Source organism: Bos mutus, chromosome 1 (genome assembly GCF_027580195.1).
Source record: "Bos mutus isolate GX-2022 chromosome 1, NWIPB_WYAK_1.1, whole genome shotgun sequence".
Lineage (NCBI taxonomy): Eukaryota > Metazoa > Chordata > Mammalia > Artiodactyla > Bovidae > Bos > Bos mutus.
In genome coordinates, this window is record NC_091617.1 from 106,227,030 (window position 1) to 106,371,208 (window position 144,179).

Sequence of the window (144,179 nt, forward strand, 5' to 3'; positions counted from 1 at the left end):
CTATTGAGCCTGTGCTCTAGAGCCCACGTGCCACAACCACTGAAACCCTAGAGCCTGTGCTGCACAAGAGAAGCCGCTGCAATGAGAAGCCCATGTACTGCATGGAGAGCAGCCCCTGCTCACCGCAACTAAAGAGAATCCCCAGCGGCAGTGAAGACCCAGTGCAGTAAAAAAAAAAAAAAAATTATAAGCATATTTTGGACACAGATTCTAAAAGCAAAAGCAATCAGTCAGTTCATTTCAGTAGCTCAGTCATGTCCGAGTCTTTGTGACCCCACAGACTGCAGCATGCCAGGCCTCTCTGACCATCACCAAGTCCCGGGGCTTGCTCAAAGTCATGTCCATCGAAGCAGTGACATCATCCAACCATCTCACCCTCTGTCATACCCTTCTCCTCCCACCTTTAATCTTTCCCAGCATCAGGATCTTTTCCAATGAGTCAGTTCTTTGCATCAGATGCCAAAATATTGGAGTTTCAGCTTCAGCATCAGTCCTTTCAATGAATATTCAGGGCTGATTTCCTTTAGGATGGACTAGTTGGATCTCCTTGCAGTCCAAGGGACTCTCAAGAGTCTTCTCCAACACCACACTTCAAAAGCATCAATTCTTTTGCATTCAGCTTTCTTTTTAGTCCAACTCTCACATCCATACATGACCACTGGAAAAACCATAGCTTTGACTAGATGGACCTTTGTTGGCAAAGTAATGTCTCTGCTTTCTAATATGCTGTCTAGGTTGGTCATAGCTTTTCTTCCAAGGAGCAAGCGTCTTTTAATTTCATGGCTGCAGTCACCATCTGCAGTGATTATGGAGCCCAAGGAAAGAAAATCTGTTACTGTTTCCATTGTTTACCCATCTATTTCCCATAAAGTGATGGGACCAGATGCCATTATCTTAGTTTTCTGAATGTTGAGTTTTAAGCCAACTTTTTCACTCTCTTCTTTCACTTTCATCAAGAGGTTCTTTAGTTCTTCGATTTCTGCCATAAGGGTGGTGTCATTGCATAGCTGAGGTTATTGATATTTCTCCCGGCAATCTTGATTCCAGCTTGTGCATCATCCAGCCCACCATTTCGTATGATGTACTCTACATAGAAGTTAAATAAGCAGGGTGCCTTGACATACTCCTTTCCCAATTTGGGAACCAGTCTGTTGTTCCATGTCCAGTTCTAATTGATGCTTCTTGACCTGCATACAGATTTCTGAGGAGGCAGGTCAGGTGGTCTGGTATTTCCATCTCTTTCAGAATTTTCCACAGTTTATTGTGATCCACACAGTCAAAGGCTTTGGCATAGTCAATAAAGCAAAAGTAGACATTTTTCCGGAACTCTCTTGCTTTTTGGATGATCCAACAGATGTTGGCAGTTTGACCTCTGGTTCCTCTGCCTTTTCTAAAACCAGATTGAACATCTGGAAGCTCACAGTCCACGCATTGCTGAAGCCTGGTTTGGAGAATTTTGAGCATTACTTGACTAGCGTGTGAGATGAATGCAATTGTGTGGTAGTTTGAACATTCTTTGGCATTGCCTTTCTTGGGGATTGGAATGAAAACTGACCTTTTTCAGTCCTGTGGCCACTGCTGAGTTTTCCAAATGTGCTGGCATATAGAGTGCAGCACTTTCACAGCATCATCTTTCAGGATTTGAAATAGCTCAACTGGAATTCCATCACCTCCACTAGCTTGGTTTGTAGTGATGCTTCCTAAGGCTCACTTGTCTTCGTATTCCAGGATGTCTGGCTCTAGGTGAGTGATCACACCATCGTGTTTATCTGGGTCATGAAAATCTTTTTTGTATAGTTCTTCTGTATATTCTTGCCACCTCTTCGTAATATCTTCTGCTTTTGTTAGGTCCATACCATTTCTGTCTTTTACTGTGCCCATCTTTGCATGAAATGTTCCCTTGGTATCTCTAATTTTCTTGAAGAGATCTCTAGTCTTTCCCATTCTATTGTTTTCCTCTATTTCTTTGCACTGATCACTGAGGAAGGCTTTCTTATCTCTCCTTGCTATTCTTTGGAACTCTGCATTCAAATAGGTATATCTTTTTTTCTCTCCTTTGCCTTTAGCCTCTCTTCTTTTCATAGCTATTTGTAAGACCTCTTCAGACAACCATTTTACCTTTGTGCATTTCTTTTCCATGGGGATGGTCTTGATCACTGCCTCCTGTACAATGTCACAAACCTCCGTCCATAGTTCTTCAGGCACTCTGTCTATCAGATCTAATCCCTTGAATCTGTTTGTCACTTCCACCGTATAAGGGATTTGATTTATGTCATACCTGAATGGTCTAGTGGTTTTCTGTACTTTCTTCAAGTCTGAATTTTGCAATAAGTAGTTCATGATCTGACCTATAATCAGCTTCCAGTCTTGTTTTTGCTGACTGTATAGAGCTTCGTTTTATAAATTTAAGGGGCATATTTTTTTTGGTTATTTGCCCAATAAAGAGTGGGATTTTATTTTGTTATTTTTTTCTAATAAAGATTTTTATTTATGTATTTAATATTTATTTATTTTGCTGAGCTGGGTCTTAGTTACAGCACCTGGGATCTAGTTCCCTGATCAGAGATCGAGCCCAGGCCCCCTGCATTGGGAGTGTGGAGTCTTAGACACTGGCCCACCAGGGAACTCCTGGATTTTATTTTGAAGTTGCCTTTGGCATTCAATAAAAGTGTATTCTAATTTTCAGTGACATGGATGGACTTTGTCCCCATAATGGGCCTAAATAGGCTAGCTTTCATGCTAATGATAAAACTCTATTGTTTTACTCTGAATCCTGCTCCTCATTAAAAGCAAATTGGCTTACAGCAAAGTGATTCAGTTATACATATACATATATCTATTCTTTTCCAGATTCTTTTCCCATATAGGTTATTATGGAATATTGAGTACAGTTTGCTGTGCTATACAGTAGGTCCTTTTGACTATCTATTTATACATATAGGTAGTACGGATATGTTTCTGTACACCTGAAACTAACGCAATATTGTAAATCAACTATGAAAAGTAAAAGTGAAAGTGTTAGTCACTTAGTTGTGTCTGACTCTTTGCGACCCCATGGACTGTAACCCACCAAGCTCCTCTGTCTGTGTGATTTTCCAGGTGAGAATACTGGAGTGGGTAGCCTTTCCTTTCTCCAGGGGATCTTCCTGACCCAAGGATTGAACCTGAGTCTCCTGCAATGCAGACAGATTCTTTACTGTGTGAGGACCAAATCAACTATACTCCTATACAAAATTTAAAAAAAATTTAATGGTAAAAAAAAAAAAGAAAGAGAGAGAAAGCAAATTGGTTTATTCCATGCTGCCTAGACTGGTACCTGTCTCCCCTAAGGCCCTGTTTCGTTTTGCGGGTCAGTGTTGAATCCACCATGCATGTTGCCGTCACTGTGTACTGATGGCCTAACTGCAGATATGATACGTGTTTTGTACTCAAAAATATTGAGTCCCCATACTAGGGTTGGATGAGTGGTTGTCATACCTCAGAACAGTTTAGTCTTGATTATGCCATTAGGCATCTCATAGCCTTATTCATCTTGGGAGTGGGTGTTCCCCAGGGGAACTCAGATCAATTGTCTGAAGCCCTCTGCTTTATTCCCACCAGAAACTTGGTGTCGGGACTTCCCTGGTGGTCCAGTGGCTAAGATTCCAAGCTCCTAATGCAGGGAGCCCGGATTAGGGAACTAGATCCCACATGCCACAACTAAGACCAGGCACAGCCAAATAAATAAATAACAAATATTTTTAAAAAGAAAGAAAGAAATCATTGTCTTTCTCTATTCTGTTCTACAGCTTCCCACCCATAAAAAAGGGCTTCCCGGTGGCTCATTGTTTAAAGAATCTGCTTACAATGCAGGAGACATAGGCAGATGCAGGTTCGATCCCTGGTTGGGAAGATTCCCTGGAGGAGGACATGGCAACCCACTCCAATATTTTATTATTGCCTGGAGAATCCCATGGACAGAAGAGCCTGAGTGGGCTATAGTCCATAGGGTAGCAAAGAGTTAGACATGACTGAAGTGACTGAGCAGGCACGCACCCACAAAAACAAGGGGAATATATATTTGTGCATGGTACGCTGTGGGGTGGGCATGGCAGTCTATATTTGACTGTTAGAACTGTAGACTTTTATTAATATAAGGATATGGTCATCAAGGCTTATTGTTACACAGCACACCAGAAGCTACACAATATATGGCCCGATAGCCCAGTGGAAGATGTTTCCTGAAAATTTCTATTTTGATATCCTCTGTAGTAGATGTGACCTGGAAAAAAAAAAAAAGAGCCAAAAGATGCTGGAACATACTAGAGTTCCACTCAGTCATGGATAATTAGTTTGGTTCATCATTATATTGTATGACTAAAATGTCTCCCAGAACAATACCACTCAGGTTTGCAGATTCCAAAAGCTGAGCATACAGCTTTACTCTTTCAGGCATCTGATACAGTCATGCTAAGAAACAACATCCTTCTGTTGCTCTGAGCCTCTCTAGAGGCAACAATGGAATATTGGATTTCCCTTGTTACATAATCCATTTATTCATTCCTCTCCTCCCAGTTATTATTTCTCCTCTCCATTTGTCCTTGATTTTAACACAAAGTTTTCCAGCTTTTGAAGGGATATTAGGTTCAGTCACTGTGCAGGTCCAGATTTCTGGCCGTAGTACCAGCCTATCCAGTGCCTCCCCCTTAGTCCCCACTGTTCATATAGGGTATGGTCACATCGCAACATGGCTGCACTCATTGTCACCTTAAATTTTTCTAGGTAGAGTGAAGGCACGATGTAGCTCATGAGGCTGTTAGGAATTCTGGCATAAAGTTTTAGAAGGTATAGTTACAATTTCCTGCTTAAGGAACATCCCTATTTTATCCTGCTTCAATGACCCATGGTTGCAACCATGGTCCCAGAATACTGAGTCAGTTAGGAATAAAGAAAGTTGGGGTGATGTGGGGAATAATTGTATAGTTATACTAGCATCCTCCATATGCCCCTTCCCTTAACCATCGCCCTCCAAAAAAAACAGAGGAAATCTATTGAGTGTGAGCACACACTCAGGAAAATACATAAAACCAGCTCTGCATGCCTTTATCTCCCACAATTTTTGCAGTAAATGTTTCAATTGTCCCTGCCAATTCTCTACCAAACCACTACTCTGAGGATGGTAAGCAAAATGATACATCCATTAAATGTGATAGCTCTTTGCACACTGCTGCACACTATGAGCTGTAAAGTGTGTTCCTTGGTCTGAAGAAACGTTAACTCATTTCCTGGTCCGAATTGGTATCGTATCTTCTGCTTCATTCCTTCCATGGTGTTTCGAGCATTCACATCTACCACTGGGTATGCGAAGTCCAGTTTGAAGTGTCTATTTCTGTCATGACCTATGTATAGCCTCGTGGGGCTACTGAGCAGTGGCCCCATATATTCTACTTACCAGTTATACTTGAGGGTCTTCTCTCCGGTAATATACCTCACAGCCGTCTGCAGTCCCTGTCTTGTTGGCAGACAGGATAGTTCTGGTTGGCCCTTTGTGTCTCTCAAGTGAAGGAGGATTGTATAGACAGTCAGCCCATCTCAGCGCTGCTGCAGCTCCCCCAGAGCCACTCATTTCATAGAGCCAGTTGAACACATTAAGAGAGTACACCGAGATACCCACTTGCTGGTTTCTATCACAGTGGAATCTGGAAAAGAGATTCTCCTCCTGGACATTGACGTGTCCTGTTTAATTGTGCTGAATCGTGCTCAGTCGTGTCCGACTCTTTGTGACCCCATGGACTGTATTCTGCCAGGCTCCTCCATCCATGGGATGTCCCAGGCAAGAATACTGGAGTGGGTTGCCGTTTCCTTCTCCAGGGGATCTTCCCTGCCCAGGGATCAAACCTGTGCCTCCTGCCTCTCTTGCATTAGCAGGGAGATTCTTTACCACTGAGCCACCTGAGAAGCCCTATGTACATATATAAAAGGTAATTAAAAACATGCCACACACACATATCAGCATATTATCAATCCAAATTATGGCAGTCAGCTGGTAAATCCAAATAACCCTGGGGCTTTACAGCAAATGTGAATTGTGATCCTTTTCACATGAAGGCAAACAGTAGTTGGCTCCTTTTTTAGACTGTGGTTAAGAAAAAACTGCAGATGACACTACTTTATTCAAGCCTTGATAATCTACTGGAAATTGCTATGAGCCATCCAGCCTTTTCATGAACCACACGGGGCTAGTGCACAGAGAATTTGTTGGCACCAGCACTCCAACTTCCAATATGTCATTAATTAAAGCGGAAAAAGTTTTGTGTCCACTAGGCATCCGGTACTGTGTCAAGTTAACAACCTCTGTGTGGGCAAGCAAATCTATGGGTTCTCATTTCGTATGTTCAAATAATGAGAGTCAAAAGGCAAACTTATATGCCTTCAGTTTTACAGTATAAGATACAGAAAGGGTTCCCCCGTCAGACATAATATCCATCTCAGTAATGCATTCAAGTGGAGGAAACACAACCACTTCACATTAAGTCTGTTCAAACATTCCAATTTTGATCCCAACTTTCACCTTAATCCCATCACTGCTGCATCTCCATATGTGCCCAAGCTAACCATGCCCTTCTTTAGATTTTGAGCTCACCCAGAATATTTTGTGTCCACCTTCTGGTCACTTTGCTCATACATATGAACATGGCCTTGGGTCCCCAGCTAGGGACCAGACCAAGGGACCCTGACCCTTTTTGTTACTCTTCACCCAGATTAATTTGCTGGCCCTAGCCCCCAGGGATACAAAGTTGGGTTTTTCAATGCTGTCTTTGCCTTCCAGCTTTAAAAATTTCTTTAGAATTTTAAAACTAGAGTAAATAAAATGGGTTTGTTTAAGGCCCTTTCATGTTGGGGTACCAGCCAGAGTGCCATCAGTCCACTCAACCTCCAGCAGTGCCTCATGTTTTGACCCCATCAATGTCCTCCATATTCTTCCCATTTCTTAGTAACTTAATGAAGATTTCCACCCTGGTGGGACTAACTCCTTGACTATCCCTCTTTCCTCCATTATGCTTTTGTGAATGATTCCATTTTCTTAGACTAAGGGTAGTAAGTAAAAGTAAAGTCGCTTAGTCGTGTCTGACTCTTTGCAACCCCATGGACTGTAGCCTTCCAGGCTCCTCTGTCCATGGGATTTTCCAGGCAATAGTACTGGAGTGGGTTGCTAAGACTAAGGGTAAGCTAAGATAAAAATTCTGATATGATTTATTGGACTGCTGCTTGATTTTGCAGAAGTAAGTTTATATGGGGTGTCTGTGCAAAAGGGGCTCCCTTAGTCACAGCATTTGTTATAAGCTAAGTAAGGAGTGTATTATGTGGATGCACACCCCAGTCATCATAAAGCCAATTCAGCATATGAGCTGCCTCATCCGGGGAGTTCCACTCAGCATTTAAGGAGAGGAGTCATCAGTTAACATTCTCAGTGAATATAAGCCATACAGTGGCTTTCATCCAGCCCCTCAGTTTAGCTGTCCCTTCAGAAACAACCTACTGTTTGTTTGAATTATATATTGCCACCTCTGATTGTTGAATAGTAAGCTATGGGTCCTGCATGAATCAAACGTGCCCTTATTCTCTGCAGCATTCAAAGCCAAGAAGACCGCTCCTAAATTAAGCATTGAGGTGGGAGGGGCTTCCCAGGTGGCCCTAGTGACAAAGAACCATCTGCCAGTGCAGGAGACGTAAGAGATTCCTGGGTCATGGAATATTCCCTAGAGGAGGGCATGGCAACCCACTTCCATATTCTTGCCTGGAGAATTCCATGGACAGAGGAGCCTGGCGGGCTACGATCTGTAGGGTCGCAAGAAGTCAAACGCTACTGAACTGAGTACGTACGCACGTTACCCATTTTAGTGAAAGTTCAGGAAGCTGATGATATTGATCTACAAAATGAAATTGCTTCTTCAGACTATACTCTTTGGTTTCATAGTTCCTTGGTTTTGCACAGCCGCGTCCCTTCACCACCTGGACTACCTTTAGGGACTGTAGAGGTATTATCTGATGTGCCAGCATCATTTGTCCCTTTGGTAGGAGTCCCGAGGGCAGCAACCACAGCTCTGACCCACTGGGGCAAATCCAAGTATGGCACAGTGCCAGCATCTCCTCCTTTTACTTTCATTTTAGTAATTACAGGTAAAAATAACCAAGGGATATATATTTAATTTGTTTCTCATTGTTTCGCTCCTTTCCCCTGGGTATCCAGTCAGCCAACTCTCTGGGAATTGGATCTGCCATTTCTGACTTCCATTTGTAACCTTATCTCTGTAACTGACGGGAGTGTGCCTGGTATTCCATCTCTATTTTGAGAGATGAGGGAACTAAAGTGCAGAGAGGTTATGTAGCTTGTCCAAGGTTACACGGCAAGAGAATGACAGAGCCAGTGTTTGAAACCAGGCCTCTTTGACTTCATGGCCTTACCTGTAACCATTAGAAACACTTCCTTTTATTAGCAGATTCTAAACCTTAAAAACTAGACTTGTGGACACAGTTGGGGAAGCAAAGGGTGGGACTAATTGAGAGAGTAGCTTAGATACATATACATTACCATATGTAAAATAGTCAGTGGGAATTTGCTGCATGACACAGATACAGCTCAAACTGGTACTCAGTGACAACGGAGAGGGATGGGATGCGGTGGGAGTCAGGAGGGAGGTTCAAGAGGGAGGGGACATATGAATACCTGTGGCTTATTCATGTTGCTGTGTGGCAAAAACCAACAGAATATTATAAAGTAATTATCCTTCAATTAAAAAGAAATAAATTAAAAAAATTCTAATGCCTAGATTCACTTTCTAAGGAGACTGATTTAGAGATTTCCCTGGTGGCTCAGTGGATAAGACTCCACACTCCCAGTACCAAAGGGCCCAGATTCAATCCCTGGTTGGGGAACTAGATCCTGCATGCATGCAGAAACTAAGATTTCAAGTGCCACAGTGAAGATCCCACAAGCCACAGCTGAGACCCAGAGCAGTCAAAATAAATAAATAAAAATTTTAAAAAGAGCCTGATTTAATTGGTTGATTTCTGTCTTAGTCTTCTTGGGCTGCTTTAACAAAATACCATAGACTGGGTGACTTACAAAGAACAGAAATGTTCTGAAGGCTGGGAAGTCCAAGATCCAGGTGCCAGCAACTTGGCATCTGGTGAGAACCCACTTGGTTTTTAAAAAAATTATGTATATATCTTAAAATTTGTTATTGGGAGATAATTGCTTTACAAGATTGTACTGGTTTCTGCCATACATCAATATGAATTGGCCATAGGTACACACATGTGCCCTCCCATTTGAACTCCCCTCCCATCTCCCACCTCATCCCACCCCTCTAGGTTTTCCAGAGCACTGGGTTGAGCTCCCTATGTCACACGGCAAATTCCCGCTGGCTACCTATTTTATATATGGCAATGTATATATTTCCATGCTGCTGTCTCAGTTCATCCCACCCTCTCCCTCCCACTGTGTCCACAAGTCTGCATCTCCATCGCTGCCCTGCAAATAGGTTCATCAGCGCCATCTTTCTAGATTGCATACACATGCGGTAATATACAGTATTTGTTTTTCTTTTTCTGACCTACTTCACTCGGTGCAACAGGCTCTAGGTTTATCCACCTCATTAGGGGGGACTCAAATGCATTTTTTTTATAGCTGAGTAGTATTCCATCGTATATAGGTACCACAATTTCTGTATCCGTTCATCTGTCGATGGACATCTAGATTGCTTGCACGTCCTAGCTATTGTAAAAAAGTGTTCCAACGAACACTGGGGTACATGCATCTCTTTCAATTATGGTTTTCTCAGGGTATCATATGGTAGTTCTATTCCTAGTTTTTAAAGGAAATTCCATACTGGAGAACCCACTTTTTAGTTTATAAATAGCCTGTCTTGCTGAGTCCTTACCTGGTGAAAAGGGTGAAGAAGCTCTTTGAAGCTTCTTTTATAAGGCAGTAATACCATTCCTAGATCTGATAGATAGAATGCCTGATGAACTATGGAATGAGGTTCGTGACATTGTATAGGAGACAGGGATCAAGACCATCCCAGTGGAAAAGAAATGCAAAAAAGCAAAATGGCTGTCTGGGGAGGCCTTACAAATAGCTGTGAAAAGAAGAGAAGTGAAAAGCAAAGGAGAAAAGGAAAGATATAAGCAGCTGAATGCAGTGTTCCAAAGAATAGCAAGAAGAGATAAGAAAGCCTTCCTCAGCGATCAATGCAAAGAAATAGAGGAAAACAACAGAATGGGAAAGACTAGAGATCTCTTCAAGAAACTTAGAGATGCCAAGAGAACATTTTATGCAAAGATGAGCTCGATAAAGGACAGAAATGGTATGGACCTAACAGAAGCAGAAGATACTAAGAAGAGGTGGCAAGAATACACAGAAGAACTGTACAAAAAAGATCTTCACGATAATCATGATATAATAATCATATAATCACGATGATGTGATCACTGATCTAGAGCCAGACATCCTGGAATGTGAAGTCAAGTGGGCCTTAGAAAGCATCACTACGAGCTAAGCTAGTGGAGGTGATGGAATTCCAGTTGAGCTATTTCAAATCCTGAAAGATGATGCTGTGAAAGTGTTGCACTCAATATGCCAGCAAATTTGGAAAACTCAGCAGTGGCCACAGGACTGGAAAAGGTCAGTTTTCATTCCAATCCCCAAGAAAGGCAATGCCAAAGAATGTTCAAACTACCGCACAATTGCACTCATCTCACACGCTAGTAAAGTAATGCTCAAAATTCTCCAAGCCAGGCTTCAGCAATACGTGAACCATGAACTTCCTGATGTTCAAGCTGGTTTTAGAAAAGGCAGAGGAACCAGAGATCAAATTGCCAACATCCGCTGGATCATGGAAAAAGCAAGAAAGTTCCAGAAAAACATCTATTTCTGCTTTATTGACTATTCCAAAGCCTTTGACTGTGTGGATCACAATAAACTGTGGAAAATTCTGAAAGAGATAGGAATACCAGACCACCAGACCTGCCTCTTGAGAAACCTATATACAGGTCAGGAAGCAACAGTTAGAACTGGACATGGAACAACAGACTGGTTCCAAATAGGGAAAGGAGTACGTCAAGGCTGTATATTGTCACCATGCTTATTTAACTTCTATGCAGAGTACATCATGAGAAACGCTGGACTGGAAGAAACACAAGCTGGAATCAAGATTGCCGGGAGAAATACCAATAACCTCAGATATGCAGATGATACCACCCTTATGGCAGAAAGTGAAGAGGAACTCAAAAGCCTCTTGATGAAAGTGAAAGAGGAGAGTGAAAAAGTTGGCTTAAAGCTCAACATTCAGAAAACGATCATGGCATCTGCCATCACTTCATGGCAAATAGATGGAGAAACAGTGGAAACAGTGTCAGACTTTCATTTTTTGGGCTCCAAAATCACTGCAGATGGTGACTGCAGCCATGAAATTAAAAGAGGCTTACTCCTTGGAAGGAAAGTGATGACCAACCTCGATAGCATATTGAGGAGCAGAGACATTACTTTGCCAGCAAAGGTCCGTCTAGTCAAGGCTATGGTTTTTCCTGTGGTCATGTATGGATGTGAGAGTTGGACTGTGAAGAAGGCTGAGAGCCGAAGAATTGATGCTTTTGAAGTGTGGTGTTGGAGAAGACTCTTGAGAGTCCCTTGGACTGCAAGAAGAACCAGCCAGCCCATTCTGAAGGAGATCAGCTCTGGGATTTCTTTGGAAGGAATGATGCTAAAGCTGAAACTCCAGTACTTTGGCCACCTCACGCGAAGAGTTGACTCATTGGAAAAGACTGTGATGCTGGGAGGGATTGGGGGCAGGAGGAGGAGGGGACGACAGAGGATGAGATGGCTGGATGGCATCACTGACTCAATGGATGTGAGTCTGAGTGAACTCTGGGAGTTGGTGATGGACAGGGAGGCCTGGCGTGCTGCGATTCATGGGGTCGCAAAGAGTCGGACACGACTGAGCGACTGAAGTGAACTGAACTGAATACCATTCATGAGGGCTCCACCCTCAAGGCCCAATCACCTCCCGAAGGCCCCACCTCCAAATAACTGCACACTGGGGATTAGGTTTTAGCAAATGAATTTTAGGAGGACAGAAACATCTAGTCTATAGCAATTATTAGTGGGTTGCACAGCAATGAAGACCCAGCACGGCCACAAATAAATAAATAAATATTTTAAAAAATTATTAGTGGGCTGAACAGTTACTCCCCAAAAGGTATATTTACTTCCTAGAACCTGTGAATGTAGCCTTCTTTGGAAAAAGGGTCTTCACAGATGTAATGAAGTTGAGGATGCTGCAATGAGATCATCTTGGATTATCCCAGTAGGGCATAATTCCAACAAGTATCCTTATAAGAGACATTCAGAGAAGAGAGACCTGAAGAAGAGGAAAGAACCATGTGAAGATGGAGGCAGTTATGCAGCCACAGCCCAGGAACATCTGGAGCCACTGGAAGTTTAAGGAGACAAGGAAAATCCACTTGAGCCTTCAAAGGCTGCTGATACCTTCAATGGCAACCCTGCTGACACCTTGATTTCAAACTTCCAGACTCCAGAATTGTGAAAGAATCAGTTTCTATTGTGTGAAGCCTCTGTGTTTCTGCTGATTTCTTGCTGTCACAGGAAATTAATACAGTTGGGGCATGGCCTGGGCAGCATATGTTTTAATCCCTGGGTGATTCTAAGGCACAGCCAAGGTGGGAATCCCTGGATTAGGGAATTTTGGAAGCATGTCCCCTGGCAGTTTTCCTCAGCTCTGGGGATAACTGCTTTTTGCAATATGGTGGCGTCTTTTTACTTAAGCTTTTATTTTATTTTTTTTAGCAGAGCAAAAGAATATACAAAGTTTATGGTGCATAAAAAGATATACAGGGATTCCCAGATGGCTCAGTGGTAAAGAATCTGCCTGCCAATGCAGGAGACGCAAGAAACACACATTTGATCCCTGGGTCAGGAAGATTCCCTGGAGAAGGAAATGGCAACCCACTCCTAATCCCATGGGCAGGGGAGCCTGGCTGGGCTACAGTCCATGGGGTTGCAAAAGAATCGGACAAGACTAAGTCACTGAGCACATAGGTACAAAGGGCTTTGCTTTGTGTGGCCCTTACTCAGGGGCTCAGGTTGACAGAGCCCGCACTGTCTAGATGTTGCCAGTGCCAGGGCAAGAGGAAGGAAATATGGAGAATTACATACTGATTCTTTTTATTTTATTTTTAAATTTATATTTTATTATTATCTGGTTGAAATATAGTTAATGTACAATGTCATGTTGGTTTCAAGTGTATAGCAAAGCGATTGTTATACATATACATCTATCTATTCATTTTCAGATTCTTTTCCCTTGTAGGTTATTACAAAGTATTGAGTATAGTTCCCTGTGCTTTATGGTAGGTCCTTGTCATTTACCTATTTTATATACAGTACTGTGTATCTGTTAGTCCCAAATTCCTAATTTATCCCTCCCCCATCCTCCCCATACTGGTGCTTACATGCTTCTACCCAGAAGTCACAAGCATCTTTTCCATTCATGTTTTATTGGACTGAGCAAGTCACACGGGCATCACCTAACCTCACAGGAGCAGAGAAGTGTCCTCCCTCCTGCTAGGAAGTAGAGGGGAACAGGAAGTGGGTGGGCAATTATAATGGCTGTCGCGCCCGCTCTCACCCGGAGACAGCAGTGTGGTAAGGCTCACAAGGTGCCCTCTGCTGGAGGAGGAGCAGCTGTCCCTTTTTGCCTGAGGAGTTTCCTCAGTGCATGGCACTTTCTGTGCTAAAACGGGGTGAGTTTCAGGCCAGTTGAGATAGTGGGTCACCCGTGCTAGGTTCTGCCTTGGGTTGCTCATCCTGAGGAGGGAGATTGGAGGCATCTCTCTGCCTGCTAATACCTCATAAGGCTGATGTGGGGACTAAGCAAGACAACGCATGCAAAAGAGCTCAGCACTATTGCCAGTTGTAGTATAAAAAGCAGTGAAAATTGAGCCAATTCATTGGAAAAGACCATGATGCTGCAAAGATTGAAGGCAAAAGGAGAAGGGAGTCGCAGAGGGCGAGATGGTAAGATAGCATCACTGACTCAATGGACATGAATTTGGGCAAACTCCAGGAGATGGTGAAGGCCAGAGAAGTCTGGCGTGCTGCAGTCCATGAGGTTGCAAAAAGTCAGACACAACTTAAGGACTGACCACCACCACCACCAACATTATTGTAAATATTCAACTGTATAATCAACTGCAGAATGTTGATAATATTGTTGATAGTACCAAAGGGGATTTAAGATAATATATTTCATTTATTAATTTTTGGCTGCACTGAGTGGCTTGTGGAATCTTAGTTCCCCCATCAGGGACTGAACCCACGCCCTTGGCAGTGAAAGTGAGGAGTCCTAACCTCTGAATTGCTAGGGAGTTTCCAGATAATATATTTAAATACTTGCCATAATCTTTACTGAACAATAGGCACAATCACAAATGGCGGTTATTATCAATACATACATCTTCAAAATAGAAAAGAACCCCTTTCCCCACAAAAAAGGCAAGGAAATAAATGTGAATAAATATATTTCAGTTTAGATAGAATGGTATTAATATGTATTTTTCATCATCTATTTGCAGAGCAGGGATTATAAAAATAAATAAAAAATAATATTCCTTTCTCTACTATTGTAACTGAAAATCTATTTCTTTGAGTAGGCTATGCAAAGACATTTGACCTTGAGACCTCATCCAATTTAGAACTCTGTTGAAAAGCCTTTCACTTAAATGTAACATCAGTGACAAAGAAAGGAGGAGAATTAGTGGAATTCATAACAGATGATAAAAGAAATGTAGGTTGTGACCTACTGTTAAGAGATAGATGAAAGGAAATTATTGTGTCTTTCTAGAGAAAAAAATAGAAGAGATTCATTATTTGCAAAACCCAAAATAAACATTGATTTTGAGGACAGAATGCCTGAATTCTGGTCTTATCATTTTCCTGGTCCTTTAGCTGCCTTGGAACCTCCTTGGATTGGTTATAGGAACTTGGTGAAGAATGTGGAAAAAATGAGGATAAATAACAAATAATTGAAATGGTCATGATTTTATTTCTTCAAAATAGTTCTAAGAAAACATGTAAGGCTTTCTCGGTTACTTCCTGCAGAAGACTCTGAACAATGAAACAACGCAGGGGTGATTAGTTTTTTCCATCTGGGTTGCTGGGGTTTCCTTTATTGCTCATTCATATGCAAATCATCACTGATATTAATTATTAGCTTTTCTTGGTAATAGTTTTACCACAACACAAGGAGAGAAAGGGGGTTGCTGATCCTGGGACCACTGTCTTGGTGGGTGAGTCAGTTCAGATAGCTGTGTGTTTGCAGAACGTTACTAGAGTAATAAGGAACACCTTTTATTTTTTTTTTCTAATTTTATTTTATTTTTAAACTTTACATAATTGTATTAGTTTTGCCAAATATCAAAATGAATCCACCACAGGTATACACGTGTTCCCCATCCTGAACCCTGGAACACCTTTTATTGAGAGAAAGTGTTACAGTTTTCAACTTACTTTCACACATGTAAACTCATGTGGCTGTGGCTCCAGGGTCACAGTACCAGGGCTTGAAGCTCTGTGGTCTCAGCACTCCCAGGCAGGTCACTCTGTGTCTCTGTCTTTCCCAGTTTGTGAAATGGAGGTAACACTACTGTGTTCACCTATTACATGGAGTTGCTCTGTTAGCTCAAATGAAAATATATGCCTTGCCAACTATAAAGTTCTGTGTCAATAGAAACTATCACGTTAAAGATGAGGAAATCCAGGCTGTGAAATGTCCCTGCACTTGCTAAAGGTGTCTGGGCAGGTGATGGTGGAGTTGGACTCCACCATTCTTCTTAAAAAAAAAAAAAAACACACAGGGAGGGGCAGTCTGTCATTTTTTGGCCACCCAGCAGCTGAACCCTCTTGCCTATGTTTTGAAGACACCCTCCTTCTCAGAGCCATACCCCTCCTCTCATCATTTAAATGCTCACTAATTAAACTGAAAATGCTACTGCTTTACTTGGCCTCACTTAAACTGGGTGGCAGACTGACCCGGGCCCCAGGGTGGCTGTTCTCACTGACCCCTCTGAGGACTGACTTGGGTTTCACTCCTGATGTTAACATTCCAAATTTGACTCTTCTGAAGGAGAGTCTGTGAACTGCCCAGTATCTTTATTTATTTAAACATTACATATTAATTATTAAAATAATAAAATTCAATATTAAATAATAATTTATTTAATAATTAAAAAATTTATTTAGCTGCACCAGGTCTTATTTGTGGCACATGGGATCTTTCATCTAGCTCCCCCATAGCACTGGGATCTTAGTTTGCTGACCACGAATCAAACCCATGTTCCCTGTGTTGCAAGGTAGATTCTTAACCACTGGACCACCAAGGAAATCCCATACCTAGTATCTTTAAAACCAGTACACCTCAAAGTGTAAGATGCACACAAATCATCATACGTGTGTGTGCTCAGTTGTGTCTGACTCTTTGTGGGCCCGTGGACTGTAGCTCACCAAGCTCTTCTGTCCATGGAATTTTCCAGGCAAGAATACTGGAGTGAGTTGCTGTTTCCTCCTCCAGGGGATCTTTCCAACCCAGGCATCAAACCATATCTCTTGAGTCTCCTGCATTGGCAGGAGGATTCTTTACCACTGTGCCATCTGGGAAGCCCTACAAATCACTGCTGCTGCTGTTGCTAAGTCTCTTCAGTCGTGTCCGACTCTGTGCGACCCCATAGATGGCAGCCCACCAGGCTCCCCCGTCCCTGGGATTCTCCAGGCAAGAACACTGGAGTGGGTTGCCATTTCCTTCTCCAATGCATGAAAGTGAAAAGTGAAAGTGAAGTCGCTCAGTCGTGTCCGACTCTTAGCGACCCCATGGACTGTAGCCTACCAGGCTCCTCCGTCCATGGGATTTTCCAGGCAAGAGTACTGGAGTAGGGTGCCATTGCCTTCTCTGTACAAATCACTAGATTATATTAAAATGTAGAATGGGACTTAAGAGCTCTGGGTGGAAGTGAGATTCTGCATTTCTAACAAGCTCCCAGGTGATGCTGCAGCTGCTGCAGCTGCTGAGGACCCCACTTTGTGCAGCATGCTTTTTCTATTTCTTTTCAGCTTAACAAATATCTTGACTAATACTTGTAGATTCTGTCATCAATAATGGGTGGGGGGGCATGGTTTATATACAAACCGATACTGAAACACACAAAAAGGAAAATTATCGATTTTTCTGGGATGACAATTATTCTATTTATTCTATTATTTTCTAGGGAAAAGGCTGGATGATGTTTAATTTTAAAAATTAAGGTGAGTCAAAATTGTGTTGAGTGATATTTTATTGTTCTGTAATAGCCTTTAGAGTTAATTGAAGCGATGTATGAAAGGCAATGCCAAAGAATGCTCAAACTACCGCACAATTGCACTCATCTCACACGCTAGTAAAGTAATGCTCAAAATTCTCCAAGCTAGGCTTCAGCAATACGTGAACCAACTTCCTGATGTTCAAGCTGGTTTTAGAAAAGGCAGAGGAACCAGAGATCAAATTACCAGCATCCGCTGGATCATGGAAAAAGCAAGAGAGTTCCAGAAAAACATCTATTTCTGCTTTCTTGATGATGCCAAAGCCTTTGACTGTGTGGATCACAATAAACTGTGGAAAATTCTGAAAGAGATAGGAATACCAGACCACCTGACCTGCCTCTTGAGAAATCTGTATGCAGGTCAGGAAGCAACAGTTAGCACTGGACATGGAACAACAGACTGGTTCCAAATAGGAAAAGGAGTTCGTCAAGCCTGTATATTGTCACCCTGTTTATTTAACTTATATGCAGAGTACATCATGAGAAACGCTGGACTGGAAGAAACACAAGCTGGAATCAAGATTGCCGGGAGAAATATCAATAACCTCAGATATGCAGATGATACCACCCTTATGGCAGAAAGTGAAGAGGAACTCAAAAGCCTCTTGATGAAAGTGAAAGAGGAGAGTGAAAAAGTTGGCTTAAAGCTCAACATTCAGAAAACGAAGATCACGGCATCCGGTCCCATCACTTCATGAGAAATAGATGGAGAAACAGTGGAAACAGTGTCAGACTTTATTTTTCTGGGCTCCAAAATCACTGCAGATGGTGACTGCAGCCATGAAATTAAAAGAGGCTTACTCCTTGGAAGGAAAGTCATGACCAACCTAGATAGCATATTGAGAAGCAGAGACATTACTTTGCCAACAAAGGTTCGTCTAGTCAAGGCTATGGTTTTTCCTGTGGTCATGTATGGATGTGAGAGTTGGACTGTGAAGAAGGCTGAGCACCGAAGAATTGATGCTTTTGAACTGTGGTGTTGGAGAAGACTCTTGAGAGTCCCTTGGACTGCAAGGAGATCCAACCAGTCCATTCTGAAGGAGATCAGCCCTGGGATTTCTTTGGAAGGAATGATGCTAAAGCTGAAACTCCAGTACTTTGGCCACCTCATGCGAAGAGCTGACTCATTGGAAAAGACTCTGATGCTGGGAGGGATTGGGGGCAGGAGGAGAAGGGGACGACAGAGGATGAGATGGCTGGATGGCATCACTGACTCGATGGACGTGGGTGAGTGAACTCCGGAGTTGATGATGGACAGGGAGGCCTGGTGTGCTGCGATTCATGGGGTTGCAAAGAGTCGGACACGAATGAGTGACTGATCTGATCTGATCCTAAAACTAGATTTGGAAACCATTCTGTGAGGTATTTACATCTTCAGGTGCATGATTAGAGTGGGGGTGTAAGCGGTGTAGGAGGCAGAAACAATAACTTCTGACTAAATTCACTTTGCCAGAATCTTTCCCTCATGCGCTGTCTCTTTAAATAACTGAGACAAAGAGAGTTCAGCTAGATAAAGGCAGAAGCAGAGTGCATGTATGCTGGGTCACTTTAGTTGTGTCTGACTCTTTGTGACCCCATGGACTGTAGCCCACCAAGCTCCTCTGTCCATGGGATTCTCCAGGCAAGAATACTGGAGTGGATTGCCAGGCCCTTTTCCAGGAGATCTTCCTGACCCAGGGACTGAACCCACATCTCTTGTGTCTCCGGCTTTGGCAGGCGGGTTCTTTACCACTAGCACCACCTGGGAAGCCAAGAAGCAGAGTGGCCCTCCCCCGATTATGGTAACAGGTATGGACAGTAGAGGCCTAAAGACTAGTGTCTAAGTCATCTCAAGCTGCCATAACAAAACACCATAGCCTGGGTGGCTTACACAGACATTACTCTCTCACAATTGTAGAGACCAGCTGATTTGGAATTTGGTGAGGGACAGATGGCTGACTTCTTGCTATTTTTTCACATGATGGAGAAACACAACTTTGGTGTCTCTCTTCTTATAAGGACATGAGTCTCATTTTGGAGGCCTCACTATCATGACCTCATCTAAATCTAATTCTCTCCTAAAGGCCCCACCACTTAATGCCATCACATCAGCGGGTTTAGAGTTTCAACATTTGCATTTGTAGGGGGTAGGGAAACAGACATTCGGTCCACTACAACTAGATAAAGACTCTTTTAGATAAATGATTTAGCTTCGGTGCTAGGATCCTGTCAGTTCTGGTCAGAGTTCCCTGTTACCAGTGGTGGCGTGTTTTTGCTGCAATGAATGAGCACCCGTGGTGAGCTCTGATCGACAGCAGAGCAGTGGGCAATACCTGCTTTCCTGTGGAGCCTGGAGGGTGGCAGCGTTCTGTCAGTTGGATAACAAGCCCTGGGAGGCCGTGGATAAACAAAAAATGAATGCTCTGGTTCTAGAAAACAAACAAGGCAAACTCCAAGGTAGCTCAGAACACAAGAGAGTATATCAAATGGACTTTAGGAAGAAAACCAAGAGTTGTGTGAACACACCAAGATTTCCCCTGGTTCATGCCAGCATCCAAAGAACATCTTACTGTTGGTTTCTTGGCTGCACATGCCTTTCCAAGGCAGAAACAGAAAGACAAAAATCTACAACACAGAGAAAACAGGCATGGAGAGAAAACTGAGTAGGTTTTGCCATAATTAAGTCAGAAAATGGCTAGCCTTCCCTTATTCACAGCTTACATAAGCAATTCTCACTCTGGTATTGTAGTATTTAAGGAATTCTCCAAGATGTCTTCAGGAAATCTTCTCTCTTCAGATCTCTCTCCCCTAACACCCCTTCTAAACAATTTAATGTAAATAAACTCACATTTTAAATCTGAAAACATGCATGACTCACGTACAAATTTCATATAGTACATTAGGAATCAAAATGAGATAATTGAACTATCTTTAATGGAAAAGAGCTAAACAATAAATAATAGTGCTAATAATAAATAAATGAATAGCAAAATTTGTAGCTAAGATGGATAGATCTTTGAGATATATTGTAGCATAAAAACAAATTGAAAAATAGTGCATATATCATAAATTTTGAGGCAAACACACACAATTTTTTTTTATAATATATATGAAGATGTAAGGAAAATGGTCTGGAAGAGACATTTCCATCTGAGCTGAGTAATTATCCTAGCAAAGGATTAAACAATAGCAACTACACACAAAAATCCAAGCATGGACCTTACCTAGAGAGACCCCAAAGAACAAGCCCCATTTGGGCCTCAGAGAGAGAAGACACACCATTTTTGTGGATTTAACCAAATGTGTTAGGCAAAATCATACACCAATATATTTATTTATTCTTAAAATTTTGAAAGCATCATGCTTTTACTTTTATTTATTTGGGTGTGTCATGAGCAGCATGCAGGATATTAGTTCCCCCACCAGGGATCAAACCTGTGCCCCTTGCAGTGGAAGCACAGAGTCTTAACCACTGGACCACCAGGGAAGTCCCACACCAATATACTTAAATACAAGCGGGAGGAGAATTATCTCATTGCCCTCCTCCCCACTCAAATAATGCCTTGGATTCCACTCTCTCAGGCAAAAAGAGGCCAAAACGAAAAAAGGGAAACAAAGTAAAGATGAAGAAGTTAGTTCTGGGCCAGGTCATCCCAGTCATTTGTGGGACCCAGGGCTAGAGTACAAATGGACATCCATGTGTAATATGTCTAAACATGTAAGTTATAAGTCAAGCAAACACGCTGTTTGTTACGTGAAATATATTGTGTCTTCCTGCTTTGACAAATATTCCTGCCAAATTAATAACTGACATGAGGGACAGGTCAAGTGAGAGCTGTCAGAGTCGGACATCAGCAAGAGGCAGCATTTGGAGAGCCAGCTCGTGGTCCGTGGGTCTTGTTCTTGGTTTTCTGCTGCTGGCCTGTGTGGCGAGGGGCTCTGTGCATGTGTGGACCACTAGGCTTGCACAGACAATCTCCATCCACATCCCTTTAAACAGCTACATCTGGTCTCCTCTGGCCCTGCTATGTCCCAGCCTTGGAGAATAGGAGCTGGTGAAGGTTGGACTGGGGAAAGGCCTATTGCGGGCCCTGGAAGTGAGCTTAGGGCATTTGGAGAGGAATGTGGGATCTCTCTTCCCCTGAGCTTGGTTTAGAAGTGGAGACAGGACAAAAGCTAAGGAAGGGCACATCCCTTGGGCCTCATGGACTCCTTAGCCCATGGGAAGTGTGATTGAATGAGAGCTGTGGAATGGTCCTCTGAAGCCAGGATCCTGGGTTTGGGTCCCCTCTTACACTGGTCTAAAGTCAGTGCTATTCTTGATTTGGGGATGTTCTGGGCTCAGGTCCTGATGAGTTAAGGGGTTTCAAGTGTCATTTTGATTATGTTATATATAGAATCTAAGTCAGTGAATCATTCCTTTCACTTTGTGCAAAACATGGATATTTAAAAATACAGGCAACATAGCCAGTATTAAGACTTTCATCTCTGTGAGAGATACCCAGGAGTGAATCAGAGACTGACGGATAAAACCAGACCGACCTTTCTCAACTCATCCTCTCATTTCACTGGAGTAACAGGTAGAATTGTTGACACTGTAAATTGTTTTCTCTCCTGCTTTTGCAGAATGAATACGGTTAAATGTACCTTAAACTGCAAACAGTGTGATTCTACTGCACTAACTATGGGATCGTATTTCCTTTGTATTATTTTTTTGCTGCATAACAAATTACCCCCAAATATAACGGCTTAAAACAACAAATATTTATTATTTCAGAGTTTGTGTGGGTCAGGAATCTGTAAAGGGCTTAGCTGGGTGGTTGTGGCTCAAGGTCTGTCATGAGATTGTAGGCAAGCTGTCTACCAGGGCTGCAATGGTCCAAAGACTCAGGTGAGGATGAAGGATCCAATACAAGTTCACTCACGTGGTTTTTTCAGGCTTTAGTTCATTTGCTTATCATATTGTATGGGCCTCCTGGAAGCCAAAAAAACTTCTGGAAGGTGAAAAGAGTCAAGTGACATAGTAACATTCGGAAAAGGGGACTTCAGATCTGGCAGATGCAAGGTAACTTCCAAAACCAGGGTCTGCCAACAGATGCTGTGTTGGGCCACCTGGGGAGTTTATGAAAAATATACCAGTAGTATACACATCCTTATAGTTAATAATACTGTATTATATATTTGAAAGTTGCTTAGAGATTATATCTTAAAAATTCTTGGCATAAGAACAAAATTTTTGTAACTAGGTGTGGTGATGGATATGAACTAGACTTATTATGGTGAGCATTTCACATATATACACCTACCAAATCATTATATTGTACATCTGAAACTAATAAGATGGTGTATATCTAAATAAAAAATACCTGTTCCTAGGTCTACTTTTTTTTTTTTCTTTTGCAAGGAAGGTGAACTCAAGAGAGTTAAATGACTTGCTCAAATGCCCATAGCTAGAAAAGGGCTGAGCTGGGGCTGGAACTCAGGCTCATCTGGAAGTCAGAGTTACTGGGAGAATGTAGCATACCAGCCTGGCTCCCCTCAAACCCATGTGAACATGAAGCCTGCCTCTCCACTGACAGCCAGGCAGCCCTGTGTGAGTTTGTTATATAATCTGTGTGAACCCCAGTTAGTTTATATGTGAAGAGGGTGTAATAGTTACTTTGTGCTGTTATTGTGATGACTGAGATATTTTTTAATGCTCCCTTGCCAAAGAACACTAGGAATATTTCCTATCATTTTAAGAGTTGAATTTATTACTCATTGCACTGAGGGAAATGCATACCATGGGAAACCCTGGAGGTGTGTCAGTGAGAAGGTATTAGAAAATATTATTAAAGGATTTGTTTTTTTGTTAGCTGATTGCAGGGGTGCTCAGGAAACCAGAGTTCATTCTACAAATGTATATCTTTGTAAATCTTATTCTTAGAAGGGAAGACCAGAGGGAGACTGAGGCTATAATTGGCAAAGAGGCTCTAACTGGCCAGAATGGCTGTGTGTCCACTGTGGCTTGGACGATGTTCATATTTTGTCTGTGTTTAGACATGATTAAGGAGTCTTGCTCTTGTCTTCGTACATCGTGGTCACAGAGGGGCCTTGTCTGATGCTGATGTTCTTGTTCATGTTTATGTTAAACAGAAGAACACCAAGGCCCAGTGATAGTACCAAGGCCATCTCTTTCCCAGGTATAAACCATCTAGTCATAGTGCTGGACTCAACTGGTGTTCCAGTCACTGAGCCATGACTTTTATTGCGCTCTCCCACACTGTCAGCACTGGACCTCTGAGTCACAGTGAGACACATAGGGGTGTTCTGAGGTGGAGACATTTGGAGGAAATTAAAAGACAGATGTCCCTTCAAGCGCAATGACTCCTTTTCTTCCCCAGCTTCAGGCATGCTGCTGCTGCTGCTAAGTCACTTCAGTCGTGTCCGACTCTGTGCGACCCCATAGACGGCAGCCCACCAGGCTCCCCCGTCCCTGGGATTCTCCAGGCAAGAACACTGGAGTGGGGTTGCCATTTCCTTCTCCAATGCAGGAAAGTGAAAGTGAAGTCGCTCAGTTGTTCCCAACTTGTAGCGACCCCATGGACTGCAGCCTACCAGGCTCCTCCATCTATGGGATTTTCCAGTAAGAGTACTAGAGTGGGCTGCCTTTGCCTTCTCTGGCTTCAGGCATGACATGAAGCCATTTCCATGAGGTCAAGGGCATTTCAGCCTGTGGAGAATTTCAGAAAGAGAAAAGAGGGGGCTGCAAGGTAGAGGGCTGGACTCTGCCATAGCTTCCTTCCTGCAGTAGAGGTGTACTCTGCACTTACTGTCAGACCTGGGCTTGATGCTGTGTGACACCCACCACCACGTGGAAAATAAACTAGCAAAGGACCACGCTGAGAAACGGGGTAAAAGAAGACAGGGTACCACGAGGACCACTGGCAGTCTAAGCAGTGTTTCCTATACTTTTCTGAATATTGGAATCACCTGGATCTTTCTGGATCCCACTGCACTAATCGAATTCATCTGGGATACCACTCGGAGCATCGAGATTTTAAAAACTCCCTGGGTGATCAAATGTGCAGCAAACTTGGGAAATCATTGGTTTAGCCCATCCACCCTTATAGTTTAGGGTGGAGGGGCCGGGGTCATAAGGCTGTTTAACCATATGAAAGCTGCGGTCCCTCATTCTAGACACTTGGATTTAAATATAAAATCTGAAAATAAATTTCGAGGGGCTTTCAGACCCTAGGAAGAGAATCTAGGAATTCCTCGAGGGAGGCGGGTTGTCTCGTGAAAAACGCCCAATCAGGGTGATTTGAGCTCCCTGCAGAATGGCGCTGGCCCTGCTCTTTCACAGAAGCCCCGGTATTAGTGTCACCAAACCTAGCTCCCGCAGGGAGGTAAGCAGCCACCGAGCAGCCGGTGTGCGCACGTGTGAGAGTGTGCCCGCCGGCGTGCACGCGCGGGGCAGCCGGCGAGCGTGCGTTTCCGTTCGGGAGCCCGGGCGGCCTCCGGCTGCGGCTGCAGCAGCGTGCCCGGCGCCCCCTCCCGCCCAGTCCCCTCCCCCGGTGGCTCTCGCTCGCCCTCGTCCCTCCCCCAGCAGCGTCCGCCGCCTCCGGGTGCGGAGGGCAGCGCACTGCACGCGAACCCCTCCTGCAGGCGCCCGGGCGCTACTCGAGCGCCTTGCCCCGGGCGCGCCTGGCGCCCCCTCCCAGACGCCTAACGACGATGAGCCAAGACTCGGGGGTCGCGGAGAGCAGGTGAGCGCAGCCGCGGGGCTGGGTGGGGGCCGGGGTTTGGGAAGGAGGACGGGCAGAGCGGGGGTGGGGTGCGGCTGGCCCGGACATCGCCGCGTGGAGAAGGGGCTTTGCGGTCTTCAGCACCCTCTATCGTGGGCTCTGCTTTTCCCGTTTTCCGGACGGGGCGGGGGCTCCACTCCCGCCCCGGCATCCCCGCTCGAGCTGCACAAACAAAGCACCCTTCGGTGGCGGCGCCTGCCTGGCGCAGGCACGGAGCATGGGGGTAGCGACTCGCTCTCCAGCCCGGACTCCGATTCCCAACCCGCCGGCAGGCCCCGGGCGGCTGCACCTGGGTCGGGCGGGCTGCGCCGGGGTCGCGCGCAGGTGCTCGCGCGGGAAGCGGTGGCGCGCGGCTGCGAGGCCCCGGGCGCCCGGCCCGGAGGAGGAGCTATGGCCGGCGCTACTGCCCCCTGCCGTCTCGGCTTGCCGGCGCCAGCAACCCGGCCCTTCGGCAGCGGCGGCGCAAAGGCGGCGGCAGGTGGGCCCGATTTGTCCACATTCACCCGGCGGCAGCGGCTGCGGGCGGCGGGCCGGTGTGGAGGGGGCTGATCGCCCTGTGGCATCCCCTTTGCTCCCAGCGCGAGTGGACTCGCGCCCTTCCCGCCTCCGCGCTGACTCCCCGCCGCCCGGGCCGGCTTCTGCTGTCCTCGTCTGCTCCCATCTCTCAAGCCTCGGCTCTCCGGATCCCCTGCGTCCACTGCACCCGTGTCGGGGAGGACTTGGGAAGTTTTTCTGGACACCACCGGCGCTTTGGCCCCTTGACTTTCAAATGGTTTGAGCTGAGAGCGGGATTATTTCCGTAATCCCCTTTTGCCCATGCGTGAAACACCCCCATCATCCCCTTGCGCCAGTCATCCCTTCTACGCTCCCATGGGGCCCTAATAGTGTCTTTAGCACAGAAGGCACGAGATCAACATTGCTTTTAGGATATCTGCTATTACTGTAAAGGTAGCCAATGCCTCTGTTTGTCATCAGCGTCCCACAGACCTTTAAAGGCAGCCTCTTTTCACGTGGGAATGTGTATTCAGAGCTGGTTTGGGCTGTAGTGGTCGAGTTCTCCAGAGCTCTCATCTGCAGAAGCAGACTTTTGGCATCGGATGCAGTTTCAGCACAAGACACGTGACGGCTTGTTTGTGAAATGTATCCTTTAGGTAATTCTCTCATTGCTGTAAGCACATGCCGGAAGCCCGCCCAAAACAGTGCAGAAACGCTGGGCAAAGATTCAGACTCTGCAGAGAACTTGCTTATGAGACAGTCCCTGCCACATCACAGTTTATGCACGATCAACTAGAGAATACGGAGCTTTAAAGTGTCTCACGACTTCAGTGTTTCGTGAATTATTCTTTGAACATTAGGCTCATAATCTTTTAGGAAGGAGGGAAGGATTTTTTTGTTTTGTTTTATGTGTGATTTTTTTTTTTTCTTTTTGTCTCTGTTCTTTAAAACACTGTTGCAAGCAGGAAGACAGTGTAGAAAAGTTTATTGTGGGGTTCTGCTGTTCAATGTCTTGACATTAGCATTAATAAAACCCCACTAGGACAAGAACTGGGTCCACTTGGGTCACCAAAAACACTTCCTTAGAGGTGGTCAGTTAGCAGGAAGACTTGCAAATGGTGGTTAAAGTGAATGTTGAATCAATCAAATACAGCAAAAGTAAAGTTTTGTTCCAAAAGAAAAGGGAAGTGAATTGAAGTATAGTGTGTGGAATTAGCATGCACGGTTATTTACACAAACAAAGCAGAGCTAACTCAACTTCTACCTACTCCTTCCTAGTTCAGTTCAGTCGCTCAGTCGTGTTTGACTCTTTGTGACCCCATTACTCTGAAATATGGGTCCTCCCTACCTCTTTTCATAAAAACTTGCTAGCCTGCAATTGCTGATCTTTCTGGTCTCTTCAGGAAGACTTACTAATGAGTCGTTTGCACATTTCAGTGTGGCACAAAGTCTGTATAATTGTGTGTCAAACAAGGGGGAGGTGTAATTCTCAGTAAACTGTAAAGCACCCTACAGGTGTTTGCTACTGTTACTTGTAATTTTTAGTAGCTGCCCGGTATGCCACTCTGATACTTAGTCATTCGGACATTTTTTGCCATTTAAACTGTTACTACTGATTTTTAAATACTAAGGAGGTCTCTATATCTAGGGACTTCCCAGATGGCTCAGTGGTAAAGAATCTGCCTGCCAATGCAGGAGGTGTGGGTTCAATCCCCGGTCCAGAAGAATCCCATGGAGAAGGAAATGGCAACCCACTCCAGTATTCTTGCTTGGAAAATCCCATGGACAGAGGAACCTGGTGGGCTACAGTCCATGAGGTTGAAAAAGAGTCGGATATGATTTAGTGACTCAGCAACAGCAACTTTATATCTAATTACCACATTGTATCTGTCATTTATCCAGTGAACCTTTTTTTTTTTTAATAGTGCAAACCATACACCAAACGATGTGTTAGATGCTGAGGATGTGGAATCCTTTGCTGTACACACACACACACCTCTCTTGTTCTTTAGTTCCCAAGAGTTATAAACGACTTACAAAGTACAACGTGCATGCGTGCTCAGTTGTGTCTGACTCTTTGCAACGCCGTGGACTGTAGCCTGCCAGGCTCCTCTGTCTGTGGGATTTTCCAGGCAAGAATACTGGAGTGGGTTGCCATTTCCTGCTCCAGGGGACCTTCACTATCCAGAGGTTGAACCTGTGTCTCTTGCATTTCTTGAGCAGCACAATAAAGCCATTAATTTAGGTGTGCATCAGAGCAGGGCTCAGGGAGGCGAGTAGAGAAGGGATCCCTTCATCTGGGCTGAGTAAGGGAATCACCCCACCCCATCCATTCCCAGTCAGGCCAGCTCTCCTTCTTGCCTGCCCTGGGCACTTGTGATTTCATTCTTTTCCCTCTTCTTCCTCCTCCCCTCCTTGACCCCTCACTGATAGAAGTGTTCCAGTTGCCTCCCTTCTCCCTTAAGCCAGCTCAGTTCCAGCTTTTCCTCCTGGTCCCACTTCCCTTTGGAGTACAGTATGCAGAGATTTCATTGACAGTTAGTTATAGGAGAAAGAAGGAAGTAGACCTTGAAACTGTTCACCCTAATTCCTATCACCCCACAGCTGCTATTTGGGCCATATCCCAAATGCAGTCATCTCTTCACTTTGCCCCCTACCACCCAGGCTCATTCTCCATTCATAAATGTGGCCCGCAAAGCTAAAGGCCTATATATTTTTCCTTTCCCAAGATGCTGAAAACCCTTCCGTGAGGTGTGTGTATGTACAGTCGTACAGAAAACCCAGCATTTTAAGTGTACAGCTGATAAATTATCACCGAGTGAACACATCTGTGTAACTACCACCCAGGTCAAGAAATAGAACCTGGCATCCTAAAAGCCCCCTTCCTTTTCCTTGTACTTTCCTATCCCTTCATCCCAAAGGGACCAGAGATAGTTTTGCTAGTTTGTAAACTTTATGAAAATAGACTCATACAGCATATGCCCTTTTGTGTTTGACTTCTTTTGTGCCATATTGTTTGTGAGATTCATCCTCTCAGTTGCGTGTAAGCAGTTTTGGATTCTCGTGGCTTACAGGACTCCATTTTAGGACGGAATCACATTTTGTTCACCCATTTTTCTCTTGATGAACATGGCAGTTGTTTCCAGGTTTTGCCTGTTACAACTAATGATGCGTGAATCCTTTAGCCTTTTGATATCCAAAAACCTACCTGTTTGACCACTATTTTTTTTTTTTTTCCTTCTGGTATAACTGAAGAAAAGGAAGGGAGGGAATAGATGAAGGAGCCAGCCTGGAGAGCCAGGCCTGTGGGTTTTTCACCTTTGCTGGCACTAAATGTTTTCCAAAGCATTTAAGGCTGTGCTCTCATTCCGGGACCTGAACATAGAAGAAAAAAGTGATGGGATGGCTTACATCCCAGGTGAACTGATTATAGGTGGTGGTTATGGGATGCTTAGAATAAAGGAAGCTGGGTGATGATGGGAAGCCTGCCCAGCTTGGGAAGTGTCCCTTGGGAGAACTGACAGCTGGTGGCTCATGACTCCCACATCTCTCCTCCACCTTCCCCCACCTGTCTGCCACTTTCCCCTATGGAGTCCTTGACCCCCCCTCCCCCACCTCTCCTCCCCGGCCCCAGCCTGGTCCCAGAGGGCTTGGAGTACAGGAAATCCTTCTGTCCCTATGCAAGGGGCTGTGTAGTTGGCTTCCAGACCTCAAGTCTGTGAAGACAGTTTCCTTGGAGTATGCTTTAAAGTTTCCTAGCCTCCTGTGGGGTGTTTGTCATCTAGTACTACAACTTCTTGGGCAGGGAGGTCTGGCTTTTGTGGCCTGGAGACTGAGATTTTCTTTGGGGAAATGCTTGGATCTTTTGGGCTCAACATAAGCAGTTTCTGGCGTGCTGCGATTCATAGGGTTGCAAAGAAGTCAGACACGACTGAGCAACTGAAGTGAACTGAACTGAGCCTGTAGGCTATCAGGGTTGCACAGCGTCAGACATTCCCCATGAGAGATGTTGACGACAGCAGATTCTGTAACCCTGCATTGTTGACTTCCTCCTTTGTGTTCAAACTTCAGATCTTCCCAAGAGGGAAGATTTAGAGACCACTCGGTGGACCAGATGATCTTTATTCAGCATCCTGGGGTTGCCATAGGCTTGGTTACAGAGTTGGAATTTCTCCACCTCCCTGTCTTTCCTCATCTCCTCCCTTTCTCCCTCTGATCACGCTTGCTTTCCTCCTGTTCCTGGATCTTGATCAGTTCCTTCCTGCCTCAGACAGAAGCTGTGTGACCTCTACTCCCCCAGCCCCAATTCTTCTCTTGCCTATTCCTCCTTGTCTTTTGTGGCTGAGTTTAAATGTCACTTCCTCAGGAAGCTGCCCCCTGCCACCCACCCCCACCCCAATTTTTCAATCTTAGACAGCACTTCCTTTCTCAGATGCAAGTAGACAGTCTTCCCCATCAGGCTGATGGGTTCTTGAAGCCACAGCGCCAGTTGCTCTATTCATTCATGCCTGGCACATAGTCCATCTGTTTTGTTAAATGGATGAATTGATGGGTAAACTAGGAGATCTGAGACAGGTTGTAAGATTGTCTCTGCTTCTAACTTGCTGTGTGATCTTGGGTGTTTATTAGTTTCACCTCTCCTAGAATGCATCTTTCCCTCTGTGAAATAATGCATCAGACTGGAAGATCTTTATAGGTTCCTTTCTGTTTCAGTTTTTTCTGAGTCTAACAGTGAGAGGATCCTGAGGGGTGGTAGCTTTCTCTGAAAATGCAAAAGCTGACCTTTCCATTGAGGTTTAAGTGGTCTTAAGTTTCATGCCTGTGTTCTTGGCATGAGAGCTGCATTCTTCCCAGTTCACCATAGCCTGCTCTGGGCTAAAATGACAGCTTATATTGCTTTTATTGTGCTCTTCCCACATCACATACAGTTTATTTCCTGATCTGTCTTCTCTTCCGTTAGTGTGCCCCTTGGGACCAGGTTCCTGTGTCATTTTTATATCCCCTCCGCTCATCACAGCGGATTTCAGTTGATGAAAAGAGACCTGTATTATAGAGAATAGTATTTTCATCGAGTTTATTCTCTGGAAAGTATAACTTTTATGATTATGAAGATTAACTTTAGTTTGTGACTAACATAAACTCTTTTCCACTTTCTTAACCCATTTAACTTTTTTTGACCTATTTCCTGAAGGTTGATAGGAGCTGAAATAAGTAAAACACTAGTTGGTTTCGTTCTGGTGAAGAGTTAGAGGAGGATTTGGGCCTCATCATAGGTTTGTGCGCATGCATGCTCAGTCACTTTAGTCGTGTCTGACTCTTTGCGACCCTATGCTATGTAGCCCGCCAGACTCCTCTGTCCATGGGCTTCTCCAGGCAAGAGAATTGGAGCGGGTTGCCGTGCCCTCCTCCAGGGGATCTTCCTGACCCAGGGACTGAACCTGTATCTCTTGTGGCTCCTGCATTGCAGATCGATTCTTTACCTGCATCGACCCATTATGGGTTTAATTATGCCTAATAACTTTTTATTATTTACTGCAAGGTGACTCTAGTTGAGAATTACCTTCACAGACAGTGACACCTTAGGAACAGAGACTAGAAAGTATTAAGTGTTTTGTCTTTACCTGCTTGGCAGAATTTTAGGCTTTTTGTTGTGAAATGTACTGATAAAAGCTTGGGCTCTGCAGTCAGATGGACTGGGTTTGTGGATAAGTTACCCAGCCTTATTTCCTCATCTGTGAAATGGGGATGATACTAGTTCAGCATCAGGCACTAAAAAGTTTGTTGCAAGGAGCCCATTGATGCCTGCCAGGTCCTTGGCTCAGGTTCAGGCACACAATAAATATTAAAAAAAAGTATTAGCTATTATATTATGGTTTAAATATAATAAAATGTTATATTGTAATTATATTGATACATATTAATATATTATATATATTATATGGTGTGCTGCAGTCCATGGGGTCTTGAAGAGATGGACACAACTTGGCAACTGAACAACAACAATTATGGTTTTATTTTCACTTTAAGGATTGTTAAAATCTTTAACTGGAGAATTATTACTCACGGAGCCAGATTTGACTGAAACCCTTCTGGCACCTACTATCCACCTGTCCAGGCTGCAGTCAGGTGGGAGAAAGGCTCCCTCTGGTTGGATTTTACAGTGCCAAGATGCAGCGTTTTTCTCCCCCAACTAAGGGAAAGAGACCTGTACTAGGCAGGGCCTGGGAGCTGGTAGGCATAAGGCAGCACTGACATTACACCCAGTCATCACGATTGAGTCGGGATGAAAATGTAAGGAATTTTAAAAGTGATACTTAAGTAAATGTCTACTTCCATTCCCTACTGATCTTCAGCCCCTAAATTACACTGGGAACATCTGAAATGGGTCCTCCCTCTCCATGATTAGTTTTCCTTTTAACAAACCACATGGAAAAGCAGACAGAAAGAAGATGTGGGGCACTAGCATCCATGTGGCGTGTCAGAGAGGAAGAAAATCTTCCTCTACCCTTCTGGGTTCTTCTAGTCTAAGGATTAAATTGACATGTGTCAGATTAACAGGAGAAAAACAAACAAAAGTTATAATAACTGGTGTACATGGAAAAGGGGCTTCCCAGGTGGTGCTAGTGGTAAAGAACTCACCTGCCAGTCCAGGAGACCTAAGAGAGCCCAGTTCGATCCCTGGGTTGGGAAGATCCCCTGGAGGAGGAAATGGAATATCTCCAGAGTTCTTACCTGGAGAATCCCATGGACAGAGGAGTCTGGCGGGCTACAGTCCATGAGGTTGCAAAAGAGTCACACATGACTTGGCGACAACAGCCATATATGGGAGATACCAAGGAAAACTTGAGTAACTCTCCAAAATCGCCAAAGCTCTCACCTTGAATACCGGCCTCAGCAGGCAGACAAGGATGTTGAGGATGGGGAGACTCAGTTCTGGGAGGTCCCCAGGAAGAGCACGGTAAACCCTGGTGAGGTTGTCCTGAGATTTCTGTCCCTGCCCTTTCACTGATAAGATACAGATTTGGACACCCTTACACATGGAGATTTCCCATACAAATGTTAATGTTTCTTCCAAAAGGCTAACTCCTGCTGGGTTTTGAATGTTTTTCCTTTGCCTGCTGTTTCTTAGAGAATAACCAGCTTAAAATAATTAATATGCCAAAGAGACATATTTTAGGGTAGCAGATTCTGCTACCTCTAAAGCAGATTCCAGAGCCAGTGCAAGGGCTCTGTGGGTTCCCTGGGTTACTTCCTTCACTGGGCTGTGACTTTGGTGTTGCCCAGTGGGCGGCTCCTTCACCTCGGGCTAAGCCCCTTCCCCCATAACTGTTGGGTGTTTTGATACAGAGAGCTGACCCTCTACCCTGCAGCCTCATTATGTGGTGAAAATAAAGGTTTTCCATAAAGGTTTTCTGGTTTTTAGCAGAAGTTCTGATATCTATGCACATGCATATACATCTGGAAATAAAGATAAACAGCTGTAGAAAGGGGACTATGAAAGGGACAGTCAAGAGAAGTTTGTCACTGTTTTAAGCAGACATATTTTGTACAATAAGGATGTCTGACTCTTAATACATGTTCTCATTAGTCCAGTTCAGTCGCTCAGTCATGTCCAACTCTTTGCAACCCCACAGACTGCAACACGCCAGGCTTTCCTGTCCATCACCAACTCCTGGAGCTTGCTCAAAATCATGTCTATTGAGTCGATGATGCCATCTAACCATCTCATCCTCTTTCATCCCCTTCTGCTCCTGACTTCAGTCTTTCCCAGCATCAGGGTCTTTTCCAATGAGTCAGTTCTTCACATCAGGTGGCCAAAGTATTGGAATCAGCATCAGTCCTTCCAGTGAATATTCAGGATTGATTTCCTTTAGGATTGACTAGTTTGATCTCCTTGCAGTCCAAGGGACTCTCAAGAGTCTTCTCCAACACCACAGTTCAAAAACATCATTCTTCGACGCTAAGCTTTCTTTATGGTTCAATTCTCACATCCATACATGACTACTGGAAAAAGCATAGCTTTGACTAGATGAACCTTTGTTGGCAAAGTAATGTCTCTGCTTTTTAATATGCTGTCTAGGTTGGTCATAGATTTTCTTCCAAGGATCAAGTGTCTTTTAATTTCATGGTTGCAGTCACCATCTGCAGTGATTTTGGAGCCCAAGAAAATAAAGTGTCTCACTGTTTCCATTGTTTCCCCATCTATTTGCCATGAAGTGGCAGGCTTCAACATTACGTGAACTCTGAACTTCCAGATGTTCAAGCTGGATTTAGAAAAGACAGAGGAACCAGAGATCAAATTGCCAACATCCGTTGGATCATCAAGAAAGCAAGAGAGTTCCAGAAAAACATCTCCTTCTGCTTTACTGACAGAATAAATTCTTCAAGAGATGGGAATACCAGACCACCTTACCTGCCTCCTCAGAAATCTGTATGCAGGCCAAGAAGCAACAATTAGAACTGGACATGGAACAACAGACTCGTTGCAAATTGGGAAAGGAAAATATGTCAAGGCTGTATATTGTCACCCTGCTTATTTATCTTATATGCAGAGTACATCATGCAAAATGCCAGGCTAGATGAAGCACAAGCTGGAATCAAGATTGCTGGGAGAAATAGCAATAACCTCAGATGGACGGATTACACCACCCTTATGGCAGAAAGCAAAGAACTAAAGAGCCTCTTGATGAAAGTGAAAGAGGAGAGTGAAAAAGCTGGCTTCAAACTCAACATTCACAAAACTAAGATCATGGCATCTGGTCCCATTACATGTTCTCATAATTACTTTTAAATTAAAAGGTACAATGCCTGCATTATAAGAGTATGAGTCTGGAGAAAAACAATGCCATGGCTGGCCTGTTCTTGTATGCATTTCGTTGGGAACCATGTTTTAGTCTTTCTTAATGTCTTGAAACATTTCCTAATTTCAGGCTTACCACCACTCTCTGGCCTTCTGAGCCAGAGGTTAAGATTAAAAAATAAGAGGACTTGGGTCTGAAAATGAAAATGCATAGTTTTCATCGGACATGAAGCTTGGGAAATACCAAATACTTGGGAATGTTTATCAGAAAAAACCTCGAGTCAAGGAGGTTTTCAAAATCTGGAGGCTCCTGACTGACTTGACTGAAGAAGAGAAAGGAAGGGACTAGCAGTTCATCTGCTGCTTTGGCTCTTTTCTTCCTTAGTTTACTGTCACTGCCAGGATTGGGTTCAGCCGGTGAAGTGGTGGGGTGTGAAGGGAGACGTGGTCCCAGGGGCTTTGAAGTCCTAATGGCCTAGGGTCAAGTGCTCCTTTTCTGTTTGTTAGCTGTGTGACCTCAAGAAAGTTAATGAACCTCTCTGAGCCCCAGTCTCTGCATTTGTCAAATGGCCTTCATAGGCTTATTGGGATGATTCAATGAGAAAATCCAGAAAGATTTTAAACACCCATAAGTGCAAATAACACCATTGTTGTTTTCTTCCTGGTTTTTCATTTATTCATCAAAGATTCTGATTTGTTGGGCCCAGAAAAATTGTTTTTAGAAGGCTCTCTGAGAGTTCTAATGTCTTCAAGTCCACACCTTGTGAAATGCTGTTCCTGGGGGATAAGGAGCAGTTTGGGCATCATGGTGGAGGGCAGGGCTGTTACTTATATGCACAAACTCTGTGTGTCCATGGGGCACACATAGCTGAGCTGCACACCTGCAAGGCTCCTGGCAGTGACTCTTTTCGGGGGAGGGTGCAGAGGGTGGTGTGTATGTGTGTGTGTGTATTATGCAGGGTGTGCTTGGGACACTGAAGAACATTCTCTCTGGGGGAGCAGGAAGGGTGGGTGACAAGGGAGCAGGGTGGGGGTCCATGCGTGCGGTGCCAGGAAGCTCAGGCCAGGAAGTAGTGAGAAGCCACAGAAGGGCAAAGACATGATAAGGTCCTGCAGAGGGCAGACCAAGAGACTGAGACAGTAATTGTTAGAGAGCGAGAGAACCAGTGAGAGAGAGAGCTTGCAGGCAGGCAGAAGCGGTGTGCAGCGAGGAGGGGAGAAGTTTGAGAGATGGGTTGGAGGAAGCATAGGAGGAGTCTGATTGTGCTGCTTGCCAAGAAAGGGGGAGCAAGAGTTAGTGATGACTCGGAGGTTCCAGTTAGGTGACCTGGTGATTCTATGCAAAGACAGGTTGGGAGCAGCAGGTTTTCTTGAAGAGGAGAGGCAAGGACTAGCTTGTGCTGACTGTATATAAAGTGCTGAAGTGACCTTCGGGCCTTAAGTACCTTGAAGTCAGGGAGGAGGCCTGGGAAGGGGTCAGAGATCAAGGATCTGAAGCTTTGGCCTGAAGGCAGGCCTGAGGCAGTGTGTGGAGGGTGCACTGAGGTGGTCCTGGGACAAAGCAAATTGCCAGGAGCTGATGGAGCTGGGAGATGAAGCACCTGGAGGTTGGAGAGGCCACCGAGCAGAGAGGAGGGAAGAGACCAGGTGAGGGGCGCTGGAAGCCACCACGGAGCCTGTCACGTGCTTCATTGAAAGGGAGGTGGTCCCTAAGGATGGAGAGGGCCCCTTGGCTTTGTTTGGCAGGGGTCCTCGGTGCCTCTAGCTCGAGTGATTTCCATACGTGGGAAAAAGCAAAAGGCTGGTGGCTTTGAGTCTGGGAGAGGATGGGGAGTGGGAAACGGAGATGGGGAGTTCTCCCTTGAGACCTTCTGTGGGACTGAGCAGGGCAGAGCCGGGGTGGGGATGCAAACACCAGGTCAGGCAGTGGAAGGACCAGTTAATTGAATGCGGGAGCTGTCCAGGCCCTTCATTTCCCGGAAGTGCTCTATGGGAGGGAGGAGGCTGGAGAAGCAGGTGAGGAGACCTTGGAGTGAGTGGGCGAGCAGCCCTCTGTAGGAACCAGGAGGAGGGATTGGAGGCCAGTGTGGCGGGGCGAGGTGGATGGATGGGCTGGAGATGTGGGGTGTGGGGATTCAGCACAGTGACCCTGTGCGCGGTGCTGCTGGTACCCGAGGTGTGAGCGGACTGGCAGGGCTTCACCTGCACACTCCAAAGTCACCTCTATCCCTGTGGTTTTGAGTCCGGCTGGAGTGGGGAGTGAGGGGGCAAGAAGAGCCTTGAGGAGGGAGAGAGTCATTCCACCTGCCAACATTTCTGGAGAAACATAGTATGATCATTTTGAAGACTTTCATAATTATTTGTATAAAATTAGTATCCATTTATAAAACTGTTTTTCTTTTCTTGTTCTAGTGATGATCACCATGGCTCTTTAGAAGAAAAAGGTATGAACTCTAAGTCAACGTTGAGTAACTGAAAAACTTAAGCTGCACTGTGTGGAAATTTTCATTTTTAGAAAATGATTTCTTTATTCATTTTTTTTATGGGCTGCAATTGCCTCATTACATTCATGCAGTCACCAACTTACAGAAATGTGTTAAAATAATCAGTAGGTTAGGATGATAAGATAATGACAGTTTTTTAGAATTTTCTTTAAGATTATTTGTCAACAGATATTTAAAACAATGAAGTGTAAAGAATTCATACCTTTGTGGTTTTTATAACTTAAGAACAGAGAACAAATACTCTTACATCTCTTTCCTTTTAAACTCTGGCTCTAATGTTCTTTTTAACCTTATTTTAAATTTAGTAGAGTAAGAATAGAGAAGCATTGTCAATGGAATTCTATAATTGTTCTATGCATGAGTAGATATTTTCTTTAATACTTGAGTGTTATCATCAATTATAGATACTTAATGAAAATAGTAACACCTAATTCTGTCCCTGAAACTGGATCAAGTAAAACCTCTGCTGTTAAAAGAAGGTCATGGTCTAGGTTTAGGGGTTGCTGAGGCTTGAGTCCCTTCTCTCAGTCTCTCTCTCTGACCAGCAGAGTGCTGGCGCCTTCCTTACTTTGATATGGTCCTAATTTCATTTGTCTACTGCGTGGTCCTTCCTTGTCCTCACACTTGCTGTTGGCTAGGACAGGGATTTTCTCCTAATTTCTGCAGAGTGCCCATCACATGGTGGACAGTAAGTCAGTGAAGGGACAGTAGTCTCTGCCTGCGCCGAGGGGAAGCAGTCAACCAGTAATCGAGCCCCTTCTGTTCACCAGCCTGGCGTGGGTGAATGTTCCAGACAAATGAAATGGAAGAGTGCTAGGTCCTGTTGCATGAGCCATCTAATTGAGCGTGGCATAAATACGGATGAGGGGCATGGTAACTAAGTGGCAGTCCTTCCCTACACAGAAGTACTCTTGCTCTAGTTGATATTGTTGGTAACTTCTGCAACACTTACCCCTTCTTGTCCTTTGCTATAATATCTCCATTCCCATGCACCTACACTGGCCTCGGGTCTTATCACTTCATAGCTGAATCTCTGCAGCAGAGTTTTAGACTCTCTGGAGTCTAATGCATCCTGAACAGCAGTACCCCCCGCCCACCGCCCCCAGAGTCCACCAGCATCTTTGGGAACACCATGGCCCATTTCAGCTGGAAGCACTCATGTAATTCTCCCTGTAGGAGAAACACCCCCCAAGGCCAGCTCTTCTCAATTGCGTTTGAGGTCCTCCCTAGTCTGGTCCCAACTTACCTGGATCCTCACCTCTAACCTATCTGTGTCATTTCACTAAATCGGTGATGGTTGTTTGCATCAATTGACTGTTCAGTGGGAAAGGACTCTGAGTCTTTTCTATAGTAACACTATTGTCTGCTCTTCAATTACAAAATCTAAAACCAGGTGCTTTTTTCCCTTTCTGGTGTCAAGTTACTTAATCACCAGGGATGTTTTTGGGGAGCAGCTAAGTTGATCAAAGAGTGCCACTCCTTTGGCACAGAACTAAGAGGTTGCCAGGGACCCAACCAAAGGCCATTATAAAGTTTATTGGCTTTCTGTTTGCCTTCTCTTGGAAAAGGCTTAAGGTTGCTTGGTCTAAATCTTTTTTCCTTTGAGAATATGGCCTTGCTTACCATTGGTAACTGGATGTTAATTTGACTTGCAGTGCTGCTTTGGGTTTAAAGACGTGATTTATAGAAGAGGATACTTCTGTTATTTTTGGTTTAGCAATATTTTACAAAAATGAACACAAACTTCTACTTTATCCTTGTATTTATACTACTAAACTTGATTTCTTTCTCAAAATTTAGATTACCCCAGCCCCAACCTAGATACTTCAGGGGACTCTAAATCAGGTAAGAGATATGATTAACATTGGTAAATGCCCAAATGAAATTTTTGTAAAATAACCAATTCATCACAAGATAAATAACAATTAATTTTTCTGTTTTACTTCAAGCAATCTGCATGAAAGATAGGAACTTTCATCTTTCTACTTAAAAGAGCTGATTAAGTTTTAAACTTTCATGGTTACTTAGCCTAGAGAAATCAGTAACTTAAAATTTGGTGATGAAGCTGTACTTAATGAAACTGAGAATTTATCTGATGAGGCAACTGGACCATTTTCTAGATTGGTTTCACTAACCTAATACAGGGTCCTCTGTGAGCCAAACCAGGTGGTGGATACTTGGCTGGGGTAGTCCTGGGAGGTTTCCCTGAGAAGGTGATGGTTGACTTGAACTCTGAAGGATGCATTGCGGTAACAGGGCAAAGGTGGGGACAAAAGTTATCTGAGTTCAAAAGACTTGCAGGTGTAAATGTCCCCATGTGAGAAAGTGCACAGTGCTTGTTTGTGGAGACTGAAGAAGGTCAGATGACTGGAATCAGAGAGCGAGGGGAAGGGTGGCAGGGCCAAAGTGTGTCTGTAGAGACAGGTGGGGGCTAGATTGCATAGGACCTTTGGATTAAAAAATCTTTTCTCCACAGTGGATGTACAAATGCCCAATAAGCACATGAAAGATGCTCAATATTATTTCAGCGAAACACAATTCAAACCCACAGAAAGATGCCATTTCACAGCCACTAGGGCGGCTACAATGAAAAAGATAATAGCAAGAATTGTCAAGGATGTGGAGAAATTTGAACCCTCATACACAAGCTCAGCATTCAGAAAACTAAGATCATGGCATCTGGTCCCATCACTTCATGGGAAATAGATGGGAAAACAGTGGAAACAGTGTCAGACTTTATTTTTTGGGGCTCCAAAATCACTGCAGATGGTGATTGCAGCCATGAAATTAAAGATGCTTACTCCTTGGAAGGAAAGTTAGGACTAACCTGCTGCTGCTGCTGCTGCTGCTAAGTCGCTTCAGTCGTGTCCGACTCTGTGTGACCCCACAGACGGCACCCCCATCCCTGGGATTCTCCAGGCAAGAACACTGGAGTGGGTTGCCATTTGCTTCTCCAGTGCAGGAAAGTAAAAAGTGAAAGTGAAGTCGCTCAGTTGTGTCCGACTTTCCAGACCCCATGGACTGCAGCCTACCAGGCTTCTCTGTCCATGGGAGTTTCCAGGCAAGAGTAACCTGCTGCTGCTGCTGCTAAGTCGCTTCAGTCGTGTCCGACTCTGTGCGACCCCATAGACAGCAGCCCACCAGGCTCCCCTGTCCCTGGGATTCTCCAGGCAAGAACACTGGAGTGGGTTGTCATTTCCTTCTCCAATGCATGAAAGTGAAAAGGGAAAGTCGCTCAGTTGTGTCCAACTCTTAGCGTTGTGATGGATGTACAGTTGTTGTTGCTTAGTTGCTCAGTCGTGTCCAACTCTTTTCGAACCCGTGAACTGTAGCCCGCCAGGCTCCTCTGTCCATGGGGATTCTCCAGGCAAGAGTACTAGAGTGGGTTGCCATGCCCTGCTCCAGGGATCTTCCCAACCTAGGGATCGAACCCAGTTCTCCCTCACTACAGACGGATTCTTTACCATCAGAGCCACCAGGGAAATGTAAATATATGAAAAGCCATTGAGTTGTACACTTTGAATTGTGTAGTGTGCAGACTTCAATGCGGGAGACCCAGGTTCGATCCCTGGGCTGGGAAGATCCTCTGGAGAAGGAAATGGCAATCCACTCCAGTACTCTTGTCTGGAAAATCCCATGGACAGAGGAGCATGGTAGGCTACAGTCCATGGGGTCGCAAAGAGTTGGACACGACTGAGCGACTTCACTCACTCACTCACTCAAGGTTGTTATAGAAAAATAAAAAAAGTTATATCAGAAGAAAAAAATCCAAAGCTTGTCATCCAGAAAAAAATCCATGTTTTCTTGAAAAAACTTAAGCTCAATTATTTCTGTGATTGAGAAATCACAGAAGTCACAGGGCCGTTCGTCCCGAACCATTTTCTGGGACTGTGGTCTTTGCGTGCTTGATTTACTCCTGTGATTAGGTTTATGTGCAACAGAATATATTTAGGACGGACAAGTAGCAAAAGTTGTCCCTCTAATTTGTTTCCTTGCCCTTGTCATTTCTGAAAACAGGGCCACCTGGCAATCTTGTTGCCAGATGGGAGTTTTTATCTTTATATCTGGAAGATTAAGTGTATTTCCCCCTTTTTCATCAAGGTAATTTTGTACTGGTTTGATGATTACGTCAGTTATCTTTATGAGGTTTCCGTGTTCCTAGTGACTAAAGAAGATTGGTCCCTAAAGTTGTGCTAAATACCCTTTCAAATAAAAAAGTAGGAGAATGATGGTTTCGTAATATGCAACCAAAATGAAGACTGGAAGGAGACTGTGCAAGGACCGCTGTCTAAGGAAGGAGGAGAAAGCCTGCTGCTGGCAGCAGTGTCTGAAATTGAGAGTTACAAATGTTTGAATGCGGAGTGTAGTAGATAATTCAGATTCTCGAGTGAGGGGAGAGACACTTCAGGTCAGAGTGGGGTGAAGCCTTCTCAGCTGGACGAAGGGAGGCTGGTCAGGAAGTGTAGGTGGGAATCCCCTGGCGGTCCTGTGGTTAGGACTCCACACTTTCACTGCTGAGGACCGGGCTGCTAGCCCTGGGAGGGCATGGGACTTGGGATTTCAGTTTGCCTGCTGCCACATTGCCTCTGTTCCCTTTCCCACCTTTCTGTCCTTCCTTTCAATTTTTTTTAAGGTTTATTTTTAAAAGTTTAGCCTATTTTTAGTGGAATGAAATGGGTCACAGGGGTGTAGGTTTTGTCTGGATCTAGGCTGGCATTCAGGACAGCTGGGTGTAGTCAAGGTGGAACCAATCAGGATGAGAAAATGAGAGAAAAGAAACTCAGAGTTGGGGGCTGTTTGCATGCTAGCTTCCCAAAACAGGGATCCAGCTGCCAGAGCTCTAACCTACACAAACGTGGGGAGGGTTTAGTGCTGGTGGTAGCAGGCTTGGGCTGGCCTGTCACTAGAGTTTAGGAGTGTGACCTGTTAGTAAAAATCGCTACCGCTTAAAAATCGTGACTACTGTGTATGAGGCCCCGGGCTGGTCACTCTTCACAGACATCTTATTTAGTTCTCAGATATGTGCCATGAGACAGGAAAATGGTCCTGGGGGCTTGAGGGGGCTTGCAGGGCAGGGAAGCAGAAATAGAATAAGGAGTCTTAGGCCCCAAATCAGAGGGAAGGTGAATTGAAGGGATGGCCCCAGACTCCACTTCCCAGGGACCTGGAGCAGAAGGTGGGCCTCACCTGGGGCTGGTCCAGGCAGAATTACATCCCTGCAGAGGTTCTAGGGGCTTCCTAGGTGGCGCTAGTGGTAAAGAACCTGCCTGTCAATGCAGGAGATATAAGAGACGCAGGTTCGATCCCCGGGTCAGGAAGATCACCTAGAGGAGGGCACAACAACCCACTCCAGTGTTCTTGCCTGGAGAATTCCATGGACTGAGGAGCCTGTCGGCTACAGTCCATGGGGTCTCAGAGAGTTGTACACGACTTAGCACGCACACGCGCACACACATACATGCAGAAGTCCTAGATTGCAAGGGAATTGGCAGATAAAGACATGGTGGGGGCTGCTCGGTTCTTTAAAGCTGGGCAAAGCATCTCATGGAGCATCTCTAGGGATGGGTGCTAGGGGGATCAGGTGGTGAGACATGGCCTCAGTCCTCCAAGGCTCAGGCACCAACAGCTCAGCAAGCAGCCACTGCTTGACAGAGGGATATACGGATGGATCGGAGAGAGGCACGGCTCATCTGACTTGGTGGAGCAGAGTGAGTTGGTCAGCAGAAGTGACTGGGCTGGCTTCTCATGGATACCTTGGGGTCTGGAGGTGGGGTCTGGGGAAGGGCTATCCAGGCAATGGGATGGTGTGTCTGAGACTTGGAGGAAGGAGTCATAATCACGCTGGGGTACAGCTTGGGGAACAAGGAAGTGATTATGGTGGGTTGGTTTTAGTCCATGGTTCTCAGCCCTGGCTGTACATTCCAGTTATCTGGGGCCCTTTACCAAAAATGCTAGCCCCGATTAGTTAATTAGTACCCCCTAAGGAAGCCGATGGCACCCCACTCCAGTACTCTTGCCTGGAAAATCCCATGGACGGAGGAGCCTGGTAGGCTGCAGTCCATAGGGTCGCTAAGGGTCAGACACGACTGAGTGACTTCACTTTCACTTTTCACTTTTATGCATTGGAGAAGGAAATGGCAACGCACTCCAGTGTTCTTGCCTGGAGAATCCCAGGGACGGGGGAACCTGGTGGGCTGCCATCTCTGGGGTCGCACAGAGTTGGACACGACTGAAGTGATTTAGCAGCAGCAGCAGCAGCAAGGAAGCCAGAATCCCAGGCATGGCTGTGTGTGTGTGGAAAGCTCTCTAGGTGGCATCAGTGTGCAGCCAAGGTTGAGAACCACTGCTCTGTGCTTCAAGCCCTGGAGGACCAAGGCCGTGTCTTATCACTTTTGATTTCCCAGCCCTGTTTCAGTGCCTCGCCTTCCACTCAGGAATCATCTCATGAGGAACCTGCCTCCTCCTCCCCTTCTTCCCACTCATCCTGTCCATCACCAGGTCCTGGGTGTTAAACTGCTGAAGCAATAAGAAGCATGTTTGCAAGTGAAACACCATGGTTAAGAATGCAAGTTCAAGCTAGATTACCCAAGTTGATATCTTAGCTTCAGACTCCCTGGGTGGAGAGTAGGGGTAGTGGGGTTGGTGGTGGTGGTGGTCTTACATAAGGAAATTAACTGACCTCAGCCTACCTCATTGGGCAGTTGTGAGGGCTAATGTGTTAACGTATATAAAGCTCTTACATAAATATATGTAAATACAGATATGCAAAATGAGTACATAAATGTAATTAATGAATACACGTGAATTAGTAAGTATATATACTGTATAGTGCCTGGCACATAGTGAACACCCCAGAAAAGCTGCTCTTAGGGGCTATATTATTGTTCTCATCTTTATTCTCAAATCTTTTCTTTCCTCCGTATAGCTATTGCCTGTCCTTGGTTTTGGTTGTTAGCGTGTGTATATCGAGGGAAGATCTGAGAATCATATTAATAGCTTCCCACATACTTACTCAGGGGATCCCAAGCAGGGTGAAGCAGGAGGAGCAGTTGAAGGGGGTGGATGAGGGAGAGAGAGGTGCCTTAGTGCTTGTCTGCTCTGTCAGGAACAGGTCAGGGCACCCTTGGAGGTGGGGGTTGGAATCCGCTTTGGGAGTAGATGATAGGTCCTTGCGGGGCTCTCAAGGTAGAAAGAAGGCTGGGTGTGTGTGGGAAGTGGAGCCTGGGTATTAGTAGTTGGGTGGGCTTCCCTGGTGGCTCTGATGGTAAGGAATCCGCCTGCAGTGCAGGAGACTGGGGTTTAATCACTGGGTGGGAAGATCCCGTCGAGGAGGGCATGGCAACTCACTCCAGCGTTCTTGCCTGGAGAATCCCCATGGACAGAGGAGCCTGGCGGGCTACAGTCCATGGGGTGGCAAACAGTCGGACACACAGTAGGGCAGATGAAGACACACAGAGGTAGGTGGAGAACCAGGATAGATGGGAGAGCTGTGTGGACAGGAAGGGCTGCTAGATGCCTTTACCGCTGGGAACTATGGATCTGTCCCATGGGTCTGGGGTTAGTGGGCCTTTGGGGACGTCGGGGAAAGAATTCCAAGCTAACTGTGGGAACAGAAGCCTGATTGCAGTGGACAGACGGGCTGAGTTGGGGGTGAGGAAAGGGAGGGAACATTCTTGGGGTCACTCCAGAAGTAGACTCTTTGTCCTGTGCTTCAGGGAAATGGCATTTTGCATTACAGAATTCTGCACTGTTGTATCATTGAACTTGTGCATGGAACCTTCTAGATGCACAGTGCAGAGGCAAGACGGGAGCAGTAGAGGCAGGTCAGGCTGGATGAGACTTGGATGACACCAAATAAAGTGGTTATTGCAGCCAAAGTATGATTTGGGCTCATATTTAAGTAATTAAAGTATATTTCATCCAGCTCCAAAGAAGGATAAGCCTTCTTTTTCGTAAACCAGACTAGTTTGGGACTCAGTGAGAATGGAGTAAAAGGAGGAAATTAGTTGAGTTTGGGTCTGTTTTATTATATGTACAATTTTAAAAAATAGTTCCTACTTTTTTATTCATTGTGTGCTTCTGTGTATCCTTTTTTTTTTTTTAAGGTGAGGACAGCAGCTTTGAGAGCGGTTCTGAAGCTGAATCTGGTGAGTTATCTGTGTATGTTTCTCTTTAATAACAGAATTCTAGTTAAACATGGACACCTTTATTTGTATTTTACTGTAAAGCCCATGTCACTGATATTGCTCGAGGACATAGTAATTACAAGTGTCCTTTTGGTGAAGTACCGAAGAGTACTTATATGGTAAATAATTTCTAGTTGGCAAGTAAAGTGGCAAAACAGGATGCGCTGAGGAAGACAGACAGGAAATGGTCGCTATTAGTGAGGCGAACACTTCACCTAGTCTTCCGTTAGCCTGGGTGCTTTTTTCTTAGTTGTCATATGAATTTCATATGACATGATTTCAACCTTTTTTTTTTTTTTCGTAGATAATGAAGAGGCAAAACCAGAAAAAACAAGTGAGTATATCCTTCCTTCTTCTGACTTTCTTTTTTGTTACTGAAAGGAAGAAAGAAGGATAGGCTTTGAGATTTTTAAGTTGCAAGTGGCTTGTTTATGATCTTTTTCTGTGTCAGATTGGGTTCAACACTGGGAAATGAATAAGCATTTTGAAAATTTGAGCTCAGTACACTTGGAATACAAGGGGTGTGTTCCTGGTCTTCGTGTGCGGCTTTGCTCTGCGGTTCCCAAAGGAGAAGAGATTGAGGGACTGACCAAAATCTACAGCCACAGCCTCTGCTTCCTCCCGTGGTGGGCACTGCTCACAGTTAATCACAGACTAGAGTGTTCACTGCTGAAAATGTGGTACCATATGTGGTTTAAAGTTTCTGGCTTGCTGTTCTGGCTGTTTATGAACAACTTGAGTCATGAAACCACTGTAAAGGCATAGATTCTAAATATAAAATTTGCTTTTGGGCCAAAGTTTTGTGAAGAACTTAAGTTGCATGACTAAGCTTTTATTTTAACTGATTTTATTATGCTTTAGGATTTTTTTCCCTCCCAGTTCTTAGACTATTATCTGCTTATGAACACAAATACTATAACAAGGCAGTCAGGGGGTGTCTTTATAATATTTTAAAATAACTGAAGTCTTTTCACTCAGAAATCTTGTATTTAATCTAATTCTCTCTGCAGTTTCCCAGTGGGGAATCCATGAAGGTAACTGTAAGCTCCTTGCAGTCATGTTGTGTATAGATAAGAACCTGTAGTTATTTCTGTATCACACTTGTGGAGTAGATGTCACCATCTGATACCCATAAGGAATAATGTATACCAGCCTTCCTACTTCCAATCCTCCTTATACATAATAAGGATTATTTCATCCAATTAAATGCAATCAGAATTCCAGCCTCCATAGATTGGACTAGAATAGAAATGAAGTCAGAGGCTGTGTCTTGGGATCAGTTCTTTGTTGTCCCTGGTTAATAACTGAGTAAATGGCCATGGAGACACTGGATCCAGAGGCAGGGCCCCCAGGGTCCTGGCAGCCAGGTTTGGCCCAGGGCCTCATCAGGGTGGCAACCAGGTGGAAGGCATTAGGAGTCCATGAGGCTCAAGCTAGGCTCAGATTTGGATGGGAGGCTGGAGTCAGTGCTGTCAGACAGGGCACATGTAGGTCAGGAGCCGCTGGACCTGGCCCTTGGCCATATGAGACACCTGGATGTCCAGGGCTGTCCACAGGGCCCTGCCTTTCCCCAAGGTTATTCTCTTTGTTAAAAGACCTTTTATCCTCCACCTTGGGGAAGAGGTCAAAAAGATACCCCCCATTCACCTCCATTCTGAGGTCAGATGGGAGGACCAAATAGGCTACCCTGGGTTGCTTGCTTCTCTGTGGGTGGGCCAACTGGCTGTGCAGGCCCACCCATCATCCTTCGGATTGGATAGACCTTCTATTCTGAGCCCTGAAGTCACCTGAATCACATGGATTAAAGAGAAGCCGAGAATTATGTATTGGAGAGAAGTGCATCAGTTTCTCTGCTTTGGCTGGGAAGACCTGCTGGAAGACTGTGCTGGGCAGTTAGGCTTCTCTAACAACTTTCGTTTTCTCAGCTCCCCAGGCAAATAGCAAGACACAAAAACATGGTATGTGGATGAAATGCAGTGTAGATGATCAGATCAGATCAGATCAGTCGCTTAGTCGTGTCCGACTCTTTGTGACCCCATGAATCGCAGCACGCCAGGCCTCCCTGTCCATCACCAACTCCCAGAGTTCACTCAGACTCACGTCCATCGAGTCAGTGATGCCATCCAGCCATCTCATCCTCTGTCGTCCCCTTCTCCTCCTGCTCCCAATCCCTCCCAGCATCACAGTCTTTTCCGGTGAGTCAACTCTTCACATGACGTGGCCAAAGTACTGGAGTTTCAGCTTTAGCAGCATTCCTTCCGAAGAACACCCAGGGCTGATCTCCTTCAGAATGGACTGGTTGGATCTCCTTGCAGTCCAAGGGACTCTCAAGAGTCTTCTCCAATACCACAGTTCAAAAGCATCAATTCTTCAGCGCTCAGGCTTCTTCACAGTCCAACTCTCACATCCATACATGACCACAGGAAAAACCATAACCTGGACTAGACGAACCTTTGTTGGCAAAGTAATGTCTCTGCTTTTGAATAAAATATTTAGAATTTTATGATGCTTTTTAGGATAGCGGCTGTGGAATAAGGTTGAAAGATTTTCTGGTGCAGGACTTGGATCGGTGTTTCAGAACCTTCAGATCTATGGTATTCTGAGTCCAGAATTCTGAATACGTTTAGTTTCTATTTTCTATTTCATTTTAATGCTGTTTTTAAAATCTGGTTCTGTCTTTCAACCCCTGGTCCCCATGTGATGTCCTGAGAGCAGGCAGCTTGTGTAGCAAGGACTGGAGCCAGGGTCCTGGGTGGGCAGAGAGGGGGTCCACTGCTTCTGGGCATTGGTGGTGGCCTGGACCTTCCACGTGTGCTCAAGATGCCTGTCTCACTAATGGGACTCATCCTCCCAAAGGTTGTTCAGATCTTTCAAATATAAAACCAAGTATTCAACACATTAGGTCATCTCCCAAGTGAAGGGTTATTGTCTGCTTCAGAATTATTAATGTTTTTGAGTTTCACACATCACCATAGCAAAATAATAGCACTCACTGACTGCTTGCTGAGTGCCAGGTGCAATCCCTACCTATAATTTAATTTTCTGTCTTTCTGGGGAGTGGTATTACGTTAACTCTCATTTAACAGATGAGGAAAGTAATAAAGATTTCATACGTAACTAAGCCTAAACTTATGCAACCAGTATCTGGTGTAGATAATAGGAAGATTCACCACTGTTCCCTTTCATAATGTATTTTTGTATTCTGTGATTCTAGTCATTCAGAAAATGAACACTTACCAGGCCCTGGGATTACAGTCCTTGTGAAACTTACATTCTAGTGGGGAGAGAGACAGGAAGCAGAAACACTGAGCTTATCATGTGCGAGGTGGTGAGCAGTGCCCTGATGAAAATGAAAGGGGGAAGAGATGTGTCAGGGAGAGGGGTGGTACGTCATGAAAGCCTCTCTGATAAGGTGATATTTGAGCAGAGACGGCAGGGATGTGACTGGGTGAGCAGTGTGAATATTCAGCCTGGGAGACGGTGAGTGCAAAGGGCCTGAGGCAGGAGCATGCTTTGGTGTGGAGAGTGGTTCAGAGTGACTTGAGGGCAGTAAATGCAGGGAGGCTGACCAGAGACGAGTAGTGGGGAGCCAATGGAAAGAGTCTACATGCTAAATCAGACACTCTTACAAGACAGTTCCAGCTTAAACATGCCTAAAATCAGACATCAGTTCCTCTCTTACTGCTCTGCTCATCTCTAACTATACTAAGCTGAAGGGCTGATGCCAGTCAGGCTTTGTCTTGGGGATATCAACTCCAGCTTAGTTCCCGACTTCGGACCACTCTGAGGGACTCTTCACTGGGGCCTGCGGCTGTCCAGCCTGAGACACTGGTCTAGCCGAGGAGTGACTGGTGGAGTTTGTCCATGACCACCTGTGCCCTGAGCTCTCTTTGTCTTCACAGATGGGAAACTAGGAGAGTCTTCCACCGAGGAAGCGTCTGCTCAGGGTAAGAGTGAGGCAGTGCCCTTGCCCTCTTATCTTCTCTAATGTATCCTGTTCACCCTGTGCCTGTGTGAGATGAGAGAGCTATTGTTTCAGTGTCAAAAGATCAGCTAAAGACTTAATGTGCCAAAGTAGGGTGCATGGAAACTTTCACATTCAAGCTTATTTTCCTGCTTTATACCAGGGGTCCCCAACCCCTGGGCCACTGTCTGGTACCATTAGGAGCCGGGCCACACAGCAGGAGGTGAGCGGTGAGCTAGCGAGCAAAGCCTCATCTGTATTTACAGCCACTTCCCATTGCTTGCGTTACCGCCTGAGTGCCACCTCCTGTCAGAGCAGCGGTGGGACAAGATTCTCATGGGAATACAGACCCTACTGTGAACTGCCCATGGAACTAGGTTGCCCACTCCTTGTGAGACTTTAATGCCTAATGATCCGATTCTGCCATGTGATGTGTTGTATAAGTATTTCATTATATATCACAATGTCATAAAAATAGAAATGAAGTACACAATAAATGTAATGCACTTGAATAATCCCAAAACACCCCCCCCACTGCACCCCCTCTACCGCCCCCCGTCCTACCATCCCCCAGTCCATGGAAAAACTGTCTTCTGTGAAACCAGTCCCTCGTGCCAAAAAGTTTGGAAACTGCTGCCTTATACCTACAGCGAGACTCAAAAACAGAAAGTGTCATGTATCACCGAATCCACTCAAAGAGATGTTTCATATACGTTTAAGGTTCCTGTTGGGCTTGCCCGGTGGCTTAAAGGTAAAGAGTCTGCCTGCAGTGCAGGAGACACAGGTTCAATCTCTGGGTCGGGACAATCTTCTGGAGCAGGAATGACAACCCACTCCAGTATTCTTGCCTGGAGAATCCCACGGACAGCGAACCTGGCAGGCCTCAGTCTGTAGGGTCACAAAGAGTTGGACACGACTGAAGTGATTTAGCACAAAGTTCTTATTGGTTGTGAAGCTGGGTGTGGGGGGTGGGGCTTAACTGATTTACCCTGTGACTGACTTATGCCAATACATGTGTGACAATATCTGTTACAGTTGAAGAATGGGAGGATAAAGAATTGCCCACACAGCATTATAATTCAGGTATGAATTTACATTCTCCAAAATAGTCTCATTATTGCTTGAGGGGGCCTATATCTTTGAATTTTGTGATACGGTCATATCATATATATTTGTCAAAAAAATTTTGTCCAAAAATGCCAGTCACATTCCTGTAAGTAAAATTTTTTTCTCTATCATTTAGAATCTAATAAAATCCAATCTCACTGTGAACACTGTAATGCTGAAAATGTAAGTATGTTTTTAATTATAAAGGATGATTCTTTAATTTGCTTTATTGAAGAAAATGACATTTACATATGTGTTATATCTGTGCTTTTTCTCCAGAAACACAATGAACTGGTGACCCCCAGGCTTCTTTCCCGAGGACAGTTTTTGTGAGTCATTGGGAATACAGGAGACATGATACCATTCGTAATTTATCTGTCTATGTAAAAATAACCCCAAGTTGGGGAAACACAAAACAGCATAACTTAACTTCGCACATTTTATGTACTTTCTTGGATTGTTTTCTTTATATATATATATATAATTTTATTTATTTGTTTTGGCTGTGCCGAGTCTTTGTTGCTGTGGGCTTTTCTCTAGTTGCGAGGAGTGGGGGCTACTCTTCTGTGGCACACGGGCTTAGTTGCTCCGAGGTAGGTGGGATCTTCCCGGATCAGAAATCAAACCCGTGTCTCTTGCATTGGCAGGAGGCTTCTTTACTACTGAGCCACCAGGGAAAGCGTTAGATTGTTTCCTTTGATTGTGATGCTGCTTCAAAATGTCATGGAGTTCCCTCAGTGCTTTTGAGTGAAATTAAACAACAACAAAAAAATGAATTAAAAAAAATTTTTTTAAGAAATCCTCTCCTAAACAAACATCAGGACTTGACAGGTGTTCTTATCTATCCAATACAGGCTGAAGGTGGATGGAGAGGGAACTTACCAGTGCACGGAGACTGGTCTGATATTTGAGGTTAACAGGAAAGTTGATATCAAGTATTGCGTCTTGTCCTGGAGCAAATATTCAGACCTCATTGTGAAGCCCTGGGCCGTCGGTGGACCGTTGTTTGATGTTAAATGTGACCCGCTCTGTCTTACCTCCATTCAGTTTCCACATTCCCTCTGCTTGGGTCGTGAGTATTTGTTTGCTAAAAGTTTAATTGGCGTGTGCATGTGTGGACGTGTGAGAGTATATGTGCAACACATGCAATGCCCAGAACACTAATTCAGCTTCATGTGTTGACAGACCGAGATGCCAACATGACGTTCAAAGTCTTCCATGTTAAAAGTACTGGGGCCTCATTAGAATATACTGTGGACCATTCTGCAACCCACGTCAAATGGCGTGTGAGCTCTCTTTCTCCTGTGGGACCCGTTGTTCAAAGCGAAGAGACGGTATTCCACCATGGGGCAGTGATTCTGTACAAAGCCATCGACCATAACCCGTCCTTGTCTTTTCGAGTGTATGTAGCAACCAATAATGAATCCTTCATCAAGGTAAGGCCAATGAAAGTGAATACTAAATGTTGCATACTGTGTGTTCAGACTTTATACAGGGTCTGGGTGATGTCTGTTGATCTAAGATCCGGGTGTCTCTGTTGATTTAATTGTCTCCCTATGGTGGGTCTGATGTCATGCTCACTCACAGAAGTTATAAGATCAGTGCCAGGTCCTCAGAGCCATGGAGCATGGGTGTTATACACCTGAACACCATTGGGAGGAGAGCAGATAGGAAAATAGCTCTCTAGAGGTGGGTGTGGCATGACCCAGCAGGCCTGGCCTTGGAGACGGTTGCCTGGAGAACAACCAAGGCCATCTGTTCTCTACAGCCTTGCTGCTGAACATGTGACTTGGGGACCAGGGAACCAGGAGCGGCTGGTTGCCATCAGCAAGGGTGCTCCTTAAAATGCCAAATCTCAGCACCACCCCGACCTGCAGACTCAGAGCCTACCCTGTTTAGTATTCCCAGGTGACTGGGACATTACAGTTGGCGAGGCACCTGCTCTGGATACACTGGGGGGCCATTTCAGGTCTTTGGGTCAAATGTAGGGAGACTGGAGATTCCTCCTTGGCTTAAAGCTCTGCCAGTAAGACACACCTCATTCCAGAGTAATTTTTTGGATAAAAGTTGACGTTTGGTTCATGGGTTCAACATTCTGGGTTTTGTAGCAGCAAATATTCATGAAGCACCCAATATGTTTAAGGTAGAATGACCTGAGGGGAAGGGTTTGGATATTTGTAATGGAACCTGTTTGCCAGAATGCAGAATAAATCTATGTTGTTTAGCCTAGGTTCTGAACTATATCATTGAAAACAGAGGATTGAATCTCCTTTTATACCCTGACTCACTGTCAATACAGTTATAATGACTTAGAGGTGGGTGGAACACTGACAAAAGATAAAGCAGTGACTCAAAATTATCCTTTCAGATTCAAAATCAGGGTTTAACAGATGTGGAAAAAAAATAAGCATTCAGTTCAGTTCAGTCGCTCAGTCGTGTCTAACTCTGCAACCCCATGAACCGCAGCATGCCAGGCCTCCCTATCCATCACCAACTGCCAGAGTTTACCCAAACCCATGTCCATTGAGTCGGTGATGCCATCCAACCATCTCATCCTCTGTCGTCCCGTTCTTCTCCTGCCCGCAATCTTTCCCAGCATCAGGGTCTTTTCAAATGAGTCAGCTCTTCACATCAGGTGGCCAAAGCATTGGAGTTTCAGCTTCAACATCAGTCCTTCCAATGAACACCCAGGACTGATCTCCTTCAGAATGGACTGGTTGGATCTCCTTGCAGTCCAAGGGACTCTCAAGAGTCTTCTCCAACACCACAATTCAAAAGCATCAATTCTTCGGCGCTCAGCCTTCTTTATAGTCCAACTCTCAACATCCATGCATGACTACTGGAAAAACCATAGCCTCGACTAGATGGACCTTTGTTGACAGAGTAATGTCTCTGCTTTTGAATATGCTGTCTAGGTTGGTCCTAAGTTTCCTTCCAAGGAAGCGTCTTTTAATTTCATGGCTGCAGTCACCATCTGCAGTGATTTTGGAGCCCAGAAAAATAAAGTCAGCCACTGTTTCCACTGTTTCCCCATCTGTTTGCGATGAAGTGATGCCATGATCTTCGTGTTCTGAATGTTGAGCTTTAAGCCAACTTTTTCACTCTCCTCTTTCACTTTCATAAAGAGGCTCTTTAGTTCTTCTTCACTTTCTGCCCTAAGGGTGGTGTCATCTGCATATCTGAGGTTATTGATATTTCTCCCGGCAATCTTGATTCCAGCTTGTGCTTCCTCCAACCCAGCATTTCTCATGATGTACTCTGCATATAAGTTAAATAAGCAGGGTGACAATATACAGCCTTGACGTACTCCTTTTCCTATTTGGAACCAGTCTGTTCCATGTCCAGTTTTAACTGTTGCTTCCTGACCTGCATACAGGTTTCCCAAGAGACAGGTCAGGTGGTCTGGTACTCCCATCTCCTTCAGAATTTTCCAGTTTATTGTGATCGACACAGCTATTGTAAAGTATACTACTTTGTGAATTATAATTTGAGTTACAGAATTTATATCAAGCTACCCACTCCCAGTGGTTTTAGGTTGTAGTATTTGCATGCTTTAAAAATGTTATATGGATTATAACTAGCAATATGTATTAAAGTGTAAAAACTCTAAGTAATAGATTTTTTTGTTTCCTCCTAAGAAAGTAAAATATGCTTCCTGTAATCTCACTAAAGATAATACTTTCAGTTGGGAAAGTAGCCTTCAAAGTGGTATAAAAATAACTGCACCTAAAGTATAATTCTTGGAGGAGGAAATGGCAACCCACTCCAGTATTCTTGCTTAGAAAATCCCATGGACAGAGGAGCCTGGTGGACTATAGCCCATGGGGTCACAAAGAGTTGGATATGACTGAGCGACTGAACACACATACATGTAAAGTAGAATTAGTATAGATTTGGAAAAAGCACTATTATTTAATGAACCTTATATTTTAAAAGTAAATTCAGTTAACTGAAAGAGCATTATCCAGACTTCCTGGGAAGCTGGGGTCAGGAGCTGATTACATCAGCGGATGTGGAGAAGGCTGCCATCAGGACAATGGAGAGCGTGGCATGGGGAAGGCAGGATATCCTTCCTGGCTAGTGTTTTATTTTTATGCCTTCTCCAGTTGATTTTTTTTTCCTGTGTAGGAAAAGATTTCCTTGAACTCTGTTTCAAGAAACCTAAATTTCATATTCAGCCATACAGCTACTTTACCAAGGGAGCTTGGGCCAGAGATTACATTCACCTCTTGGGGGGCATTGGAACAAGACATGTAAAATCGGGGTCCCCTCTAGGGCCACATCAGAAAGAGAGTTAATGACAGCAAGGATGGGGACATATCAAGTGTGGGGCAGAGACAAACTTTGAGTCAGCTGGAACCACTTCTAGTAAAAGAGGTGCTCTCTGTTCACATGATGGGCGTGGAATTAGTGCCCATGTGTAGTGCAAGTGCTCATGTAATGTTCTCAGACCCTTCAGAAGCAAATTGGTGGTGCCACACAGGGTGTAAGTGACACTTCTGGCTGTAGTGTTTTTGTGGGAATAAGTTGGGCTACGTGACCGATGCGTAGAACAAAGGTGTCTCAACTTCTGGGCCTTTACCCCTTGTGATCACTGTGGGACATCCTCCCTGGCCGTCATGTCTGTAGGAGGACGTGAAAATAATACAGCTGGCACACGCACTGCCCGGTTCTTGACTTCGACTCTCACAGTTGTTGGTGATGGATTTCAAAACCCAGACCTATTTCCACCTTTAGGATATTTCCAAGTCTGTAAAGCACTCCTCTAAGAAATTCATGAAAATCGACAAGCCTCCGGTTTGCCAGAAGTTGCTGCAGAATGGGAAGAAGTACAGGCTGATCAGTGAGCCAGAAGCTGAGATCACCCCAGAGGTAGACACTGTAAAAAATCAACTTGGCATAGCAGTGTGGGGAGCGTGTAGATTTCTTAGATACAGCATTTTGAAGATATTTAAAAATAATGCATTTTGTTCTCCTTTTTTATTTCCCAGTGTCTAAGAAAGCAGTTGTTTTGTTAAACTTGCAGTTTATTCCAAAGATGCTGTTGAATTTCAGGGTTCATCTGCAGTCATCAAAAAAGTAGACTCTTTATTTCTCTTTCCCTTTGAAAAGGTTTTCAGTTTTCTTGCATTTTAAATTAAGTTATTAAAATAATTTTAGCTTCAAAGGAATACAAAACTTAAGTTTAAGTCATGCAAAGCATTAAAGGTTAATGGAAAAGAGTTGCTAACAAAGGATATTGGGCTTTTCCCACTGGAAGGCGTTTGAAAAGTAGTTATGGGAATAAATTGTTAGATTTGAAGCATTCACTGTACACACCACGACACTTGTAAGCGATTTTGGCTTGTCGGAAATGACTTAGTTATTTTTAAAGTTTATTTTCATTATGTGCCCTGGGTGTATGCCATAGCTTATCTAGTCTGGACATCTGCATGGAAATTCCTTTTGTCTACCTCCTTTGTCTGTTTTGCAGTTTATGAAAAGTTGAAAACATGTTTTTTTTCCATTAAATTAAAAGTGGGAGGCAAGAGAGCTAATGGCAATGGTCCATATTGCGTTGTTTTATCATGTTGGTATTATCAGGGCCTTGTGCCCTGTAGAAGCAATCAGGTTGATCAGGACAGCCTTCCTTTTCAGTTTCAAAGCATTTCTGCACAAGCTTTGAACCATTTGAGCCATACAGTAACACGGCTGAGGAAACCAGTGTGCAAAGCAGGCGGGCGCTCTGCCCAGCCACACATGTGAGCAGAGCTTGCCCACGGCTTTGACTACCTTGGCTCCTGAAGCTACCATCTCCCCACTGGGATCTGAGAGGTTGATTTTCATCCCTTCCACACAGATCAGGCCCCAGCAGGTGGCACATCAAGAGACTCATGAGACTCAAACTGCAGCCTTGTCTGGGCGGTGGGACTAAATGAGAAGGGTGTGCTTTTGAGTGTGAATTTCCCTGGGGAGCTTAAAAAAAAAATTTGGTGGCCTGGGTCCCACCTCCAGAGATGCTGACTTAATTGGTCTGGGAATGGCCCAGGCATTGGACTTGTTAAAGCTCCCACGGTGACTATAATGTGCTGCCAAGGTTAAGAACCACTAGGAGAGGGAAGAATACATATTGAATGGGTGGCTGTTCCCAGAAAGAGACCGAGGGGATCCCAGGAGTTGTTTCTTACAAAAGATGTTGATAGCTAGAGGGCTTTAAACAGTCTGCATTCTAGTCGTGGTTAGTCATGTAGTTAGTGCATAGACTGTCACTAACTGTGGGCTCCCTCTTAACCAAATTTCTGGCCTATAAAATGGGGATAATCTCCCAAGATTGCTGTAAGGATCATATAAAGTAATGGTTTGGGGCACTCCTGAGAGTTGTAAAACTCCGTGTAAATATAAGGTGTCTTATTAGTTTTATACCATTAATGATTTGCTTAACTGACATCAATGTGCCTATTACCAGCCAGCCTGATAAGAGCTAAAAATTAAAAAATAAGTAAGGCACAGTCTTTTCCCTCAAAGATGCCAGTGTGGTGCGGGAAATGCTCCATTCATGTAGAGAAATAATGTTACTATAACGTGGTGTTCCTTTAGAGACGAGGACCAAGTGCGGTGGGTTTCCAGGAAGGCTTTTTCGTGGGTGCTGTTGGCTCTGGGCTTGAAGGGTGACGGATTCCCTGGGAGAGACGAGCTTTCCCAGGCTGTCCTGGGAGAGGTGGCCCCAGGTGCCTAAGGAGGGCACGGGACCCTGCAGCTGGGCTGAGCCCCAGGAGAGCTCTGGGGAAATGAACCTGGAGGGATTTAGGAGAGTGGGGTTAGGGGAGCTGCTGTCTCAGCTTTGTAGACCTTGGTGACTGACCCTTGGAAGGTTAGGAGGATAATACTAGTGACTTGGAACAGAAAGGAAGAGGAACAGACTAAGAGCATTAGTTTGTGATGGTGACCGCCAGTGCAGTTCACTGATGTTTTTTTAAAGATGTATTTCTTGCTAGCCAGTCTGGAGAGAAGCAGAGGCACGGGAAGCCAGGAGACAGTCTGAATAGTGGTTAAGAGCTCAGACTTTGGAGTCACAGGCATGAATTCCAATTCCAGTTCCACCGCTTAGATGTGGGCTTGGGCAAATTCGTTCACTTCTCTGGGATCCTTTATGCATAAAATAGTGATACAAGGATTTGTTGGGGGAAGGTGGTGTTCAGTGAGGGAATGTGGACACAACACTGCACATAGTTCTGTAAATGTGAAATCAGTTGGACAGATCAGAGAATGATCTAAGAGAAAGGTGCTGAGGAGCTTAAAGCACCTGGGAGAGGGTGGCTGATGGTTGAGCACAGGTTCCATTTGGGGAACATGAAATGTTGGAAGTCAGGAAAGGGCCGAAAAGTTACACTTTGGAAAGCAAGGGCCATGGGACTAGAAGCTTCAATGAGGTGGAAAACAGTTCTGACTAAGAGTAAGGAGGGGCTGAAAGCGGGAGAGTGAGAGGAGGTGTGGTTAAGGAGTGGATTTACAAGGTCAGAATTTCAGTGGGTGTCCACTGAAGCACTAACCCTTCTCATTGCCTTTATTCCTTATCTGACGTTTTATGTTGTTAATTAATGCAACTTGTAAATTTAAGAAAACCACTTTTTTTTTTTTTTAAGGAAATTGAATTTGTGGATGGTTCACTTTTAAAATTGAAAAGTTATATTGAAGTGTATCTGGAGCAACCAGTGGAGTTTAAATTACTCTTGGTTGAAATGGATTCTGAGGAAATTGTATGGAAAGCAAAACTGAGAGAGTGTGAGTATCTTGTATCTTGAATTAAAACTCTGTTTGGCAGGTGGGGGGTTGGGGAGGGTTGGGGGGAGTGGCTCGGGTGGAAAGCAAATAGAGTACTCATCTGTCCCATCATCATAACATCAAAAAATTTGATTAGGAGAAGCAGAGGCCCCAGTTCTTGGGACAGACGTGCCGGCTCTGGTTCTCAGGCCCCCACCGTCAAATCCCCACACTCAGCAGGTGCACAGAGCCCATATTTGCTATTGAGGCTTTCTACTCCAGAAATAAAACCCAATCTAATCCATTTGGGATTCTGTCCTAGGTTAAGCCGGAAGCTTTTGTATAGGTGTGATTCCTGTTCTCAATATTATACCCTTAAATTAGCCAGTTTGAAACAGGCCCTTTTATCCAAACTACAGTTACTTACCCAGAGGAGTCCTAGTTTTGGGATTCTGTATTGGGGATTGTATTATTTAATTTGCTCAAATAAGTGAACCTGAAAGATGTTACTTTTTAATCATAGCAAATGCCTCAGTAATAAAGATATTTAATATGTAGCAACCTGAATAACAGATGTTCTTCCAGACTAAGTCTCTTTGCAGTTTTAAAGACCACCTTTTAAGACTCTTTTTAAAACTTATTTAATAATATTCTGCCTCATAAGATGGTTCTGGTTTCTATTATTTTGGGGAGGCCTATCCTAACGATGAACAGAAATTGCCCATCACTCATAAGATGTTTTCACTCAAGCGACCTGTGGAAGGCCTGCCCAACATGTAGGCATCTGTTAGAGCAGGGCTGAACTCATGGGGCAGGTGGTGTCAAATCATAATGAAGTTTCTGCAAAGAACCCACTAAGTATATATAATGATAATACATATATGAGATTCTTTTACGATTTGTGCGTGTGTGTGTGTTAGTTGCTTAGCCATGTCTGACTTTTTGTGACCCCATGGACTGTAGACCACCAGACTCCTCTGTCCATGGAATTCTCCAGTCAAGAATACTGGAGTGGGGTACATATAAATACACTTAAAATTTAAAGATGTTATTTTATTTTTTAAAAATGTTTAAGGCTTCCTTCTCCATATGGCACATGATGTCAATGTTCTATTTATAGTAGTTTTAGATTTAGAGAAATACGGAAGGAATGACATTTCACCTGACCTCTGGGTGTGGCAGATACCATGCCAGCAGTGTGCAGATGACTGAAATATGGGAGACACTGGTCCCACCAGACATGCTGGAAGGAGTTCAAGCTCAGGGTATTTGCATACATACCAAGTTAAAACCCGCATTTGAATTTGAGAGAGATTACCAAAACCCTAGAGCTTCACGTGCTTTCACACATCGATGCTTTAATTCCAATTTCATACCACTTTTCCAACTGCTGCTTATTGTACCTTAACAGGTGACTGGGTTCAGCATCATCAGAACCAGAACATTTCAAAAAGCAGCACAAGTGGTAAGTGCTTGTAAGTGGACATTAAACTCGTCTCTTCCTTCCATCCACTAGAATTTTCATTCTGTTTTGCAAATCCAGTAATGTTCAGGATCTGTTAAGTATTCCATAACTCTTAATTATCTGAATGAGCTTTGAATCCTTTTTTAATTTGTTCTGTCAGAATGATGATTTTAAAATGATTTTTTAGAAGTTCAGCTTAAAGATGGGTGGATAATAAAACCATAAGGGAAAGCCAATTTGTTGTTTTTTTTTTTTTTTTAAAGGTAACAGGCGACGAAAAATGAGTAGCAGCTTACCTGATGAGATGGTCTATGATAAAAGAATGAAGCAGATTGACAGTTCAGGTTTGTAAACATGTCCTCTGTGGCTCTCAGTCGCTTCCTCTGGTCTCCCCCAGGACGTTCATCTGACACATGTTCTCCTTGGGTCAGTCTTCCTGGAGCCATATCCCAGGTGTGCCTGCTCTCCCCCTGGGTCCAAGCTTCTCGGGCCTGGATAAAGGTCCTAGGTGGTCTGCCCCAGCCTACTTTTCCACCTTGACTGCCTCCTCCTCCCGTGCACTTGGTGAAAGTAGAAGTGGGGTCAAGGGAAGGTCTTGCAGCCTGTAGGGTCAGTGGCCGCGGCTTGTCCATCTCTGCACTTCCTACAGCACTGAGCCTGCGGCCTCTAATGTAGAAGATAAAGAGCGTTCACTGAAGAAGTGAATAGTGAATGTCCGTGTGTGCATTCACTGGCTTCCCAGTTATTCACTATCTTTGCGGGGAGGAAGCCACCAGCTCAATTATTAGAGATAAAGGTCAAGTTAATTTCTTCCATTTAAATGGCAGAGACCAAGGCTTGGTAGCTGCGAAAATACAGCAGAGATTTAAGCACTTAACAACAGTACTCCAAGGAGCCAGAAGATGGAGTATGTACCTCAAAATTCAAGTCCAAACTGAATTCACAAATTGAAGTTAAAAAACCCAGACTCAAATTACACAAGACAAGATCTTAAGGCTTTGGGGGCCTCATGTAGATGAACCCTTTCATCAAAATACCTTTTATTATTGTAAGAAGGTGTGAATCTAAAAGCAGATAAACTCTATAGACTAAAATAAGATGTTATCCGCTTGGAGTTGAAGAGGATGGTGTATGTCTGATTTTACTGTTTGTCACTAGAGAATTGTTTATTATTTCTATTAAATGAACATCAAAATAAATGAGGCTCTGGAATTATTTTTAAAACCTAACCAAATTGGGATACATATTCTTTCAATTTTATTGAGATATAGTTGACGAATAAAAACTGTATGTAAGTACACAATGGGATGCTTTGATGTAAGCATACATTGTGAAATATTTACCAATCGAATGAATTAGCACATCTATCACCTCACACAGCCACCTTTTTTTTTTTTGGTGGTAGAACTCATAAGGCCTTCTCTTAGCAAATCTCAAGAGTACAGCATAGTATTTATTATTAACTGTAGTCATCATGTTGTATATTAGATCCTCAAAAATTATTCACTTATAACTGAATGGGACACATAGGAAAATTTTTTCCTTTTTTGCAGTTATTTGGCTATTTAAAATTAGCTCCAAGAACAAGTAGCTAGACATAGAATAAAATGACCAAATACTACCTAGAAAATTAAGGATTTCCAGCCTTTTTAGAGTTTAGACAATGTGGTAGCAAATAAATTAATAATGATTTACTTTTGTTTAGGTATTTTCACAACATTTTTAAAGATACTGAGTCACTATCCTGATAGTTTGAGGCTCAGCATATCACCAGATTGCTTTTTAAAATATAGTCATCTCTTAACTCTGAGTCACTTTGAGATCTTGTTAAAATTTAGATATAGAATCTGACACAGTATGTTTGGAGATGATCCTGAGAACTTGAATCTTTGATGGATGGATTCCCTGTGTGGTTTCTCTTGTAGTAGTTTTAGAGAGGAACACAAGCCACATGCATTAGAAGACCACTAGAGGGCAGTGGCCATCCTTTAGAAACCATTCTTGAGTTAAGGGGGTTAGGGTTCAATAGAAATGTTAGGTTCCCTTCATTAGACTATTGGCTCTAGATGAGCAAAGTGTTATGGTTCTGGAGGAGGGGCAGGAAGGATTCTTCCTCACACTCTTCTCATGGCACCTCCAGGGTTTGTAAGGCCTGGAGGATCCTTAATGAGACTCTACAGCTGGTGAGCTTTGCTGCATCATAGCACAACCGTCTGAAAAGTGTGAGCATAGAAAACCCAGCTGGGGCTGGTATTTTGTATTGAGGCACTGGTTTGTGTTGGTAAACATAATCCCTTCCAGAATGATGACATGGTTTCTTAGTGAACAACAGATACTGATATTACAGACACTGTGCCCCTGACTTTTCTGTGGAATATGCTCTTCCCCCTAATGCCAGGAGATGGCAGAATGGAGACTGCAGTTAATATCTCTTGCTGCCCTCTTTAGTGACTACTAAAGGTAGCACTTTGTATGTGAAGATGCAGAGATGGGCAAGGGGAAATGTATATTTTTCTTTTTGAGCCACGTAAATTATTTTTGATGCCTGATTTTTTTTTCCCTCCAGCCTAATTTGTGCAGCTTTGTAAAACAATTTCATTCCCTGAATCACTGAATTATCCTTGTGAGCATTATATCCCAGTTCAACCTTATGTGTAATCATTCCCTTTGGTTCTTCTAATAGTTTGGAAAGCAGGGACTTTTTTGGCACTTAAATTTATTTTAAAAGCAGTTAAAGTTTCAAATCATGGTATCTTTTTTATATAAAGAGAATACATTTTCATTGTCAATGACTATAAATGAAGTGTTGAGAGGAACTGCTGAATTCTTCATGTGCTTTTAGATGGGGTGAAGACTAAAACCCTAACAGACACGCAGTTGTTTAACCTTGCTGAGAAGCTGGGGAAGGAGTGGTTAAAGATTGCTATTGCCAACCTGAAGCTGAATATTAGCGAAATCGATGCTATCCGGGAGAAGGAAGACAATGTTACGATCAGTAAGTTTAAGATGCTGAAGAAGTGGCAAGAAAAGGAGCAGAATAATGCCACAGCTCAGAATTTATGTAACTGCTTAAAAAATGTTGATTCAGTTGAAGTCCAAGATGTGCTGAGAGGTAAGCAGAAAATTATCTTAGTCATTTACTTGGGGTCAAGCTGTGTCTTTGCAAATAGCAAATTTATACTCTAGAAGGTGTTAGTCACGTCTAAGCTCAGGTTCAGAAGATTGCGCAAATGCTCTGCGGTAAGCATGTGGGTCATAATCTAAGTAAAGATGATTCACGTGTGGCATCAGAGGAAGCATTTGAATACCGTCTCAAGTGCTGGCTAGGTTTGTGACCAAGCAGATTTGTTTTTTTTTTTTTAATTGAAGTATACTTGATATATACAGTAAGGTACAGGTGTACAATGTAGTGTTTCACAATTTTTACAGGTTATATTCTATTTACAGTTATAAAATATTGGCTATATTCCCTGTGTTGTGTAATATATCTATGACTAAGCAAATTCCTTACCTCGCATAAAGCCTCTATATTCTCATCTGTCAAATGGATGTGAAACTCCCAATGTCCTAGGTCTCTTGTGAGAATGAAAAGAGATAATGCATATAAAACTCTAGGTTCAGGCAGTGAGACTCCGGCAGGAGTAGATAATGTCCTTTGTTGTCGTTCAGTTGCTCAGTCATGTCCAACTCTTGCAGACCCCATGAGCAGCTGCATGCCGGGCTTCCCTGTCTTTCACTGTCTTCTGGAGTCTGCCCAAACTCGTGTCCATTGATAATGTCCTTAACTGGAGACCTAACTGGAAGCCTTGAGCCTTCCAGACTTCCTGTGGTATTGACGCAGTGCTCCACTTGGTGGCACTAGTGAGCCTCCAGCAGCAAAGATGGGAACAGAGCGCTAAAAGGAGTTGTTTCTGGTCTCAGTCCAGAAAACCACAGGGTTCCTTCCTTTGTTTTGAAGCACTTCTTTTTTTTGTGGCTTGACTTAGCATATTGTTAGACCCGAGGTCAAACCAATTCACAACTTGGATTTTTATTAATATGTATTGTTACCATGATTAACAAATGCTGTGTTCCTTCTCAGAAGCAAGTCAGAGAGAGGTTTTTATTTGGAATTCTATTCGGACTTTTTGTTCCTTAAAGAATGTAAAAGTGTGTCAGCCACCCCAAAAGCTTATATGAAAAGTTAAAGTCTGGGGTGACCGCCCAGGATGATGTCAGGTGTGGAGGGTGAACTTTCTGAACGCCCCCACCAGTTTGGATGCAAGAGCTGCAAGGCAATAGAAGAGCCAGTTTCAATATCAAATTTCTTTTTCTTGAATATGTTGAAATTATGTAAATCACTGAGGCCCACATGTGGAAATCTCCCTATTTGCATATAGGCACTTCTGCCTATCAACAGTACTGGCCTCTGCTGTGATAAGGAAACAATCATAGCCTCGTCCATCAAAGGAAGGTTTGGAAATCTGACCATCTCACAGATCCTGTAGAATGAGTGGTTGTTTTGTTTTTATCTGCTCTTGACTTCGCTAGACGCCTAACTTGGCGCCACATAAAGCTGAATAAGGATTTGTGACATTTTTTGGCAGTGAAATGTATCATAAAAGCTTACTAGTCCAATTTGTCATTGAATAGGAGAAAAATCTTCAATAAGTTACAGACGAACAAAAAGCCAGAAATTTTCCAGTGTTTTCTGCCCTCCTGTAGTCAAAGTATCTGGGTGATTGGCTGAATTTTGTGTCTTTATCAGGGCATTTTAGTGTCTTATAACTGCAGCCTTAAAAAATTGCACTGGTTTATCTTCATCTCAGGAAAACCCAGCCACTCTAGCAGTTCCTTTTTTAAACGGACAAGTGACTTTCTTTAAACGCATGTGCTCTTTCCCCACAACAATGAATCCCTGAATTCGTTTCTCTCCCTTGTTAGGCTTCTTACAGGAAACGTGAGGTTTGAAAGATGAGCTGGAAGAGGAAGCCTCAGGAACTCTGCCTTCAAAGACTGTCTCCGTGGTAATAAGGCACAGACTTCGGGACCTAGAGCTACACAGCCTGTGGAAGCAGCTCCTTTCATAGACCGCTTGCAGCTCACATTATTCAGGGGCAAAGGGAATGTGAAATATTTGGAAACCTTGAGGAAGGAAAAAAAACCTCTACAATATCAAGAATTTTTTTTTTGTACCTTGCACTCTCACCATCCCACCCGGCTTCCCCACCCAAACACATACACTTATAAAGGGTGCCTAAAATGACTCAACAGCAGTCAGGCGAGAAATGTGGTAATTTTCCTACTGGCGTCTGTGAACTATGAAATTCATATCAAGCGTTTGGAACATTTCTTTTTAGCAATTAAGTGGTGGAGTACTTAAATTGCACCAATTTCACTTAGCTTTTTTTCCTCGTGTCATTAATGATAAAGAGAGGTTCCTGTTCTTTTAGCTCCCATACAGTCAAATACCCATGTGCTGCCGGGTCCAGTATGTCTTTTTATGTGAGGTGTGATTTCCGTGTCTTATTACTAACCAGTCTGGCTGGTGGTCTGTTAAACCATTAAATCAATCATGTTACCTGGCCCAAGGGTCATTAGAAAGGATTAGAATCCTCTCCCCATCCGTGTTGGTGCAAACACTCGCAGGTGGTGGCCTCATCTCACTGGGGAAGTTCACCTGGGTCCGTCGTCAGAGTCCCTGCAGATTTCATCAACCTTCTGAAATCACCAAACACTGCATTTCTTGACCTTGACCCTGGATTGTTTACTTCTGGGAGGGTTGTGGGGGGCGGGCAGTGCGGGAATGCCACTTAGAAATGGCCTTAGTCAGGACCAAGGAACATTGTCATCTCTTCTCGAAGAGGACTTGCCCCAGGGAATCATGGGCCATATTGGCTCTTGTTAATGGGTGAAATCTTTGTTTTTTTAATATGTATAGATATTGTCGCTCTCCCAGAATCATGCGTGTGGTGATTAACATTTTGGGTATGTTTTGTTAACTTATTTGAAGAAACTATAAATTACCATTAGTCTCCTGTTGACAGTAGCTGGAGAGTAAATTCAATCTTAATGAATTAATCAGAGAAACATACTTTATAGCTTTGCCTGTGAAGAACAAATTCATTTTATAGGGAAGAACGTATTGATATTATTAATGATCAGGGATCCAGTGGAATTCAAATCAGTGTCACTTTATGAGTTTTTATTTTTAATTGCTCTATATTTCAGGAAACACATGGAGTTTTAACATTCAGAAGTGTAAAATACTTAAAGGTCTTGAATTTTTTAAGTGTTTATTATTTTTTTTAAGTTGTTTTCCAAAGAAAATCATAATTTCAGAGGTGCTTTGTATATAAGCTGGTTTCCTAACACTTTCCAGCCTTTTTCTTACTGTGGATAAAGGGAAGAACAATAAATATGCATCTGTACGGTGCAAATATGTCTTCTTTGTGTTATTATTTACTTACACATTACTTTTTAAAGCATGATCTTCCTTGATTGTTATTATCTTGGCTGTTCGGGCATTAGTTGGTTTTACTCCCAGACCCAGTTCTTGGAGTAAAGCTGAGTGAGGGTAAAGCAGGGGCAACTAACCCAGGAGTTTTCACAGATTCAGAAGCACCCCCACATCCCATAACCCTTCTCCCTCCAGGAATGACTCCAGGAATGAGTGTTCTCCCACCTGTGCATGGGAAGGTACGTTTATATTTAAAACCAGGTGTTTTCATAATGAGCTCCTTACCTGTGTGTCTCTGTAACAGGATTTTCCTGCACATTTGGGACATGTTTTGTTATTTTGGGGGGTGCTTTAGGGGACAGGCTTTCTCCCCTGCTTTGTCAAGTGGAAGTGTTTTCACTCCATTTTCTAAAGAGGACACCATCTTTGCTGAATTGAAGTGTGTTCTCATGAGGATGGTTGTTTTCAGCAGTTGGTCCAGCCTATTGCCATTGCTGGAAGTCCTCAGGGTGAAGCAGCCTGCTGCTTGCTGAAGGCAGAGATCCCGACTGCTGGGATTACATATCTTCCAGCCTACACACCGGGGTTTGAGCATTTCTGATAATGGTTCTGTGGCTGCTGCTACTTAACAGAGGCCCTGGGGTAGAATTCTGAGTGCAGAGTTCTGACATTCTTCCTGCTTTTTTTAACTGAGACCTCCAGCCTGGAGCCTCCAGAGGACTCATGCAATTTACTCCAATCATGTTGTAAATTCCTAGTTAAGCAGCCTGGAGTTAGGCTGCCATCTTTATTCTGCAGAAGTCCATTCTTGCTGTGTGCTTTAACCTTTGACATGAGTTTCATTTTTAGAAGGGGGTCTTATCTGTGCATTTATAGCAGTGTTTTGTTTTCAAGCAAGTTGGGAAATCTAAAAGATGGTTTTGTGACATAAAAACTGCAGGGAGGGGCTTGGATGAGTTCCATGTTTTCTTTAGCTGGAGGAGCCTTTTGTGAAAGGAAGTCCACCTGGAAGCTGCATTGGTGAAACATTCGGAAGTGGCACTGCTCTGGTTTGGGGGGTTACTGAGGGCTGATGCAGGGTTGTTGAGGCGCCCTGCTGGACCCCTGACTGGCTCCTGTTGAGCAGTATGTGAACCAACCATTGAGATGACTGCCATTGAGATGACTGGGTCTCTCGTAGCTTGTATCTATGACATCTTCAGTGGGAAATAACCCCATTTCCAGTTCACTGGTAATACTTCTGTGGCACATTGCTCCTGATGGACCACAGAATCCCAGACCATAGATATGTCAATTACTTAAATCATCCACCCAGAGCATGTGACAGCTGATGCTCCATCAGCCCAGGTTCTGGAAGAGAACAGCAGAGCAGAGCCCCCAGCCTATCCACAGTGAGTCTGTTCCTCAAGCAAGAAATAGACCTTTGTTTTAAGCCAGGAATCCAAAACTAGGAAGAGCCTTGGTGACTTTTACGGGTGTTCTCCCATTCTGAGCAGGTATAATTGTTTTGAGCCAAGGGAACATACGCATTTTATAATTTTTTCATGTGATTGGAAATGATTTGATTTTTAAAAGACCTTCTTATTTATTCATAGATTAAAAATGAGAAACGTGGGAACTCATGAAAATTTGCCTTTTTCTCTCTACCATTTTTAAGTGCCAGGGCCTAAGTACACAAATACATGAGTGACACGACCTTTCCTGTACTTGCTTCTCTCACAGTGTAGTGAGGGAGAGAGAAGCATAAGTAACTTTGATGCTTTTTGCATGGTTATGATGACTTACTGTGACCTGAATTATTGTTTAGTTGCTAAGTTGTGTCTAGCTCTTTTGCGACCCTATGGACTGCAGCCCACCAGACTCCTCTGTCCATGGGATTTCCCAGGCAAGAATACTGGAGTGGGTTGCCATTTCCTTCTCCAGGGGATCTTCCTGACCCAGGGATCGAACCCATGTCTCCTGTGGCTTCTGCATTGCAGACAGCTTCTTTACCACTGAGTGACCGGGGAAGCCTGTGACCTGATTATGAGAAGCAAAGGGTAAGGTTGCCAGCACAGGCCAGAACCAGGCTGCCTGGGCTCAGATCCCAGCGTTTACTACTTACTGAGTAAGCCTCTATGGTCCCTTGCTTTATTTCCTCATCCATAAAAAGGGGAAGGCAATGGTGCCTCCTCACAGGGTTTTTGAGAGGATTCTGTACATTTGTGGTATAAACACTTGTAGAAACACTCTTGGTACGTAGTAAGCACTGAGTAAGCATTAGTCCTGTTGCTTCTAGAAAAAAGTTACTTGAGTGTATTGTCTCTGATATTACATTGATGTCATAATTTATACTCATAATTTTAATATCATACTAAAAGATACATACAAATAACTAAAAGTTTTGAGTTGTTCTGACCTAGTACATGTCAACCGAAAAGCTGATACAATTCAATTTTTGAAAAATATGGTTGGACTTTCTTCCTTATTTAAAAGTTTTCTCAGTCAGCTCAGACTGCTACAACAAAATACCACAGACTGAATGGCTTAAACAACAGAAGTGTGTTCCTCAAAGTTCTGGAAGTTGGGAAGTCCGAGATCAGGCTGCTGGTGGATTTGGTGTCTGGTGAAAATTTTCCCAGATTTGCAGCAGGTCACCTTATTACTGTGTCCTCACATTGGGGTTGGGGGAGACCTCTCCAAGTCTCTATTTTTTTTTTTAATTTATTAACACAAGCCCTCCCCCCCTTTTTTTTTCTTTTGCCACACTGCAAGTCACATGGGATCTTAATTCCCTGACTAGGGATCCAACCTGTGCCCTCTGCATTGGAAGGCGGAGTCTTAACCACTGGACCATTAGGGAAGTCCCTTCAGAGTCTCTTCTTGAAGTGAAGTGAAGTCGCTCAGTCGTGTCCAACTTTTGTGACCCCATGGACTGTAGCCTACCAAGCTCCTCTGTCCATGGGATTTTCCAGGCAATAGTACTGGAGTGGATTGCCGTTTCCTTCTCCAGGGGATCTTCCTGACCCAGGGATTGAACCCGGGTCTCCTGCATTGTAGACAGACGCTTTACCGTCTGAGCCACCAAGGGCACTAATCCCACTATGACCTAACCTCCTAAAGGCCCCACCCCTGATACCGTCACACTGGGGATCGGGGGTTCCATATGTGATGCAGACGTTCAGTCCATGGCAGTATTGTAGATGCACTTTGCCTTAAAACAGGAAGCCACAGTTACGCTAGCTGGAACCAACCGTTTAGTCCTCAAACAGGGACAACTGCGTGGCCCAGGTGACACAGCCACAGGGACTTCTGGCCTCTGTCCCTTCTGGCTTTAGACAAAGCTGGTGTTCTCCCCTTTTGACTCCCAGGCTTTCTTTCCCCATTAGGGTGTCTAAGGCCCTTGTGCATCTCTGAGTTGTAACACACCCACCTGTGGCTCTCTGGCCAGATCTCTCCGCAGAACTGACCCCTTTTCCCCAAAGCTCTGGGCCTTCAGTGGGGCCTCTGTCAGCTGTTTTTTTATGTTAATTCTCAGATTCAGTCGTTCTTATTTCCTTTTAAAAAAGTGATCTGTTATCAAATTTCTCTAATAAGCTAGATCCGAGGCCTATTTTTAGGAGGGCCCTCAGTCTTCCTAAGTTACCTTGTTCCCCACCCTCTGCTCTGAGAAGGCAGAACCCTGCTTGTTTGCCATCGTGTCTTGGCCAGACAGTCTCCTCTGCTTGAATGCCCCTAGTGGGCAACTGCCCTGGCAGGACAAGGCATCACTGAGGTCTTCAAGCAAATGATCTAACAATTTTAAAACCTTGATGTTGAGTGCAGACTAGAGGCCAGCACTGTACTGAGTCATTCAGTCCTCACAATAGCGCTGTGAAATAGGGCTACAGTTTTCTGAATTTCACAGATGAAAATAGTAGCAAAGAGCAAACCCATTTGGCCCATCACCAAACCTAAGGGCTAATAATCATAATCAAAAATTGCTTCTATTTATTGTGTACATATTACATGCCAGGTGCACTGGTAATGCTTTGAAGGAGTCGCTCCATGTAACCCTTGATCTGATCCTTTGAGGTAGGTTCTAGTATTATCTTCACTTTTTAGGGGTCATGTGCCACACAGCTTACAGGATCATAGTTCCCTGACCAGGGACTGAACTGGTAGCCCCGGCAGTGGAAGCACAGAGCCCTAACCATTGGACCACCAGAGAAGTCCCTATCTTCACTTTTTAGAAGAGAAAATGGGTAAGGAGAGGTTAGAACAACATGGTCACATCATACAAGTTGTAAATGGCAGACTAGGCTTAAATGAGAAAAACCAGAAAACTGGTCAAGTTTTGAAGTGAAGAATGGACTTTGTTGTAAAGATGTTTCTTGGGCTGGTAATGTTTTTGAAGGATATGTCATGGCAATTTCTGGAACCAAGGAGATACCTGTGATCCTTTGTATAAACCCAGTCTATAGCACAGTTGACAGTCTTGCCTGTCCTCATTTCCAGGCACAGACAACCGGCCAGACAACCTTGCCATTCCAAGGAGGGGCTGGGATGGGATACGGGCAACTCAATGGTGCCAGTCCATCAAAGCCACTGAGCTCTTGCCATGATCAAAGCCAGCCACCCCAAACCTAGTACTCAGAGGCAAGAAACTCCTATCTGTGAATTACCTGCTAGCCATCCAAGCTTGAGGAGGAGTCCCTAAAGAAGAGGAGGCATGTGATGGGATCTTAGCTTGATGATTTCTATCCGATTGTACATCAATTTGGCGGGGGGAGACTCTGAAAAACGAGTACGTCTCTCCACAGGTGAGGACCTGGGGTGGCCATATACACTCCCCTCCCTATTCACTGGGATACGAATTGAGTTCTGAGGGGAGGACTCACCTGAGAAAAGATAGGGGGGACAGGGGCGGACTCTGAATAGTCCATTCTTTATGGCCTTTTCATATTAAGGAGGAAGGTGATTAACAGAGTTCGAAAATTACATGGTATTCCATCAGGTAAATCTTTTAAAATTCTCATTGTTTAAAGAATTAAAAAGCACATTTCTCAAGCCAGAGCAAGGCTATTATCCATGTGGTTTGGGCAGGAGTTCTATATAATTTAAAGCAAAGGGAGAGTTTTTCTTATTGTAATTTAGAAACAGTTCTCCCCTGAGAGACCAAGGGGTCACAAAAATTAGAATAATGTAACTAGAAAGCCTCTTAATGATGTTTTTCCCAGTTGGAGGATGTTATTATGTATTTGGCTAATGCACAGTATGTTACTGAGCTGTGGTTAATAGGGAAAAACATTTTTATGTGTTTTAGAGTCAGATGTTGAACAAAAATAATAAAGTATATACTCACAGGCTGTAACTTCACTCAAATGGCCTCAGAATTAAAATAGATCAGGCTTATGAGGCTCTCTTTAAAATATGAGATTAAAGGACTTCCCTGGTGGTCTAGTGTATCCCTGGTGGCTCAGAGGTTAAAGCATCTGCCTGCAAGGTGGGAGACCCGGGTTCACTCCCTGGGTCGGGAAGATCCCCTGGAGAAGGAAATGGCAACCCACTCCAGTATTCTTGCCTGGAGAATCCCATGGACGGAGGAGCCTGGTAGGTTACAGTCCACAGGGTCGCAAAGAGTCGGAGATGACTGAGCGACTTCACTTTCACTTTCTTCTTCTGGTGGTCTAGTGGTTAAGGATCTGCCTGCCAATGCATGGGACATGGGTTCGATCCCTGGGTCTGGAAAGATTCAGATTACATGCCACAGAGGAACTAAGCCCACACTCCCCAACTACTGAGCCTATGATCTACAACAGGAGAAGCCATGGCAAAGAGAAGCCTGTGCACTGCAGCTAGAGAATAGCCCCCGGTCACTTGCTGCAACTAGAGAAAACTCATGTAGAAACCAAGACCCAGCAGAGCCAATAAATAAATAATAAAATTTTTTAGAGATGTTACAAAAATAAAATATGGGATTAAAGGAACTAGTAAATGGGCAAGGATGTTGTGGCATTCTTTCCAAGGTGATGTTTTTCGAATTTCACCAGTTTTTCATTTTCCCACAATGTGTATTTTAGCACTCAAAGCATTCCAATCACATTAGAAAAACAGAATTACTTTTTTTTTAATTCATCCATTTTATTTTTAGAACAACATAAGATATATCTCAAATCCACTTGGGCAATAAATATCTTAATAAATATAACATAAATAAATATAAATTAGTTCACACCCTTTCATTAACATAAAATTATATAAATAAATACTTTAAAATAAATTATGTTTGAGTGTTTGTTTCTACAAACACTTTGGTACTAAAATAGCTTATAATTCCTTACTCTTCTTTTAAAGCGGAAAAAAAAGAAAATATGTTCTGTGAGGACATTTTCCCTCATCAATTTGCTCATCAAAACTTATAAAAATAACTTATGCCTAGTAAATATGAATAGACTTGATCAAAAGAATCATGTGGATAGAACAGTCACATTCTGCAAGTCTGGAGAGATGACTCATGGAAACAAGCATGAGAATTCTGTACCAGCTTCAGTAGGGACAGGTCCAGCCACCCCCTCCCCAGTTCTTAACCTATGCCCTATTACAATCTCTTTGGTTCCAATTGTTCTAAAAATGATTTTAAGGTTAGGAGAGACCTCAGCATTCTAGGAAGAACTCAGATAGCTCATCATTCTGTCGATGGTCACCGCACGAATTCTGAAGGCGTGAAGAAGGATGCAGAGCTTGACTTTTGTCTTGTAAAAATCCAGTTCTTTCAGGGAGGGTTTCTGTGGCACAGTCTCACTGTCGAAATTCAGGGCCTAGGAGAATAAATATTGAGCATGACATAGACGGTATTCCAAAATTAAAACATTCATCTGTAAAAACGGGTGAAGCCAATACACGTCTCAGAGCCTGCAACCCACTCCCTCATTGCTTCTCCTAAACCCAACGCAAATCCACTCCCAGCCAGATGGGCAGGCAGAACCTGAGAGAAGAAGTGCTCATTATCCAAGCACATGGATCTTCAGTGAGCTCTGAAAAGACCCTGAAAGCTATTTAGAAAATCATCAGTGGGAGTTGCATTTTAGAAAGGAACAATTCTGTTAAGAGACATCTGCTGTGATATCCAATTAATTTTTGTTCGTTACATTAAGAAGCTATGTCCTTTTCAGAACAGGGAGGTGATGGATTGCTACTGATCGGAAACTGTCAGTATCAGACCTGCTGACTACAGATAGTCGTGTGAGAGTATATAAACCTGGCACTGGGTCTCCCAGTTTGAGCCCTTTAATTTGACAACACAATGCAAGACCATGTGCGTGCAGTTGCTCAGTTGTGTCCGACTCTTTGTGACCCCATGGACTCTAGCCCATCAGGCGCCTCTGTCCATGGGATTATCCAGGCAAGAATACTGGAGTGGGTAGCTATTGCCTCTGCCAGGGGATCTTCCTGACTCAGGGATAGAACTTGGGTCTCCTGCATTGGCAGTCAGGTTCTTTACTGCTGCGCCACCTGGGAGGCCCATATATTTGCACAAGGATCAGCATTTTTGCTTGTACTTCCTCACAAAGAGCCTAAAAGAAATGTAGAGTGGGTCATCACCCCATTTCAGAGGGGAAGAAACTGAGGCACAGAGGTACAGAATGTTTGGGCATAGTTGTCTGATTTCTGGTGGAACTGACTCCATTCTTGGTCCTGAAAATAAAATATCATCTACAACTGTCTAGATGGTAACATTCTTTGATACTTGCATGATGTTCACTGCTTTTCAAACAAGTAATTTAGCACCCCCCCAAAAAAATGAATGAAATAAAAATAAATTTCTTTTCAGATAATCATTCTTGACACTGTATTTATCCCATGCCCTGGTCACCACAGCAGCACCCTGCTCTTTCTTAAGTGGTTATTTCTATGTTTCATATTAGCATCCTGTGTTCTGGTTATTCAGGAAATTACAAAGCAAGTTCTTGTCTCTGAGTAACACTGTGGACGTCCCCAGGTGATAGGTCATTTCTCTCTTCCATCCACATTTTGGTTCCGGATGGGTCCTATCCAGGCACTAGACTAGTGTGTCTTTACTAACAGTATTTGCAGATATGCATGCTGGCCCCTGTCATGAACATCACAGAGGTTTTTGAGATGTGTGAGAAGATGAGTGGAGTGGAATCCCCTTTTGGAGGTTTAAATCCTACCTCTGCCATTTCCAAGCTGTGTGACCTCGGACAAGCGAACAACCCTCTAAGCATGGGATTCCTCCTTTCCACAGACCCCATGTGGTTGCCGTGGGGACAGCACATCTTTGCCCAGAGCCTGGGGCACACCGCATGATCAACAAGCAGGAGGCTGCTTTCCTTCATGTGATCGGCTCATGTTGCCCTCTCACTAGAGGGCACCCTAGAGACTGTCTCCCCTACTATGTAGCTGGCTTTGAAGGGGGCATTTCAGGCCTCCCCAAATCCAGGAAGGGCTGACAGTAGAGCCCTTCATCAGGGACCCTGGCTGGCTGTCTCAGCATGAAGGATGGGAGGCCTTACCTGCATCAGCTCAGCAATAGCTGCCAGCATGTTCTGGTCTAGAAAGATTTGCCTCTTAGGATCCATCAGAAGCTTTGCATTCATGGCCTGGAACTCCACGTGGTACATCTTCAAGTCCTCATAGATACTTCTAAGGCACAGGGTCTGGGTGATACAACGAAGTGGGGAAGGAACCATTGAGATGGGCTAAAAACATCCCCCCCTACCCCAATGCTGCATTTGAAGAAAGATTCTTGTGTCTTACTGTCATAAAAGAGGTCTTTCCAGAAGCCAGACAATGCCCATTCTAGAAGAAAAAAATAATGAGATATCAATGATATGAATTCATAATATGAGCTGAAACCTTCAATTTTCTGACTTACAGTTATAAAAGAGGTCTCTCTGGAAGCCAGGCAACTCTCATTCTAGAGCAAAAAAAAAAAAAAAAAATCACACATCAAAAAGATACTAATTTTTAATATAAATTTTTTTGACTCCTCAAACATATCAAATTTTTTCACTGTGGTAAAAAACACATAAAATTTATCATCTTAACTATTTTAAAGTGTATAGTTCAGTAGTGTGATGTATATTTCACACTGTTGTAAAAAAACATATATTTTTACACATTTTTGTTTCAAATTGAACTTCTACAATGGGGCCTGTTGACATCCCATGAGGATAGAGCCCAGAAGCATGCACATTTTTGGAAGAAGATGAGGTCTGATGCACAGTCCTTAACCATGTTATAAGCTTTGGGAGGAAAATCCTCTATACCGTGGCTAATTCCAGTGGTAAACAGGCCTCCACTGTGCTGGTTTTATCTTTGGTGATATCTTCATGATCGATCTCCTCAGAAGTGCAGGAGTAAAATTCTAGGGTTTGTCTGGCCTGTAAAATACATAAAAAAAAAAAAACTCAGCTTATGATATTAATAAGGCACCAGGCTCCCCATAACGCTGGCACCAAAGCAAGAGTTGGCTGCCTTTGACCGCCATCTCCGACCTGTAGAAAATTCAAGGTCTTCATAAGACCAAAGAAACAGGTCATTGACACTCTCTCCCACTCCCTCCTCTCCTTTTGCTTATGACATGTTTCTCCTGAAGATATGTTTCTCCGTTATGTAAATACTACAAATCATTTCAACAGGCTGTGCTAATCAGCCTCTACACCATGCTGGGACACTTGCTTCTGGTGAAAACAGTTTTTTTTCCTTTTGGCAAAGCATCTGTGTTTTATGAATATCTTTTTCAAATATAGCTTCTAGAGGGGGATTGTTAAGGTCACCACTTGACGGATATAACAAACATGCAACCATGAAAACAAGTGGAGATTTAATGTGTGGTATATACACACACACATCATCTTACAAGCATGCTGAACATATTTATGAAATTTAGCTTAAGAAGTCAATGATTTGTTGATTGAAGATCGAGATCATTTTTCCATTCAACAAGCCTGATATATGCTATGCTAGGTACTAAGGAATGTGACAAAGAAGGGGACTGTATTATTCCCGCCAGGATTCCCAGTTCAGCTGTGGAGACAGGCCAGTGCCCAAATGACCAGGGGACATGCCAGCAGGTGAGAAGGGCTGAGTTGAAGGGTCAGAAGGCTCTGAGAAGGGCGTGGAAAGAGATGAAAAGGTTCCCCAGAGATGGGACATCCTCAGAGGAGGGGGATCGTCAGGCAGAGGGAACAGCATGGGCCATGAAACAAAGCTTGAGAGTACAGGACACGTGTGGGCAACAAGTAGCAAAGCTTGCGACCCTGTCTGCTGTAGGAAGAAAAATGCCCCCGCCAGAGATATCCACCTCCCAATCCCTAGAACCTGAGACTATGTCACGTTATGTGGCAAAGGGGAATTAAGGTTGCAGATGAAATTAAGGTTGCTAATCAGCTGACATTGAAATAGATTATCCTGGAGTGTCTGGGTGGGTCTAGTGTAATCTCTGGGTCCTTGTAAATGGAAGAGAGAGGGTGGAGAGTCAAGGTCAGAGAGATGAAGCACGAGAAAGACTCATTTGTTGGCTTTGAGGATGGAAGGGGGCCACCAAGGAATGGGGGCTGCTTCTAGATGCTGGCAAAGGCAAGAAAATGAATTCTTCTCTAGAGTCTCCAGAAAGAGATACAGTTCTGCTGACACCTTAATTTTAGACTAGTGAGACCCGTTTCAGATTTCTGACCTCCAGGGCTATATGATAATAAGTTTGTGTTGCTTAAAGCCATTAAGTTTCTGGTAATTTGTTACAGCAGCAATAGAAAATGAATACACTGCTCCTGGAGGCCTGAGCAGGTTGTAAAAAGTTAGATTTGCAACTACACTGCAACAATAAAAAGAAAAAAAACTCCAAATAAGACAATAGTTTTATTTCTGTGATAATTGCCTTCCTTTGGGCTGCAGTCCATGGGGTCGCTAAGAGTCGGACACGACTGAGCTACTTCACTTTCACTTTTCACTTTTATGCGTTGGAGAAGGAAATGGCAACCCACTCCAGTGTTCTTGCCTGGAGAATCCCAGGGACGGGGCAGCCAGGGGGCTGCCGTCTATGGGGTCATACAGAGTCAGACACAACTAAAGCGACTCAGCAGCAGCAGCAGCAGCATTCCAAAATGAAACAGTAACTATCTATTATTATGGCATTGTTAAAAAAGATGAATCTATGAAATAGTGCCTGGCATACAGTAGGCACTCAACAAGTACTTTTTAAATGAAGAAATGAATAAATAGAGCAATATATATATATATATATGAAATGTGGGTCCAACTGTTAGAGTTCTTCAAATATTTTCAGGAGAAGCTAGAAATCTGGATTCTTATATGAAAGGTCTACTTTTTCAATGACATCAAACTCAAAAATTAAAATAAAATATAAAAGACACTGACCAAACTTTACAGATCTGTGGGCTGGATACAGCCTCTGAATCACATGCATTTGCTACCTCTGTTTTCTCTACAAGTAGCCAGCTGATTTGTTCTGGCAAATTTGACACATGAATCATACTAAAAAATCAAATTGAGTTCTGTGATCTTCTGACCTTTGGTGCTGCCTCAGGGAGTAGAAGAGTCAAATTTTTCACATGAAGCATCTATTTAAATCAGAGCTCCTAAATTTTACCCATATCATACTTTTCTTTAGGAATCAAAGGACTTATCTCTGTAGTTTTCACTTGGTGAGCTGCCTTTCTAGTTAAGATGGATTGAACTGTAAGGAACAGCAGTCAGCTCATTATAAAAGGTTGGAGGTGGGGAGAGTTCGTTAAGGAGAACTTGTGGCACTGAGCTTACTTTAAGATATTCATAAAGCAACAAGCTAGAAATATTCAAGAAAGATTTTCTAGACAGCAGGAAGGTCAAAGGACATCTTTTAAAATATCAGTTGAGGCTGTTGCAGCCAAATCAATAGATGTTGGAAAGTTTTTAAAGGAAGAAGAAGAAAAACTTTTTGCATTAAAATATGAAAGCTAAAAAAAATGACTGAAGCTTTAAATAAAATTAGATAACTCGCCCCCTAGAAAAGGAAGCCTGGACATGCACTGTCATAAGCCCCCTGAAATGTGTTACTCTAACAACAAACAGCCATCAGACTGGAAGCTGGCGAGGACTGTGTGGGGCAGGGCCGATTCATCTTTGTAGCCCCCGGAGCACAGAGGCCGCCCCTAGTAACAGTTTCCTGGATTGATAAGTTGTCAGAGGAAGAGTGTGGGCTTGACACAATTCCATCTCTGTTGGCAGGCTACAGGGAACACTGTAAATATCCACTTTCCTCTGTGTAGGCACAGCCAAAACGAATGCCATTGTAATTTATGACCTCTCCTGCCTTCTCTGGAGACACAATTTCATTGACTCTTTAGCTAATAGTTGGGCCATTTGTAAAGTTCCCTCTTTCTCTCTTGACAGCTCCTGATTAACTTCCACAATTTCCCTGCAGTTCCTTCAGGTGACCAGGAGTTCAGAGATGTCCCTTAACTAGAGAGACTGCAGTGGGAACAAGGACAATGAAAAGCTCACCTTCTGTAGCGTGTTGCTGACAGCCCTCAGCAGGTTTTGGGAGTAGTCGAGGCAGCTCCTTCCTGGGCTTGCTGTGGTGGGGGGGAGGCTCCTGCCCAAACTGAGGTGGGGCAGGTGGTGGAGGAGAACCAGGGTGGATATGAGGAGGAGGCCTGCAAGGGAATCCAGGGGAAGAATGAGCAGGCTGGCCTCCACCTTCCATCTCTTCTGGCCATGTCCACCCATCTCCTTCTGGGCACCAACCTCCCACTGATCTTTCAGCAACTGAGAGATGATGAATTAAGCTCTTGAAGGTCAGTGCTCTGTTCTAGGGTTGGAAACCAACTCACAGACACTATCACCTTGTGAGTTCAGACCAGGGTGCAAGGCAGAGTTCACCCAGAAAAAGTCTCCATTTCAGGAGGAGGGAAAGCGAGGCCAGGTGGGGAAGCCACCCAGTGTTTTGGAAACAGTGGGTAGACACAGCCTTGCTTTGAAGCCGACTGGCTGGGATCTGTCCTCTTAATGGTGTCGCCAAGGGAGCCTGGGCAAGAAATTATCCTGCGGGGCCTCAGTTTCTCATCTGTAAAGCGGGCATAATACTTAGCGCCTGGGGCTGTTCCACGGTTAAAAGAGAGGATGTCTTATAGGGCGCAGGATAAGCCCGCAGTGTCTCCCTGCGTCCTTCCTCCTCTGCACGAGATTGCGGTCTTCCAGTCTCCACGTAGCCCATCCCAAGTTTCTGCCTCCCGGCTGCGGTCCCCCAACCAGAGCGCTAGGCTGGTTACTCACTGCGAAGCGGGCACATGCTGAGCGGAGCGGCGGGGACGCGGAACCGAGCCGGCAGTTGGACGCAGACCGGTGCACGCGGCAGGTGAGGGTGGTGGTTGGGAGGCCAAACCAGGGGTCACATTTTTATAATTGCCCGAGGCGCGGCAGGACTTTCCCGGGACTCTGATCTCTTGCTTGCTTTCTCTCTCTGTCTCTCTCTACATCAGCTTCTCGATGACACGTGGAGTCTAGCCCGCGGGACTGGAGCGCTTTCGGATTAACTCCCCGTGCGCCCGGCCGCAGTCGTTCCGGGACGGCCCCGCCGCCTCCGGCCTGGGCCAAAACGAAAGTGAAATTCGGCGCAGCGTCGCGGCGCAGGGTCCCCGGGCAAGCCCGACCCCCTGGCTTGCCCCCCTCGGACGCCCCCCGCCCCCAGCTACCCAGCCCTGGCCCCGCCGCCCCGCAGCGCCCCCTCCCGACGGAACACCGAGTAAGGCCACCCCCTGTCCACCCAAATCTAGGATGAGATCGGACCTCTCGCCTAGTTCTGGAGGAGAGTAGGCAAATCATTCAATCATCATTCATTTTTTTTTTCATATAGTCCACGGTGTGCCAGGGTGACACCGAGGGGCATCCAGCAGTGAACTGGTCACTTTCGGCTCACTCCCACACCAAATCTGACTCAATGTGTTTTATTCCTGGGTACCATCTAAAATACAAAAAGGGATGAAACCAGACTGGCTATGCAATAACTACTCTTAGAAAATCCAGTTTCTTACAGTGTCCAGGAGAGAATCGTTAGAGTTTAGTGGGATGGATGTACAGAGTCCTGGGAGGAGAGGTCGGAGAAACGTCATCAAGGAGCATGCAATTGAGGAGGCAGCAAAAGCGCCCAGAAGGAGGGAGCTGCGACTTGATTGTTGACAGGTGAGTAGACATTAGACCGCTGCGGGTGAAAATGGGATGCAAGTTCTAGGTCGAGGGAACAGGGCTCAGATACACGGTTGGGGAAGGTAAAGGAAGGGGGTGATCTAGCAGTCCTGTACGGGGTGTGAGGTTGGAAAGGGTGAGGGTGCTGTGCTGTGGGGGTAGTAGGGTCCCTGCTGGGAAGTGTGCATTCTTCTGAGAATAGTGGGACGCAGTCTAGGGTTTTAGGCAGGAGATGCGGTTGCATTTGCATGATGGGAAAATCAGCAGTAGTGTGGACGATGGGGGCTTCCCTGGTGGCTCAAAGGTAAAAAATATGCCTGCAGTGGAGGAAACCTGGGTTCAATCCCTGGGTTGGGAAGATCCCTTGGAGGAGGAGGGCATGGCAACCCACTCCAGTATTCTTGCCTGGAGAATTCCATGGACAGAGGAGCCTGGTGGGCTACAGTCCATAGGGTCACAAAGAGTCAGACATAACTGAGTGACTAACACATACATACACACGGGGGATGGGTCCCAGGGGTCAGGAGTGGAGGGCATGACCAAGCCCTATTCAGATTGGAGCCTCAAGGGTGGGCAATGGAATCCTCAGGGTGGGGAGGGACTAAGACTTGGTAACTCCTCAGGTGAGCAGGATAGGAAGGTGCTGAGGATGGCTGAAGAGAGGTTGTTCTGGTTCCTGTGCAGGGGTTACTGTAAGAGGGGAGTGAGTTTGGAGGAGACACTGAGAAGTTCCATTTTGGATGTGTTGGGTTTGAGGTTCCTGTGGGACTTTTCAGTTCACTCATTTCTACCATGAGCGTTAGTCACCCTGGGTATGTATGAAAGGGAAGGGTGTGTTTGATCATCCACTCAGAGCCTCCAATGGATCTGACTGCACTATGGCCCCAGGACTTCAGTGTCCAGTGTCCACCTTTAGGCAGATGCACTCGTCTTGTAGAGGGATAAGCCTTCTGGAGTACAGGAGAGAAGAGTGGCGCTTCCTCTGGATCCCTGTTGAAGTCTGGATGGATGAGGTCATAGTAAGCCTTGAGATGTTATCGTGAATGCAAGGCAGGGCCAACCTTTACTAAAGATGTGGTGATGAAACCAATTAGGAGAAAGCTGTGTTAACCCCTTCTCTGATTCCAGCTCTCTCTTTTGTTGGTATCAGTCCCCTTAGTAGATCATCTGCTATGAGATACTCACCATAGGGACTTTTAGATGTAAAATGAGACCAACAGTTGATCTCTAAGGCTCCTTCCAATGCTGTGGTCTTTGAATTACCCCTTGGGGATAGAGAGCAATGGATTGTCAGAAACAGTTGCATCTGCAGGTTGTGTGAAGCAAATAAGGGGTACTGAGCTGTACTGTTGTCATAGGGATTTAGGATGGAGTTATGTGTACTTAAAGTCACCCACTCCAGTGTTCTTGCCTGGGGAATCCCAGGGACGGTGGAGCCTGTTGGGCTGCTGTCTATGGGGTCGCACAGAGTCGGACACGACTGAAGCGACTTAGCAGCAGCAGCAGCAGCAGCAGCAAAGTCAGAATGAAGTCAAGTTTAGCTGAGCCATTTCTCCCTTGGAAGGGCTGTCTCCTATGAAAAAGAATTTCTGCAGTATAAATGAACATCAGGCCTATGCTCAGAATGGATTCATGGCCACCAGACATGATTTCTAAACTGTACTTTAGTGAAACAGTTCTCTGATGTGCTGCACATTCTGTAGCCAAGATAAAAGGACAGACTTCTTCTGAGATAACATTAATGTTCTATAAGAGACATTCTTTGGCCATGATCGCAATTACATGGTGTCTAGCACTATATTGGATGTCTTGGCCAATGAGATAAGGAAAGAAAAAGAAATGAGAGATTTAAAATTGGAACGTGAAAAAAAATAATAAATAAAATAAAATAAAATTGGAAAGTAAAAGACAAAACTCTCATTATTTACAGTTGATATATAAAAAAGCAACAGAAAGAATAGATCAAATACTAAACTAATAAGAGAATTAATCTGTATGAACTCTATCTATAAATTTCATTGGATACAAATACTAACTTTCAAAAATCAACCAAATTTCTCTACATCTGTAACAACCTTTTAGAAAATATAATAAAAATAATGTACCAGATAATAAATAGACAGTAATAAAAAGAAGATACCATTCACAATAGCAGCCAAACTATAAAGTAACTGCCTGTTGATGGGGAAGCAGTACAGTGGTTAAGAATATGGACTTTAAACTGTTTGAATCCAGGTTCTGCTAGTTACATGTGTTCTTGTGCAAATTACTTATCTGTCTGAGCTCAGTTTCCTTATCTGAAAAATGATGATAATAAAGGTATTGTAGGGTGGTTGTGATTATTACATGAGTTAATGTAAGCATAAAATCACCATTGGGGAAAATTCAGTCAAGAACATAGAGTGATTTAATTTAAATGGAAACACATAACCTTGGGTGGAAGATCTTAAGATATAAATAGCTCAAGTCTCTTTTAGTTAATTCACACATTCAATGCAATCCCAAAACAAATTACAAATAACTTTTCTGAGGAACTTAATAATAAGCCTAATCACAGTACTCTAGCTTTGGGGCTTCCCTGGTGGCTCAGAGGTTAAAGTGTCTGCCTCTAATGTGGGAGACCTGGGTTCGATCCCTGGGTCAGGAAGATCCCCTGGAGAAGGAAATGACAACCCACTCCAGTATTCTTGCCTGGAGAATCCCACGGACGGAGGAGCCTGGTGGGCTACAGTCCATGGGGTTGCAAAGAGTCGGACACGACTGAGCGACTTAACTTTCACTAACTTTCAAAATATATAAGAATAAAAGCCCATGAATATCTAAGTTAAACCTGTAAAGAAATAATAGAGATAGGCAAATAGTCCTACCAGATATAAAGATATAGTTCAGAGCAATAGTAATAAAAATAACATTTGGCAATAAGACAGTCAAATGCACCTTTCAAACAAAATATAAAATTGTAGACAGACTCGTATGTATGTATATTTAGTATAAAGGTATGATGGCACTTAGATCAATCAGGGAAGCATGGATTGTTTAGTAGAAAATATTATCATACAGAAGTGGAGCCACTTAGAAGTAGGTTAAAGACTAAATGTGAAAAGTAAAATTATTACACTAGTAGAAGAAAATGTAGGACACTATCTTCATCATTCAAGAGTGGGAAGGACTTCTTAAAAAAATAGGAAAGCCCCAAGTCGTAAGTGAAATACTCAAATATTTGATTACATAAAATTAAAAATTTCTGTAGTATGATTTCCTGTTAACTATGGACAAAGTTAACAGATAGCTGACAGACTGGGAGAAAATATTGTGCAATGTCTAAAACCAACAGGAAAGTATAGAAGGTACAGAGGTATAGAAGACTAAAAGTCAGTAAGAAAAAGAAACCCCAGTGACGATGGGCAAAACTTATGAACAGGCAGCAATATACAGAAAGGAAACCTCAAAGGCTAACCAGCATCATGAGATGCTCAAATATAGTATAATCTGAAAACTACAACAGTAAAGAAGAAGAATATATCACTTTGACCTTTTAGACCACCAAAAAAAAATGAGTACATTGGACACTGACAAGTGTTGGTGAAAATGTAGGATCCTAGGTTCTTTTATATAATGCAAGTAGACTGATGCAGCTATACTGGAGGGCATTTTGGCGTCTGGCTTCAGTTGGATTAAGTATATGCATACCTGATTATCCAGTGTTCTAGCTTGGGTATACATCCTAAAGAAATATAGATCCCAAGGTCCATAAAAGGGCATGTATGAAGATGTTCATGCATGTTAAGTCATTGGTTGTAGCGGTGGGAGTTGGAGACCATCTAGCTGCCCACCAGTGGGGAAATGAATAAATAGAATGTGAGGGATCCACTTCCTGGAGTATTCTGCAACATTTAGAAGCAGTGGACTAGATGTATACACATCAATATGAGTATATCTTTAAAACATGATACTAGGTAAAAACATAAAGATAAAACCAGAATAAGATCTGTGTATAATACTAGACACAGACAGTTAAACCTCTTGCAGTCACGTTTGTTTAGGAATACAAAAAAATTGGATTTTAGAAAAAGAAAAGGCAGCATCTCATGATTGAACACAATATTTCTGCAGCCAAATGTAGGAATGGGTTACATTAAGTGGATAAAGGCTACAAATAACCTCATGTCCCGTGCATCAGATTTTACTAAGTGAGTTTAAGGAAAAACTTTTGGGGTCCAGAGCTGTGAGGTTTCAGAATTGTGGATAAGCAATTGCAGACTTGTGTTTACTTTAATGAGAAGAATATATTCAAAATGGTACATGTTATACAAGGACACTTGCAAACAAATGAAATGTGCTAAACATATTAGGATAGATCCCACTGAGGAGTGATGGGATGAGGAATGGGGATAAAAAATATATATAAATATAAGGATGTGTGTGTGTGTTAGTCTCTCTGTCGACCTTTGCAACCCCATAGATTGTAGCCTGCCAGGCTTCTCTGTCCATGGAATTTTCCAGGCAAGAATACTGGAGTGGGTTGTTTGCAAACTTTAATTGTAGTTTGGTATACTCAGATAGTTTTTCTATTAGTCATTCTTTTCCCATTGAGTTTGAGCAGTGGACCAATCTGAGATCTCATCTAATAGATCCATCACTGGTAATCAGAGGTCTTTTCAGATATTTGGCAGAATGTTTTAAGGTCTTGTATCACTGTTTCTCAGCTGGACGTGGTCTTGTTCCCCAGAGGACGTTTGGCAATGTCTGGAACAGTTTTTGGTTGTTATAATGGGGACAGGGATTGCTACTGGCATCTAGTGGGTGGAGAAATGATGCCACGTGCTACTCAACATCCTATAGTACACAGGATGGCTTCTCCCACCCCCAAACTGAAATAAGTTACACTGTCCAAATTATCAGTAGTGCGGGATACCTGCAGCTGTACCAAAAAATCAGTAGTTGCTCAGACTACCTGCCTTTGTTGTTATTCTCCTTAGAAGACAATTTCACAGTCATAGACTCTGAACTGAAGACTTAGCACTGTATCTTTGGTGCCATGATTTAGAGTAGCATCCCATTCTTGGAAGAAGTGAGGTTCCAAAGAGGTTTGTGATCTGTGTGTCAATGTGAATCTGTAAGTAGGTATTGTAAACATAACATAGTGAGGACTCTGCTGTTAGTTTTCCTGCAGTTCTATTCTATAGGGATCATTGAATTTGACCATAAATCAGCTGGTGTTCTCACGCCCCACCTGACAGAGTGGGGTCCAGTACAGCTCTGCTCCTGAAAGGTGACCTGTCAGGGTAAGAAGCAGAGTCTTATATTCCTGTTATGTGCCAAAGAATTGATGCTTTTGAACTGAGGTGTTGGAGAAGACTCTTGAGAGTCCCTTGGACTGCAAGGAGATCCAACCAGTCAATCCTAGAGGAAATCAGTCCTAAATATTCATTGGAGGGACTGATGCTGAAGCTGAAGCTCCAATACTTTGGCCACCTGATGTGAAGAACTGACTCATTGGAAAAGACGCTGATGCTGGGAAAGATTGAAGGCAGGAGGAGAAGGGGGATGACAGAGGATGAGATGGTTTGGCATCACTGACTCGATGGATATGAGTTTGAGCAACCTCTGGGAGTTGGTGATGGACAGGGAAGCCTGGTGTTCTGCAGTCCATGGGTCACAAAGAGTCTGACACGACTGAGGGACTGAACTGAACTGAACTGAATAGACAAGCCTCAGGCATGACATGTTAATGAGGCTGGTTCCATGGAGCAATTTTTTTTTGGCAGTGAAGTGTTTTAGCAGCAGGGAGAAAAGTAGTGAGCTGAGCCAGAAAGACTGACTTTGCATCTACGATCAGAAGACCTTAATTCTAGCTGCCTTCTGCTACTTGGTAGCTGTATAAACTAAGACAGGCCACTGCCTTTCCTAATTTTCATATCTGCAAAATGGAGATGGTAATGCCTGGTTGCCTAGTTTAGTCATGCGGATGATATTATATAATCAATCACCAGGTAAGTATTTGTAAAGTTGAAGAGAGTCATCACTATGAAATACCACTACACAGTGACAGGGGTAGTTAAGATTTTTGGATTAAGGCACAGGGTCACTAGTTTCTTCCACAGCTGCCTCTTGGCAGTCTTTTAAATGTTAAGTGGCAACTTCCCAATGAGGGGAAAGGGGAGTCCTAAACGTTCATAGTATTGTTTCTATAGGCAACATTTATATGTTATCATACTGTCTTAAATAACCTCAAAAATACTGACAGTGGTCTTCAAGAAAAAATTTCCAGGAAAGATGTTATTATTGCTCATTGGTGCTCCAGAATAAAGGTTTTTACGAATATTGTTGCAAATTTTTCTGCATCTTGAGACAGTTTAACAAACAAACAAGCAAAAATGATATGGCTCCTGGCCATCACAGCCTCATGCCTAATGAGATCACCTGATGCTTAGACATTAAAAAGAAAAAGATGATAAATTTGATTATATAAAGAACAAACATTTCTACAACAAAAGGATACCATAGATAACATTTAAAGACAAATAATAACCTAGAAAAAAAAACATTTGCAACAGTATGTGACAGATCAAGGGCTCATCTCCTTAGTATATGAATATGAATATTAAAAAGAAAAAATTCAACAATCCAATAAAAAATGGGCAAAGAATATGAATAGACATTTTGAAGAAAGATATAAATTACTTAGAAACATACGACAAATAGCTGCACTTAAAACTAGATAAATGCAAATTAAAATGATTAGATATGGTTTTTAGCCTCACACTTCACAAAACTAAAAAGTTTGATGAGTTATAGGTATGTTGAAATTGGTTGCCATATTATGTTGGAGGGAGTGTAATCTAGTGCAATCTGTTGGAAGTGTTAGTTGGCCATAGCTATTAAAATTTAAAAAAATACATATATACTTTTTCTCAGCATTTCTATGTCCAAGAATTTATCCTATACACTATTTGCACATATTAGAGAAGGAACTGTCAACCCACTCCAGTATTTTTGCCTGGAGAATCCCATGGACAGAGGAGCCTGGCGGGTTACAGTCCATGGGGTCGAAAAGAGTTGGACACAACTGAGCAACTAACACTTTCACATATACATGAGGACTTATTTCCATTGAAAGTATTATTTTTAATATCAAAGACCTAGAATACTCTAAATGTCCATTAATAGGGCTTATTTCATTAAAAGACAGTTCATCTTTTCAATGGACTCTTCAGTGTAGCTTGAGTTAGATTTATATGTGTGATAGGAACAACCTTCATTATATGAAAATTCATGTGAGGAAATTCCCTAGCAGTCCAGTGGTTAAGACTTCACCTTCCAATGCAGGGAGTGTGGGTTTGACCCCTGGTTAGGCAGTTAAGATCCCCCAGGCCTCGTGACCAAAAAATCCAAAAGACATAAAACAGAAGCAATGTTGTAACAAATTCAACAAAGACTTTGAGAATGGTTCACATTTGAAAAAAATCTTGAAAAAAATAGTTATGTGAAAAATCAAGGTTCAGGGACTTCCCTGGAGGACAAGTGGTTAAGACTCCACACTTCAAATGCAAGGTGCAGTGGTTCCATCCCTGGTCAGGGAAATAACATCCCACATGCTGTGAGCCATGCCCCCCCAAAAATTAAGGCTCAGTGTCCACTGTGTAGTATGCTTCTGTTTGTGCAAGGAAAAAGTATATACATATATATTTATACACACACATATGTATGTACACATAGATGTCAGTATAGTATCAACATAGATCTACATTCATAAGAGCATAAAAAATCAATGACCATTTCCACTAGAGAAGGAGATTGAATCTTTAAAGTACAGAGAAAATCTGATTTTTTGTTTGTTTTCTTTATTGTTTGAATTATTTAACATTCAAATATATTGCAGCTTTATTTATTTTTGTTTTGCTTTATTTGTCTTTTAAAAGATCACCTACTGGCAGGTGAAGTGAACTTCCCAGAGAGCTGCTGGGCCCATTCTGATAGCTCTTAAAAGTTTTTTTATTGAAACATAGTTGATTTACACTGTTGTATAATCTCTGGTGTTTCTCAGGTGGCACAGTGATAAAGAATCCACCTGCCATTGCAGGAGATACTAGAGACTCGGGTTCCATCTCTAGATTGGGAAGATCCCCTGGAGAAGGAAATGGCAACCTACTCCAGTATTCTTGCCTGGAAAATTCCATGGACAGAGGAGCCTGGTGGGCCAGAGGTCCATGGTGTCACAAAGAGTCGAACGTGACGGAGCACACATGCGCATGTATTCCGTCCATTCATTCATCCATCCATCCCTTTATCATTTCAGTCTGTTTTGAAGAGTATTCTGCACATGTGCTACACATCTTTCGATCTTCTCTTTTAACTATTATGTGACTCACTTTCTTTCACTGGCTGGAGCCTTTCTAGCCTCTGGCCTGGTACAGTGGAAAGACCATGGGCTTTGCAGAACTGGTTTAAAATCTAAACATCCATCACTTTCTGTTTTCTTTTTTAATTGCAAAGTAAGTTTATTGATGACAACTTTATATAATTTACTCCCTATATTTGATGTTACAAACTTTAGGGTCTTTGAGATATGCAGGATCCTTATATGTAACTGGCATAACTCCCTATATTTGAGCTCTCTTAATTCTTTTTGTGATTTCTTTGTTTCTTCCCATAAAGACCTGTTATGTGCCTCCCATAAATGCATCCAGTAAATGGAGACATAAACTGGGATAAAAGCTGTATATTCTTACAATCTACACGGTTTCCACACAAGATATAATTTTTCAGAGGCTCTTTATGAGGATTTTCCATTGGAGCAGGCAGATCCTCCTTGCTTGTTATCTGTTTATATTGTGAACAATTTCTTCACAGCACTGCACGAGTCCCGGAATTTGTGAGGCAGACAGCAGCTGTCACGAAATGCGTCACCTTTCTCCTTCCTAGCCTACTGCAAGAGCTACCACAGAGGCCATGGTCCTTGTTCCTCCCCTTCCCTCCATCGTTTTCTAACTGTACAGTTTTCGGTTATTTCATTAACTTTTCTGAACTCCTATAAAACAGGAAGAAAAACACCTACCTGCTGGGATTGTTGGGACAATTTATTGGGATCATGTACACACAGCTGGCCAATGGGTGAGGCCCTGTAACCCAGCAGCCTTGCCCTTAGTATGTTAGCATGTTGATAGTTTCCTTTTGTGGGGCTGGTTTCTAAACAGTGATTGATGAGGTTTTAAATAATCCCTGGAGGGCCATCACAAGCCCTATTCTTCAGTGAGTAGAAGGGCTGAGGTTAGTGTTTTGATGCTGTATGGCCCCTCATGTGGAAGGAAACAGATTATTCCTTTTTTTGTTGTCTTAGTTAAGACAATCCTTTTTTGATTCTTAAAAAACAGTGAAAATTTCTCAACATACAAGACCTGAAAAGCAGGCTAGCTAGTACTAGCTTTTTTAAAGTCTCCAAATAGTCATTTTTATAGTTTTATATAGTCATTATTCATGTTTATTTTCCAGTGTTTTTTATTCCTCCACATTTTTATGATCTTATACCAGAGATAATTGTTCTTTCTGCCTAAAGGGCTCCTATTAGATTTCTTTGTTTTAAAGCACAGGTCTGCTGGCAACAAATCCTCTTACTTTTTGTCTTAAATGTTTTTATTTCACCTTAATATTTGAAATATACTTTTGCTTGGCCGTTATTTTCTTTTAGCATTTAGAAGATGTTATCCCAGAGTCCTTTGATTTCCATTACTTCTGTTTCTCATTGTTCTCCTGAGGGTAATATGGAAGATAGTCTGACTGATTTTAGGGAGGATTTTCTTTTTTTGTTTTGTTTTCTTGGAAATTTGGTTATGCTATTCCTAGATGTGTTTTCCTTTGGATTTATCTTGCTCAAGGTTTGTAGTACTTCTTGAACCTATAACTTGATCCCTTTAAATCTATAACTTGATACCTTCAAATTGATTTTGAAAAATTCTCAAATATTGCCCCTATTGCTCCAATTCAGTTTCACTCTAGAACCCTTCTGGAATTTTAATTACACATATGTTCAACCTTTTCACAATGTCTTACATATCTTTATGCTATTTTCTGTATTTTTCACCTTTTTCTTCTTTTTTTGATTTGGATGCTTCCATCTGGATATTTTCTATTAACCAATCTTCTGAATTGCTAATGCATTTTTCATCTATCTAAACTGTTGTTAAATTCATTTACTGAACTTTAATTTCATCTGTCTAAACTGCTATTAAATTCATTTATTATATTTTGCAGTTTGGGAATTTATATTTGGCTTTTTATTTTTAATACATAGATTTCAAATCTCTGATGAAATTCTCCATCTTGTCATCTATTTTCTTGAACATGTTGATCACAGTTATTTTGCATTCTGTGACAGATAATTCTAGTGTCTGGATCATCTCTGTATCTGTTTCTATTGTGTATTTTTTCTCTTGCTCTGTCCCTTTGTATGTCTGGTAATTTTTGATTGAATGCCAGACATTGCATATGAAAAGTTATAAAGACTCTCAATGATGTTAACTCTGGCAAATGGTCAGATTAAAAGCAGAATACCTTAAACTAATAAGGGAATAAGCTGACTTGAGCCTGGATTTTTAAGCCTTTACAGGGCTGATCTGCATCTCAGAGATCAGATCAGATCAGTCGCTCAGTCGTGTCCGACTCTTTGTGAACCCATGAATCACAGCACGCCAGGCCTCCTTGTCCATCACCAACTCCCAGAGTTTACCGAGACTCACATCCATTGAGTCAGTGATGCCATCCAGCCATCTCATCCTCTGTCATCCCCTTCTCCTCCTGCCCCCAATCCCTCCCAGCATCAGAGTCTTTTCCAATGAGTCAACTCTTTGCATGAGGTGGCCAAAGCACTGGAGTTTCAGCTTTAGCCTCATTCCTTCCAAAGAAATCCCAGGGCTGATCTCCTTCAGAATGGACTGGTTGGATCACCTTGCAGTCCAAGGGATTCTCAAGAGTCTTCTCCAACACCACAGTTCAAAAGCATCAATTCTTTGGCACTCAGCCTTCTTCACAGTCCAACTCTCACATCCATACATGACCATACGAAAAACCATAGCCTTGACTAGACGAACCTTTGTTGGCAAAGTAATGTCTCTGCTTTTGAATATGCTATCTAGGTTGGTTACCCTTATTTCTAGAATGTAGTTCAATCAGTTCCACTGAAAGCAGGAAATGTTTACAAAACCCACTCTGCTTTGCTAGGCTCTGAGTGCTAATGTTTATTTATCCAGCACTATGGTACTGTCATTCGGAGAAGGCAATGGCACCCCACTCCAGTACTCTTGCCTGGAAAATCCCATGGATGGAGGAGCCTGGTAGGCTGCAGTCCATGGGGTCGAGGAGAGTTGGACATGACTGAGCGACTTCACTTTCAATTTTCACTTTCCTTCATTGGAGAAGGAAATGGCAACCCACTCCAGTGTTCCTGCCTGGGGAATCCCAGGGATGGGGGAGCCTCGTGGGCTGCCATCTATGGGGTCGCACAGAATCGGACACGACTGAAGTGACGCAGCAGCAGCAGCAGCAGCAGCAGCATGGTACTGTCATTAGCTCTGTTTAGTTTCTCAGTCTCTTAATAGCCTTTTGTTCTGCCTCTCTAACTCTTGGTCTGCTCTGCTTACTAATTGGCAAATATGTAGAGGTAAAAACTAGATAATTCTATTTAAATCAGTTCTCTGCACTTTTTTCCCCTCCAAAATCTTAGTGTCTCAAGTCCTGGTTGTTTCAGTGGCCCTGAGCTTCAATATTTGTCTCTCCAATGAGTCTGCCAAAACTCCTGCTCACCTTTTCTGCTTTTCAAAAGCCACTTTCTGCTCAGGTTCTCTATCCTCTATCCATTATGCATGTGAGTCAGCAGATACTCAGTAGGGATTGTAGAATGTCAGGTTTGTCTTAATGAGTTTGCTTTCTTTTAGGGATATTGATTTGCCTCTTGAAGCCCTGGCTACCTCAGTGGCTCTTCAATGTTTTCAGACATTAACATTAAAAAAAAATTTTTTTTAGTTCTTCTAGCTATTTTCATGGGAAGATTTTTTTTTTTTTTTAAACTACAAGCCAGCCTGCCATGGCTAGAAATAGAAACCAAATAGCCCTTTTAAATACAGGGTCTGCTAGGCATTCCAAAGTTAAAGCTTAAATTCAGAGTGATTATGACAATGGATGGACTTCTTCTTTTTAAAAATAATATACTATCCTTGGCACTAGAAGAGCTGTGATGAACACAGAATAATAGGAATGACCTTTGGGACTTCCCAGGTGGCGCTAACGTTAAAGAACCTGCCTGTCAATGCAGGAGATATAAGAGATGCGGGTTAAGATATAAGAGATCCTTGGGTTGGGAAGATCCTCTGGAGAAGGAAATGGCAGCTCACTCCAGTATTCTTGCCTGGAGAATTCCATGGACAGAGGAGCCTGGCAGGCTACAGTCTGTGGGGTTGCAAAGAATTGGACGTGACTGAAGCTACTTAGCACAGGCTCCCCTGGTACCTCAGCTGGTAAAGAATCCACCTGCAATTCAGGAGGCCCCAGTTTGATTCCTGGGTCAGGAAGATCCCCTGAAGAAGGCATAGGCTACCACTTCAGTATTCTTGGGATTCCCTGGTGGCTTAGTGGGTAAAGAATTGGGTTTGATCCCTGAGTTGGGAAGATCCCCTGGAGAAGGGGATGGCTACCCACTCCAGTATCCTGGCCTGGAGAATTCCATGGACAGAGGAGCCTGGCAGACTACAGTGTATAGGGTGGCAAAAAGTTGGACATGACTGAGCAACTTTCACTTTCAGTTTTCACTTAGCACAGCACAGCATATGACATAGGTATTATCATCCCCATTTTTATAGATGAGGAAATTGAGGAACAGGACATCTTAGTGAGTCACTGAAAATTATATTTAGCAAGGAACGGTACTGGGATTTGAATCTATGTGGGCTCTGATATTCTTAGCAGAAGCTTAGAACTTTAAACAAGGTCTTATTATTGAGAAGGTAATATGATAATCTTTCTTTCTCTTCTGTAACAGGTAATGAGAAATATACAGAGAGACCTTTACACCATAGCATCCTTCAGGAACTCATTGCATCCTTCTTTTCCATTTGTATCCCCTGCATGCCTTGCCCAGAGATGGGCACATGCAGAATCACAATAAAACCTTTTGATTTCCAGGTTGGAACTGAGATCTGAAGTTATGTTTTATCATTTGTCCTGTTGCTTTTCTTATGTTACTGTTAAGAATTCAGCAACACATATGGCACTTGAGAAAATGAATTTTAGGGTTACACCGTATGATTGTGTAGGCCAAAGAGATAGTTTAGAGCAAAATCTACCCTGCGCTTTGCTTGTCAAACTAAGTGATAGCCACTGCAGCAAGGAGGAAGAAGTACCTTTCTCTTACTCAGATTCTGGACAATTCCAAGAATTTTTCCTTGTCTATCTCACAAGAAGCATTACCCATCTTTTTTGGCCAAACCAGTTGGACAGAAAGACGTCTAAACCCAACTGCTTGTTATCATATACTTCTGTTTATTTGGGACCCACTGCAAGGGAAATTTACAGGGTCTGATAACACTGATCTCAGAGTAGGGAGAAGGAAAATAGGGCAGGAAAACACTGGCCGTATTTGTACTTCAGAAAGGGAAGAGTTGAATCAGTTTTCTGTCCCGAGATGCTACCTTTGGTATCAGACCAGAGTAGATTTCCAGAGAAGAAACTCCAGGTGAAAGCAGCAGTCAGGACCTTTTCTGATATCCTACAATTTCATTTCCTCTGTTGTTTTCACAGCATGAAATGCCCCAGTGTTTCTCTCCTAACCAATGGTGTAAATTTACCCAGTGTCAAGGAACTTCAAAGAACTTGGTGGTGGTACTGGTTTAGTCGCTAAGTCGTGTCCATCTCTTGCGATCCCATGGACTGTAGCCCGCCAGGCTCCTCTGTCCATGGGATTCTCCAGGCAAGAATGCCGGAGTGGGTGGCCATTTCCTTCTCCAGCGGATCTTCCTGACCCAGGAATCAAACCCAGGTCTCCTGTATTGCAAGCAGCTGATTTACCAACTGAGCTATGAGGGAAGCCCAAGGAACTTAAAACTGTATATTTATTCTACTGATAGTAATAGCCTTTTAGACAATGGACACAGAGCACTATTGAGCAGTTTCTCTCCATCAGCTGAGAACCAATGTTTCCACACCCAGTAAATATTTAGCTCTATAGAAAGATTAATCAAATATATTCCCATAAAGCACTTGAAATTGATCTATTTTGGATTAAATAGAGCTAAACTAATTTCCTGCAGCAATTTTAGGACATCTATCTAATAAACAAGTTTCCACAATTGATTTCATTTATTAATACCTTGGGATCATCTCAACTGAAGAGTCTGAGAATAGTCAAATAAAAAACTCACAGAATTCTAAGCAAAGTTCCAGCGGACCTTTCAGATTATTAAATAATTAGAAAAACTTTTTCTTTGTTAAGTTGTTCAGGGACTTTTTTTTAAAAAAGACATTGATCTCTTCTGAGAGGCTGTGACCAAAACATAATAGATTGAAGGTTATGAAGTCTGTTTATAATGATGAATTACAAGGCTGTTTATGTTGATTCCTTCTCTTGCTGGAAAAAAATCCAAATTTGAGCCATTGACCCTTAAATAAATATTTCCCTTGGAATAATAAAGAAAAACATACCATTGTTAAAATAATGTATAGAGGGTAGATAACACCTTTCAGTAGACCCTTTTTGCTTCCAGGTGGAAACCAAATAGGTGAGTATTTTTAGAATACTGAGGCTTTGTGTATGGATACAATAATTGAGTGACTTCAGCTATTTCAACAGGGAAGCTTGGTACTTTTTATGACTGTGTTTAGGGGATTTTGCACCCAAATATTGCTCTGGCTAGCAGTAATTTGGGGAAGGGTGATGTTACTGGTTACTGGTAACATTAACTACATGAGAGCTGCTAATATTGACTACCTGATACGTTCTAGGGCCTGAACTAAGCAATTCTATGTTATTTAATTTAACCCTCACAGCAACTCTTTGAGCTAGATAACCATTACTATCCCTGATTTACAAATGAGGACACTGAGCTTTAGTGAGGTTAAATAACTTCCCTAAGATAGTAGAGCTGGGATTTGAACCCAGCATCTCTTTGCTACTCTCTTAAAATGCTGTGGCATGAGCGGGATGGTTGAGAGTAGTGGGAGAGTCTAAGTTAATATAAACTTTTTGGAAAGCAGTTTTGAAATACTTATCAAAAGACTCATTTTTTGACCAAGTAATTATACTTCTGAGGGTCTAGTTTAGGACATTGTTTAGAGATTTAAATAATGATTATGTATAAGGATATTCACTGAAACATTATTTATAAGAGTTTATAATATAGATTGAAAACTAATGTTCTCTAGCCCCTATTAATTGTAATAGACACATAATATAAATTATGACAAAGGCATAGTTGGAACATTGTGTATCTTTTAGTAATAATATTAAAAAATGTATTTGGGGGAAAAAGTTCAGAATTCGTTGTCAGGTGAAAAAGAGAGATGTAAAACTGTACATATATAGTATGATCATAGTGATGTTTAGAAAGGAAGGAAATCCAGCAAAATGTCTTCTGTGAATAATGAATTATGAGTAGTTTTTATTTTCTCCTTTATGCTTTTTGATATTTAAAATATTTTTCTAGAATGAGTACAAAGTACTTTCATAACCAGAAGAAAATACTATTATTAATTTGTTTAAAGAACAGTAAATTAGCCAACATTGCAATTTCCATTATCAGCAAATCACCTTTCTTCTTTGAATTAAAAAAATTTCTTTTGCTCTTAGTCTTATTTTTTGCTGTGCAATTTCTATACTATCACTGGAGAAGAAATCCTTATCCCAAGCAGATAATTACCTTGGGAGAGAGTAAAGCCCTGTGTTTACTCAAACCTTGCCCTAAACACTGTCTGTGGGTGCTCTCCTTGTGCTCACTCAGCCGTGTCTAACTCTTTGTGACCCCACAGGCTGGGCCCATCAGGCTCCTCTGTCCATGGGATTCTCCTGGCAAAAATACTGGAGTGGGTTGCCATTTCCTCCTCCAGGGAATCTTCCCCATCAAACCCATGTCTCCTGTCTGCTGTCTCCTGCACTGGCAAGAAGATTCTTTAGCATTGAACCACCTGGAATCCCTAAAGTATTTATTGGGCTGCTCTGGGTCTTAGTAGTGGTTATGTGGGATCTAGTTCCTGGACCAAGGATCAAACCCAATCCCCCTACATTGGAAATGTGGAGTCTTATTAACCACTGAACCACCAGGGAAGTCCCAAGCTCTCTTTGGACACATTTAAATCCCCTGAACCTTCCCAGAAGATTGTAAGGAGACACTCAAAGGCAGGGCCCAGGGAACTGTAATCAAAGTGCATCAGAATTGAAGAACGTGGTCAGAATGTGTCCCCTGAAACTGACACTAAGCAAAATAATAGGATAGAGCTTCTTCCTACAAAGTAAAGGTGCCTTCAGAGAAAATTTGTGAATATTCTTTTGTTTATCCAGTATATATTTATAGATCACCTTCCATGTTAAAAATTCTGTGTTAGGAGGACTTGGGAAAGTTCATATGGATTTAAGTCAGCCGTGATGAACCCATGTGGCTGCCTGAGTTTTTATTAAGATGATAGAGGTCTCCAATCATGGGAGCAGGGAATCTCTCAGCTTAGTTAAGATGCCAGCAAAAGGAGTTTTCAGATCCCATTGAAGTTGGGAGATATCCTAAGACTTCATAATAAGACCTGCATGATGGACGCTTAAATCGCTTTCCATATACATAGTCCTACATGTGTTCCATTCTTGCCAGACCCTAGTCATAAGTGGGAAAGTGGAGTTGGGAGAGGGGAAGAAGGAATGCAGACATCTATTAAGCAGTGTTTAGTGAATAGAAGACTAAGCAGTGGTAAAACACAGCTAAAACAGACCCAGTTCCATCTTTCTTCTCCTTTTAATAGTCTCAGGCTAGAGTCTCATTCCTTTAGCCAAGATCATAACGAGTTGGAACACCTCTACAAGTGCTCGTCCCTAATTCTCCGGTCGGACCTGGCCACCTCTCCATCTGGATTTCCCACAACGCTCCCTCTTATTCCAGTCTCTCCAGAGACACTGGCTTTTTGGCCATGATGCATGCCAGCCGTGTTCCCACGTCAGATGTTTTGGCTTTCCTGTTCCCTCTCTGTACTGTTGTCCCCACAGGCATGCACATGTCTGATATCATGTCTCTTCCTCATAGTCCCTTCCCCACCATCTTATGTAAAACACTCTATTTCCTCCCCTGACCCCTGGGGCTCTCCACCCCACTACTCAGTTTTATTGTGCTTTTGTAACACTTACCACTATTTGACAATATATGTTTAGTTGTTTGTTTATTGTCCTACATTAGAATGTACATTCCATAACGGCAGAGACTTTGTCCATTTTATTCACTATTGTATTTCCAGCACATAGAACAGTGTTTGGTACATAGTAAGTGCTCAAAAAATAGTTATTGTGTAAATGAATAAACATACTTTTCTGGAGGGTGGTTTGGGAATATGTGTCAAAACATAAAATGATATATACCTTTGACCTAGCTAATCCAACTTCTTTGATTTGTGTTAAGGAGACAATCATACAGTTGAAAAATAACATACACAATGAGGTTAATCACAGGATTGTTTAGAGCAACATACAGAATAAGAATCCAAATATCCATCAGTGGAACACTGTGACAGAGGCAAACTGATTGACATCATTATATGTAGATCAATATTTATCAAAATGGAAAAATGTTTACAACGTATTAGAGGGTGAGGAAAATTGACTCTGGAAGAGCTTGTATGGAATAATTGCATCTAATAAGATTCTATCATATGTTGTATGTATCTGTGTATAGAATAATGTGAGGGCAAGTATTCACCAAAATAATAACAGTAATCTTGGTGGCTGAGAGTGGGATTTGGGGTAATTTTTACTTATCCTGTATACTTTGTGTATTTTTTTAAATAAATGACTTTGTATATTTCTGAAACAAATTTAAACAAAGTTAATAGAGCTGTTTTATAAAGTTTTTTCTACTTCAGAGTCGATTTTAGTTTGCCCTGTGTCACAGTAGCACCCAGGTGACTGACTCCCGATGCCTGAGGAAGTGCTGCAGGTTCATCCCGGTTCCTGCAGGAGTGGTTCGCTGAGCTTCTAGATGTTTTAGTGCCTTTTCTGCATTGCCCTGCCACTGCCCTAATAAACACTCTTTCCTGGTTACACGGCCCTGATAGCAGCTGCCCCCTATTCCTGCCCCCTCCTGTCTGTCTTCTCCAATGGAGCAAACTACAGTGGCTCCCCATGACCCACAATGGACCCCACACTCTCGGCTGGTCATCCGGAGCCGTCCGCACACACAGCCCCAGCTTCTTTCCCTGACCTTGTCCTCAGCCACTCCATTATTCTGCCATTTCATCTGCCTGGTGTCTTGGGCTGTGTCCTAATGCCCGCCTTTCTTTTTCTCTGGAATTCCTTCTCTTTTGGCCCATCTCACCTTTGTCTTTTTCAATCAAAACCCTACAGAATGACCTTCCAGAAAAACTATGGTACCTAAAAATCTGTATTAATCCTTTGCCTCTTAGGAAATGAGTTTCTTCTGGTTTACGTAATGGGTATGTATGACTGGTAAGCTCTTCGAAGGCAGGAAGTGTGTCTTATGCTTCCTCACATTATGCATTGAATCTATTTGTTTATTCATTCAGCAGATTTTTGTTAAGCACTTGCTGTATACATGACCCTGGGCTAGGTTCTTCTTCTTTTTTTCTGTGATAGGTTCTTGAAGAGAACAGTGAACACACAGGAACTTCTAGTCCAGGATGCCACTATGGAGGGCCTTACTCGTCTTCAGTCTCTGGAGTGATAAGCTTCCTTATAAACTGCACATCTACCGGTAATGCAGATGTGCCTTCAACAAGGGAATGGTTTGTAAGGAAGAGGGATCAGTAACTTACACTTGATTCTCTCTATTATCAATAAGGACTAACAGAAAGGTTTTTGAAAAGAAATAGTCTCTTCTCTTGGTCCTTCAGGCACTACAGACCCTAGACTGTATAGAAGGAAACCTTCATCAGATTTCTTTTTTTTTAATATGCGTTTGGCTTTTTGTTATTACTATGTTTTAACAGATATTTATTTATTTGTGGCTGCGCTGCGTCTTCGTTGCTGGGCGAGGGTTTTCTCTGGTTGCAGCGAGTGGGGACTACTCTCCATCGCGCGTGTCAGCTTCTCATCGTGCTGATTTCTCTTACTGCAGAGCGTGTGTTCTAGGGCTCATTCCGTAGTCGGGGTGCACAGGCTTAGCTGCTCTGAGACATGCGGGATCTTCCTGGATCAGGGATCCACCCTGTGTCCCCTGTGTTGGCAGGTGGATTCTTAGCCACTGGACCACCAGGGAAATCCTATCAGATTTCTTGATGAACAAAGTCTACTGAACCAGGCAAGCTTCCTGCTGAAGAGAGGGCTGTCATAATACTAGAAGTGAGATCCTGAATGTTCCCAGACCTTTATGAACTGTCAAATGGATCATTCTAGGATATAATTTCCTCTGTGAACTGGAGCAATTATGTAATATCATACCATGTACTTCCTAAGTTTTTCATGATATTAGAAACCATGAGGTTAAATCTAAGAATGTTGAGTTTACTGTTTTTTTTTTAATTTAAAATATAAAGTTATTAAATTTCTTTGGCAGCCCAGTGGTTAAGACTCTGACCTTCCATTATAGCGGCAAGGGTTCAATCCCTGTTTGGGGAACTAAGATCCCACATGCCTCACAGTGTGGTTAAAAAAAAAAAAGTGAAGTTATCATCAATAAGTTGGAAAAGTTACAAAAATATGAGAAAGAAATCAAAGATCTCAGCAGCTAAATTAATGAAATTCACACATCTCAGTACTTACCCTAGGTGTTTTAGGGGGATTCTTGGTCAATAATTCCCCTTGCTTTGCCAGGTCAAAAATTAAGTCGTTAATTCATTTTATTGAGAAGTGAATGAAAGATTCAGAACTCTCAGAGACAAACATAATTTAAAAGGCATTTTCAATAGAATCCCTTTTGCTGTCTACTCAAGGTAACATTAAATATTGATCAATAATGTTATTGCTAGATTTTTTTCCTTTTGTCTCAAAGGTCTCAATGGGTATAGTTGCCTAACCCCTTTCTTTAACCAAGATGATTCTCAATAGACATCCAATTACGACATTTCCTTTCTCATTTAGACACTGAAAAGTCAACATTATTTTAATAGAAATATCACAAAGTAGCCTGTATCTGTAGTTTTTCAAGACACAGAGCAAATGTAGGATTTTTCAAAGGTATCTTTTTTCTTTTTTTTCTATTAGGAAAAATGGCCATAAAGAGGACCATGCATTATATTTTTAAAATTTGTTTGTTTTTTAATTTTTACAATGTTGTGTTGGTTTCTGCCATACAACAAAGTGAATCATCCATAATTATACATATATCCCCTCTATCTTGAGCCTTCCTCCCTTCTCCCCATCATACCCCTCTAGGGCATCACAGACTGGGCTCCCTGTGCTGTACAAAAACTTCTCATCAGCTAACCATGTATCATTACACATGATACTGTATATTAGGGCTTCCTTGGTGCTCAGATGGTAAAGAATCTGCCTGCAATACAGGAGACCTGGGTTCAGTCCCTGGGCTGGGAAGATCCCCTGGAGGAGGGCATGGCAACCAACTCCAGCATTCTTGCCTGGAGAATTCCATGGACAGAGGAGCCTGTGGGCTGCAGTCCATGGGGTGACAAAAGAGTCGGACACAACTGAGCCACTAAGCATAGCACTGTAGAGTGTGTGTGTGTGTGTGTATATATATATATATATATATATATAGATGCTACTTTCTCCATTCGTCCCACTCACTCCCTCCCTTTCCTACTATGTCCACAAGTTCATTTTCTAGACCTGAGTCTCCAATTCTTCCCTGCAAATAGGTTTATCAATACCATTTTTTCTAGATTCCATAATATATATATATATGCATTAATAAACTGTATTTGTTCTTCTCTTTCTGACTTCACTCTGTATTACAGGCTCTAGAAGGATGTAAATATTGGTGTTCTTTAAGAGACAAAGGTCAATAAAATAGACAGTTCTCTGCATCACTTTCCTAACAATGTGGGTTGAAGCAGCCAGGGTGGGTTTGGTGGCTATGTGGGATTAGGGATCAGGCTTCTTCAGTCTTCTTGCTACATCATGACATGCGGCTTCTACTCTGTGGGCCAACAGGACTGTTCTGGCTTTAGTCAGCACATCTGCATTTCAGCTGGTGGGAAGGGGATAGATGGAAGGAGAGAGCACACTTCTTTCTGTGAAGGGTAAAACCCCAAATTTGCGTATATCATTATCATTCTACTTACGTCCCACTGGCCAAAACTTAGCCACATGGCATACCAAGCTACAAGGATGGCTAAGAAATATCAACTTTACTTATGTGGCTTTATGATGAACTAAAAACTCTATTCACGTGTAAGAAGATGAGAATGGAAATAAGGGGAAAACTGGCAGTCCCATTCCCATGTATAAACAAGAAGGGAAAAGACAGGAAAATGAAAATTGGGGACGTTAAGAAAGGGAGAAAGAGAAGGAAAAGTCAAAGGTTGTTTTGGTAAAGGCAGACTATATTTGATGGTGTTTTCTTATTTGCTGTTGTTCAGTTGATTCTGGTTGTCCAAATTTATTTCTCATCACTGCAATTTGCAATGCTATATAACAGACTTAAACTTCTTTTTATCTCTTTTTAGTAGCTCTTAATTATGGAATTCCTTTCAAAGAATAAATATTTGTGGGTGCTTTCTTCAAACCTGAAACTGTAGTAGGTGTCAGACATACAGTGGAGAATAAGAAAGATGAGTCCCTACTTTCCAAGAATGATATGAAAGCATGAGGTGGGGGAACAGATACTAATTGAGTAATGGAAAAGTGATGAATGATAAAAATGAGGGGCACAGGGGGCTATGGTAGCATAGGGGTAAGCACCCAGGCTTTGCTGGGGAGGGAATGATTTCTCCTCTTAAATGTCTTTTGAGTAAGACACCCATATAAGCCTATTAGAATGTGAAACTTATTTTTCACCTTCAATTATTTCACCTTTCAATTATTCTTTTGATCCCAAGAATGTTACATGTGAGCATGCTAAGTCGCTTTAGTAATATCCGACTCTTAGTGACCTTATGGACTATAGCCTGCCAGGCTCCTCTGTCCATGGGATTCTCCAGGCAAGAATACTGGAGTAGGTTGCCATGTCCTCCTCCAGAGGAGCTTCCTGACCCAGGGATCAAGCCCATCTCCTGCACTGGCAGATGGGTTCTTTACCACTAGCGCCACCTGGAAAGCCTAGAGGCTAAATAGTCAAGTCCATTTAATTGAATGCGCATATTAAAAAGTAGAGACATTACTTTGCCAACAACAAAGGTCTGTCTAGTCAAGGCTATGGTTTTTCCAGTAGTCATGTATGGATGTGAGAGTTGGACTGTGAAGAAAGCTGAGCGCCGAAGAATTGATGCTTTTGAACTGTTGTGTTGGAGAAGACTCTTGAGAGTCCCTTGGACTGCAAGGAGATCCAACCAGTTCATTCTAAAGGAGATCAGCCCTGGGATTTCTTTGGAAAGAATGATGCTAAAGCTGAAACTCCAGTACTTTGGCCACCTCATGGGAAGAGTTGACTCATTGGAAAAGACTCTGATGCTGGGAGGGATTGAGGGCAGGAGGAGAAAGGGATGACAGAGGATGAGATGGCTAGATGGCATCACTGACTCGATGGACGTGAGTCTGAGTGAACTCCGGGAGTTGGTGATGGACAGGAAGGCCTGGCGTGCTTCGATTCATGGGGTCGCAAAGAGTCGGACACGACTGAGCGACTGAACTGAACTGAATGAAACAACCATGTTGTCAGTATCTACTGTGTCTGAGATACTGGACCAGGCACTCTGGGGGCTACAAAGGAGAACAAGAGAGGGTCTCACATCTTAAGTAGCTCTAGTGAAGGAGACAACAGTGCAACTCAAGGCATCGTGATCAAAAGCTACAGTAGAGATGTCCATGAGGCCTAAAGGGGAAGGCGGATGAATGTTAACTTGCTGTGGGCTCAGTTTCAGGGAGAACATGGCATGCTAGCTGAGCCTTGAATACTGTGATTTGATAGTAGGGTCTTTTAGGAGGACACAGCTGGAACAAAAGGCACAAAATGCAGGGTATGTTTAAGGACTGACCTTTAGTCAAAGGTAGCTGCTGGAGTGCTGGGGACAGAGGGCTGTCATGTGACCCTAGACATGGAAGGTTAGAATAGATGCAGGGAGGCCTGGGTCACAGCACTAAGGACTTTCTTCTGCAGGCCAGGGGAATTTGATAATCAGTTGTACTCTGCTTTTAGATGCTGACCACAGAGAGGGGAAATCTGAGGCAAGAAAGCCAGAAAGGAGGGCTTTATTCTTTAAGTTTATTTTTTATTTTGGGCTGCACTGGGTTTTCATTGCTTCACGGGCTTTCTCTAGTTGTGGTGAGCAGGGACTACTCTGTTGTGGTGCGTGGGCTTCTCCTTAAGGTGGCTTCTTTTGTTGCAGAGCACAGGCTCTAGAGCACGTGGGCTTCAGTAGTTGTGGCTCATGGACTTAGTTGCCCCTCGGCATGTGGGATCTTCCTAGACCAGGGATCAAACCCACGTCCCCTGCATTGGCAGGAGGATTCTTAACCCCTTGGACCACCAGGGAAGTATGAAAGGTGGGCTTTAAAATGTAAGGATGAAGGAGAGAGGCCTTAGTGAGGGGGCTGAGCATCTGTTTGTATGTTTGCAGGAGTGAAGATGGGGAGGAGAAGCACAGAGGAGAAGAAAACTCTGAGGTTTTAAACCTGAGCGATTGGGAGGAGGTTGCTGACATTTAGTGCTTCAGGGAAGAAAAGGAGACAAGAAGTGTTGGCTAAACACTCCTGGCTGTCTACCCCAACAGCCATGTCACTGCTCTTCACAGAGCCTGATTTTGTCAAATGTCAACCATTCTCAGCCCTTTAAGAGTGTCCTGATTGGTGTAAGCCAGTCAGCTCAAGGCATTGCCCCTGCAGACTGTCAATGGTTTAGGGGTGGACATGGGACTTAATTGGCCCTCCCCTATTGAGTGCATATTGCTGGTTTGGGAACGCACACTTCATGTACCAAGTGCACAGCAGAGTCAGGTAGCTAGACACTGAGATGGAAAAGGGAAGCCCCAGGGAACTGAAAAGAACAAGATGATCTTAAAGAAAAAAGAGCTGAGAAAATCAACCCCATCAAGTTGTTTATGAACCCCCTCACCCTTGATCTGTACATGTATAGACCTGGCCCTAAATAGGTTGCTGAAGACAACTGAGAACTGAGCTATGTGACAGGCCACCATGCTGGTCTCATACTGGTCCCTGGATGGCACATACAGTAGCCCTGCAAACTCAGAGAATTCAACTGTCATTACGACTGCAACCCACAGAGGACTGGTCAGAACCTGTGACCTGAACCCAACCAGATCAATTGCCTGCTAAGACAGATATATAAAAATGCTCCGTAGGATTTAAACAAGATCCTGAGCCTCATTACCTAACAATCAAAATATCAAATCTACAATCCAAAATTGCCATCATACAAAGAAACAGGGAAATGTCAACTCATAGGAGACAAGGTAAGTGACAGAAGCCAACAGATTTTGGAATTATAACTTTAAAAAAATTATTTATTTATTTATGGCTTCACAAGCCTTCTCTAGTTTCAGAGAGCCGAGGCTACTCTCTTGCGGTGAGTAGGCTTCTCATTTTGGTGGCTTCTCTTGTTGTGAACTGTACATGGAACAACAGACTGGTTCCAAATAGGAAAAGGAGTATGTCAAGGCTGTATACTGTCACCCTGCTTATTTAACTTCTATGCAGAGTACATCATGAGAAACGCTGGGCTGGTGGAAGCACAAGCTGGAATCAAGATTGCCGGGAGAAATACCAATAACCTCAGATATGCAGATGACACCACCCTTAAGGTAGAAAGTGAAGAAGAACTAAAGAGTCTCTTGATGAAAGTGAAAGAGGAGAGTGGAAAAAGTTGGCTTAAAGGTCAACATTCAGAAAACTAAGATCATGGCATCTGGTTCTATCACCTCATGGCAGGTAGATGGGGAAACAGTGGAAACAGTGTCAGACTTTATATTTTGGGGCTCCAAAATCACTGCAGATGGTGATTGCAGCCATGAAATTAAAAGACGCTTACTCCTTGGAAGGAAAGTTATGACCAACCTAGATAGCATATTCAAAAGCAGAGACATTACTTTGCCAACAAAGGTCTGTCTGGTCAAGGCTATGGTTTTTCCAGTGGTCGTGTATGGATGTGAGAGTTGGACTGTGAAGAAAGCTGAGCGCTGAAGAATTGTTGCTTTTGAACTGTGGTGTTGGAGAAGACTCTTGAGAGTCCCTTGGACTGCGAGGAGATCCAACCAGTGCATCTTAAAGGAGATCAGTCCTGGGTGTTCATTGGTAGGACTGATGTTGAAGCTGAAACTCCAATACTTTGGATACCTGATGCGAAGAGCTGACTCATTTGAAAAGACCCTGATGCTGGGAAAGATTAGGGCAGGAGGAGAAAGGGATGACAGAGGCTGAGATGGTTGGATGGCATCACCAACACAACAGACATGGGTTTGGATGGACTCCGGGAGTTGGTGATGGACAGGGAGGCCTGGCGTGCTGCAGTTCATGGGGTCGCAAGGAGTTGGACATGACTGAATGACTGAACAACTAAAATAGAGATTCTCAGTCCTTTTTCACAGTATGGTCCTTGAAGAAAATGATAATATCTGTAAGATATATTGGAATAAACCATAGGAAGGCTGGAGGCAATTTTCTATAGTTTGGTGAAAAATTTTAGTGTGTTTTTATATTATATAATTATGAAGACCCAGCACAACATAAATAAATAATATTTTTTAAAAAGATTATATGCCTGAAAGAGTTATCAATATCCATTTGTGTTGACTTTTTAATGATCATCTCTTATTAGTCAATATGAATGAGAAACTTTGTTCATATAATTTGTTAATTTTAAATATTTAGTTTTTAATTTTTAAAATGTATAATAGTTGCCAAGAGAATCTAACAGCTTTTTATTCTTTCATAGGCAAATGTGATACTGAAATTTGCTGTGATGATGCAAATAGATTTTTCAAATCAATGTAGCTTTTTCGTATTATGTGCTTCAAAGAAGTGATGAAGCTCTTTAATGTGAAGAAAAGACTGGTGTTATCTGAGCAGTTACCTTGCAAGTAGTTTGAATGTCATTAAAAGAATCCATTGGCACAAAAATGTGGCTGCATCTCCTGTGTGTCAGGACCAAGACTTCAAGCTGATGGCTGGTGAAGTGCCTGCCCTGAGCCTCTTTGGGTTGTGATCTGGGCCTGTGGGCACTTGGTACCGAAACCCCTCCAGCAGCTCCATGACCCCAGGGCTACAAGGCAGAGATGTGCTCTTGCCTGGCTAGAGGGCACCCCTTGGATTGGTTTAACAGATTGGGACAAAGCAAGGAGTGTGGGATGTGGCTGGTTGTGCTCATTGCTAATAGTGATCTCATAGTCAGAATTGTTCTGCTTGGGACTCTCTCTTGAGTCTCCAAGGAGCCTCTTGATTGTAGGTGACTAGCTACAAGTGGCCGCATCAGACCTTCCCTGACTGCCGCAGTCAGTGTTTTACAGAGCAACCGAGTCCCACTCTCAGTGCAACAGTGGATGGCACGAAGCACACCATGGAAAGCTCCAGTCTAGAAAGCCCAAGGAAGAAAATATTGACATTAATAAAAGAGTGAAAAGAATGACTTAATATATGAAAGCTACACACATATAGGGGCTTCTCAGCTCGCTTAGTGGTAAAGAACCCACCTGGCAATGCAGGAGATGCAAGAGACACAGGTTCAATCCCTAGGTTGTGGAGAGCCCCTGGAGTAGGAAATGGCAACCCACTCCAGTATTATTGCCTGGAGAATTCCATGGACAGAGTTGCCTGGCGGGCTATAGTCCACGGGGTCGCAAAGAGTCAGACATGACTGAACGACTGAGGACACCTGCATACACGCACACATGCACATATATATTAAGATAAATATCTGAAAATCACTGGATTTTCTATTTACTAACAATAACTAGTGATGAAACATAATGGAGAAAAATATTGCATTCCCAATAGCAACAAAAGAGATGAAATACCTAGGAATAACTTAACAAGAACTATGAAAGATTTATATGAATAAATGACAAGATTTTACTACAAGATATAAAAGAAGACTTCAATAAATAGAACCATACTGTGTTCTTGGATGGGAGAACTGAATATTAGAAAAAATGTCAATTTCCTGCCAAATTAATTTATAGTTATAATATAACTCCAATCAAAATCCCAATAGGGTTATTTTTGGAATATGACAAAATCATTCTAAAATGCAGCTGGAGGACAACAGGCAATAGGAACTACTATATTTTTTGAGAAAGCAAAACAAAACAGGTGGATGGCAGAGAGGGATTAGTTTTCCCAGAAAGTGAAAGACAACAGAAGAACAATAACGCTTTCAATTTGTTTCCATTACTAGTATAGTTTAGTGAAACAGAATAGACAGGCCAGAAACAGACCAAGGTTCCATCACCGGGTAGGGAAGATGCCCTGGAGGAGGGCATGGCAACCCACTCCAGTATTCTTGCCTGGAGAATCCCATGGACAGAGGAGCCTGGAGGGCTACGTCCATAGGGTCTCTAAGAGTCCAACGTGACTGAAGCGACTTAGCACAGCAGGGCCTGAGTTCACGTGATGATATGATGATGATAAAGATGGTGTCACAGAAAGGACTCAAGTGGAAGGTTCTCCAATGAAGAGTGCTAGATATTTATTGGTGTGGACGGGAGGGGTTGGAGAAAGGAAGGGAGAGAAACTGTTCCTAAATGTGTGTTTCTGTGCACAGAGTCTTCACCTCGAGTTCCATGCCCCACTTCTCTCCCGAGTCCTCACTTTCTCCTTCCTAGAATGAGAGGAGGGAAATACTTCACGATGAGTTTGGAAGAAGAAATAGAGTGTTAAGTGGCTCAGGCTCCTCCTCTCTTGGATCTGCTGGGCTGCAGACTGCTGTTCTGCCCTTTGCTCTGTGGCCTCTTATTGAGGAAGTTCTTGCTCCTGTCTGATGGGAATTCACTGGGGTCTAGCACAACCTGCTTCCCGGGTGGTGCTAGTGGTAAAGAACTTGCCTGCCAAAGCAGGAGACATAAGACAAAAGCAGATTCTATCCCTGGGTCTGGAAGAGCTCCTGGAGAAAGGCATGACAACCCATTCCAATATTCTTACCTGGAGAATCGCATGGACAGAGGAGGCTGGTAGGCTACAGTCCATAGGGTCTCAAAGAGTCGGACACAGCTGAATTGACTTAGAAGGGCCTGAGTTCATGTGACTCCAACAGTTTAGTCCAGGGGTGAGGTGTATTAACAGGTTATTCTGGCTGTTTATCTAAAATTACATGTTCTAATCAGCTTTACCCAGAAAGAAAGAAGACAACATCTGGCTGCATTGTGCGTTGTGTCTTTCTCTCTTAATAGGTTTCCAATTCATGATGGGGAAAGGATATTATTTGTTGGTCCATCTAAAACTCCAAAACTGGACCAAATGGTTGACTGATTGGGGGAAAAATTCATATCATAGCACATGCAAATATATGAAGATTAGCTTTTATAAATGACAAACTATTAGAAACAAAAACTGGAAAATAATATAAAATGTCTGGATCAGAGAAGACTCTCCATGGTTACAAACAAATGCAAAGATCCCAAAGGCAAAGATACAAAGCTCTAACAAGATTTAAAAATGGTGTGTACATATTAAGAAGAAAAAAATGAATGAAAAGGCAATTTTCAAGCCAGAAAATTATTTCTAGCAAACATTACACACAATTACTGCAATAGATTTCTCAATAACATAGACAAAATGACCAAGAACATGAATATCTCAATGGATGAATGGGGAGAGATATTCAATAGGCAATCCACAAAAGGAAAAGTACATATAGCTAATGAATATGTGAAAAATATCATATTCACAAATGATCAAAGAGATGCAATTAAAGTGAAACACTATTCTTTGTGTATCCAGTTGAAAAAAATGATAAAACAAAAATATTAGTACTGGTGAGGGTATAATGAAGTGATCACTGCAACTAATAGGAACATAAATCAGTACTATTTTTCTGAAAAGAAATTTGGCTACATTTATCATGAGTCTTAAAATGCTTAGGCCTTTTGCTCCAATAAATCTAGGAATCTACAGTTAAGAATTTGCAGAAATGTCAAATAAAGATTTATGTGCCTAGGCTTTTATGATAAATGGAAAAACATATGTTATGTCCAACATTAGTGAAAGTAAGTACATTATCATAGAATATTATATGACCATCAAAATTAATCTACAAAGTACAAAGTGCTTTAAAATTACCTAAGAAACTAGAACACATCAACAACAAACTTAAAACCCTATTAAAACAAAATCATTTAAGTCTGCTTGTGAGTAGATTTAAAATTCAGCAAGGTTGCCTAAGTTAGAAGTAGGTGAGGGAAAGAGGCCAGAAGAGTAGGGACAAAATAGAGCTGGAAAGAACCTATTACAAAAATGAAAACAATTGCTCAAATCTAAACATTGGCTGGGGTTGGGCAACAAGTCTGACTCTACACAGATACAAAAGGGAAAGATGTTTTGGAACATCACAGTGTGGAATTTGCTAGGGAGGCAACTTGAGATAAATACAAAGATTGTTGTTGTTTAGTTGCTAAATCGTATCGAACTCTTTTATGACCCCCATGAACTGTAGCCAGGCTCCTCTGTCCATGGGATTCTTCAGGCAAGAATACTGGAGTGGTTTGCTGTTCCCTTCTCCAGAGGATTTTCTGGACCCAGGGATTGAACCCATGTCTCCTGCTTGGCAGGTGGATTCTTTACCCCTGAGCCACCTGGGAAGCCCACAGAGATCGTTAGTCATGATTAAAGTCACATATGAGTTCAGCAATATGATTTTGTGGAGGATCCCCTTGGCAGGCCTCTGATTTTTCTCCAGTGACTCTCAGCAGCTTGAAAATAGCAGAAGCCTCAGCATCAGAGGCTGAGAAAATGAGTGTTGGGTAGATTCAAGTTTGAAAATGGACACAATGAAGGTGGGAGAAAACTAGGATGGTAAAAGTATCTGGGGTGCTGGGTTGAGAAATCACATTTATTCACTCAACAAAAAGTTGCACTTTTTGACACATACTGTGTGCCAGGCACTGTCCTATTGATTCTTGGATACATCAGTGAACATAACTTTAAGGTCTCTTTATATGAGAGTGGGTGGGGAGAGGGCACAGCATAAATAATAATCACAATAGCACTGCTGTGCTCAGTCGGTCCGACTCCTTGTGACCCCCTGGGCTGTAGCCCGCCAAGCTTCTCAGTCCTACAGTCCTCCAGGCAAGAATATTGGAGTGGGTTGCCAGTCCATTCTCTAGGGGATCTTTCTGACACAGTGATAGAACCCTGGTCTCCTGCATTGCAAGCAGATTCTTTACCATCTAAGCCACCAAGGAATCCCCAATAATCACAAGACATGTGCATAATTAAGAACAACAGAAGTGACTGGGCAGAGTGTAGGGCATTGGGAGTGTGGGCTAGGACGGGGGAAGGGTGTGTGATCCGGCAGTGAGACTTAGTGGAGGTGAGGGGTGAGTCAGGAAGATGTCCGGACCACCAGGGTCTGGAACAGGCAGTGAGGAAAGAGGGATGAAACAGGGACCTAGGTCTTAGATGGAGAGAGTGAGAAGGTCTGGGCACAGTTCATGTGTGAAAGAGAGAGAGAAATCACAAAGCTGTCCCAGGAGTGGGGAATTCCTGAGCTTGGAATTTTAGCTATTCACAACTCTTAAGCTCATTTTCCTTACAGAATTATCAGTATGTTAAGATTTTCCAGTTACTCTTTTCTTCCTTTGTTTCTTCTTGTTTGACTTTTAAAATGGCTGAAGAATCTTTACTTAAATGTAGGCTAGGTTTTCCCCCCCTCAATTTTGGTTTAACGAGGTCAGAACAAGTCAGAAATTTCCAAGCAAAAACCTGATGTCTCCAAACATCTTGAGAAGAATTTAGAAGACTGGTGGAAAATGTGTGGTTAAATTGTTAGAAAACATGTTGGAAAATAATCAAATAAAAATAGATAATTACTCACTTTAGAGGATATACAAAACAGTACAGGAAAGGGCATATAAATCATAGCACAACTTCTGACTCAGTTTGAGTAATGTTATCAGAATGAGTGAGCAAGAGGAACTCAGTAAGGGGGAGGCAGCGGTCAGATCCCACTCAGACCCAGTGCCTGGGAGCTGTCTGAACCATGCACAAAGGGGAACATGGGCCAGTTTGGCACCAAACCGAGAAAGGGTCTGACTCTCCCCATATGACCACCACTGGCCTGCCACCCTTTACAGAGATTTCATTTGCTTGCTGAAGAATTGGTCCAAAATGGCTTGCAAAAAATATCCCAGCAGGCTCTTGACAAACCCCCAAATGGGATGGGAAAGAGTTAAACAGGATTGGATTGTCAATAAATGATATGTAAGAACATCAACATAAAAAGCTTTCCTGTCTGTCTCAATTATTTAATCTCTGACAGTTCAGGTGTTTATCCTCCCTGCCCCAGTGTTAATAAACACTGACATCTGAAGTGAAGTGAGCTGTTTCTACATCCTTCAGAACTGGAAATGGAGGTGTTGAGGGAATGTAGATGAATTCAGCTCCTTTTTAGTTGTTTCCTGCAGGAAGTTGGTCCAAATAACCTGTGACATTACCAGAAATAGGAGAGGTTGCAAGGTTTTTTTACATGGAGTGAGGATTTCAGGGGGAATGATCAGAAGTTTTCTTAGAAAAAAAAAAATGATAATGGAGGGAGATGGTGAAAGATATTCTAAGGAATATAGAATTAAGAATATGTGAGATACCAGAAACTAAGAGAGGCTTGCCTTATGGACTATGGTTTAGGGGTATAAGGAATTATGGTATTAAATAGTCTCTAGCTTCCAGAGAGGAAAGGCAAAGACCCTCAGTGATATCAGTCCAATAACTGGTCACACTTAGAGACTGGGGCTACAGGCACCACCTTTACCAGTAATACAGCAAAGTTCTGCGAATCCATGATTCTCTGTGATCCTGGAGGCTCCTCTTCCTGCAAGGTTAGGAAGGGAACTCTTTGGTTCCAAGACTGCTCATGTCTTGCAAAAATTAGCAGTGATGCTCAATGGCTTGGAAGTCTCTGTGTAGTCATTGTAATTTGGGATACTGTCTATGATAGGAATAATGAACATCACCCATTTAAAAAGACTGTATTCATTTTATCATTTCAAGTAGTTCTAGAAGTTTATAGTTATAACTTTGTTTTATTTCACATCATTGTGGCCCCTGTGATGTATGAAATGCTGAAATTCAGAGAGAAGACAACCCTAATTATGAATTTCCCTAAGGGAAAATAGGTCATGCTTTTTAACGTAATTACAGCTATATTCACATATATGTGTGCTCAGTCATTTCTGACTCTTTGCGACCCTGTGGACTGTAGCCCACTAAGCTCCTCTGTCCATAGGATTTCCCAGGCAAGAATACTGGAGTGGGTTGCCATGCCCTTCTCCAGGGGATCTTCCTGACCCAAGGATCAAACCCATGTCTCTTGAGTCTCCTGAATTGGCACACCAATTCATTGCCACTAATGCCACATATACAGAAAGAAAATCCCTAAGAAAACACATCAACTATTGACAGTGAATTTTTAATTGTACGTGCAGATGTTTCTTTGGTTTCTAAAATGTATACAATAAGCATAAATTATTTTATAATAAAAAACAACAAAGGTTGTCTTGGAACAGAAACAGAACTTTCTTCTCTGCAGCTGAATCAGAACAATCCCCAAATTCTCTGTCATGTGGGATAAGAATGCAATTTTAAAATAGAAAATACTGAAGAGTAAGTTCTTGGGATGTGGGAGGAAGTGTCTTCAGTTCCCACGTGTTGGAAATAAGGTCAAAAGCTAGCAGTTCACAGGAAATGTAGCTTCTGTCTTGTCTATAAGAATTTGGTTTGCCTGGAAGTAGTCACCCATCAGTTGTAAGCTACCCCAGATTTATGAAATCCAGAAAAAACTTTGATTGAGTCACTCACTTTGTCTGGAAGGTTCTTCTGGATAGGAGCCCTGACCTTGTCTCGGTACTGAAAACCGAGAGAGAGAGTGCAAGCCTAACTTTCTTCTTGCCTCAGTCTCGCTTTATAGATGCACTTGATGGAAACATGTTCTTGAGGTAAAGTGTAAATATTTTAAATACTCATGGGTCAGACATTACCAGTGCTTTAATTTTTCAAACATTTATTTACTTTTGGCTGTGCTGGGTCTTCATTGTGGTATGCAGGCTTAGCTGCCCTGCAGCACACACAATCTTAGTTCCCTGACCAGGGATTGAACTTGTGTCCCCTGCACTGGAAGGCAGATTCTTACCACTGGACCACCAGGGAAGTCCCCCATCACTGCTTTCAGATCAGCTTTTGGAAATGAAAATTTCAAAATCCCATTTGGTAAGATAGAGGGTTCTACTTTGGTTCCCTCCAGCAATTCAATGAACAGCAGTTGAACAACCTGTACGGTTGACTTGGCTCTGTATCGTCCCAGTGATTTTAGGAGAATCACCTTGGTCTCTGCTTCTGACATCTGGTTGCTTGCCTTCCAGATGACCCCCAATATTTCCTGCCTCCTCCTATCCATACCCTTGGATAGTCCCCTCCCACTCTGTACCAAGTAAATAAATGGGTATTTTAGTGTATATTCTATATGCAAGAAACTGAGCCTCAAAGGAGTTAAGTACCTTGGTTAGTATAATGGGCTAAAGCTGATATCAAACCCAAGACTTAGTTCACCTTCTCATGATGCTGTTCCTTGAAAGGAGAGGAAATGAAATGAATGAAATCGGGTGTTTTCCACTGATTCAAATGGTTGCTTACAGGGTTAAGCAGTGCTCTCCCACCCAGTGGCAATATACAAACACATATTTACCCTTCAAAATTCTTTTCAATTAAATACATTAATAAATGATGAGTAACATCAAGAGGCATGTGCACCTTGCCTCCTGTCCTCCTCTGTCTTTTTAATTAATCAACCCACCCCCTCTTATGTTGGTACCGAGATAGATTTACATAATATCCTTGTTGCCATGGCTGATATTGCCCTTTGTTAGTTAACTCTTAAAGGGGGAGTCGTGTAAAAGCCTGTAAATGACCGCATGAATTATGCATAAGGGCTCAACTCAAGTCATGCATATAAAATGGGCATTAAGATTGCAACCTTTACTATCTTATTCTTGTACAAAGATCTCCACACAGGGCTTGCTAGCCTAGGTTGCAGCTCTCTCCTGGCACGAAATGGAGTTTGATTTATTGGTTTGAACTAATTTACAAAATGGAGACCAGTAACCAAGAAAATCAAGTTGTATAAACACAGTTGGCAATCTGGCAAATGATAATTATACACTTTTTAAAGTTTCCTTGTACCTTGTAGAACATTATATAAAACTCTGTGGTCACAGTGAGTGATGGAATTTAATTCCTTTTCCTCTTGCCCAGCCAAGAAGAACCAGTTTGAGACTGGTGAATGTATATGCTGGAAAGTTCAGAAGGTACTAGAGGAGATTCATATTCAGACCTCATCTCCTATTCTCCAACCTTAATCTCTGTGAAGCCTTTGAAGATCAAACTGAGGGACAGTCCATTGCTAACTTTAGAAAGATGGTGATACAGTTAGTTCAAACCCATCTTCTCACCAAATGCTTAGGCTCTTAAAGATTCAAGGATACCTCACCAAGGGTGTCTTGTCTGTTCTTTTGTCCGAGACTCTAACTAAACTCTGGGCTTCCCAGGGGGCGCTAGTGGTAAAGAACTCGCTTGCCAATGCAGGAGACACAAGAGATGCAGGTTTGATCTCTGGGTTGTGAAGATCCCCTGGAGGAGGAAATGGCAACACACTCCTGTATTCTTGCCTGAAGAATCCCATGGACCTGGTTGGGCCATGGTTTGTAGGGTCACAAAGAGTCAGCCACAACTGATTGACTTAGCATGCACACTAACTAAACTATAGCATGGCCTGTTGGAAAAGGGCATCCCTACATGGTTTGATTGGATCTTGTTTGGGAGAATTTGGTTTTGTGTTTCAACCTAAGTATAGCTTGTTGATGCTTTCTGATGATGGTAATGGAAAAATCAAGATTTGGGTCAGCTGGTTAGCATGCCTAGTATAAGCCATGGCCATCCTCACCAGGCTTCCTGTCCCTTATGTGGTCTCCCTGCCTCCCTGCTCACTCCTGCCCATTTCCACACAGGAGCTGAAACCACCAATGGCTTCCTGTCACACTTAGCAAAAAGTCTAAGCTGCTCACCCTGGTCTGTGATGCCTCTATGATATGGCCCCGCCTGCCTTTCCTAACTAATTTTATACTACCCTCCCCTTGCCCATCACTTTCCAACCCCTGTTTCTTTTCAGTTTTTTGAACATATTAAGCTTGCTTCTACCTTTGGCCTTGTTCCTTTTGCCTGGAATGACCCCAATGCCATATCATTGCCTTTCCAGCTCCTTCCTGTCATTTCCATTTCTTATTAAAAGTCATTTCTCTGGAGCACCCTTCCCTGACCACTCAATCTGAATTAGTAATTTGAGCACATAACTTGGTTTCATTTTCATCTTATTATGTCCTGAAATTTCCTTGTTTATCCAATCTATTTTACTGTCTGGCTTTCCCCTACCAAACTATAAGCTCCAAAGGCAGGAACATGCTATGTAGAACTGCTAGTGGCTGGCACTAGCAAATGAATGAATAAGTGCCTTTGCTTTTGTTTGCATCATCATTTTGGAAAAATATGTTGGTCTCTTTTGATTTGAATTGAGTTCAATCGTTTTGTAAAAACTAATCTTTCCTAGTTAAAATCAATTCATAGTTTAATAAAAACAACTACAGGAGCCAGCTCAGGCTTCCATAAGTTAGTGTGGGGCTTCCCAGGTGGCTCAGTGGGTAAAGAATCCACCTGCAATGCAGGAGACGCAAGAGATGCCAGTTCGATCCCTGGGTCGAGAAGATCCCCTGGAGGAGGGCATGGTAACCCACTCCAGTATTCTTGCTTGGAGAACCCCATGGACAGAGGAGCCTGGTAGGCTACAGTTCATAGAGTCACAAAGAGTTGGATATGACTAAGCACACACCTCTCACATGTATAATTCAAATCTCTGACTCAGATACTTGCAAACACCATTCAAGTTACAAAGACTGGTTCTGAGACTGTGTTCCTTTGCCTTCATGAGGGCTCCAAGGACCCAACATAAGTCCTGTGTTTTCCGTAAATTTACTGACCCACAGAATTGCTGTCCTCCTCAACTCCCTCCTCCTTTTATAGTACTGAGTATTCCACTCATCATCCCTTAGAGATGATAATTAACTATTAGATAATCTCTGCTCTATTGGGGGGTGGGAGTTGCAGGTAGGTTGCTAACTCTTTGAAGACGGCATGAGGGTCTTTGTCCCTTTCTTTCTCCTGAGCTTCTGTCTTAGACCCTTTCACACTGTGCTTGTCCTATGAATAGACTGTTGACCTGCAGAACCCAACTCCAGCGGCTTTTCCTCCAGCTTTGTTTATTTTTAAATGACTGTCAACTCTTAGCAGTGGTGGAGTCCCAGGACAGTGTGCCCCTAATTTTGGTCATGGTCTATGGCAGCAGGCAGGGCAGAGTTCAAAGTGGGGATTGAATAGTAGAGTGCTTCCCCTTTTACTTGTGGTTGAGAACACTCAGTGAGTGAAGTCATTCTTAGCTAGAAATGGGTTGTAAAAAGGCAACAACTAGATTCCTTTATCTCCCAGAATAGCTTTTCCCGAAAGAGGGAGATCTTTGCAGCTGAGATAAAGCCTAATTTTAGCTGATGCTGCTGGGCATCAGTTGGGCACCCTGGACCATGACATTCTCCCTCCATGGCCAGGGACCCATGAGCATCCCTTGCCAGATAAATGATGATGCATTAACAACAGGCTCCAGACATCTTCTTCCCCTGGAAAGCGGTTTGAATCTTGGAATAAACCATAGTATAAAGTCCTTAGTATAAAGATACGTGTCGCCGTCCATGGGGTTGCAAAGAGTTGGACACGACTGAGCAACTGAACAACAATAAAATGGTGAAAATCTCACTTTTCTTCACAGCAGACAACATTTCCTCTCTCTGTAGGAAAACTGCTACTCTTAAGTGATTCTTTTTTAAAGACATGTGGCAGGAGGGTGGGCATCTGAGTTATAATCTTAGGTCCTGGCACTGCCTTCTAAGGAAGGTGCATTCCAACAATTAAAAAAGCACAAGGACAATTCCTTCCCCCAGTTCTTTCTCACTGGCAAGGTGTTTCTTCTCTCCTACAGATTAATCCTTTCATCGTAAAAGCCTTTCTGCCTTTCTGTACTGTACTTTTATTAAAACATACCTGACAGGGATGGACCCAAAGACGTCCATCAAGGGATCGTTATGGAGGTGGTCCTTCATGTACACTGCTTGGAGTCCTGTAATAGTATAACAATCCTATAGTATAGAATTGACCACACTACTTTTTTCACGATTGTCATCCCACCAAGTAGACAGGGACCCTAGATAGCAGACACCTTATCTTAGCCATCTTTTCACCCCCAGGGTCTAGTCCAGTGCCTGGCATACAATGGGGCCTTAGAAACATTTCTGAATGAATGACCAACAGTGTTAGATGCTTTCAAGTCTAGAAGCCAGCTGAGCCGAAGAATAGCGCACAGATGCTGGCACAGGGTAGTGGGGAGGGGGTCTCCACAAATAAAGGGAAGAGGACCCCAAGACTTCAGAATCGTTTGCCTGTGGTGACACACAACACAGACGGTAACAAGGAGAGCTGCCTCAGTAGGGAGAGAGTGAAGATTCTTGAGAGATGCCTCTGTCCTACTGACAAGCCCAGGCCCCTCCTTCTGTGACTGTGACGACTGACTGAAGCTGTTTCATCTCCTCACTCATCAGTAAAATTCTTCCTTGGCTACAGCATTTGGAGTGCGAATTCTAAAGATAACCCTGGGAACGACACCTTCACTAAACTGAGGGAATTAATCTGGGCTTCAGGATGGGCTGTGCCTGAGATAATGGCAACTTGATTTTCTCAGGTCAAATCTCCCCCTGAAAGGCGAAAAGCATATTTCCTTGCCAACTCCATGCTGAGGGCTGAGGCTGGTAGTGGCTGCTGCCCGGCCACAGGACGGTCCCCGTGGTGCATAGGATGATAGAACAGTGGGCCCCTGTATAGCCACCCCCACCCCATGGCTTCCCACGTGGAGTGAGGCAGGATCCTGGGGGCTTGGCTGAGATGGATTATCCCCTAAAGCACAGGACAGTCAGTGCCACATAGGCATTTCAAAAACAGTTTGCAGCATGCTGTCAAGATGCGTACTTGTCACCGAGCGGTGTCTGGGTTCCTGTGGCAATTTTCTGGCTAGGAGCTATTGCTGCTTCTGTCATGACAACAGCAACAACTAATCTTCTTAGGAAGCACTTAGTTTGTGCGAGGCATAGTTCTAAATGATTGTGCATGTACATGTGTGCATGTGTGCTCAGTCCCTTCGTTGTGTCCACCTCTTTGAGACCCCTTGGACGGTAGCCCACCAGGCCCCTCTGTCCATGGGATTCTCCAGGCAAGAGTACTGGAGTGGGTTGCCGTTTTCTTACTCCAGGGGAATCTTCCCAACTCAGGGATTGAACTTTCTTCTCTTGTGTCTCCTGCATTGGCACGAGGATTCTTTACCACTACTGCCACCTGGGAAGCCGCAGGTGATCATTCGTGTATGAATTTACCTAATCCTCATAGCACCCCTGTGAGGCAAGGACTATAAGCTTCCCCGATTCACAGATGGGAACAGATAAAGATGGGCACAGTTTCAGGGCTGAACCTTAGCGGTCCTTTTCCCATTTGAGAGTAATGTTTGTACAACAAGGCTGGGCTTTTGGGTTTCCCATATCAGGGACTCTCTGTCTGACTGGTTCCACCTCCTGGCTGTCTGCCCTCCTTGTGGGACCCTTACCTTGACCTTTCATTTCCACTGAATGTCTGACAGTCAATTCTGAGTTCTGTCTGAGTGCCCTGGGCCCATACCACAAACCAGCCCTGCCTCACCCCAGCACATAAAGAGCTGGCCTCTGGAATCCCTGCCTGGGGTCAGATGGCTGGTTCCACAGGCTGCCAGGCTCCAGAGGGAAAGCACATGTGGGGCAGAAACACCAGGTCCTCTTGGGAAAGCAGACACCCAGCCACGGGCAGGGCTTCCTATGGAGGCAGAGGAAGCCCATGGACATTCCATTTCTATCATCGGGAGTGCTCTCCAGCTGCTGAGACTTTGGAGGACAACCTCAAGTCCATTGCATGGGCATCAAGTATTCTGATATTGGATGGAGGACTTCCTTAAAATTGGCCTCCTCCGTTACTGTCTGCCTTTCTTCTATACAATCTAAATCTAGACTAACCTCCTACTTGTTCTTTTAGACTTTATTTTTTAGGTCTTCACAGACTTAAAAAATACATATTCATTTATTAGGCTGCCTCAGTTCTTAGTTGCATCACATGGGATCGCCGTTGCAGTGCTCAGACTCTAGTTGCGCTAGGCAGGCTCACTGGCTGTGCAATGTGGACTTAGTTCCTCCGAGGCCTATGGAAACTTACTCCCCTGGGCAGGGATCGAACCCATGTCCCCTGCATTGGAAGGCAGATTCTCAACCATGGGACTACCAGGGAAGTCCCTTCATAGACTTTTTTAAAGAGCAGTCTTAGATTCAGTGCAAAACTGAGTAGAAAGTACAGAGCTTCCCGGTCTATCCTCTTTCCCTGTGCATGCCCTTCTTTCCTCCACTATGAGCATCCTGCCCCAGAGAGGTACATGTGTTAAAATCAGCGAACCTAGAGTAACACACTGTGATCCCCCAGAAGCCATAGCTTACATTAGGGTTCACTCTCAGTGTTGTACAGTATGGGTTTAGATGACTATGTAATGATATGTGTCCATCACTAACAGTATTGCCCTAAATATCCTCTGTGCTCTGCCTGTTCATCCCTCCCATGCCCTTAACTGTTGGCAACCACCAATCTTTTTATCGTCCCCAGAGTTTTGCCTTTTCCAGAATGTTATAGAGTTGGCATGATTCAGCGTGAAGCCTTTTCAGAGTCAACCTTCTGCTTTTCATCTTTCTATTACTTCCTTTCTCAGACCCTTTTCAAATTCAAGGTTTGGGTCCTTGGTCGTCCTGGGTAGTCACATAGTGAGCACAGCTGGTGGGGCATCTACATAAAGAAAAAGACCGGGGAACACAAGGGATCTTCAATGGCCAGAAATTCCCCTCCCACTCTACCTTCAGTTGAGACTGCCCTTTCGGTTAAGATGTTGAAGTTCCCTGTTAAAATACAAACGTAGTATCTGAAGGGGTGATTATTATTAAATTATTAAACAATAACATTCTGACTCAATAGCTAAAGGATAACAAGAATCTGGGTGAATGTGCCCAAAAGGTAGGGCTTCTGGGAGCCAAGGAACTAACTAAGGAGTTTCTTGGGTTTGTGTAGTTGCACAGTCTTGACACCTGGAAAAGTGGAGAAACATAGAAAAATGTGTTGGCATCATGGAAGGAACACACACTTGGGGGTCAAGGAACAGAATAAAGTATTCCCTAGTATCTTAGTTATCTGTTTCTATGTTGCAAATTACCCCCCAAATATAGTGGCTTGAAACAATGAATATTTGTTATCTCACAGTTTCTATGTGTCAGAAATTTGGGAGCCACTTAGCTGGTAGGTTCTGGCTTACGGTCTCTTGTGAACATGTAGTCAATATGTTAGCTGAGGTTGCAGTCATCTGAACACCTGACTGGGTCTAGATCCTTTTCCAAGGTGGCTTACTCACAAAGCTGTTGCTAGGAGCCTCATTTCTTTGCTGCCTGTTGGACAGGGGCCTTAGTTCTCTCCACAGGGCTGCTTGAGTGCCCTTACAACATGGTCACTGACTTCCCCAAGGGTGATGAGGTCAAACAGGGAGAAGGCCACAATGCTTTTTATGACCTGGTTACTATACAGTCATTTCTACCATATTCTTTTTTTTATTAAACATCAGTTACTAAGTCCATTTCAGGCTGAAAGAAAGAGGAATTAGTAGACTCTACTTCTTTTAAGAAGGAGTTTTGGAGAATCTGTGGACATATTTTAAAACTTCTCTATTTTTTTTATGCTATATATATTTACATAGCCTGAACTCTTGGAAAAGTGGAGAGATAGAGAGAAATGTGGTATAGTGGAAAGAATAATCTATTTGGCATCGAAGCCCTGGTTTGAGTTCTGGCTTTTCCATTCACCAGCTGGTGACTCCTAGGAAATCACAAGTACTCGGAACCGTCCTTTTCATTATCAGAATTAAGTGGACAATATGCCTTCCTTACAAACTGCAAGCCTTGTAGAGGCTGAGCATGATGTGTGTGAAAATCTATTTATACATCATAAAATGTTATGCAGATTTATGCTGCTTTTATTTTTTATTATTATTATTTTTAATCTGGGCCACTCTAGTCTTTGTTTCAGTGTGTAGGCTTTTTGTTGCAGTACGTGGGCTTGTTTAGAGCATGGGCTCTAGAGCGTGGGCTCAGAGGTTTCCGTGCCAGGGCTTAATTGCCCTATGGCATGTGGGGTCTTAGTTCCCCAACCAGGAGTCAAACCCATAGCCACTGCACTGGAAGGTGGATTTTCAACCACTGGACCACCAGGGAAGTCCCAACTTACTCTGTTTTTATATTCCGGCTGGCTTTACATGTGGTAAAGCAAAATTTACCCTCTTCTCTTGTGGGCAGAACCCAAACATCTGCCCCTTTCTCATCATAAAGTGATGGTCCCAGAGTTCTTATGCAGTTTTCTTTCAGGATCAGGGTTTTAGGTTTCAGGGAATTCATGGGGTTAGAACTTCTTGTTACTTACCCTTTCCCAAATTCCGCCGGAGGCCTGGGTGAAACATTCTATGAAGACAGCAGTCCCATTTCTTGTAGAAACAAGTTGAAGACATCTCTAATTAGGATCAGATAGACTCCAATTCAGAAAACAGATGCATTTTTGTACCAACAGAACATTTTATTTACAGCCGTTTCTTCCTATTGCTAAGCCATGCTTTATTTTCTGTTTTGTTTAGTAATGTGGTAGCAAATTTTCATTGAAATGATATAAAAACAAATTTGTGTGTTGGGGATGGTATAATTTTCTTTCCTTTAAACTCATTTCCATTGGTTATTGCAGGTCAGGTCCATTTTTAAAAGAATTGTTTGAGTCATTAAGCACTGAAAAATGTAGACCTTAAACAACAGACTGGTTCCAAATAGGAAAAGGAGTACGTCAAGGCTGTATATTGTCACCCTGCTTATTTAACTTCTATGCAGAGTACATCATGAGAAACGCTGGGCTGGAAGAAGCACAAGCTGGAATCAAGATTGCTGGGAGAAATATCAATAACCTCAGATATGCAGATGACACCACCCTTATGGCAGAAAGTGAAGAGGAACTAAAGAGCCTCTTGATGAAAGTGAAAGTGGAGAGTGAAAAAGTTGGCTTAAAGCTCAACATTCAGAAAATGAAGATCATGGCATCTGGTCCCTTCACTTCATGGGAAATAGATGGGGAAACAGTGGAAACAGTGTCAGACTTTATTTTTTGGGGCTCCAAAATCACTGCAGATGGTGACTGCAGCCATGAAATTAAAAGACGCTTACTCCTTGGAAGGAAAGTTACAACCAACCTAGATAGCATATTAAAAAGCAGACATTACTTTGCCAACAAAGGTCTGTCTGGTCAAGGCTATTTTTTTTCCCGTGGTCATGTATGGATGTGAGAGTTGGACTGTGAAGAAAGCTGAGCACTAAAGAATTGATGCTTTTGAACTGTGGTGTTGGAGAAGACTCTTGAGAGTCCCTTGGACTGCAAGGAGATCCAACCAGTCCATCCTGAAGGAGATCAGCCCTGGGATTTCTTTGGAAGGAATAATGCTAAAGCTGAAACTCCAGTACTTTGGCCACCTGATGCGAAGAGCTGACTCATTGGAAAAGACCCTGATGCTGGGAGGGATTAGGGGCAGGAGGAGAAAGGGATGACAGAGGGTGAGATGGCTGGATGGCATCACCGACTCGATGGACATGAGTTTGGGTAAACTCTGGGAGTTGGTGGTGGACAGGGAGGCCTGGCGTGCTGCGATTCATGGGGTCGCAAAGAGTCGGACACAGCTGAGCGACTGAACTGAACTAAAGGCTTGTAATGATGCCAAATGATGTGCTTGTTCCAAGGGACCCTGTGATTTCCACCTTTATCTCCTAAAAGCTTCCCATGTTGGGAACGATGTTGGAATTGTAAAAGATTGTAGACATTTAGATTTTATGGAGTAATCAGTGAAATCAGTTTAAGCAGTGTAGCCATTCAAACAGGTATCATCCAAAATATTGTCTAGATGGACGGTTAAGAGGGAAGGAAATACCTCTTGAAAACTGGAAATGGGCTCCTGCAAAATTCACTGTAACCTTTATTTTTCAACCAGGCCAAAACTACCAGCCAATCAGGACTTTCCCAGTGGTCCAATGGTTAAGAATCCGCCTTCCAAAGCAGGGGAGGCAGGTTTGACCCCTGGTTGGGGAAGTAAGGTTCCACATGCTGCAGGGCAGCTAAGCCTACAGGCCTCAACGGAGACTCCACACAGCTCCCCCATCCCCCACCAAAAACTACCAGCCAATCATGTGTGGCTTTCTCTGTGAGATGACTGAATGTGACTCTATTTTTTAGGGTCTTGGTCCACGTAACATTTCCACTCTTCTGGGACATGATGGACCCAAGCAGACTGAGCCCAGATTATTTTTAGGGCAAGTCTCCCCTTCAACCCAGTCACAGGGGATTCCCGTTATCTCAAGGTACTTAACACTCTTACAGTAAAGTCAGTTTAAATTCTCTAGAAAGTATTTAATAATGGATGAGAGATATATTTTTTAACCAAAAGATTGGCTAAAGTAGAGGAAGATAGGGATGAGTAGCTGGAATCAAGATTGCTGGGAGAAATATCAATAACCTCAGATATGCAGATGACACCACCCTTATGGCAGAAAGTGAAGAGGAACTAAAAAGCCTCTTGATGAAAGTGAAAGCGGAGAGTGAAAAAGTTGGTTTAAAGCTCAACATTCAGAAAATGAAGATCATGGCATCTGGTCCCTTCACTTCATGGGAAATAGATGGGGAAACAGTGGAAATAGTGTCAGACTTTATTTTTTTGGGCTCCAAAATCACTGCAGATGGTGACTGCAGCCATGAAATTAAAAGACGCTTACACCTTGGAAGAAAAGTTACAACCAACCTAGATAGCATATGCAAAAGCATATGCAAAAGACATTACTTTGCCAACAAAGGTCCGTCTAGTCAAGGCTATGGTTTTTCCAGTGATCATGTATGGATGTGAGAGTTGGACTGTGAAGAAAGCTGAGCACTGAAGAATTGATGCTTTTGAACTGTGGTGTTGGAGAAGACTCTTGAAAGTCCCTTGGACTGCAAGGAGATCCAACCAGTCCATTCTGAAGGAGATCAGCCCTGGGATTTCTTTGGAAGGAATGATGCTAAAGCTGAAACTCCAGTACTTTGGCCACCTCATGTGAAGAGTTGACTCATTGGAAAAGACTCTGATGCTGGGAGGGATTGGGGGCAGGAGGAGTAGGGGATAACAGAGGATGAAATGGCTGGATGGCATTGCTGACTCGATGGACGTGAGTCTGAGTGAACTCCGGGAGTTGGTGATGGACAGGGAGGCCTGGCGTGCTGCGATTCATGGGGTGGCAAAGAGTCAGACACAAGTGAGCGACTGAACTGAACTGAACTGATGGCTCCAAATTGGAAACGATTCATTTTCTATACAAGCCCCTTTCTTCACTATGGCAGAGATCGCCAGTTGTTAAAGTGTCAGAGTTTTCCCTTTACTCTCCAGAATTTACAGAAACATGCCTCTAATTTTTATTGAATAATTAAACTTCAAATATGTATATATTTATTTGGCATGCCAGGTCTTAGCTGTGGCCCACAGGGTCTTTGATCTTTGTTACAGCACATGGGATCTTTAAGCTATGGCATGTGAACACTTAGTTGCACCATATAGTATCTATTTCCCTGACTAGGGATCAGACCAGGGTCCCCTGCATTGGAAGCATGGAGTCTTAGCCACTGGACCCTCAAGGAAGTCCCATGCTTCTAGTTTTTAGCTGGACACAAGGTCATCCAACATCACTTGCAGCTCCGTACACTGTGTACTGAGGTTCTGGGTGGTGTTACATTAAACAGAAATAGGGTCTGCACTTCCCAGGAAGTTTTCTCGAAAGGTGGAGCTCTTGTTCCTCCCCTTTTCCTCTTCTAGTGACTGGAATGCAGATATGATGGCTAGAACTGGAGATGTCATCTTAGATTGGGAGGTGGTTTTAGAAATGGGAACCACATACAGCAGAGTCATAGAATAAAAATAGCCAGGCCTACCCTTTAACTCCACACATCCACTGAAAGTTTGTCCAGCTGGCATCTTGACCTTACCATGTTGCCTCATGATGCTGTGACCATAGGAACAGTGTTACCTGGTGGTTAAGAATGCCAGCTTCCCAAGTCAAGTGATTTGGGCTGAAATCCTGGCTTCACCATTTACTAGCTGTGTGACCTTGGGCCAAAATGGCAACCCACTCCAGAATTCTTGCCTGGAGAATCCCATGGACAGAGGAGTCTGGTGGGCTATAGTCCATAGGGTTGCAAAGAGTCAGACACGACTGAAGCAATTTAGCACAGCACATGATCATGTAGTTCAGTTCAGTTCAGTCGCTCAGTCGTGTCTGACTCTTTGTGACCCCATGAATCACAGCATGCCAGGCCTCCCTGTCCATCACCAACTCCCAGAGTTCACTCAGACTCACGTCCATCGAGTCAGTGATGCCATCCAGCCATTTCATCCTCTGTCATCTCCTTCTCCTCCTGCCCCCAATCCCTCCCAGCATCAGGGTCTTTTCCAATGAGTCAGCTCTTCGCATCAGGTGGCCAAAGTACTGGAGTTTCAGCTTTAGCATTATTCCTTCCAAAGAAATCCCAGGGCTGATCTCCTTCAGAATGGACTGGTTGGATCTCCTTGCAGTCCAAGGGACTCTCAAGAGTCTTCTCCAACACCACAGTTCAAAGGCATCAATTCTTTAGTGCTCAGCTTTCTTCACAGTCCAACTCTCACATCCATACATGACCACTGGAAAAACCATAGCCTTGACTAGACGGACCTTATGTAGTATCAAGTGACAAATTCCTCCCATTTTGCATACTGCTACATTTTAGGTCAGAAATTTAGATAGGGCATATCAGGACAGTTGGTCTCTGCTCTCTGGTGTCTGGGGCCTTAGCTGGAAACTCACAGGCTGAGTGGGTAGCTCTGCAGCTGGGGGCTGACATCATCTGAAAGCTCCTTCACTCCCATTTCTAGCTGTTGAGGCTGGCTGGCAGCTGGGACCTCAGCTGAGACTATCAGCCAAAGAACTGCACACAGCCTCTTCATATGGCTTGGGCTTCTTCTCTATGGTGGTTATACTCCGACAGCAAGTGTCCTGAGGAAGCCAAGTGGAAACTGGATCATTTTGCTGAAAAAGTGAAAGTCACTCAGTCATGTCTGACTCTTTGCGACCACATGCCATGTAATTCTCCAGGCCAGAATGCTGGAGTGGGTAGCCTTTCTCTTCTCCAGGCAATCTTCCCAATCCAGGGATCAAACCCAGGTTTCTCACAGTACAGGCAGATTCTTTACCAGCTGAGCCGCAAGGGAAGCCTGCTTTGCTGATCTAGCCCCAGAAGTCACACAGCATTTCTTCTGTAACATTCTGCTCATTGAGACAGTCACACAGCCCTTCACCCCCACCCCCAGGTTCTAGGGGAGGGGAGATGGATGCCAACTCTGATGGGGAAGTGACGAGGTTCTGGAAGAGCATGTGTGCTTGGAACTATTATTGGAGCTAATTTTGGAAAAGAAAGTCTGCCATACTGTCTCAAGCTTCCTGTTCTTCATCTGCAAATGAGAATAACCATATCTAACCTCATACGGTAGCAGAGACACTGAAAATATGTAATCAGAAGTATAGCCTGGACACTTACCAATCACAACAGTCACCAGCATGAAACCTTTAGTCTAGAGGACAGTCCTGGATGTCCCCAGAGAAGAGGAAGGCTGGAGAGAAGGTTGTGAACATGGGGAGGAGGGCTGTCACTCAGTGGTCCCTGGGCAGTGCATATTTTACCAACCAGTAAAGAAGATTTCGGAGAAGGCGATGGCACCCCACTCCAGTACTCTTGCCTGGAAAATCCCATGCACGGAGGAGCCTCGTAGGCTGCAGTCCACGGGGTCGCTAAGAGTCAGACATGACTGAGCGACTTCGTTTTCACTTTTCACTTTCATGCATTGGAGAAGGAAATGGCAACCCACTCCAGTGTTCTTGCCTGGAGAATCCCAGGGACAGGGGAGCCTGGTGGGCTGCTGTCTATGGAGTCGAACAGAGTCGGACATGTCTGAAGTGACTTAGCAGCAGCAGCAGTAAAGAAGTATTTCAGTAGCTTAAAAACCTACCGAAGGCTGAATGTCAGCTCTGCTCGTAAGGTTGTTTCGAGGGTTAAATAAGACACATGTGCTTGGCACATGGTGAATAAACAGAATAGACAGCAGCTATTATTGTTATAGATGGTTTTGGTACTTTTCCATTCTAACATGCAATGTGAAGACTAAAAGCTTAAAAACACGAGACCTCTCTGTAATGTTTCTCTTTCCTTTAACATGAGGACTCATTGTCTTTACCTCCCCACAAGCTTAAAGGCCCTGTGAGCATCCAAGGTCTTTAACAAAACAAGTGGATGACCTTTCAATGGATAGATTTTTCTCAAGAAATAAGAAGCCTGTTTTTTTTTTTCCTTCTTACTGGAAACCATGAGTCAATGACAGCATTGCTCTGTTTAAGTCTCTTCAACAGTTGTACAAAGCTTGAGATTTTCCTCCATGTTTTGGTTACACGTTGTCTGTGAATTGACCTGGTGACGGAATAGAAACAAAAGAGTATTGCCCGGCTGTAATTTCAGAAGGGATTTCTGTGGCTTCATAGAGAAGTGTGCTTTGCACCATGGAACCTCGTATCCTAAATTTAGAATAGGCTGAGAGAGACAGTTCAGAGCTGTAGTTCCTCATAGCATAGGAACCTTCTTTAATAGTGAAATTAGGCTTCCAGAACCTGACTCACTAACACATTTCCTGGACATGAAAGCTCTCCAGAGCTGGGCTGGCAGATATCTGAATTCTCTGGAAAAAGGCTGATTGATGGTGAAGGATTTTCCACAATGCTGGGGAGCCACATTTTCTTCCACATCAGCTGAGAAGGTTCAAATGAAAGCTGATAAATGCTGACAGGAAGGAAAGCTAACTTTAGCTTTGAGCAGCTACACAGCCATCTAGGCCAGAACACCCAGATATCTCCTTTGTTCTGTCCCTGAGCCACTCCCTAGTTCTCTGGGCTGCTATTCAGTGTGTTTCTGCTGCAGGAGTAGGCTCCACACTGTTCCTGCTGGCGTCTGATTAGGACCTGTTTCAGCCATGGTCTTCTCTACCCTGAGGCAGTCTCTGGGATGCTATGAATGTTGGGATTTCACCCTGTGTGGATTGAGGTGTGTGTGCTCAGTTGCTCAGTTGCTTGGTTGTATCCGACACTTTGTGAACCCTGTAGCCTGCCAGGCTCCTCTGTCCATGGGATTCTCCCGGCAAGTATACTGGAGTGGGTTGCCATTTCCTACTCCAGGGGATCTTCCCAATTCGGGATTGAACCCACATTTCTTGAGTCTTCTGCACTGGCAGGTGGATTCTTCACTATCTGAGCCATGTGGGAAGCCTGTGTGGACTGAGGTGGGAGACAGTAAGTCCCCCATAGCTCCTGAATTAGTACAGGAAGGGTGCTGTATGACACTAAACTCCCTTGGGCAAAACTGGGGGACTGCTGAAAGGCAGTGTGTACGTGGCACCCGGAAATTTCTTTCCTCGCCCGTCTTCACTGGTTTCCGGTCTGGCCCTCCACCATCTTCTCAGGCCTCTAGGTGAGCTCCCGGGCCATCAGGGAAATCCTGGAGTGGCTGAGTCTGCCTCTACCCATTCCTTCTCTGTTTTTCTTTTTGTAGCCCAAACACGGAACCCTTCTTCCTCTCTCAGGTGTTATTTATTTGCTTTCACAGGCAAATAACTGACCTCTTGGCAACACTCACTGGGGCCACCATATATGAGAAGTGAACAGGTATCTCCTAGATCTTTTACTGTGACCTGGAGACCTTCACTTAACCCCGTTAATCAGAGGAAGATGAATTTTAATTGGGTTCTCATCCAGTCATCTACTATGAAAGCAAATTTCATTAACCTCTTGGTTAACGAAAGGCCTTAACAAAGCTACATGTACTTCACCTAGCTGATCTTTACTGATAGCAGATTCATTCTCTTTTATTTATTTATTTATTTTTTATTCAGCAAACACTTACAGAGTGCCTATTGCATACAGGGCACTGAGTTGTGGGGAGGCAATGACAGTAAATATGACAGAGGCATCCCACTTTGGTGAGAGACAAATGAAGAGATGAGGTGGGAGCAGAGTGGGGTCACTCATTCAGCCTGGGCTCACTGGAGTCTGCTTCCCAAGCTCAGCACCCAACTGGAAACATGATCAGAAACTTAAGACCGTTGGAAAGCTTTTTCAGTGGGTAGGATAAAGTGTTCAGGAAATAGTCGCTCATGTGTTTTCTCAGCTCCTGAGAACCACGGAGAGGGAGGGGATCTTGAGGACACATTGAACAAACCTGGAAGGCTCTCAAATGTCTCCAGTGAGCCCAGCTAGGTAGGCAGTAAGGAAAACTTTGGAAGGGTTTCTGTTTAGTCCACTCATTGTGGAAACTCAATAGTCTACATTTTGAAGAAACTTTTTATTTCGAAAATCAAAGCCAGTGTTTCTCAAGTGTTTTTAGAGTAGGATTTCTACATCATGTTCCAGTAACCCTATATATTTAAAAAATGATTTCTACCTGAAAATTGGTTCACAAAACAATACTTAAACTATGTGAAATGCACTCTATTTTCTCTCTTTTTCTTTTTCCCTTCTCTTCCCTTCCTCTTCTCCTTTCCCTTCCTTCCTCCCTTTCTTCTTTCTCTCTTTCCCTCCTTCTCTCCCCATCTCCCTCTCCTGCTGGTAACTACCCACTAAAATAATTTAACAGATAACTAATGAGTTTTTAATGCCCACCTCTAGAACCCTGAGGGCTTCCCTGATAGCTCAGTTGGTAAAGGCGTATCTTGGGCTCTGCCCATCATGTCTGCAAGAAAGGCACTTAGAGGTCAAGGTGGGAGCCCTGGCTGGGACAGGAAGGCTCGCCAGAGCAACATTTTGCTCTGCACAATTGAGTGAGTTTATTTTTCTTCCTGTGACTCATGAAGCTTTCAAGATTGGCTACAGCAGGTCTTGCTGCACCATAGAACAACTTTATTCTATAATCCTCAGAGCTTTCTGAACCCAATAAATCCAAACACTTGGAAATGACTTCAAATTGTTAATTGGAGTCATTTTAGAGACGTCAACATCAGAATTAGTTCATGCTCATAAAGAATACTCAGCTCACATTTAATACTTTTATTTCTTGAATCTGAGTAGTTGTTAGAAAAACCCTATTCAGTGTGGTTCAGTGGCTGGGGTTCCTGCCAGAAGTCAGGCATGTCACTAAACAGAGGGTGCCCCAGTTGGTTCATCCATTAAATGGAGGTAATAGGGGAGCTCCCTGATGGTCAAGTGGTTACGACTTCACCTTCCAGGGCAGGGGGTTCAGGTTAGGGAGCTAAGGTTACATATACCCTTCAGCCAAAAAACCAAAACATAAAACAGAGGCAATATTATAACAAATTCAATAAAGACTTAAAAAATGGTCCGCATCAAAAAAAAATCTTTAAAAATAAATGGGGTCAATAAGTCCTGCTTTCATAAAAGTGTTGTGAGAATTAAAGGGTAGCAGGCTGTCATGATCTTCACAGAATTCCTGGCTTAGAGCAGATGCACAGCGGCAGCTGAGGTTCGGTAGTGTTGCCCTCCAGCACGCCGACTCCAAACTCATCGCCTTATCCACCTTGCTCAGGTCAGCAGTCCCTGCCCATAGCTCTAGGAGAGGGTTTTGCTGAGATACATACTAGGCATATTGAGATTTCTTTGTTTAGATCCTGCTTGATTCCCCTCCCCACCGCCCCCAAACAACCCGCCTCACTTGTTGGAAGATAGGAGAGCACTTGACTACAACGAGGAAGTGAAACTCTCCACTGCTTTTCAGGAGGATGCATAAGTAAGGCTGTCCCTATGCATGAATATGCAGTTGCTCAGTCAGTCCGACTCTTTGCAACCCTTTATTGACCATAGCCCGCCAGGCTCCTCTGTCCGTGGGATTTTCTAGGCAAGAATACAGGAGTGGGTTGCAATGCCCTTCTCCAGGGGCTCTTCCCAACCTAGGGATTGAACATGGGTCTCTTAAACATCTCTTGCATTGGCAGGTGGGTTCTTTACCATTAGTGCCACCTGGGAAGTCCCCAGACTTCCCAGAACTATTTTTGTGGGGATGTCCTCTATGCAGAAGACTCCCCCTTAAGGGAGAGACACAGACAAGACTCCTAAATGTGACTGAGTTTGGATTAAAGAGTGACAACCATGATCTGTGATTTGGGAAAGGGGAGAATGGGGACTGAGGGGGATTCCATGGACAACTGAAACCTGGAGAGCATTTACTATAAAACATTTATTTTGCACCTACTGTTCACACTATCCCGTACCAAAACACACAGACCAGCAAGAGCTTGCTAACTAATTGAGAGTTAAAATACATTTGCAGATTAACTTTAAAAACTGACAAGAACTCATGGGCCACTGAAGAATGATGCTCCATGCCTATTACTTTTTGTTACAATGTGTAATGCACTCTGGACGTTTTCCAGACAGGCGCCATGGAGGAGGCTGGACTGAAGCTGAGTCCTCCTAGGGATAAACTCCAGATGAGTGAATAGGATGGGGGGAAGGCCATACAGTGGAAGAGAGTGCTTTGGGGAGAAACTGAGTGTCCCAGTGGGGGTAGAATGGAGCACAGGGGTGTGCACATGTAAGACAAAAATTGAACAGTTAGACAGGAGCCAGATTGTACTTGCTACCCAAGGTGCTTTTATCCAGCTGTTTCATGTTCAGCCTTTCACCAGATTGCTAACAAGTAATGGAAGGACCAGGGCTAGATTAACGTCAATCTATGGTCTAAACACAGACCAACAATGATGCCTCCTTGGGTGGTCCATTACTTCATTTTTTTTAAATTTTTTTAAAAATACATTTATTTATTTTATCCATCACTTCAAATAAAGGATCTGTTACATAAATCAGTTGAGGAGTTAAATGCTAGTCAGACCCAGCCCTTCTGTTTATGCTAGATGGAATGAAGTTCTTGCACTGTGAGATGGAAACAAATGAGCTATCTGATGACACCTTCAAATCAAACTTAAAATTTAGTCACTTGGTGGGTCAAAGAAAATTGTTTTTAATGATTTTGATTGAAATTGAGCTTAAGTGGATAATGACAATTACAAAAAATTCAACTCGGGTCTAGAGGGGCAGTGAAGAGTTAAGGGCCTGAGCTAGAGGTGCCCTTTCCTTTGGGCAATGAAGGACATGCTAATTTTTGCTTCATATTTAATGCAGGACTAGCAAGAACAAGAAAAAGAAGAAAGGGCATGGATACTTCCCAGGCTTATGTAAGGTTAACTGGGAGGGGATGGCTGTGAGCATATTGAGGCACTTCTGTCCCCAGGTCTGACCCAGGATCTGTCATATAGAATTTAAATGAACAAACATTTATTGACCATCTACTATGTGCCGGTTTTCAAATCAGCAGTAAATAAATGACCAAGACTGACCTTCCTTGAAGGTCTACTCATAACCTGGTGAGGGAGGCATGCAGTGAGTAGGTGAAATATACTGTGATCACAAATAAGACAGCCCCATCACAGACTCAATGGACATGAACTTAAGTAAACTCTGGGAGACAGTTAAGGACAGGAAAGTCAGTCCAAGGGGTCACAAAGAGCCAGACACAACTTAGCAACTGAACAACAAGGAAGTGGTGTGTGGGCTGCCTTTGGAGGAGAGGAGAAAGCAAAGGGTTTTTGCTAAGAGGACAATAAAAAGCATTTTAGGCAGATCTGACTCTTTGAAGGAGATCAATGCATACTTGTTCAATGAATGAAGGCGTGATTAAAGAACACGTACCCAGGCATAGCACAATGCACTGGCATAGGGTAATACACATACAATCCAGAGAGAGAGAGTGCATCATTTGTAGTAAGTTTCATATACAAGGAAACACTAAGAAAGCCAGTCCTGACCTAAGATGTGTACTGCTGCAGAAGTTGTTGCAAATGGTTCCCACGTACACCATCCTGGTAGAGAACTAGTTAGTTAGATATTTTGGTTGGCCCATCAATAGAAAGACATCAAAGGAGCTATGAAAGGACAGGTGTCCATAATTCTAGTGAAATGATTGGCTGGATACCAATACAAACTCCAGGTTTTATAGGTTTGTATCTATATTTTATACACATATTATGTATATATTTTATATGTATATGTATGGCTATGTTTTGTATATGTATGGATATGTATAAATATGTATGTATATGTAATGAGGCTTCCCAGGTGGTGCCGTGGTAAAGAATCCGCCTGCCAATGCAGGAGACTCGTTTGATTCCTAGGTCAGAAAGATTCTCTGGAATAGGAAATGGCAACCCACTCCAGTATTCTTGCCTGGAAAACTCCATGGACAGAGGAACCTGGAGGGCTGCAGTCCATGGGGTTGCAGAGAGTCAGACATGACTGACAACTGAGCATGCACACGACGCATGTATATATAATATGTATATATCTTATGTACAAATTGGAGAAGGAAATGCAACCCACTCCAGTGTTCTTGCCTGGAGAATCCCAGGGACGGGGGAGCCTGATGGGCTGCCGTCTATGGGGTCGCACAGAGTCGAGCACGACTGAAGTGACTTAACCTTAACCTTATGTACAAATACATTTTTAGGAGCAATATATGGAGCAATATAGAATCACATTATTCTGCCCCATCCTTCCCAAGGTGGATTGTTTCAGAGTCGAGAGGTCAGCCAGATGCACAGGGATGGAGCACTGCTAGTTTTCCTAGGAAAGGACTGGCATTAACGGCCAGGCTCATAAGAATGCGCGCACATTGTTGTTTTCTATTGCCTTCTATTTTACTTTCCTTTCTCTCCTCAGAATGTGATCAGGAGGGAGCAGAGTTCCAGGAGCACAAAAAGCAGAAAAGGACAGGTAGAGTCTCTCTCTCATGCTGCCAGGTCAGGGTGGGGACCTCTCTGCAGCTCTAAGGACCAGCTAGGTAGGCAAGGCCTTCAGGGGCTTTCTAAGAGTCTTTCCCCTGATCTCATGACCATGTTTACCGTGTGCTTAGTTAGAACCTTCTCCCCCCGCTAATAATATGCCTTGTATTATGTAATAATGTAATCATATAGCCCCCATCAGAGCACTAGTGTTCATATCATCTCATCTGAAACTGACAGAAGCCCTTGTTCTGTGCTTTTTACAGATGCAGCCCAGATCTCCACACTGTAAAAGGCCTCTGCATTGAACAAGCCTGTGCGACTTGGCCAGGAAGCCACAGGGAGATGCATATGCCAATACACATAGAAATGGGGCTCCTTTTTTTTTTTCATAAAGAAAACAGGCTTCATTTTCCCCTAGTGCCGCTGAAACTAAATGCTTGAGCCTGTTTTTATATGCAGAAATATCCCCAGTGCAAAAAGAAAGTTAATTCAAGAAGCAAATGTCTACCTACAGGTATCTGAAACAAACATGGTCAGGTAATCCAGATTTCAAAGGAAAAATCCCAATTGCTAATGTTTAGTAATTGTATAGCTGATTTTATATTAATATAAAACGCTAAATTTCTTTGAATTTTGCCTCAATAGAGATGTGTTGTGTGACACTAAATGTGAGACACAAATCATATAATGATTTATTATCAGATTTTATGTCCTAATTTTTGTTTCTGAAAAATGGAGTCACCATTCTTAAAGGAAAACAGTATCAGCCTTCAAATTAGTGTCCTAAAGTAGACTGACCCCAAACTGACTTCATCAGGAACCGGATTGGTATAAGGCAGGGCTATATCTCCAGATCACGGCAAAACTCACTGATGGACATGGGGGTACACCCATCAGAGCAGTGTGAGGCTGAACCACATAGGGACTGGTCTAGAGCTCCTTACCCTGCCTGTGCCTTCCAAGAAGGTTTGCTTCCAGATATGAGATATAAGCCAGACTTACAGGTATAAAGAGATAGAACCCAGGCTATCAGAAAAAAAGGGATGAAGGGTTAAACAGATCACTGTGGTAAGGCCATTTGTCCATTATGCTAAAGAATATCAGACATTAAAAAAAAATTTTAGAATTTTATATTTGTTCCTAAATTTTTAAACAAGTTCTTAAACTTGTTAAAATTATGTGTGAGATAAAAATAAGTTGGTTCTCATAAGAAAGAATGCCATTTTACTATTTGTAGCAACATGGATGAACCTGGAGTGGAATAAGTCAAAGACAAATGCTGTATGGTATCACTTATATGTGGAATCTAAACAATACAGCAAAGTAGTGAATATAACAACAACAACAAAAAAAAACGAAGCAGACTCACAGATAGAGAGAACAAACTAGTGGTTACCAGTGGGGAAGGACAATAAGGGGTGGAGGAGCGGGAGGTACCAACTGTTGGGTAGTCTCAAGAATGGATTATACAATATGTGGAATATTGCCAATATTTTATAATAATTGTAAATGGAAAGTAACCTGTAAAAATGGTATTAAAATGTTTAATTTTTTTAATTTTTAAAAATTTAGAAGTTTTCCAAGTGATTACAAAAACAAAATTGGCTCTGAGTGAAAATATGAGAATCACTACAGTGAGGAAGGTATGTAAACTTCAGGGCAAAGCCATGAAATAGATGTTTCTTTTGGCTACTCTAACACCTTTCCAACTTCATATTTTCCATCTGCTCCTGATCAGTAATTTCATGGTAGATAAACTGTTGTTATAATTAACTGCAAATACATATAAAGCATAGATGCATGAAAAGTTGTAGCTTCTTTACATTTATTGGCTAGGCATTTATATATATATATATAAATTTTCAGGCAGACAGAATTATGCTTTGACATCTGTATACACTAAAAAGTGATCAACACAATAGACCACAAGTCTTTTTACTATCCATCACCAAACAGCTGACCTCCTTCAGCCATTTCACCCACTCCCAATCCCCTTCCCTTCCAGTAACCATTAATCTGATCTCTGAGTTTGTTTTTGTCTTGTTTGTTCATTTGTTTTATTTTAGGTTTCACATATGATTGACATCATATGGTATTTGTCTTTTTCTGTCTGACTTATTTCACTTAGTAACTTCAGGGTCCATCCATGTTGTTGTTAAAGGCAGGATTTCATACCTAGTTTCTGCTGAGTAGTATTCTACTGTGTATGTACCACATCTTCTTTATTCCTTCATCCACTGATGGACACAGGTTGTTTCCATAGCTCGGCTATTGAAAATAATGCTGCAATGAACATAGGGATGTATATATCTTTTTCAAATGTATGTTTTTGTGTTCTTTGGATAAATACCCAGAAGTGGAATAGCTAGGCCATATGATAGTTCTATTTTTAATTTTTTGAGAAATCGCTATACTGTTTTCTATAGTGGCTGCACCAATTTTCAGTCCTGCCAACCACAGATGAGGGTTCTCTTTTCTCCACACCCTCTATAACATATGTTATTTCTTGCTTTTTCAGTAATAGCCATCCTAACAGGTGTGAAGTGATATCTTACTGTGGTATTGGTTGGTGTTTCCCTGATAATTAGTGACATTGAACATCTTTTAATGTGCCTGTTGGCCATCTGTATGTCTTCTGGGAAGAAAAAATATCTATTCATATCTGCTGCCTATTTTTTAATTAGATTTTTGTTGTTGTTGAGTTTATGAGTGACTCGGGCATTGTCTTAGCATCCGCACAAGGCAGGAGGAAAGAAATGTCTCATGAAGCAGGAAAAATTGAGGCACAGCTATGTTGAATGCTATCTGGCACTCCAACTTGTAGGAAAAATAACCTTCAATTTAAAGGTATTGCATGAAAATCATACTAACGTTAAAACTTTAGGTACTCAATTTTAGTTGAATCAGGTAATTTCGGCCAGAAACTAGCAAGAGCAAATCACCAAAGAGACTATTTCTTGGCATTCAGCCAATCACTCAAGATCTTTAATGCATATGTGTCCTCTCAAGGGCCATCATACTTTCCTGTGGTGCTCCTTTGGGAGACTTCATAAAAAACTGATTCCACAGCTAGGAAACTCTTTTTTGTGGTTTGGAGGAAAACATGCATTATGAAAAATAGTCATTTATTTTTTAAGTAGCTTTGGCTTCAAAGATATGACTGGTAAAAACAGTAGATAAGTCACATTGGAGGGGAAAAAGAAAATAGGTTATCATTTCCCAGACCGAGCTCCTCTGTGTAATAGTGTCCCCCGAGATGTTGATTGGTGTTTAGTGACAAGTAAGAGAGGGATCCCTTGTGGCAGTTCTGAGCCAATTGTCACCCTCTTGGAGATTTGTAATGCACATCAGCACTTTAACAGTTTTGAGAAGACCTGTAGATAGTATTTAATTCACATATTCAATCAACAATACTTATTGTATATTTCTTGTGCGTCAGGTACTTTCTGGGCTTCCCTGGTGGCTCAGTGGTAAAAGAATTCGCCTTCCAGTGCAGAAGACTGGGTTGGGAAGATTCCCCTGGAGAAAGAAATGACAATTCATGCCTGAAGAATCCCATGGACAGAGGAGCCTGGCAGGCCATAGCCCGTGTGGTCCCTAAGAGTAGAACATGACTGAGCAACTAAATACCAACAACAAGTACTTTCTAGGTACTGAGACAGGGTGACCAACTTAGCCCCAGCAGTCCCCCTGCTTACATTTGACTATGTAATCCTGATGTTAGTGTAATCCACTAACAGGGCTTGTTGCTAAAAATGCCATTTATGAGATGTTGGCTGCGTCTTCCTGAGCTTATGTGAGCCTCCAGCCAACAGGATTTGGAGGCTTCCTCCCTCTTGAGAATACAAACTTCTTCAGGGAGATGAACTGTGAAGCTGACAAATAACATTGGGTGGGATTTGCCCATAGACTGTCAACTATGAAACCGAAGATGAGATGGTAAATGAACTTGGGCTGAAACAAAAAACAAAACCAAAATTTCAGGACAACTGAGTCATCCATCCAGAGGCCCTGTGGAGACTCCAGGTTTGAGGCAACAGAATGATATCTTAGGAAACCAGACTCAAGTGGGAGGGCTTGAATCCAAATGTGAGAAAAGCCAACAGTTCTTGAAATTGTTGAGGCCTGTTTATCATCATTTTTATAAGGCACCTATGACCTTGGCCAAGGGGAAGGAGGGGACTTTTAAGGACAGAAGTGATAGCTGAGAGAATGTGGCTGCTCATATGAAATCTTGTGCTTTACTAATGATCTCATATTCTGTTCAACACGGATCAATAGTTGTTTGGCAGCTCCTTTGAAAAATGATAGCTAAAAAGATAAAGTCATAGGATCAGTGAAAAGTATGTGTGGCCTTGAAACACACTCTCCCAGATTCTCTGCATAGCTTTGGGAGCAGAGGATAACAGTTGGGGAAGGGTTACAGGACTGAGTGGCTAGGTACGTTATTTTCTCATTTTTCCCCTGTGGATCTGAAAAGACCTTACTCACATCTTCCACATAACTTTTAATATATCTGATGACTGTTATCAAGTGCCCTGCTCCGCAAAGCCCCACCAGCTTCCCCAGGCTTTTCTTCTTTAGTCTATTTATTCAGACAAAAAAACGACCTCAATTTCTGTAGCCTTCCCACACAATGATCACTTTTCCAGCCCATTTATCATTTTCATTGATCACCAAAGAGTCTCTTGGTTTCCAAACTTATTTAGAATCCGGACTTCCCCAGAACTGGTCCATGCAAGTCCATCTGCATCAAGAGGCACTCTCCTGTCAAAGTCCAGGGCCTGGGTGGACTCCAAACCCCACTTGAGATGTGGTGTTAGAGGTGAGAAAATGTGCTTCCAGGGGGCAATATTTATTTCACATACGTCTCTAAAAATAACTGCTAGTTTCTTGCTTGAAAAAGGATGTTCAATCAACACATGGTTATATTTACATGTCAAATTTTCATCAGTCTTTTCACAATGGCCTTTCAAGGGAAAAGACTGATGGGAACTTTTGAACACTAACATTTCTTTCTGAGGGTCTTCTGAGGATGGAGCCCAGGCAGACCCAGAACACTATGCTCCTGAATCATTACTTTATGGGACGACCCTGTGGGTTCAGTGATTGAGAATCCACCTTGCAATGCAGGAGACATGGGTTCCATCCCTGGTCAAGAACTAAGATTCCCACATGCTATGGGGCAACTAGAAAGTCCATGAGCCACAGCAAAGACTCAGCACAGCCCCACCTCATCCCCTAAAAGATTTCCTTGGTGGTGCAGTAGATAGGAGTCCCAATTTATCTACTGCCAGTGCAGGAGGCTAGGGTTCGGTCCCTGGTCTGGGAAGATTCCATGTGCTGCGGAGTGGCTGGGTCATTGCGCCACAGCTGTTGAGTTTGAGTTCTCGAGCCTGCAAGCTGCAACTACTGAGCCCAAGTGCTGGAGCTCTTAAAGCCTTAGTGCCTGGAGCCTGTGCTCCACAGCAGGACAGGCCACAAGGATGAGAGCCTCCTGCACTGCAACGAAGAGTGGTCCCCCACTCGCCGCAACTAGAGAAAACCCGTGCGCAGCAGTGAAGACACGGTGCAGTCAGAAACAAAATTGAAAAAAAAAAAAAAAAAGAATTATCTCTTTCTGTCTTGGAGACCTGCCTCATGAAACCCTCCTTCTTGCATAGCAAGAGGAAATTCCACTCACCCTGACTCCACTCACATTTGTGGGATTTTTCATTTTCCTCTTTCCGAGGTAACTGTCTTTCTTCCAACCAACCCACTCCATGTTGGCACCTCTTCTTTATTTTGGTTTCTCAGATAAGTGAAGGTCCTGCTCTTACAGGGGGCCCCACCCCCACCCCATGAGCTCACAGGTCTCTGCCTCTCTCACTTCTCTCCCCATTACTGCTAAGCCCTGTGGGTTTTTTAAACCCTCAATATTGAGTAACGAGACTCTGTCAGGGTGGTTTGTTGTGAGAGTAATGCTGTTTCTGGTGAAAAGGCTCAGTATTTTGGTCTTGCTGTTCATACCTGCTTGAAGCCAAGAGAAAATGAATGTTCCTGTTTACCCTTTTATGAGAAACGCCCACAAACGCCTCAAACCTCTTCCTCAAAGGCCCTGCTCTGGTTCCCTCTGGTGTTCACTTTCGAGAGGGAGTCCCTGACCTTTATGGAACTGGCTTCAGTGAAGAGCTTCTACCCTTTGAACATGAGTTAGGAGTCTCATTTTCCAAGAGCTCTGTTTGACTGAGATCTCTGAATCCCTCTTTAGAATTCAGCCCAGTCAGATCCCAGGACTTCTCAGTCTTAGTTAAAATGTCCAACCTTTACTCAAGCCAGAGCTTTGACCCTCCTCCCTGTGGAAGCTGGGGGAGGAAAGCCTTTCAGAGGAAGTGACATATGAGCTGAAGGGCCAGGTCACTTGAATCATAGCCAGAGGAATGACGAAGGGTTAGCCAGACATACTCTTGCTTACATAAAATCTAATCAAGGCCTCGATTGTCTTCATAAATCCAACTTTGACCTTGGTCTACAGCTCTCTGTAATCTCTCCAGCCTTTCTTCACATTCCATGACCATCCTCTACACATATTCTTCACAACATTGATTTCTCGAAAGCCAAGGGCTTCCTCTCGTGAAGGCCTATGCATATATTCTTTTCTCTACCTCGAATACTTTAAAAAAGAGATTTATTTATTTTCTGGCTGTGGTGAGTCTTCATTGCTGCGTGTGGGCTTTTTCGAGTTGTGGTGAGTGGGGGCTACTCTTCTTTGTGGTGCGAAGGCTTCTCATTGTAGTGACTTCTCTTGTTGAGGAGCACAGGCTCTATGGCACGAGGGTTCAGTAGTTATGGCTCCTGAACTCTAGAGCAAAGGATCAGTAGTTGTATGGGGCACAGGCTTTGTTGCTCTGTGGCATGTGAGATCTTCCAGGAGCAGGGAATGAACCTGTTTCCCCTGCATTAGCAGGCAGATTCTTAACCATTAAATCACTAGAGAAGCCCCTCAAATACATTTTCACCCATTTCTCCTTCCTCTTGCTTCTGCTTAGTTCAGTTCAGTTCAGTTCAATCGTTCAGTCATGTCTGACTCTGCAACCCCATGGACTGCAGCACGCCAGGCCTCCCTGTCCATCACCAACTCCTGGAACTTACTCAAACTCATGTTCATTGAGTTGGTGATGCCATCCAACCATTTCATCCTCTGTCGTCCCCTTCTCCTCCAGCCTTCAATCTTTCCCAGCATCAGGGACTTTTCCAGTGAGTCAGTTCTTCGTATCAGGTGGCTAAAGTATTGGAGTTTCATCTTCAGCATCAGTCCTTCCAATGACTATTCAGGACTGATTTCCTTTAGGATTGACTGGTTGGATCTCCTTGCAGTCCAAGGGACTCTCAAGAGTCTTCTCCAACACCACAGTTTAAAAGCATCTATTCTTTGGCATTCAGCTTTCCTTATAGGCCAACTCTCACATCCATACATGACTACTGGAAAAACCATAGCTTTGACTAGACAGACCTTTGTTGGCAAAGTAATGTTTCTGCTTTTTAATACTCTGTCTAGGTTGGTCATAACTTTCCTTCCAAGGAGCAAGCATCTTTTAATTTCATGGCTGCAGTCACCATCCCCAGTGATTTTGGAGCCCAGAAAAATAAAGTCAGCCACTGTTTCCATTGTTTCCCCATCTATTTGTCATGAAGTGATGGGGACCAGATGCCATGATCTTCGTTTTCTGAATGTTGAGATTTAAGCCAACTTTTTCACTCTCCTCTTTCACTTTCATCAAGAGGATCTAGCTCTTCTTCGCTCTCTGCCATAACGGTGGTGTCATCTGCATATCTGAGGTTATTGATATTTCTTCCGGCAATCTTGGTTCCAGTTTGTGCTTCCTCCAGCCCAGCATTTCTCATGATGTACTCTGCATATAAGTTAAGTAAGCAGGGTGACAATATACAACCTTGATGTACTCCTTTCCCTATTTGGAACCAGTCTGTTGTTCCATGTCCAGTTCTAACTGTAGCTTCTTGACCTGCATACACATTTCTCAGGAGGCAGATCAGGTGGTCTGGTATTCCCATCTCTTTCAGAATTTTCCACAGTTTGTTGTGATCCACACAGTCAAAGGCTATGGAGTAGCCAATAAAGCAAAAGTAGATGTTTTTCTGGAACTCTCTTGCTTTTTCAATGAGCCAATGGATGTTGGAAATTTGGTCTCTGGTTCCTGTGCCTTTTCTAAAACCAGCTTGAACATTTGGAAGTTCACAGTTCATGAACTGTTGAAGCCTGGCTTGGAGAATTTTGAGCATTACTTTACTAGCGTGTGAGATGAGTGCAATTGTGCAGTAGTTTGAGCATTCTTTGGCATTGCCTTTCTTTGGGATTGGAATGAACACTGACCTTTTCCAGCCCTGTGGTCACTGCTGAGTTTTCCAAATTTGCTGGCATATTGAGTGCAGCACTTTCACAGCATCATCTTTTAGGCTTTGAAATAGCTCAACTGGAATTTCATCACCTCCTTTTGCTTTGTTCATAGTGATGCTTCCTAAGGCCCACTTGACTTTGCATTCCAGGATGTCTGGCTCTAGGTGATTAATCATACCATCATGATTGTCTGGGTCGTGAAGATCTTTCTTGTATAGTTCTGTGTATTCTTGCCACCTTTTCTTAATATCTTTTGCTTCTATTAGGTCCATACCATTTTTGTCCTTTATGAGCCCGTCATGCATAAAATATTCCCTTGGTATCTCAAATTTTCTTGAAGAGATCTATAGTCTTTCCCATTCTATTGTTCTCCTCTATTTCTTTGCACTGATTATTGAGGAAGGCTTTCTTTATCTCCTTGCTATTCTTTGGAACTTTGTATTCAAATGGGTATATCTTTTCTTTTCTGCTTTTCATTTCTTTTCTTTTCACAGCTATTTGTAAGGCCTCCTCAACAGCCATTTTGCTTTTTTGCATTTCTTTTTCTTGGGGATGGTCTTGATCCCTTCCTCCTGTACAATGTCATGAACCTCTGTCCACAGTTCTTCAGGCACTCTATCAGATCTAATCCCTTGAATCTATTTTTCACTTCCACTGTATAATCATAAGGGATTTTATTTAGGTCATACCTGAATGGTCTAGTGGTTTTCCCTACTTTCTTCAATTTAAGTCTGAATTTGGCAATAAGGAGTTCATGATCTGAGCCAGTCAGCTCCCAGTCTTGTTTTTGCTGGCTGTATGGAGCTTCTCCACTGGATCATCAAAAAAGCAAGAAAGTTCCAGAAAAAACATCTATTTCTCCTTTATTGACTATGCCAAAGCCTTTGACTGTGTGGATCACAATAAACTGTGGAAAATTATTTTTTTTTCTTTTTTTTTTGGAAAATTCTGAAAGAGATGGGAATTCCAGACCACCTGACTGCCTCTTAAGAAACTTGTATGCAGGTCAGGAAGCAACAGTTCGAACTGGACATGGAACAAGAGACTGGTTCCGAATTGGGAATGGAGTACGTCAAGGCTATATATTGTCACCCTGCTTACTTAACTTATATGCAGAGTACAT

The 144,179-nt window shown here is 43.2% G+C and overlaps 2 protein-coding genes, 1 long non-coding RNA gene and 1 pseudogene across 3 annotated transcripts; 2 read left to right on the forward strand and 2 right to left on the reverse strand.

Annotated features, from left to right (window-relative positions):
- Window positions 1–24,707: 24,707 nt before the first annotated feature.
- On the forward strand, window positions 24,708–65,856 carry LOC106701267 (NACHT, LRR and PYD domains-containing protein 1a). The gene is made up of 18 exons (XM_070361093.1): window positions 24,708–24,741; window positions 24,818–25,136; window positions 36,883–36,914; window positions 38,775–38,819; window positions 45,080–45,121; window positions 45,465–45,494; window positions 49,063–49,107; window positions 50,160–50,207; window positions 50,368–50,414; window positions 50,511–50,560; window positions 51,086–51,303; window positions 51,417–51,667; window positions 54,969–55,103; window positions 57,854–57,992; window positions 59,383–59,436; window positions 59,700–59,780; window positions 62,279–62,548; window positions 64,360–65,856. Exons 1-18 carry the CDS (start codon window positions 24,708–24,710, stop codon window positions 64,377–64,379), a joined length of 1,860 nt encoding a protein of 619 aa, XP_070217194.1. The 3' UTR covers window positions 64,380–65,856.
- A 6,146-nt stretch (window positions 65,857–72,002) lies between these two features.
- Window positions 72,003–79,324, reverse strand: IL12A (interleukin 12A). Its single transcript, XM_005904407.3, has 7 exons — window positions 79,133–79,324; window positions 78,362–78,513; window positions 75,127–75,240; window positions 74,733–74,774; window positions 74,615–74,656; window positions 74,371–74,514; window positions 72,003–72,654 (listed from the first exon to the last, which is right to left on the reverse strand). Exons 1-7 carry the CDS (start codon window positions 79,146–79,148, stop codon window positions 72,499–72,501), a joined length of 666 nt encoding a protein of 221 aa, XP_005904469.1. The 5' UTR covers window positions 79,149–79,324; the 3' UTR covers window positions 72,003–72,498.
- Window positions 78,526–106,405, forward strand: LOC138988526 (uncharacterized). Its single transcript, XR_011464796.1, has 3 exons — window positions 78,526–79,214; window positions 79,339–80,038; window positions 103,907–106,405. It is a non-coding gene; the product is annotated as an uncharacterized lncRNA (long non-coding RNA).
- On the reverse strand, window positions 88,247–98,217 carry LOC102278643 (small ribosomal subunit protein bS18m pseudogene; annotated as a pseudogene).
- Window positions 106,406–144,179: the final 37,774 nt, after the last annotated feature.

Coding starts and splice junctions, on each gene's coding strand:
- LOC106701267 (XM_070361093.1), top strand. CDS start 24,708: ATGGCGCTGGCCCTGCTCTTTCACAGAAGCCCCG. Junction 50,208..50,367: donor CACACAGCATTATAATTCAG/GTATGAATTTAC, acceptor TCTATCATTTAG/AATCTAATAAAATCCAATCT. Junction 51,304..51,416: donor ACATTCCCTCTGCTTGGGTC/GTGAGTATTTGT, acceptor ATGTGTTGACAG/ACCGAGATGCCAACATGACG.
- IL12A (XM_005904407.3), bottom strand. Junction 75,241..78,361: donor TCAGCAACACGCTACAGAAG/GTGAGCTTTTCA, acceptor TGTATTTTACAG/GCCAGACAAACCCTAGAATT. Junction 74,775..75,126: donor TACCACTGGAATTAGCCACG/GTATAGAGGATT, acceptor TTTTTGCTCTAG/AATGAGAGTTGCCTGGCTTC.